The 144,179-nt window shown below is 43.8% G+C and overlaps 1 protein-coding gene across 2 annotated transcripts; it reads right to left on the bottom strand.

Annotated features, from left to right (window-relative positions):
• Positions 1–10,003: 10,003 nt before the first annotated feature.
• Positions 10,004–93,009, bottom strand: LIMA1 (LIM domain and actin binding 1). Of its 2 annotated transcripts, XM_082246523.1 has the most exons (11): positions 92,902–93,009; positions 80,333–80,455; positions 66,387–66,432; positions 57,706–58,113; positions 41,168–41,261; positions 37,488–37,633; positions 30,290–30,397; positions 30,116–30,173; positions 28,694–28,797; positions 26,578–26,711; positions 10,004–11,052 (listed from the first exon to the last, which is right to left on the bottom strand). In XM_082246523.1, the coding sequence occupies exons 2-11, from the start codon at positions 80,443–80,445 to the stop codon at positions 10,095–10,097; spliced, it is 2,169 nt and encodes a 722-aa protein (XP_082102649.1). In that variant the 5' UTR covers positions 80,446–80,455; positions 92,902–93,009; the 3' UTR covers positions 10,004–10,094. The 2 variants fall into 2 exon arrangements, with proteins under 2 accessions (XP_082102649.1, XP_082102650.1); XM_082246524.1 differs by lacking the exon at positions 57,706–58,113.
• Between the last annotated feature and the right edge of the window lie 51,170 nt (positions 93,010–144,179).

The following is a 144,179-nucleotide window of genomic DNA, read 5'->3' on the forward strand; positions in this document are numbered from 1 at the left end:
CGACTTAGAAAAAGGGTCCTGTACTACTCCGGGGCAACCTGGAGCGACTTGCATAGACATTCATTTTATGAAGTCCGTGCAAGTCGCGCCGAAATCACGGAGCACGCGACTTCACAGGTCACCCCCGAAATCATGCCACTGCAGTGTGAACCGGCACTTAGGATTTTTTTTCTAAATAGCCAAAAAATAGAAAATATATATTTTTTTGGTTTACATCACAACAAAAAAAACAAACAAACCCAGTGGTTATCAAATACCACCAACAGAAAGTCCTATTCATGTACAAATAGAAATTTGATTTTTGTACAGCATGGCACGACAATGTGAAATCGCCAGTAGTAGGGCAGTGCCAAACTGCAAAAAATAGCCTGGTCAATAAGGGGTAAAATCTTCCATCAACTGGTTAATGTAAATGTGCACACATATTGTTTTTTACGTTTTCCTAATAAAAAGGTACAGCATGATCTCTGTTTTTTCTGTTTGTTTATTTCCTGACTGGTGGAGCTGGAGAAGGATACCAGACAGGAATACGTAGAAGTACTTCTATAGATATGAAGCGAAAAGGAAAGGCACAGCAGTGTTAAAGTAGTACAACAAAATACTCTTTAAAAAGGGGTTGTAAACCTCTAACTTGAACCTATAGGTGCTGTAAATATCTCCTAAACTTGCACCGTTTAGGAGATATTTGCTTTGCATGCTGCCAGTATCACTGGGGCATGCGCTCTGAAGGCACAGCCGTCCGTGCCATTCCTTCAGAGACCTGTGCCGTGAATTGGCAGCTCCCACGCGCATGCTTGGGAATGACGTAATCGCAGCTCTGGCCAATCGGATGGCCAGAGAATGCAAACCAGGAAGTAGGACAGCTGAACATGTTGGCCATGTCATCAGCGAGCAGGCAGCACTGCGGGGGGGGGCTTAGTTCTAAGGCAAGTATTTCATAATCTTCTAGTATGCAATCCATACTTGCTCATTATGCCTTTTTTCCTTTTTCTGAGGTTTACAACCTCTAACTTAAGGCATGGGTGCTCAACCTGTGGCCCTCCAGCTTCTGCATAACTACAAGTCCCATCAGGCCTCAGCCTTTGGGAGCCATGCTTGTAACTAAGAGCCTTGCAATGCATCATGGTACTTGCAGTTCTGCCACATCTGGTAAGTGCATTACTTAGTGGGTGACAGTCTGGGAGCATTAGTAGTGGAATCAATCAAAAACAGTACATATCTACAGCGCATGCGTATTAAAATGTAACCCTGGATTGTGTAATCAACAAAAAAAATCTACCGTTTAGGTTATCAATTGATATGTTGATAATTAGGCAACATCTATTGATACTAGGATTGCATTATCACATGCATGTTCAGTTATATTTTATTCCGACCATTGTCAAACAATTTTCAGACAGTGTATGGCCAGCACTAGGACCTAACAGCACAGGTGTTTGATTAACTTTTCACTTGTTTGTGACCACTTGCTATTGAGTTGAGATTCTGCTTTGCACTGAATTCTTCCCCCCCCCCCCCCAAGTGTTTTAGGTTTTACATATGCAGGTTTGGCCTCCTGCTTAAGCATTGTTCCAATTCCCATAATTTGAGTCATTTTTACTTTTGACTTCCTGTGGACAACAAAGTAGGGGCTCCGGCAGGCAGATTTAATCACACAGCTTTTCCAACCTGATCAGGTCTGGTTGACTGTTCTGACCAAAAGTACTGTCCGCAGGGTGCTAGTTAGATATGCAGTCCTAGGCACTTGTAAAATTACATCCTTTTGTCTAAGATCCATCCCACGTAACTATTCTAGTTTAGATTAATGCTGGAATCCACTGTAGGAGGCAGCATGAGGTCTGTACAATATGCAGAGCTTCTTATGAACGATACAGGCACCGGACACCATCAATAGAATTAATTTGTTAGTACATATTCCAATCAGAAGGCAACACAATCTATTGTCAAAGGGTTAAGCCTAGTACATGGGCCAAATGCCAAGCGACATCAGCTGTTGCAATACAAACCAGCCAACATTTGACCTGTGTGTAATAGAAGCCAGGCTGGAAAACCAGCAGCTGACTGGCTCTCAATCAACGCTCTTAACCATTGGGCGCGAATACTGATCAGAGTGTGCTGGCAGGGGATCCCCCCCAATGTCAGATCAGAGCTGTGTTTCATTCAACCCGCCAGGCTGATTTTGGGGGCGGGGGGGGGGGGGGACAACGACTCAGTGTGGACCAGGCTTAAAGAATATTAAGCTAAATGACTGAAATTACAAACCATGCAAACCAGAATGGTGTGCACCAGTAAACCAGTGTAATGTTTTCTTGGGATTACTTGTGGAAAGAGGCACCAACTGCAATTTCTTTCAAGAACTCTCACTTCCATTTTTTTTTTTATGTTTTGTTCATCAGGGAACAAAGTACATAAAAAGTAATCTATCCCAACTCCCTATGAACTGTCTAAAGTTGCCCATAGAGGAGAATTTAGTCCTGCAACCAGGGGGTGGGTAGCATAGCAAACTGTCCTGGCTAGAACACAGCAATATTTTGCATCGTAAAAAAAAAAACAGACCTAAGTTAATTTGATGGATCAAATTGGGTACAATCCGCTTTTCCATGCATGGTTAAACTGGGTACAATTTACTTGTCCATGCATGGTTAAACCTCAGCCTGTCCCATGCTGAACTTGCTGAGATTTAAACCATCTATGGCACAAAGCTCAGAGTGAAGTTAGATAGGGCACCCCTCAACAATCCAACACCACAGCAAGCAAGGCGATGGCAACTTGTTTGGTACCCTGATATGTGCCTGCTGTACCATGTACAAAAAAGTATCCTGTTCCGTGTTTGAAATTCCTGGTGTTCCTGACAGTCCTCCTGCTTACCCATTAAAAACTGACCACACCAAGCAGAGCACACTTTTCAGATCTATAGCTATAGTGAAAGTTAGGAACTCCAGGTGCTTCACTCCAATGACCACACATGTCCTGACATGCTGCCACATGCCAATGTTTACCCCTTTCTTCCCGTTTTAAACTGAATGGGTTGTTTTACAAAGTGATAGTTTACTATAACTTTAAAAATGGTGCCATTCTTCATCTACAAGCACTTACCAAAAGCAAGTGTCTCACAAGGAATGTTTGGGGGGGTAGGGACTTGCTTCAGCAAACGCTTGAGTGGGAGAAAGTGATATGCCCTCTTTTCCAGGACTTGTTTTAAGCATGCACTTGAACATCTGCATGCAAAGCCCTAAACCGTGTACAGATATACCTGGAGTATTGAGGTTTAAAAAAAGGAAAGGTTGGACACACCAAATATTGATTTAAGTTTATAGTTTATGCACCTTGTCAAATAAAAGAATGCTTTAAGATGGGAATGTTTTCTTTTGCCCAAGTTCCAAAGACTTGACAGTACTGTATTGTGTTGAGGGATGTTAAAAAATAAACCCACGCATGTCCAGTTGGGCTTACAGCTAAATGGTTTTAGAATTTATGGAAATATAGTGCAGCTAGTCTGCAATGAAATGCAACACCTTCTGGCAGCCAGATTTGAATAATGTGCACATGTATTGGAAAGTAGCAGATCGTTAACCTTACATGAGATAAAGACTTCACACTGAATAAAAAATCTCTTTATTTCAGATTGGTTGGGAAGCAAATATATTACAACTTTATAAAATACAGTACCAACTTCACATCTCTCATACAGCAAGAAAACACTGCACCTTGTATAAAAACCTCTCAATCAACATGGAAAACAGACAAATAAAGAAACCCTCAAATGTACTGTAGCCCATCATAGTTTAGTGTTTATGAATATGACCATAAGCAATTGTCATACTTTGCATGGATACATACTTTGCTGTGATAGGTACTACATAAAACAAAAAAAAAAAAAATCACGAGAACAGCAGGGGAGGTCAAAGGCGGAAAACAGAACAAGATTGGTGTTTGGTGAATCCTATGGCAAGTTCCACTTAAAAGTCCGAGATAGGCAGCCCCAATATCAACGGATCTTAATAGCCAGAATTGGAAAGACAAGAAATGGGACCAGCTATTAGTGCATTAGCTGTGGAACAGTGGAGAAAAAGGGAAATAAAAAAAAATATGAGCTCACAAGGATACCAGAATTAAATGTGTTAATCACAATCTGGACAATGAACAGTGGTCAGGAACACAAAGCCAAAACAAGGCAGTCCTATCAGGGGAGGCCACAGAGCCATGGATGGAAGCAAAGATGGCCAGAGGAAAGGCATGGAGGACACAGCAGCTCAAGTCAAGCCGTTAAAGCCTGTTTGGTCCTGTGTTCCTGACCGCTATTCATTCACATACTTTAGTCTAAAATTGCATAGCTTTTATATTTGCATCTATCATGCTATTATGCTATTACACAAGTGCCAGTTTAGTCTGGCTTAAATAGCATTGCAATGCAAGTTATATAAAAATATTACTTGCCAAGAAAATATATTGTCAGAGGCACTAATTCATTAATGGGAATGTAGTAGACAACCTAAAAATGTACACTGTAGAGCTGCTTGTAACAAAAGTAGCTGAAAATAGCCACTAAATTTAAAAACTTTTCAAAAGCAACCATTCCATATTAAAAATGTACTTGCTGCACAAAAAACAACCGAGGTATCAGTTTTGTGATCTGAACCAACATTATGCAGCCAAAGAATACACTAGCGACTACAATCACAAATCTAGACATTCACCCAAATTATTATTTTTTTTTTTTATTTCCAGTGGAGCGCATTATGCACAGCTCTCTACCCTGCAATTGCCTGTCATGAAAAAACAGTTGGCTACGCCGACTTCAGTGTGGATACATCTTACACCCAAATTGGGGAGCAGTTGATGAGATCACCAGGGAACTCTGTTGCCATGAACCTTAAAATCACTTTGCAAAAAAAAAAGGTTTACTGCCTCAACACCAATCCTAATCGGACGTATGCCTGTTTTAGGAGCACATGATCAGAATACTAGCTATTTCATCCCAACCACCTGGCTGCTATGCTGACCCCACTGTCTTCAGTACTTTCCCTGATATTCATGCGTATTCTGGGTCAGAGTGTGAAACTAGTAAATCTGTTTTTCACTGTATATTTGCTTTGGGTTAGTGACCAGCCCCATCAAAACAAGAGTTCAACTTCGAGGCATGAAAAAGTGTTGAGCTTCAGTTCTCAAAAATGATTACATCAGCCGTTAGTGGGCTACCAGCACACTTTAAAAACAACTCAAACAGCTCTTAGTAATGGGGTACAGGAAAGCACATTGCACTTTTTGACCCAATGGAGGGCTGAAGGATGGAATTTCCAAACTAGCGCAAAAGGCTCCAAAATGAGCGGGGTATTGGTCAGTTCAATTTCTAAACAATTTGCAGTTTTCCAGAAGCCCAATATATAAAATGCCAAGTGTAAAGAAAGCTTGGAGGGGGGGGGGGCATACAAGGGGGCTGGGTCATGCACCATCTAGTATTTACAGCTTCCAGTTCAAATATTACATGATGCTGCAAAAAAATTAGTCAAACCGCCTAAAAAAAAAAAAAAAAAAAAAATTGTGCAAAATCAATGGTCCTTATTCAGCATACACCCAACCTTCAGATTATATATGGAATTCTAAACATTTCTGAGGTTCCATTTTCTAATACATAACCTGGATTTCCATTATTACCTTAATGTGCAAATCAATGGCTAACTGCTGCACATTTCACAGACTTAAAATGTGCCAGGGTACAGAAATAAAATGAATATCAGCAGAGACACCTCCAGTGCACATTATTCCAAGGGAACATCTCACAGACTAGTGAAGCAAGGACAAGGATTTAAATGTTTGTTCACTAGTGGATGTTAAAGTGTAAATACAGCAAACGGCATTGCAAATCGCATGTCTGTACCATTAGTTCACCTATTGTGCTTTGCAATATATGCAACTGTAGCTCCTGCCCAAAATAATCAGGCTACAGAATGCCTAGCTATCCACACCCAGCTGATACAACACAATTGTGAAAGTGAAGACTCCTCCGTGTGAAGTCACTATTCTGCAAACTGGGATCTTACAACTACAGAAGTCACCAACTCTAGGCCCTTGTGGAAAGAATATGGGAAGCATAGGTTATTTCAATTGATGAATCCACTAACACCAGTATTTAAAACTAAATGTTTAAAGGACTCATGCCACCTCTTGCTATTCCACCTAACCATACCTAGGACTCATGCCACCTCTTGCTATTCCACCTAACCATACCTAGGATTCATGCCACCTCTTTCTATTCCACCTAACCATACCTAGAACTCATGCCACCTCTTGCTATTCCACCTAACCATACCTAGTTCACATCTTCTACAGCAATGAACCATGTAGAAAACCCAACAAAAAATAGGTAAAAAAAGCCCTTAAAACCCTCAAATGTACTGTACCCCCTATGGTAATTTAGAGTTCTTGAACTTCAATTCATATTTTGCATGGGTACACATTGCTGCTGTATGTACCACAGTAAAAGGAGGAGAGCAGACGCACCAAGTCTATAAAGTGTACAAATGGTGGATGAAATAGAACAAATATGCACTCACAAGGATATCAGAATGAAATCACAATCTTCGGAACAGCATTAGGAACACAGGGCCAAACAAGGCAGCTGTGGGGAGCCCACTATGTACATCCTGTGATAAGATAACTTTAAGCAGCCACTGCTAACATACATTTGAAGGAAGCGTGGCAGAAGCAGAAAGCAGCCAAGGAAAGATGCAAAGATGACCAGAATAAAAGGCATGGAGTGTGAACACCCTAGAGCAGTGGGTCTCAACTCCTGTCCTCAGGATCCACTAACAGGCCAGGTTTTCAAGATAACTGAAATACATCACAGATTATATCATTTGTTGCTCAGTGATTGCAGTATTCTAGTCTGCATCTCCAAGGTAATACTTAAAATCCAGCCTGTTAGTGGGTCCTGAGGACCAGAGTGGAGAACCACTGCCCTAGAGTAAAGCTGTGAAACCTTGTCTAGTCCTCTGTTCCAGATAGCCATTGGGATTGAGAAAAAAAAAAAAAAAAAGATTCAATTCTGGTATCCTTGTTAAGTGCATAGCCATTCCGGTCTAAAATTACATAGCTTGAATGTTTGCATCTACTATGCTACTGCATGAGTAGTAATTTAGTTGTAAGAGGAACTTTGGCTTCCCAAATGTTATCCATCAATCAGTGCAAAGCAAGTTATGAAAAGGTCGATATCACTTTCCAAATGGCCATCGTTCGAGGTATGGTTTCTCATAAAAGGTATGTAGTGGGCATAGCCTAAAATTTACACTGTAGGCATGACTTACAAACCAACAGTTTCTAGTATTTAACGGAACAAATATATTACCAACATAACTTTTCAAAGGAACAGTTCAGTTTTAAAATTATGCTGCATATAAGCATAGCAGATGGAAGAATTTTGTTGCCAGGACCGGTATGCATCCAATGACCAGACTAGCAACTACAGTCGAAGACCGTCACACAATGTATCCAATGGACAGCAATATGCACAGCTGCCTCCATTGCCTAGTGTGAATAGGTGTTTGCTATGCTGTCTTCAGTGTGGCAACTTGCACTGAAATAAGCAACATCACTGAAGGAACTTCAAGGCCCTGAATCTTACACAAAGCACTTTGTCAGCTGTCCCATCACCTTCAATTCTCATTTGAAATGGGTCCGATTTGAGAAAAATACATGGGATGAAGTGGCTGAAAATGTCAGTTGGATGGCTGCACTGCTGACCTCACTGGCAACAGTGCTTTGAGTCTGAAGATCAGAAAAAGAAAAGAAAGCCATTAGTATCCAAAGCAAGACAGTTAACATGACAGCTCAAGCAAAGATCTTAGGAGTGCTCTGCAATGGTAGCTTCCATATTTGGTTTTCATGCCATTACTCCAAGTCATAAGAAGTTTTTTCTCTTGCACCATAATGTTGCTAGGTCATTTAGGCTGAGAGGTAGCACTGTCCACATTGCTCAAGTCTCAAAATGTATTGCCTCGACTGATTAAAATCAATTCCCGGGAAAAGTAAAAGCACATTGCACTTTATGACCTCATGGAGGGTTGAAAGCTGTAATTCCACAACTAAAGCCAAAGGCCCCAAAAAGGACCAGCCATTTGGTTATACTTTGTTTCTAAACAATGTATAAACTACAATGCCCCTGCAAACACTAGTGTATTCAGAGCTTGGGGAGGGGGGGGGGGTAATTAGAACAGTCTGCTTCCATGTAAAAAACACAAATTGCATGATGCTGCAAAAAAAAAAAAAAAAAAAATAGAATTCCCTTAGTCAAAAAGAAAATTTATACTAAAGAAATTTGTACGAAAATCATACAATAGAAAAGATGAGTGAATGCACTCAACTTTCTAATCATACATGGATACAGGATTCTAAAATTTTCTGATTTTCTAATACTCATGACTTAACCTGGATTTACATCATCACCTTAACGTGCAAAGCAAAGACTTGAAATATATTTAACTGCTGCACATTTCAATGATACAAAACTGCCGACTTGAAGAAACGTCAGGATACAGAAATGTATCTGCATCAGCACAGGGACACCTGATACGCACATTTTTTCCAGATGAGCTTCTCATAAAATAGTGAAGGATGATGCAAATATCCACTAACAAGCATTGCAGTAGCCATGATCTCGCCTGCTGTGCTTTGCAGTGTAGGCAACTGGAGCACCCTGCACCAAAAGCATCAAGCTACAGAAGGCTTACAATTGTGTGTGATCCAGAGATCTCAACTAGGGAATTCAACTCCAGCCCCAGGTGGGACTACAAAGCATTTTTTTTTAAATTTCAAAACAGATGTATGATGGCAAATTAAAAACGTGGCCAACTGTTAAAAAGGGACTTGTGCCACACACCTCTTGCTATTCCACATCTCCTATACAGCAAGAGATAAACTGAAAACTATCAACATGCAAAATAAATAAATAAAAATCAGCCCTTAAAATCCCAAAAATTCTGTATACCCTATGGTAATTGAGAGTTTATAAATATGAAAAAAAAAAATTAAATTCATATTTTGCATGAGTTCATACTTCTGCTAAGGTACCAATAAAAAAAAGGACATCAGGATGGAAAGATGGCCTAGAATGAAGGTAGAAAGGGTACAGCCACCCGAGTCAAGCCGTGAAAAACCTTTTTGGGTCATGTGTTTGACTGCTGTTCTCTGGAGATTGTAAAAGCATTTCATCCTTGGGAGTGCAATTTCTAAGTATGAAAATTTCATATCTTGTATATTTGCATCTACTAAATCTAAGGGTCAGCTTTGTCCAACTTAAAAAGGGGCCTTTGCCTTCTGAAATGTTAATCAGTGTGATGGAGTTTATGGAAGTTATAAATATGTTCTAAAAGATAGTCAGATACCAAATATCATGTAGGTAAAATTAGCTATTCCTCAGGGGAGTTACTAATTAACTTTACCCATTTTCACCTCCTTCATCCCATTTTTCTCCCAATGGCTGGGTCACGCAATAGAAAAATAAATCGTTACCAACAACTGGATGAAGGGATGATGTAAATGTAGTCACACACGTCTGATTTCAAGCTTGCGTTTACAAAGTTGCAATTAGGGTGTGTTGGTGAGTTGCAACATGAGAGCAGTTAGGAGCTTACAGTCTCTGAACAGATACTAGATGGAATAGCATTAGAGCATGGTTTAACTCATTTGACAGTGTATGCATAAATGGCAGCAGGTAAATATCCATCACGAAGGCAGGATTCCCAGAAAGTGATACATCAATAGTTGTTAGAAAGTGCTACATGATCCCATGGCCCACAACTTGTACAGCAAGCACCCAACAAGACCTAGCTTTTTTTGGTCTACGACACACTTGGAAGTTCAATAGTATAAACTTGTGTTAAAGTTCTTTTATGGTGCACCGCTATAACGCAAGGTATTTTTCCTGCCAAAAGTTGCATTTTTAACATTCATATTATATACAGTGGACATCAAGAGGGTTTAAAAAAAAAAAAAAAAAAAAAAAAAGGAGCAACTTTACACTACATACAAAGGGTCACTTTTAACTGGGGTAGCAAACAATTTAAGGCTGCATACAGCACTGAAACCTTATGAAAGTATTAATCATCATCTTCCTCATCATAGTAACGATTTCTCTTGATCTGTTCTTCAACACTTAGTTCTTCCACATCTTCTCCCTCCCAATAGCCAATGTCTTGAGACTTTCGGATGTGTGTTGGAGATATATCCTTGGTCATTACCAGATCCTCTGTGCTTGAATGTTTAGAATGGGTGGATTCCTCAGGGGAGAGTTTCTGTTCGAAAACCTCTGCCTCAGAAATGTCCCCATTTTCTAAGAAGCTCTGCTCATTTGATCTGGCAAGAGATTCTGCCTTTACTTCAGTTTCATTTGACGACTTGTCTTCATTGGTCTCAAGCTTGTCTTGTGGGGGCTTAGATATAACTGTAGGTTTCCTGTCTTCAGTCTCATCTTCAAAATCGTCCCTTAAATTTAAGGAGTTACGCTTTTTCAGTACAGGAGATTGAGGCCGATTCGTGACCACTGGCTTTGCCACACTTAATGTGAATGGACGGCTTCGTTCTTTCAGAGAAGAACTTCTTCTTAATTTCTTCAAATCTGAGTCTTCCTCACTTTCAGATTTCAGTATTTCCCCACCTGGAGGCCATTTAGGTTTGAACACTTTAAGGTTCTCCTCCAGAGCAGTTGCTGAAGTAGTAGATTCAGGAGGAGGTGGCCAAGCAATTTTCAGCTTCTTGGTCTCTACCAGTTTTTCCCGTTCGAATGAAGCATTAGTGGTTTTGGCTTCCATGGATGCTGCCAGAATGCCAACTTTTGCAATAGGAGCATCTTCAACAACAGGACTACTGGGTTCTTCATTGGCACCTGCAGCTTGGATTAGGTTTTCTTGGTTTTCTGTGGCCTCTTTCTTTCCCTCCCATAGCTCTTTATGGGGTTTGTGCCCAAAACCTTCATCATAGTTTCCCTTAGCTTTGAACAGTTGGTTGAAGTGGGGCTTGCAATAAGCATTTCCATGTAAAGAGGCGTAATTACCAAGACTGTTTAGGGAAAAAGAACAAAAAACAAACTCAGTGGTTTATTAGCCAAACAATGCAGTATTCAGCAATAAAATCAAACCAAAGCATGCAAAAAACTAAAAATGGCAAAAAGCATGCTTGCAAAAAGTATTTTGTCTTTTCATAATGTTTCTCAGATGCTGTGAAGGCATAGCAGCAGAATCTAGGATTCTCCAAGACCTCTTAATCTTCCAAAATAAATTTTGCATTCCCTCACAAGGTGCCTTTAAACTTTATATCAATTTTACTAGGCAACTCTAGCAGAGGTCCCTCATTTTTGCTCATAGCCCTCATCTCTTCTGGAGTGTTTTATTACTCTGTGCTGGCCAAGGTCCTCCACCACTCATTTGGCCTCCCTACATTTTATTTCTCTACTCCTTCCTTGGCTTCTACAAAATACTAAGGCCTTAAAAAAATATACATACAGGCTTCACTGACATGGGCATTTTCTGCAGGGAACAGGTTCTTGCTGGAAACGTATGCTCCTAAAGTACTCGTGTTTACTAAACATGTAAAATTCACATGACTTCATGCATATTTTATGAATGTACATCCATTAAAATCTGCAGATATGTTTGGCTTGGATATGGGCTGTAAAACTGGTGAATTTTAGAACTACTTGAACTTGGTGCACGAGTCACTGTTAGAACCAAGTGTTGCAAATGCTGCATGAACTTGGCATCAATCCCTCTTGTTAATGTATTGTGCCAAGTGTCACCGCAGCTTTATTGAATCCCCTAAGCCCATCATAGAATATAAATAACTGTAGTAGAAAAGAAAAATGATATATGGAACAGTAAATCTGATGTGTGAAAAAGTACATATAAAAGCAACTATCAAATGCGAGTCGAGTTGCACCATAAACAAGATGAATATAATAAATGGTATCCCTTAAGTGACCAGTTCCACTAAAATCTGATGCATAAAATCATGTGTCCAGTGAAAACACGTATATACTAGGTTATGTATAAGTGGGGATAGTGAAAATTGAGTCCATAAAATGCATAAGCGTGAGACCAATAAAAACCACAATGATCCTCCAAATAGGATGCTAAAAAGTTCATACACATACATACTGATCAGTGAAAGTTCATTGACATTAACATGTGTCCAGTGAGAAAATGCCTCTTCCAAAGTGCAAAAAATTGTTTTTCATAAGTGCTTGTGCAGTGTCCAGTGATCTACTCCCTTAGGTGAAGCGCACTTACCAGATGCTGTGGACCCCTTAGCTGTATAGCATGTGGGTCTATCAAGCTGGGTTGGTAAGGGAGACGAGAAGTGTTTCGTTTGAGTGGTCACCATGGGCTGAGGCTCATAGAAGAAAAAAGGGTTCCAGGATAGTGTAATATGTATATTTTTGGATGTGAATAAAGGAACGTAACTTTCATATTTGTAGACCTCAATCTGCCTGACTGTTCAAGAAGGCTGGCATGTAGTGTGAGAAGGGAGCTGCCGGTATCGTGTTCCGAATTCCGGCGTGCATCCCACCCATGCTAACCACCGCTGCAAGAAGTGACGAGCTGAGAGACCGGATGCTACGTCTACGCATTTCGCCCCTCCCACAAAGCGTTATATTAGTAATGTAATGCCCTGTCGGAGGGGCAAAACGCGTCAATGTAGCATCTGGTCTCTCAGCAATCAGTATGTCACTTCCGGCAGCAGTGGTTAGCGTGGGTGGAATGCACACCAGAATTCGGACACAATACCGACAGCTCCCTTCTCACACGACACGCCAGTCGCCTTGAACAGTCAGGCAGATTGAAGTCTACCTGTATGAAATGCATGTATATTTTTGGATGTGAATAAAAAGGAACGCATTACACTATCCTGGATCCCTCTTCTATGAGCCTCAGTCCGTGGTGACGTCTCACTTACCAACCCAGCTTGATAGACCCACATGCTAAACAGCTAAGGGAGACGTCACCACTGAGGCTCATAGAAAAAGGGATCCAGGATAGTGAAATACGTTCCTTTATTCACATCCAAAAATATACATACATTTCATATCAGTAGACATGTGCCTACTGTTCAAGGTGGCTGGCGTGTCGTGTGAAAAAGGGAGCTGCCGGTATCGTGTCCGAATTCCGGGGTGCATTCCACCCATGCTAACCAACGCTGCCGGAAGGGACATACTGAGAGCTGAGAGACCGGATGCTACATCGACACGTTTCGCCCCTCCCACAGAGCGTTACAGAACTAATATAACGCTTTGTGGGTGAGGCAAAATGCATAGACGTAGCATCCGGTCTCTCAGCTCATCACTTCTGGCAGTGGTGGTTAGCATGGGTGGGACGCACGCCGGAATTCGGACACGATACCGGCAGCTCCCTTCTCACACGACATGCCAGCCTTCTTGAGCGGTCAGGCAGATTGAGGTCTACAGATATGAAAGTTATGTATATTTTTGGCTGTGAATAAAAAGGAACGTATTACACTATTCTGGATCCCTCTTTCTTCTATGAGCCTCAGCCCGTGGTGACCACTCACAGGAAACACTTCTTGGCTCACTTACCAACCCAGCTTGATAGACCCACATGTTATACAGCTAAGTGGTCCACAACATCTGGCAAGTGCTCTTCATCTAGGAGTGAATCTCTGGACACTTCCAAAGTGCAAAAAATTGTGAAGTGCTTGTGCAGAGGAATTTTCTCACTGGACACAGGTTTATGAACTTTCACTAATCAATATATGAACTTTTAGCATCCCATTTGTAGGATCATAGTGTTTTTTTTATTGGTATCACACTTATTTATGGACCCAATTTTCACTGGCTACAGGATTGTGGGTGAGTTTTTTTTCACTGAGCACATGGGTTATGCAATATGATAATTTTCACTGGCCACATGATTTATGAACTTTTATGCATCAGCTTTTAGTGGAGGTGGACTACTGGTCACTTAAGGGATGCCATTAATTATGGTCATCTTTATGGTGCAACTCTAGACTCCGTTTTGATAGTTGAATTTGCATTTATATGTACTTTCACACATCAGGTTTACTGTTCCATAAATTTTTCTCCACTACAGTTATTTATATTCTACGATGGGCTTGGGTAGTGCGCTGTAAAGGTTTACTAAAGCATTTTTCACAGTGTGGTGATCAGCAGCATTCCCATTGGTGGTGCCCATACTACATGTTATTTACCATTTATTGAATCCCCCCCAGAACTTCATATGTATCCAAACAGGGAGTTTTAAGCCAGCCATAAACTGTTCAAATCTTGGCCAGTTCAGCAAGGACTGGAGGAGGTTTGAACAATGTATGGGCAAGGCTGATTGTACCAAAGTTGATTGAGAGATCAACTTAGGTACAGCATGTTGGATTTTTCATGCGATTCCCAGCAGCTATAGCTACTAACGATTACTGTTCTCCTGGAAAGTACCGCTCCCTGCGTCTTCAGCCACCTCCTAGACTTTGAAGTGAAAACAATCATACTCCCCTCAGTGGATGCAGCTTTTGTCGACCTCCAAGATGAAGAGCTGAGTGACCAAAGTCCGCTGATCACTCTGTTCTCAGTCTTCAGAGCAGAGAGTCTAACAGTTGATCACAGCTCGGTTCTGTCCCTCCAGATATAACTGGCTGTACAGGGGCAGGCAGCTGGGTCAGGCACTCAGTGGTGCACTGGGTGGCTAAGCAAGCTGCCGGCCCATGCATCTGGGTGGATCCCGACACTAAAGTCGGGATCTCTCCAAAGTCTGGACCGGCTTAGTGACATCAGTAGTGACATCAGTTGACAGTGTACTTTAACCTGTCTGCTAACTACAGGTTACAAGGGTGCAGAACGAAGTGCACTCCTGTGATCCCCAAAGAAGTAGGGCCAAAAGCATTTACCACTTGCCATGTGGGGGACCCAATTGCAAGTTCTGTTGTGCCCAGAGTTGAGCTTTAATATGGCTAATAAATGCAAATGCAGGAGAGGGAATATTGGACAGGGATAGACTCAAAAATTAAAAAGTTTGTGCCAACAGAACTTCCTTCGAGACCGAGAGAAGATACTGTGATGCTTTAATGCAACATGCACTCCCAGAGCCAACTTAACAAGTAATCTATTGCACATAAGTTACCACCCAGTATGCTTTGCCCCTAGTCTTTAGATGGCTGCTCTCTTCAGAGCAACTGGGACGGTACAAGTTTGAGAGCAGGCGACACTGACTATTTTCTAATAAAAGCCCTGTACCTGCTGGTGAAGTGTAAAAATACAAACATTGCAAGTGACTATAGTGCAACTGCCAATAAAACACGCATGCTGTGCTTGTGGTTTAAGCGCTTGGTCTTTTACCAGCCTCCTCTGGCCACCATCTAATATGCAGGCTGTGCACCATCATTTGTGATGAAAAGGAAACTCCATCACACATTAAAAACAGCTGCAAAGGGAACAAATCTGAACAGTGCATTTTACAAACAATTTTATAGAAAAAAAAAAAAAAACACAATTCAACATGAAGTATTCTTTAGGCAGTCCTTACTAATGATCTACTAAGATTTTTTAACAAATACAATCCAATTGTTTTAGCTCAGTTCACAAGCTAAGTGATGGACTTCCCATCAAAGTGTACTGGGAGTTAAATGTTTTATGTAGGTCTTCAGAAATCTAGTTTGCAAAGATAAGAAAATTGTTCTTACAGTATCCAAGATTCCCCAGCACACCATGGATCTTGCACAGCAGTCCCAAGAAATGTTATTGCAAAGGGATCACATCAGGATAAGGGCAATGTTTTGGAATCACGCAGGAACTCTTCGTCAGGCATGTGATGGGGTCCTGCGAGAATCCAAAACGTTGCACTTATCCTGATGTGATCCCTTTGCAATAAAAAGTTTGACTGCTGTGCAAGATCCATGGTGTGCTGGCGATGTTTCTGATAGATCCAGTGTCCAGCTGATTGCTGCAGCACCCACAACAGCTTTGCCTATATCCAGGAAGGTGTGCGATGGGAATATGGACTAATTTTACTGTATCCAAGTCCATTGAGAGATCTAGGAATCAAGTAATTCATAGATGTATGGGTTATGCTGCTGCCTTCAGAAGATTACACTTGCAAGTGAAATACCATGAAGCCCTGACCTTAACCCTATCCCTAACAGTTGAGCCTCAGTTTTGTGAGCAAGCCAGGCCAAAACAAAGGGTTAGAAGCAATGAGTTTTAAAGTTGGGCACCCCCAGCTTCTTAAAACACCCAGTGAGAGGGGCAAAACGTGTCCAGTGACCATACTTCTGGCATTTGTAATGCACGCTGAAGCGTTGATCCAACCTAATCTATGCCCATTTCACATTTACACTTTGTAAGTGCATCTGCATTTAACGTTTTAAGTTCAAATAGATTTACGCTATGAGATCTCTTCCATTAACCTTTTTATAGTATGACTATATTCTAATGTACGACTATATTCTAGGGCTTTGTGTAGTCTACAGCAGCATCCAGACCTAGTGATCAAAGCCTCAGACAAAGGGGGGAATGTAGTCCTAATGACTAAGGCTAACTATGAACAAATGTGTCATGACATATTGAACAATACCTCTTGGTACAAGAGGATCAACTGTTCTACGACTGTTAGGTTTGGTGAGGATTACAAAACCCTTATAGGGGAGGCGTTCCAGACTGGTATCATTGACCAAGATACATATAACTATCTAAATGTGCGATTTCCTAGGGAGGCAACGTTTTACGCCCTCCCTAAGACGCACAAAAATCTACTTTGCCCTCCTGGACGCCCCATCGTTTCCGGCATAGGTAACCTCACCGAACATGCCAGTCGCTTTATCAATTTCTTCCTGCTCCCACATGTAGTGGTACTCCCTCTTATGTTAAGGATACTCTGGATCTGCTGAAGACTCTTGAGGGCATGGTCCTCCCTCCCGACGCCCTGCTCGTGACGCTTGATGTAGAGGCTTTATACTCGAGCATCCCTCACGAGCAGGGCGTCGGGATGGTTGGTACCTTCCTCTCTGAACAGGATCGTCACACCTGGCCCTTCAACCATTTCCTTCTTAAATTACTAACATTTGTTCTTACCCACAACTGGTTTTCCTTCAACGGTTCCCACTACCTCCAGGTGCAGGGGGTGGCAATGGACACGTGCTGCGCACCTGCCTACGCCAACCTGTACCTGGGGGGGTGGGAACGTTTTTATTTTTTCAGAGGAAACCTTTACCCAATATGTCTGCCACATACATCTGTGGCTTCGATATATTGATGACGTTTTTATTGTTTGGTCCGGCTCCTCGGACACTCTGACCGAGTTCATTGAACGCCTTAACGTCAACACGTTCAATTTGAAGTTTACCTTCTCTTATCATCTCAGAGAGGTCAACTTCTTGGATTTGACCATTATAAAGGACGTGAAGGGCCAGGTGACGACTAATCTGTTCCGCAAGCCTACCTCAGGTAACACTATCCTCCATGCTTCTAGTGCACACCCACCAGCGTTACTACGTAGCATCCCTTATGCTCAGTATATCAGACTGAGACGCAATTGCACGTCTAGTGCCGACTTTATCCACCAGGCCGGTCTCCTGCGTAGCCGTCTCCTCCAGAGAGGATACAGCAGGAGCACGCTACGGAAGGCCTATAACCATGCTCGCTTTAAAAATAGGGCTGAACTTCTTTACAAACCCAATGTGGTCCCATGCCAACCCACGGTCAGACTCATTACAGAGTTTTCCAGCCACCAGGGACTACTCAGGAATATCCTGAATAGACACTGGCACATGCTCAGTGAGGATCCTATTGTACGTAAACACATCAGTACTACCCCACAAGTGACTTTCAGACGCACGCGTTCTCTACGCGATCGTCTGACAAGTAGCTTTTACCAACCGTCTCGAGCTCCCCCCCCCAGGAGTAAAGGCACTTTTAGATGCCATCAGTGTACCTTCTGCCCTTGGGTGGCTGAGGGCACTAAGTTTCTCCTACCCAATGGTGAGACTCTATCCCCTACTTTGAGCTGACTGCAACACCCAAGGGGTCATATATTTAATGTACTGTGACTGGGGTTTTTTTATGTGGGGAAGACTGTACGTCAACTTAGACGTCGCATTAACGACCATGTTTATTACTCCTCAAAAGGGAAGATGCTTACCCCCGTCACTAGACATTTAGATCTCTACCATAGGTTCAACAATAGGTGTGCACACTTTTTTGTTCTGGAGGTTATTCCCCAAGACCCCCATGGGGGTGACTGGAACAGGCGTGTTCTACAGAGAGGCACTCTGGATTTTACGCCTCAATGCCACCAGTCGCCTAGGCTTGAACGAGGCACAGTCCTTTAAATCATTTCTGTAATGGCCTTCCCCCCCCCCCCCCCCGTTTCTTTTGGCCCTCCCTCCCCCCCCTTCTCTCCCTTCCTCCTTTTGGGTTTCCACATTACTAATTTCCCTTTCTTATTTGTGTCTGCTCTCACTCTCTCTGTGATTCATGCATGTTACCCTATACTAGGCGCTTAGTTCTTGCGCCATTACCATTGTTAAATATAAAAAAAAATTTTGTAATCATTATGTTTTGCTATTCATTATTGTACATGTTTTTTTACTATATTATTGTTTTTTGTTATTATTACGCTTCTGTCTTTTTATTATGTCATTTGTTGTTTTGCCTAGGTTCCAGTTTGCATTGAAGGGTGGAGTTCTGTCCTGGCCTCACTGGGTGGCGCTGTTCCACCACCGATTGCCACTTGAGCGCTATCGGGGTTTACTGTGCGGCCAGGGAGCCACACGTGGCGTCTTCATTTGATGACGTTGCATGTGGCAGGGTGAGCCCATTGGACCTCTGTGTCCTCCTTGGGCTCCTCCTCAACCGCGCTCTGCCAGTCCGGCGGATCCTGCCCCTTTGTACGCGGCGACCTGGCGCATGCGCGGGCTAGACGGCCGGGGTCGTAGTGACGTCACATCCGATGACTCACTGACCCGGGAACATTGGAGCTATAAAGGAGGCCGTCACCCAGCCTCCGGTATGGCGGTCATTCCCCATCCAGGGGTATCGGTCTGCGGTCCTATGAGGAGCATCAGGAGCACGTACTGCACGGTAATTCTGCTTTTTGGATCTATCTCTTTGATGATCTAGTCTATTACTCTTCCGCTAAACTATTCATTCATTGCCAGTTTCCTTCTACCGGAGGAAGTGCCTTTGACTAATCCCTATACCTTATGCTTGGCTATGTTACGGATTGGTGAGTATCCATTGCTTTTAACCCTTGATTGGCCTCTGCTCAGGGCTTCCTTCTACATATATCTGGCACCACCTGTTTCTCCAGCTTTCAGGTATCGGTCATGTATCCATTTTTCCATCTTCCACTCTCGGTATCTAGGGCACATTAACCCTCTGGGTGTTGGTTTCTGGTTTTGTCTCTATGCATGCCTTTTGTAGCTCTTTTGGATGGTTGTATCGCTACTTTGTTGCCTCACATATATGATCCTCCGGTGCTCTACTATCTCGGTGTGGCTGACTGTGTGGCACATTTCTCGGATGGTGATATCAACTATTCTAATAGGTTTCCCGGTATTTTATCCTCCACTACAGGTTTATATCTTATTTGTTCCTTTATTTTGAACAATTGATATTTTCACAATTGGCCACAGCAGCGCATGCTCCTTTGAGTTGCCTCAGCAGGTCGTCCCTCGTGATTACTTTACTGTTACTGAGTAGTTACCCTCCTGGTGCCATTCTGTTGGCTCCAGTGACACCTTTATACGGGTAGGTATCTTTACCTAATTGTCAAGTTGCTTTATATTTTTTCCCCCTCTTTTTTGGCTACTCTCTCCTCTGTTCCCCACAGTGACCTCTATGCTCTTGAGGCCCCCGGATGGGTGACTCTTGAGCCACCCCGTCTGGCCATGACAAGGTTGGAGGGTCCACCTCTCTGCTCCCCTTCTCTTTCCCTTCCTCTATGCAAGCTGGACCAGCATGAATATTTGTGAATACTCCAAAATTATTGTATGTACAACTGACTGCCAAACTGTGCGACTCGAATATATATATATATATATATATATATATATATATATATATATATATATATATATATATATATATATATATAATCATATAACATCTGGATGTACTCAATCTGTAGTGTGAATGTCACCTCTGATGCTAGGTTACTAATTTTGGCTTTATTTCACTATTCAGAATGTGTATCCTAAACAGCTCCGGAAGAAGCTTGAACATCAGGCGAAACATGTAGAGCAATTGGTTATACCAATCCGTTCCTTTGTGGAAGCTGTATCTGTACTGATGAGGACGCTCTGCGTTGCCAGCTCCATTGGGGGCTCTTGATTGCAGCGTATAGCACCCTCACTCATATCAGTTGTCACTACTTTGTAACTCTGTTTTCCTCTGTCGCATTGTATGTCCTAGTGGCGGAGTTATCTGTCACTGTGTTATTTGTACTTTTGATCAATTGTCTCCGCCCCTCTGGGGTCGGGTGACGTATTTTTCTCTGGTTTTATGCCTACCATTAATAAAGCTTTGTTTTTTATGTACGGTGCCTTGAAAGTCTATTATTCTATCTCCTTGTTCTCTCATCCCTATATTCTAATGGAACTGGTCATTACATTGGATGAGTGGAGGATAGAAGTAGAAAGGTCATACAGAACACATCAGGACGATAACATGCCATTGTGACTCAATGCAACAACCCTTGGCGAATGGGGAAACAGGAGGGGAGCACAGAATTGTGGATCCTGCACTAAGAAAGGAGTTCCCTGCACTATTGCACTTTGACAACTGCACATTATCACTTAAAATGTATGGATTATGTGGGATTTGTTTTTGCACCACTGCACTTTGTATATATGAATTTTTGTATATTTATTAACATGAGTGCAGGATATTTATGTCTAGATAAGGGAATTTAAGGAGCGGTACTGTTTTTTTTAAAGTTGATTTGCCAAGTCATGATACATACGTTTACATCACTGGGACGATTAGAAGAGTGGGAGCAATGCAAAAAAGCTCCTCATTCCCACATGGAGGAAGGACTGTATAGATATGTAGCATAATCTTGATATTGGCTAGTTTTACTACATGGTTTTTACTACATGGTGGTTTGGGGGGGGGGGGGGTTCCTGAAATGCCGTTATTAATTGGCCAATTAGGATTTTTAGAATGTCACTTTTATTAGTTAAACTCAAGCCAAAAAATATACCAACTTAAAAGGCTATTTTATATGGAAAATGAATGCCGAGTTGTCCCCTGTGGATTCTTGAGTGATCTCTTTCATGTACACCCCTGTAGTAGTAAAAAAAAAAAAAATTGGGCTAGCTTTCTATGGGATTTTTTTTGACATTTTATGAAAGTAGATTTGAAAAAAAAAAAAAAATGTGAAGACCGCTGCACAAATACAGTGCAAGAAAAATACTGCACTGATCAGTGCTTTATTCTCTAGGGTCTCTGCTAAAAAAATATATGCAATGTTTGGGGGTTCAAAGTAATTTTCTAGCAAAAAATACTAGCTTTAACTTAAGCAAGAAATGTCAGAGGCTTAGGCTCCAAGGGATTAATACCATCCAAGTTGTTGCATAAACATGAACATTGTCATTTCATGAGTTTTCATAATTTACGAGGGAGTGTTTAGGGGCAGAACTAGGGGCAGAGTAGGGGTTGGGTAAGGCAAGTGGGGGCGAGTAACTCTTTTAAGGCCTGTCTAGTAGTTCAGGAAATTTTGCACCCCGATTTATTGGACCATTTGCTGTAATTGTGGGGCACAATTCATATCAGCACTTTAGTATATTTTATAGGACAGTTTACTAATTGCTTTATAGGCCTACATGCAAGTTCTTTTTTTTTTAAATCAAGGATTGAGTTTGAGCATGGTTTATTATCACTTTGTATTGATGTGGGTCTAACAGATTGATTTGGACTACCACTGCCTTGACGGACGAGCGCTCTGTGGCCAAATTACTTTGTACACACAGGCCTAGAAGGCACCATATGCAGAGCTTTGTGCTCAAATATTTTATCTAATGTACATTTACACATGGTAGTAACCGGGACTAGGTTATACCACTACTCAAAAAAAAAAATTAAAAAAAAAAAAGAAGGGCAGAGTGCTTTAGAGCCAACAGACCTGGACAAAGTCCAGCATCACAAACAGAGCCCATGACCCAGAGGTCACATTCAAATATCTCTGGACCCCCATGGTCATTACTCCTAAATGGAGTCTTACTTGACTGGACACAGCATTGCCTGAACATACCAGATGCCAACAAGCCAGTACACTGGCAAGTCCCACAATCTAAATCCTAAGGGATCCAGGTGGAATGTTAATGAGAGCAAGCATGGCCAGGTAGCAGTTATGTGGAGGCCAACATGTTGCTTGAGTTGATTTGGAGCCACAAAATCCACAAAAGTGCAGAGAAAGGGTTCTCCCACCCCCTTGGACACTAGAAAAAAGACTAGACATGACATTGGTACAGGGTTATGGAGGGCAGGCCTTTTGTTTCACTGTCTAGTAAAAGTATAGACTAGTAGTTGTCAGGAGCCATAGTTGAGGCCCCTATACTTTGTACATTGACCTCAAATAGCTGCACATAAGGTTCAATATATATAACGATATACGGGACCGTCAGACTGCACAAATACTAGGAGAAAAAGATGGTCAGACTGGACGTGCTACAGGTTTGCTGATACTCCAAAGACTGCTGTGTGTCCAAGGGCACCTCTGACTAAACTATAGAAGAGCCAAGACGGAAGCAGATAAAGGAGTGTCCAGTCTGCTAATTTGGAACAATAAAGTTTGAAGGTGTTACAGACTGAGCAGTGTGCAGCCTTTTCCTGGAATTGTCTGCTACAGGTTTGGTTGGAGACTAAAAACATGCTGCAGAAGAGACTGGGAAAAGGTTACAGTGGGTGTGTAGAGATCACTGTCCAGACCCATTTACCAATTGCTGTTCCGACTCCAAATTTCATTTTACACATTGCACAATTTTCCTATATTCATTATGTATTTTCGTTTCCATATCTAGCGATGACAGGAAACATACTAATTTACATAATATAAATCTAAAAACAGAAAAAAGTTAGCACATCAATTCCTCATTAATATTGGACAAAAAAAAAAAACACACAACATACAAGGACACACCATGACCATAATAACCATGTAAAAGATGCACACCCTTTCCAAATATGAGCAATTAAATTAAATAATTCCTGCGCTTGATGAATTAGACTTGATTATTGTAGCAAATTACAAAAGTAAGCAACCTTACAACAAATGTGTCTGCGCCTGTTATATATACACTGCTTAAAAAAAAAAAAAAATTGAACACTTTAAGGCCCCGTTCACATAGGGGCGACGCTACCTCAGAGCAGCCACCACGGACTTCATAACATTGAAGTCTATGGCGGTCGCCTCCTGGTCGCCCCAAAGAAGCTCCGGACCCTTTTTCTAAGTCGGAGCGACTTGTGTCGCTCCTATTAGAACGGGTCCGCAGCTTCCCTACGGGAGGCGACCTACGGCGACCTGTGAGGCGACCAGGTCGCCTCACAGGTCGCCTTAGTGTGAACGGGGTGTAAATCAGAGTTTAGAATCACATCAAACTCCTGGTATATCAATTTTGTCAGTTAAGCAGCAGAGGGGGTTGTTAATCGGTTTAAGCTGCTTTGGTGTTAATCAAATTACCAGGTACATTAGATGGGCAACAATGAGACGAACTCCAAAACAGGAATGGTTTTACAGGTGGCCACTGACTTTCCCCTACTCATCTTTTAGGACTGTTTTTTCACCAGTTTTGCCTTTGACTAGGGTCAGTGTCACTACTGGTAGCATAAGGAGATACCTGGACCCTATAGGTTGGCAAGGCAGTCCAACTCCTCCAGGATGGCACATCAATACACGACTGTGCTGGGAGACACAGCAAACCTTCTGGCAATAGCATGGAGGAGATTCCAGGTGACAGCAGTTACTCTAGGAGAGCTGGACAGGACCGTAGAAGGTCCTTAACACAACAGCAGGAACAGTATTCTGTGCCTTTGTGCAAGGAGGAACAGGATGAGCACTGCCAGAGCCCTACAAAAGGACCACCAGCAGGCCACCAGTGTGAAAGAGTCTGACCAAACAATCAGAAACTGACTTATTGAGGGTGGCCTGAGGGTCTGACATCCTCTAGTGGGCCCCATGGAGCTTGACTGACATTTGCCATTGAACACCAGAATTGGTAGGTCTGCCACTGGCGCCCTGTGCTTTTCACAGATGAGAGCAGGTTCACCCTGACCACATGCGACAGCCATGAAAGGATCTGGAGAAGCTGTGGAGAATGTTATGCTGCCCATATTCAGCATGACTGGTTTGGTGGTGGGTCAGTGATTGTCTGGGGAGGCATATCCAAGGAGGGACGCAAAGCCCTCTACAGGCTAGACCAGGAATGGGCAAACTATGGCCCGGCGGACCTTTTAATCCGGCCCGGCCTCAGCAAAGGGTGGACCCGGGGCGCAGAGCAGTGCGCACCGAGCCCACCCATTGTGTGACAATAGCGAATGAAAATCGCTATCGTCACACGGATCCTCCTCCTGGCCAATCAGGAAGCTGGTCTAATACCCACTTCCTGATTGGCCGCAAGGCAAACCCCATGCCATTGGCCGAGGCGGCGGAAGGACTCGAGACGCCATGGGGCTGCAGGTAAGTGCACTGGTCTCGGGGGGGCCTCTGCATTGAAAGGTGGCGGGCACACTGGTCTCTCTGCATTGAAAGGGGGCACGCCGGAAGGGAGAACAACACTGTTCCCACTAAAATTGAAGGTACTATTTTATGAAAGAAATACATTGCATAAAAGTTTTGTAAAATAACTGCTTTTCTACCTTAAACCAATCTAATCTAAACATTTAATGTTACAAATTTAATTTATATTAATTCACACCATCCATCCACTCTTGGTCCAGCCCCCGGGTCCAATATATGAACCCATTGCGGCCCTCGAGTCAAAAAGTTTGCCCACCCCTGGGCTAGACAATGGCACCCTGACTACCACTGGGTATCGGGAGGAAATCCTGGGACGCCGTCAGACCCTAGGCTGGTGCAGTGGGTCCTGGGCTCCTCCTCAATAACCGGCCTCATGTGGTGAGCGTATGCAGCCAGTTCCTGGAGGATGAAAAAAATTGATACCATTGAGTGGCCCCACGCTCCCCTGATCTAAAGCCAATAGAACACCTCTCTGAGACATTATGTTTCAGTCCATCCGATGCTGCCAGATTGAACCAAGTCTGTTCGGAGCTGAGTGATGCCCTGGTCCAGATCTGGGAGGAAATACCCCAGAACACCATCTGTCTCATTAGGAGCATGCCCCGACATACATACAAGCATGTGGGGGCCATACAAACTACTGAGTACCATTTTGAGTTCCTGCAATGAAAATTTCAGCAAAATGGACTAGCCTGCTGCATCATTTTGTCACTTTATTTTCAGGCTGTCTTTGAATTTAGCCCTCTGTAGGTTGATCATTTTCATTAAATGATGTGACATCCTTTTGTTCCTAACACATTACCCAGTCCATATTAGTATAGATATCAAGCACAATATTTTTTCCCCATTGAGATCTGATGCGGTCAAGTGTTCCTTTACTTTTTTGAGCAGTGTATATGAATGAAGTCATCATATCCGTACTAGACTTTTGTATTGTAGACTATTATGCTGCAAATAAGTAATACACAGCCCCTGGTGCGATGAAGATATTCAGTTTAAACGTTCGCTTGGCTTGAATGATACTCCTAGCCTTGCAGCAAGTGAACGCATCATGCAGACATGTTTTGTCTTAATCCTAACATTACATCAGAACAGCAATAGCTAGCCAAAACAATCTAAATTCCAGATACATTTCTACAAAAATTAAGTCTAACCAATCCAGCATCACTGATGGGATGTTTAATTAAATCAAGACAAATTTGTCATTAAAAAACAAAGTGACTGTCACGAGAGAAGTATGAGGATTGTCATTGCAGGCCTCCCGATGCAAATGCTAGATGCTTGGCTTTCTGTGACTAAAATGGTCTTGGAAAAAGAATTCTGTAAAATGGTATCAGAATGGTTTTAAAATAATCGCTCTGCTTGTTTCAGGTCAGTGACTGACAGTGCCAAGTCATTAGAATGACATCCAGGGAACTAGCTTTTACAGAAGTCAATAATGGCAGCCAAAAATACTGAGACTCACTTTAATACATACATTTCTGCAAAAGGTGTATGCATTTCATAAACCGATTTGATGGTTATTGAGTGTCCTAAATTTATGTAATTCTTCTGTATGAAGTTTGCCTAGTGGGTGGCCCTGTCAGCGGCCCCTGGCCCAACATCCTTCAATTGATAATTCAAAGGAGCCAGGCAGAAAATTGTTGGCTGAAAAGTGGTTGGGGAATCAATTAGATGCAGCCACTGTACAGGCATTTTGTCAGCATGCAGGGCCAGCTGTCAAAATGCAATACCTGCCAACCAGACATCTGTCTATCCATCTGTGGATGATGGAATATGTTACTTTTATTAGTGTATGGCCAGCCTAACAAAAGTCAGTAGCAGTGACTGGTACCTGAGCTTGGTGGAACAGTGGTAACATCGAAAGCAGCCATTATGATACACTTGTTGGTTGGCAAAGAGCCGCTCCATGGGGTAAACCGTCTTCTGACACCCAAAACAGATCTCTCGTGCCGGCAACTGAAATTTCTGTTCGAGACAATGAAACATTTAGGACAAGTTTTTTATTCAGACGTGCAGCTTTATAAGCATGCAAAAATGTATACATAAAAAAAAAAATGGAGTAGGAAAGGCTACTAATTAAATTGTAAAGAAGAGGGATAGAGAAAAAAAAAAAAAAAAAAAAAGGACATAAGGCTTAAAAGAAAGGAATTGAATATGAATAGTTCAGCTGGCTTAGTGGACTTACAAGAAAAAAAAAATCCATTACAACACATACCTACTTGTGAAAGGAGCAAACAAAGCATAGTGTGGAGTTAATTTAATGCAGGTCTGTGTTGAATACTGAATGTGCGGCCTAAATAGGACATCTATTGTGGAGTATAATGCCAGACTATGGTGTTAATGAAAGCTATAATACCAGCTGTGGTAACCACATGCCACACCTCGTGGAAGTACCTTACCGTTACCCCCCTAATTACAAGATGTTCACATATCCCACGTCTGGCATTCATTGGCCCACTAATGTGGTCCCTACCATACATGCCAAAATCTTAATGTACCTCCCAGAAAAGCAGCATGCAGTGAACAAGGCATTCTCATGACATCTTAATTATAGACTAGACCTAATTGGATTGTACGGGTGATTGCAATAATGCCGCATGTAGCGTAGTCACGTACAGAGAGGGCTGTACAAGCTGCCTGAGCTGCAGGCTCAAGAGGTACAGATGTCCCGAGGGTGGAGGCAGCAGAGGTCAGACTACAAGGGGAGAGGAGGACAGGAGCGAATAGAAGGAATCAGAAGGCAGAAGCTGGAAGAGAAAGATAGCAGTCAAAAAGTATGTGATTTCATGAAACAAAAGTCATACTTGCACAATTGTCAGAATAAACCGATTCAGTTATTTTGAGTATATTTAGAGGAAGAGGGCAGAGGACAATCTGTTCTTTTACTGAAGGTCATACATACCCATAGAACTCAAAAACCAGCCATTAGCTACTTAGTCTGCTTAAAAGCTAAAATCCCAAACTTAATAAATGCTGTCTAAACTCAATAAGTATTAACTAGGCGTACATTTAAATATGTGCACCCTGTGTAGGTCTTCCAGATCTGCGCAGTAACCGGCATGAAGCTCCTGCACCAACTGGATATTTCTGCTCTCCTTGGGTAGGGTGACTGGTCTTGTGTCCCCCTGTCTTTCTGCTCTGCCCAGGCTGTGTACAGCCAAGTGAGGTCATCACTGCTTTTACAACGTAACATTGATATGAAAATTAATTGAACACGACAAATTTAAAATTATTTTTCTTTGGGGCAAATGAGGAATACATATTTGTGCCCAAAGTTCACCTTTATGCATTTAACAGTTCTAGACAAAGCAGCCAGTCAAGCTATTAAGCCAATTTTAAAAACAAAACTGCACCCCATTTACTTTGACACCCTTGAAAACCTTCATTCACCCATTCTATGCTGACCATCTCTAATATTAAGCAACACCTAGGAAATTTGGATAGCTTTGTACAGCTGAGGATTTTTTTTCCCCTGGTTCAGACCTGCTCAGCTACAGCATTATAAACAGGCTTGTGTTGACACCACTGTATGAAGTATATCTGCTGCACAGAAATGGCTGTAGTGGTTCTAAGTGAGCTACATTTTAGCCAGTCTATTCTTAAAGTGGGATTCCCGGCAAATTACTATGAAAAAAAAACCCAAAACACAGGTAAAATGTATCTAGGAATTTGTTTACTGTTGGACTGCCATACTGGCTGACACAGAAGTTTTCCAGATTCCTGGATCAGTTCCTCCCTAACTAGTTAAAATTGTTGAGGCCATTCATTGTATAGAGAACAAGCTCTATAGAGATCCAGGAAGCCAAACTGAAACAACTAATATGTTACTTTGGCTGTAGAGTGTTGGAGCACTATAAATCACAAGCCTAGCTGCTTTTAGCTTTGGAAAAAAGCTTTTGAACACCACAAAAATGAACAATTTTCAGCCATCCCATTCCTTTATTCACCTTTGTAGCTTTAGAAGGGGTGGACTCCAGCTGGTTTAATGCTCTTGTTTGGGGGCTATAACCAGGAGAGGTGCTGGGTCTCTGCAGGTCTTCTTCCAGTTTACCTATGTCATAGGAAAGATTTGTTAAAACCCAATTTGAGAAGAGTACAAAAGGAATGGGTTGTAACTAGGAACCTTGTAAGGGAAGGCCTGAACACAATATACTGAAAGTATCAGGATTTATCCTACTGCCTTTGTGGGCAAAAAACAAAAAAAACAATGTCTATGGAACGGCCTTAAAGTGAACTTTTCTGTTTGACCAACCTTCATAATTGCCTACGGTTTCTCCCAAACACCAAGCTAAGCCACAGTTAGATTGCTGGTTAATCCAAGCAAAAAGCACAGCAGTAGCAGCCTGCTTCATAGCTGGCTTTGATTCAGACTCATCCAAATAAGTGATAAGTCACAACCAAGCCACCCAGCTGCATTTAAGTTTAACAAGCTGCAAGAAAAGTGTGGAGGACGGAGCGCCACTTAAAGCTCAACTTCGGGATTAGAAACTAAAGCCTTCCCCCTTGCAAGGGTTACACGCTCTTACAGGGGGGTGCATTACCTAGCGTTTCCCTTGCTCCAGCACGATGCAGGACTACCAACCCTGCATTGAGTATGAGGTGATCATCCAAACTGGACCCAAAGAACCTTGAGGCAGCAGCACTAGACTGGTCACACATCTGGGGAGGGACACTGCTGGAGTGAGGAATAAAGTATTACTCCTCATTTAGGCCTCCCTACACTAAACATGCATGTAACCCTTGCAGTGCAAGGGGCTTACTGCAAGGATAGATTGATTAACTCCAGGACAGCTTTAAATCTACATTTACCCAAGAGAAAGTAGGATTTGGAAAAAATACTATTTGCAGATATTTATATATAAAATATATCTGTGCTTTAGGTCTACTCATTTTGTGTATTGCACGCTATTCAATGTACAACCTAATACAAGTAAACCAGGTACAAATACTGAAATTCTGCTGGTTCAGCAGGAACCGGACAAAATTTTCAGTCCCCGTTTTCCCCCCATGTTCAACAGAAAACAGTTGTTAGACCAGTTTCTGTAGAACAGTCCTTCAAGCAGCAAATGCAGCCAATTGAGTCCCTGCTGTTGGACTACAACAAGAGTTCCCTGCATCCTCTGTTTGTGTGAATGCAGGGATCGGAGTTTTTGTTACATTCAACCTGCTGGCGGAGGGGGGGGGGGGGGTGAGAATCCAACATGGACACCCAGCTTAAGGTGTGAAATGTAAAAACCTTGATCTACAAACACAACGGGATGCACAACCATGTCATGAAACCTACTAAAATACTTTTTTGTAAACAACTGTTATAGTGCCAAGTAGGGCAAAGTACATACGGGGAGGGGAAAAAAAAAAAAAAAAAGTACCGTTGCTCTCGGACACTCTCCTCGGAGGGGTAATAGGAGTGCTCTCAGTCGTAGATCTCTGTAAAGAGACAGTATGGTTAACAGTGCAAAAAACAAGCACAGAAAGAAAAAGCTATGGGGTTCACAGTGCATAAAACAAAGCAAAAAAAGCTGCCCTCCTTGGACTAGAAATACCTTTTCAGCATCAAGAGGTGCATTGGAGAGGACAGGACTAGGTGGGACATTCTCCTTCTGCTCAGACTTCTGGTTTACCATATCATTCCAAATTCCTTTCACATCATTCTGTAAAATAAAAAAAGGAGAAACCAATGCAGCATTTTTCCTCAATAAATTAACACTGATCACGGTCCATGGAAGTCTGCAATTCACAACTGTATCACTTCTGGGTGCCCAAGGGAGGGATGCATCTGCTTCAAACCACTTTTTGAAATACCAGCAAGTCCCCCCCTCCATACAGCTGTAAACAAGGTTACTGTTCCTTAGATTCTAGCTATTCTTCCTAAATACATTCGGAGAATCTATTGAAGGAGGGTGACAAACAGTGAATAGAGATGGAATAATTTAACGTTGTGTTTTGGAGGCACGTTACGGCTCAGATGGGATTCTGAGACCTCCTGGAAAACCGAAGTAGGCCACAGGGGAAAAGAGGACAAGTATGTCATGCTCCAATAATTCTTGGTGGCTCTGGGACTGGCAGTTTTCTGGTGTAAATTAATTGCAATAATGGTATTTGGGATCATCTGTCAGCATGGAGATATGCTGCAGGAAGCCCAAATTCATACCATTTGGCATTTTCATTGTATAGTGACACCAAGAGCGCTTTCTGAAGTAGGCAGATAGAAGGTATGTCACAGTCCCATTCCCATCTTTGGTCTCTGGTGCAAGAGAAATTCATGTGGGTAACCAACTTCATGCATGTTCATTGTGTTAGGCCTGTTTCAGAGTTTGGAATGCACACACTACTGTCTTTATACTGCAATCAATGCTCCTGCAAACCTTCAAATATCTGCTTCTCAGCCGTAGTTCCAAAATGCAGAGGAGAGAGAGTGATGAATTGGGCAGTTTGTTACTCAAATGCATGCCCGGCTGTAGAGCTGGGGTCCAATACTCTGTGCCAATGAAGATTTGGCCAACAGTCCATTGATATACAGTTTGGTAATGCTGCCTTATATTTGTCAGAGACAAGTCCCTTAAGATAAAGACCAAAAAGGTATTTGCTGTATAGTCACCTATGTCCATGTAAACATTACAGTGGCTTGCATGCTCTTCATTCCACAAGCATTGAAGCGTGCTCACTGGGTGAAACCCACAAGAAGCACTTCTATGTTTGCTTACTAACCAGCATAAGGTTTGTGAAGCCACCTAGAACCTTCACCAGCACTGTATATGCTGCTATGAGTCTGCCCAACTACAGAAGGAGACTGAGCTGGTATAAGTAGGAACACTTGTTTGTCTGCTTAAAGAATGGGACCAAAAGTAACTATGTATATGACATACTTTTCCAGGCAGCTACTTCAGTGATCCCCACTTGCTTCCAGGTTCTGTGCTGAGCACCTGGCCTGGATCATCGTAAACACATGAGGCTGACCACACAGCGCAGGTGCCATTCATAGAATGAAAGCAAAGCATTCTGATTGGAAGAGGTGGAGAGGCAGCTGCCTGTTGTAGGACCCAAAACAAGTGGAGATCACTGAAGTAGTGGTTGAGTCTACTTCAGGGATCCCCAGATTTCAGTTGCATTGGCCAGGTATGTCACATACATTAAATCAATAGGTCCAGACTGGAACAATGTAACATAAGCCTTGTACACATGAGAATGACAAAATACCATCATGAATCCTATTGAAAATGAAGGTTACTAAATTACAAAACTTCTTGTACAACAGACAACTCAGGAAGTCATGTAATTTTTTGTTTGAGCATGCATGGGCTTAGTCTTCCAGATATTTTGGAACAAATACTGTGCCGATTAAACAAAAATCAATTGTTCTGGTATCGTACGTGAAAAATTGTGTTTGCCCCTTCAGATAATGTCACTTGAACTGTCGTAAATGGTGTATTAACAACCAGATTATCGTACCGTCGATTTGAAATCGTTATTTTTCATCCTATTTTCTGATCAGGTGTATTAGGCATTAAGTAGAACATGTCAATAGCGAGAATTATTCTTTAATGGCTCATTGCTGAGGGACTTTATAAAACTGGAGACAGAAAACAGGAAGTCATTATAATCAACATCCCATCAAAGCACTAACTAGTGACTAGTTAATGTCTCAACACAATGCATCTTGGGAGTTTATCTGAAGGACAGTTTATATTACAAAAGCAAGGTCCAGTTTTTACTGCCACTATAGACTAATAGCCAAATAGAGCTTTTAAATCTGGTGTTAGTGGAAAGGGTTACTGCAAAATTAAATCAGAACAATTTAAAGAGTGCTTAAAGCTGATGACTACATCTTTCTGAAACTAAACAGATTTAGCAGAATAATTTCCTTTTCAGATTTCCTGAAATTAAACCAGAGAATAGCTGCAGACAGTGAGTCATCAATGAGTGTTCTCCGCTCGGCCGAGCACAAAAGAGGACACCACAATAACCTGATGACCTCTGAGGAATAACAGTTTGCTTTTCAAGTGATTGCCATTCACCAAATTTAAATATGATTAAACAGGATTCTGCATTAAAAAGTGTTAAATCACATGCCCAAAAGGAAGAGGAGTTTAGTTTTTGGATAGAATGGGGGGAAGGTAGGTACTTTCGGTTTTTAGCTGCTCTATCCAGGGCTTGGTTATTGGAGAATTACCCTTACATTTTTTCCTGGTGGCAGATTTACCAGACAGAAAATAAGGATAAAATCTCAACCAGAAATAAAGTGTTCAAGTATGGGAGGGATGAAAAACGCCATAATTTTTCTGTTTCGTGTCCATGTTTACACATTTTCCCTGTATGAATGGTAAATTACAGGACTAAAAAGTTGAGGGAAAAGCTCTAACGGAGCCATGAAGAGTAGTAAAAAATACAAAAGTTCGACCCCTTCCTTTTCGAAGGAGATAAACAACTTTAAAGTGTTAGTAAACCCCACAACAGTAAAATCAGACTGTATATGCACTAAAGCATGCTTGCTATACTCCGTGTGGAACCTAAGGGGTTAATCCTCTGCCTTGTGTAAAAAGGAAGTGGATTCGGTCTTCCGACCCTCTGACCCTCCCCTCCCTTCCACTGACCCCTGATCATTTCCTGATAGTCTATGGAGTCAGGCTGCACATGCTCAGTTTGATGGGTATTTCTAGAGGGTTTTTTCCCCTGGGAGGATGCATGTGATCAGCACAGAGCCAATTAACACTATCCAGACAGAGGTTAAGGGGTCTCGCAACCTCAGAACAGTCAGAAAATTCCTACAAGCTTTAACCAGTGCTTGGCTGGTCACCGAGTCACACGGCTGCTCTAACTTCTGATGAGAAACGTGATTTAGCAGTTTAGATTTACTAAAATTGCATTTCCCTGTTCTGTGTACTGTAAGAATAAAGTGAATGCAGAGTCCTGGCTTTAGTAACACTAAGTGTTGGATGTAGAAATTTTAGGAATGAATAGACTCCAATATAAATCCCTCGGCAGGCAAAAAAGCTCCCATATTACTTTGTATTGGTTGCCTGGAGTTCCGCTATGACCATTTGTAAATAAAATTCCCCAAAGCTCCAGGGGTTTCTGGCAATTGGATGGCAAGATCATATATAGCACCATTTGATTGTAAAATCAGGAAGCACTAAACAAGTTTAGTTTGGAAAAAAAAAGGGGGGGGGTGTCCATCTGTGACAAAAGAGCTCATTTAGACAAAGGATTTTGATTTTAACTCCAATCTCATTTAAAATTTTAAACAAACCTGCTGCTTGCATTGTGCTTGAGTCAGGCCAGCAACAGGTTAAGTTTGATACAATGCAAGGCTTTTTTTTTTGCACTGGTCCTGGAGGTACTGCAATACCAGGTCGATGCGTGGAGTGGACAGAGCAAGCTCTTCTTCCATCTCCCTGTTCTAAAAATCCATTTAATATATAGTCCCCAGATAGGGGACGTATCAGATATTAAACTGATAAGAACAGATACTACACTTGATCTTAGCCAAACTTTACTAAAGCCCATGGAGTCTTCTGTACAGCGTAATTCAGATAAAATAGTTTGCCTGATGTTCCCCTGGACAGCTCAGTCTGTAAAGTCAAGTCTAAACAAACAGGCAGCACATGGGGGAATAAATCCTGTTCTCATTCCACAAATACTTTCAGCCATTCCATCCTTTATCAGGTAGTGTCAGGTTTCTAGGTCTGAGGTTCTCACAGCAAAAGAATTTATACATAGCTGTGTATATCTGGGCGAGTGTCCCTGACTGGCACAATTTTCTAACAATCTTTGTAAAAAGATGAGTCAAGGGATTAGAAAATCCCACCCCACCTGACAATTCAAAGGAAACATACATCAGCTGACACTACTAATACCCTCCTGAAAAATCCAGAGACTAGCATCATCTAGATTGAACGGATCACTAGCCTGGAATACGCAGATCAGGAGTGAAGACCGCCGGCCGCATACTGGTCACAGGCCCATAAAGACAGCTGGCCGCACACTGGTCACAGGCCAATAAAGACCGCCGGCCGCATACTGGTCACAGGCCAATAAAGACCGCCGGCCAGCATTTTTAGAAATGAATGCATTCCCATGAAAAATAACCTCATTGTGTGTACCAGGCTTAACACTTCACTGTACGGAAGAGCCGTTTTGTCACTTTAAGACATGAAGCGTTCGAATTGGAACACTTTCACTATCCATTGAGGGCGTTTTGTAGTCAGGGCTGAAAAGGGTAGGGCTTATACTGGTTTTAAGATAACTGTATGAAGTACAAAATGAGTTACAACAGAGTGACCCTCGCTCATAATAAATGAAGACAGAAAAAAATGTCCATTAAGTACACTGTCAGCAAGGGAGGACCCAATACTTGATATAAGCATGCGCAGAACACTAAGATCTGTCAAGTTTCTCCCCTTGCAACCAGTTCAATTTTTTTTTTTTTTTTTTTTTTAAGGTCATATCCTTCCCTAGCAATGAGGTGGAGAAGTAGATTAATTGCTAGAATTTTAAAGAAAGTTCTGCTATACATTTCATACATAAGGCCCAAAATAAGCCAGTGAACATTCATTCTGTACACAAAGCTGCAGAGTAGCCAAATTTAAAATGGAAAGCCTCAATGTCCAATAGATCGCAGAAAGCACAGATTTACCAAAAAACCTGAAATATAGGACTGAGCCACCGGGTTGCCCTGGAAGTCACTTTTTTGGGAAAAGGCACAATTATGGGCCAAAACATTTTTTGCTGGGTATTGCAAGAGGCATATAGCTGCTACTACATAGTAGGGCTGCATTTACTTTCTAAAAGCAGCATTTCATCTGGAAGTATAAACCCAACGGTTATGCTTTCCAAATCACCTTGTTTTGCCTATTAAAAGAGGAAGTAAACCCTCCTGACACTTTTACCTATAGGTAAGCCTATATTAAGGCTTACCTATAGGTACTGTAAATATCTCTTAAACATGTACCGTTTAGGAGATATTTACCTTACATGCAGCCAGTGAGGTCAATGGCGCATGCGCTCTGAAGGAACGGCCGCTGGTGCCGTTTCTTCAGAGCCCCGTGCCGTGACCATCAGCTCCCGCGCGCAGGAGTGACGTCACCACGGCTCCGGCCAGTCAGATGGCCGGATGCCGCGATCCCGGAAGACGGGTGACTGGACATGTCGCCCGTCATACAGGTGAGTGGGCGATGCACACTAGCTCATTATGGGTTTCTCGCTCAGGTTACAGCAAAAAAAAAAAAAAGTTGAGGGTTTACAACCTCTTTAAGGAGTAAGGCGACTGGTCAAGGGGCAAATCACTGCTAAGTCAGATGTGGATCCAACAGGGGCTGCAAGCTGAACCTCCCCCAACTATTTATAGCTACAGATTCTCAAAGCTCATCAGTCAGACCACTCAGTCCATAACTCAGAACCAAAGCGTAACAAGGAAGTGACCATAGAATTGATCATTTCAAATTCTTACTATAATGTTACAGTACTAGCCTATATCAAACTGAACAGGTGAAGGTGCTTGTACCTTCCAACATTACAGTGCTGCCTGGTCCTCAGACTGTCAGGCCACCGATTCCTCTAAACAGATCACAGGAGAAATGGTTAGTACTCGGGACGGCATCAAACCTTTTCTGAAAAGCATGTACAATAGCTGTAAAACTGCCAATGCATTTCAGCTGTTAGGCCTTAGTCATGAGTAAGGCCCGACAACTGAAAGGTGTTGGCTATTTTACAGCCATCATACATGCTTTTGCAATAAAGAAAGACCGTTTGATGCCATCCCAAGTACCAACCATCTCTTCTGTGATCTAGATTAGTCTAAGGCCCCTTTCACATGACCGTTCCAATCAGATTGTCTATTCAACGCTATGGACCGGCAGATGTAGATGAACTTAGGTCTGTTTACAGCAGCCTACCTCCATTCTGCTCTGCTAAAAACAAAGGGGATGCTTGATCCTCTGTAGGTGGCAGTGGTGTATTTTGGCTTTGTGCTGCCCTAGGCAAGACTAAAATTGGGCGCCCCCTCCCCCTCTTACGTAAATTTGCCCCACTCCTTTTTTAACGGATGCGACTCCCTCCATAATTGAAGGACTGCAAGTCCCAGCATGAACCCTTGAGATCTCATGAGAGGCTGGTGAAAGAGAAAGCGGCTGGTGAAAGAGAAAGCGGCTGGTGAAAGAGAAAGCGGCTGGTGAAAGAGAAAGCGGCTGGTGAAAGAGAAAGCGGCTGGTGAAAGAGAAAGCGGCTGGTGAAAGAGAAAGCGGCTGGTGAAAGAGAAAGCGGCTGGTGAAAGAGAAAGCGGCTGGTGAAAGAGAAAGCGGCTGGTGAAAGAGAAAGCGGCTGGTGAAAGAGAAAGCGGCTGGTGAAAGAGAAAGCAAGAGAGAGACAGCTCTAGCAACCAGTAACCAATAGAGTCTCAGGTGGAGGGGAGGCAGCTTTTTTGCTGCCCCCTTGCAAAGTGCCGCCCTGGGCCTGGGCCAAAATACAGCACTGGTAGGTGGATTGGAAGAAGACTGTTTAAATTGACAGCGGAGTCAGTTTACAGCTGGCCACCCATAGAGCCGAGCAGGCTCTACCCGTGTCTGCTCTACAGAAACTGACCAGACAGACCTGTAACCCACCTGCCCTGCTTGGATCAGTGGACAGATCCCCTGCTGATCTACATAGTCTTCCCCGTATATAAAAAAGGAGTCCAATTTACACATTGCCCAACCACCTCTGTAATAGCACCTAGTTAGTTCTAATTTTCAAAAAGAAAAGACGTACCGTGGGTGAGACTGGCTTGGTCTGCTTGGTCAAAGCAGCTTGATACTTGGCCATCCTCTCTTTTAAAGAAGTGCTCTCCAGGACATGAGAAATTTCTAGGCTTTTCTGAGAGGTGAGTTTACTGGGGCTGCCATCAGGAGAACCACCTATAAAAGAAATAGAACCGATTACTGCTGGAAAAAAAGGAACAAATCAGCTGTACATCTACAAACTAGAGTATGCAATATGCTAAGAGTTAAACCAACAACTGAAACTAGTACCAATCTTTGACCAATTATGCCAAGAAAAGAGAAGGCAGATTTTATTTGAAAATGCAGTTTTGCCTAAGTGGTCACCTTGGGTCAACGCTACCTGTGTTAGTCAGCTCTCAGCTCAAAGTGGAACAGTAACTGATCACACAGCATGTGAAACATGCAGCCTTGGCGTCACTGACTACCTAACTTGTATGACAGCTAGGCAGGGAGCCTTACTGAAGACGACCTGAGTGTATGACCACCCGGGCATCAGCACCACCTCACTCGCCTCTTAAAAGTAATAACCCTATGCAAACAAAGCTATACAGGCTTTTTTTTTTTAATATAAAAAGGAAGAAGGTCTATTAAATGTGTTCTAATCCGACAACCATCAAGACTGGTACAAAACAAACATTCTGGCTTAATATTTACTCTGCAATTAAATGGAAACACCTAAAGCAAAGCACATTTTTTATTTTTTTTTAATCTGTGACCTTTAGGAGAAAAAGTCTAAGCACCCAAAACAAATTTGGATATTGTCTGGAAAGCATGATAACCAGCCCCTTACCGATTCCCATACTCCTCAATACATGCATGACACGTCAGCATCAAAAATATTCTAAATTGGGCATTTCTTGCCATGAACAAAACAAAAAAGCTCCCCCAGCTCCAGCAGCACAGATCAAATGGTCAGCACCTACCAATTTACAAGGCAGAATTGTATCAAAGGATCAAAGTAGTTGCCCCATGTACACAGAGGTTATTAACTATTAAAGTACTCTAAAAACACACCAAAATTAAATCCTCTATATATAAAAAAAAACACACACACCACTATAGAGCAGCCATTAAAGTATCTGCAGTAATCGGTTTTAAACCACCAGTTAACATTAAGGTAGGTTCAGGTGTTCAATCCAGTTTGCAAATCTGCAGGCTCCTATAGACTTAAAATACCACACAGTCTGGCAATTTAATACCTAGATAATACAAACTCACACAAGTGGACAAAAAGGGAAGCTTGGCAGGCACCCACAGATGTGGTGAAATAGATACTGGGCAGGAAAAACCACCCTTGCCGATTGTTTCCCCAAGAAGGCTTTGGCATTAGGGAAGGACTACAAACATATGCACAATCCCTGATGTTGCTATAAATGGAAATTTTTTTCCCCTTTTGTCTGTACTCCCTATAGCATGGGGTGCAAATGGCTGGAGGACTCAACCTGATTAGTAGTCCTACAAGTTAGATCTCATTTAAGAGCCTTGATTTGGTAATCTTGACATGCACTACTGATGTGTGAATTTTAAAGTAGTATTAAACCTAAAACAAAAAATGTAATATCCATAAGCAGAAAAAAGCAGCGTGCAAAGTTCCACTAGAGTCCATTCACACTAATCCAACTTGGACTGTGACTTGTCAGCCTGACAAGTCGCGGTCCCGTCACGCTCCCATTGCGCGGTACAGGAGCCGTTCTAATAGGAGTGACACAAGTCGCTCCGACTTAGAAAAAGGGTCCTGTACTACTTCGGGGCGACCTGGAGCGACTTGCATAGACATTTGTTTTATGAAGTCCTTGCAAGTCACGCTGCACGCGACATCACAGGTCGCCCCCTAAGTTGGAGCGACGTAGAGTGAACTGAGCCTAAGTTTCAACCCCCTAGGGTCGGCTTCCAAAGGGTCCATCCAGCATGACAATACCAGCTTTGAAAAACACAGTGAACACCACTTGTAGGACACCTGGTCAGATCAGCTTCAGCTCATTTAAGACCACTCCCCGCATACACATTTTACCTGCTTTCAGGCTTAACCAACTTTTTTGATTAAGCCAGGTGAAGTGCATTAAAAGGGCATGGTTTTTGGAAGATGGTGAGGTCCATCTGTCATAAACTGACTGGGTGCTATGCCGTTGTGCGCCTCCTTTGACAAAAATATATATTGCAGCAGCCACCACATCTAGTGATTAGCAAGCTGCATTTGTTTTTTCCAGACTTTTCTCTCCCCCCCCCCCCCTCTGCTTTCATCTGGTGATCCTGCCAGTGACACACCTGTGTTAGAGTACCTACACTCTGAATGAAGGTTCAACAGACACCAGCATTGTCAGTCGAGGGGAGTGTTCGGTTAGCAAACTTAACATGGGCCGAATGTCAGGCATTAACATTCAGCCCGTATGTACAACAGCCGTTCTGACAGAAGATGGCTGTTCAGCTGGCTTCTGTTGAAGGGGCATGAGCAAAAAAAACACGCAAGTAGTAAAAATCAGTATGACTTACAGCTGGAGAACAGTTCATGCTGAGGGTCAGATGGATTGACTGACTTGTAATGTACGCTGATAAGCCATAACTTTATGACCACCCACCTATTAAATAGGTCCCCTTTTGCCACCAAAACAGCCTTGACTAGTCAGAGACATGGACTCCACTAGACCTCTAAAAAGGTATGCTGTGGTATCTGGCACCAAGTCAACAGTAGCAGATCCTTTAAGTCCTGTAAGTTGCAAGGTGGGGCCTCCATGAACTAGACTTGTTTTTCCAACACCTACCACAGATGCTCAATTGGATAGAGTGGTAGATGTCAAGTAACATCCACATGAATGGCAGGGCCAAGGTTTCCCAGCAGAACATTACCCAAAGCATCACATGGCCTCTACCAGCGTGCCTTCTTGCAATACTGCATCCTGGTGCAGTTTCCTCTCAAGGTATGCAAGGCACACAAACTCAGCCATCCACATGATGTAAAAGAAAATGCGATTTACCAGACCAGGCCAGCTTCCACTGCTCCCTGGTCCAGTTCTAATGCTCACGTGCCCATTTTAGGTGCTTCTGACTGGACACGGGTCAGCATGGGCACCCTGACCAGTTGGAGGCTACACAGCCCCATACCCCAACTGTGATGATCATTTTTTCTGCTTTCAAACACATTAACTTCTGGAAGAAAGGTTACTTCCTGCCCAATATATTCCACTGATTTTCACATGCCATTGTAACAATGTTAATCCCTTTACCGGTTAGGCTCGGTTCACACTGGGGCGGCACGACTCTGTACTACTTCGGGGGCGACTTGTGCATTCCCATGCACCACAACTTCGGAGCGACTTGCATGGACTTCACATAATGGAAGTCTATGCAAGTCGCCCCGAAGTAGTACAGGACCCTTTTTCTAAGTCGGAGCGACTTGTGTCGCTCCTATTAGAACGGGTCCTGTAGCAGTCAATGGACCGCGAGGGAGCGCAAATCAAGTCTTAGTGGTCAAAGCTATGGCCGATCAGTGCATTTCTAGCAGCTTCACTTGTTTATTATACACACTACAAAGTGGCAGATGCTACAAGATGAAATCTGGAAGCCTCAACTAAAATTCAGGAGTACTAGGGGGGACGTTGGACATACCAGAGGCCTGCTTCAGAAATACCAAGCATTAAACATGCACACTAGTCATTTTACGGAAGCACTTACTCTCAGTAATGGAGTACTCCGAATCCTCAGCTGAAATGTAGTTTTCAGAACCAAGTTTTCCAACGTTTAGTTTCCCAGGTTCCCGCTGTGGATGCTTTGAAGAGGAAGGAAATATAAAATTAGATCAAATTATGATAAAACCCTCCATCATAGATAATCAAGCAAGGCTACCCACGCATAGACAATTTCCCATCCCAGCTAATTAAATTTAAAATCAGATTAGAAAACTACTATGTCTGGAACATAACACCACAATACATTAATAGGGGAGTGAAGGGAACTGCCAACATTTATCCTGACCCGAGATAATGCATGTTTAAAAACAAAAATTTGTTAAAAAAGGCATTTTAGTGGACAGATAGCCCAACTACCATCTCATGTCTAAAGCCTTGTTCACACAGTGTACACAACATTCAGCATTTTTGGCCATGCACCCGCACCACTGTCATATTAGAAGCAACAGCTGTGCCCGTGTAGCCCTGGGTCTTCCACATGAATGCAAGGAACACCTGTGCAGGTAAAACACAGCCAAATAGGAATAGAAAAACAGGTCTTCATTCACACAGTAATCAAAGATGATCATAAAGAAATACATAGTGGTAATGTATAACTTATCTAAATGGATCTTACCCCCAAAAAGGAAACCATGAAAAATATGCACACAAAATGGAAGTCTCCTCATATATCAAAAAGTGCCAAAAAAAAAAAAAAAAATGTATGAAACCCCCCCCCTGCCTTCAGCTTATTTTTACTTCACACAAAAAAAACTTGGAGTAAACCATGCAAGAATCCACTCAAAGGAAGAAGGGTGTTACTACCCAAAAAGTAGTGCAAAGGAAGAAGGGTATAACTACCCAAAAAGTAGTGCAAAGGAAGAAGGGTATAACTACCCAAAAAGTAGTGCAAAGGAAGAAGGGTATAACTACCCAAAAAGTAGTGCAAAGGAAGAAGGGTACAACTACCCAAAAAGTAGTGCAAGTTGCAGGTGTGACCAACCAGCGCAGTCTCCACAACCACATGCAGGCAAACCCGCTCAAATCACAGGCAGGTGGCTGCATGCATCCAGTTGGAGTTCTGATCTGTACATCAGTCCCACATGGGTGGTCAGGGATACACTTCAATATCTGTGTAACCACTCACCTGCCACTGATTTGAGCATGCTGCCTGCACACCTCTGCATCATGCACAAGTGTAGATGTCAATGCGCCCATGTGAATGAGGCCTTAACTGGATGTGACTCCCGGGGCCCAAGTTGGGTTCCTCGTATTCGGATTCAAGGTATCACACAGTGTATATAGCACTAATGTCTTAAATCTCTGGCACACCAGTCCACAGTAACACTGAAACTGTTCAAAGCATGTACAGTTTCCCAGGATTTCTAGTACATGTTATCAGAGGATAACTTGTTAGCAAGGGTAGTGTCCCAGCTCCTCATCGCTCACCAGAGTATGTATAATGAAAGCCTTCCTCAACCATGCCTCCTCGCCAGACCCAAGCACCTGACCCATTTATTGTCCCTCTCCCTATCGCTTACTGAGCAACAGCGTGCCAAAATGTGGGTACCCCCATTTAAAAATCAGTACTAAACCCTACAAACCTTTTCAGCCAAGGAAGCATCTTAAACTCTGTCTGATCTGTGACTGCCATGATGCTGCACATGATTATTTAGGACAGATTTTATCAAAAAGTTGCCTCACTCAAGATGGCCGCCAAAAGGTCACCAGTGGTTGCAGTATCCAGATAACTGCTCCCTCTGAAACAGAATCCATGAGGGGACAATTTCCCCTGACAAACTCTACTCTTCAGTATAATGGCACAGTTCCATCCACTGGATGGAGGAAAATCTGCATCTACCTACATTTTAGTAACGTTATCACTTCTGGACTGAAGGTGAGGTACCTCCCCACAGTTCCTATTTCCTTCAGTAAACATGAAGAGTTTCCACTTTTGCATTAAACTGGAAAAAAAACCCCACACATACCAACAGATCTGGGACACTATAAAAGTTGTCCCATGGCCATGGGGTGTGCAGACTGGGGAATTCAGAAGAAATTATGTAATTTAGCTTTCCATCTGGGCTAATTATCTGTTTTGAGTACATTAAACCTTTGGAAAATTTCCCTGCACAAATACACCGTATGACGTCATACGCTAGTACAGCAAATAGAGAAAAAAAAAAAAAAAAAAAAACTTTAGTGCAAAGAATTTACCTATGGCAGCCATAAGACAATGAATTGATCACAATCCACACAAATGTATACTATGAATGCAGCATTAAAAGAAAGCATTTCCATACGTGATTGTGTATTTCCATAACACGCCATTTACTGCCGCACAGATCTTTGCATGTAGCAGCATGTTATGGCTGGTCTCATGCACACATTCTCAGCTTGTACTTCCCTCAAGCATTTTCATTGAATTCGAACATGTCACTTGCTCTATAATGTACTGATGGGAATAGTGGAGGAGATTGCCAGAAAACATTGATTGTAACTTTACACACAGCTGCAGTATTAAGCCTCGTTCACATGGGATGCACATAACCATTCACCCATAGGGGGAAATGGTTACCTGCACAGGGGTTGCAAATAAAAACCCTACAGACACCTAGTGCATGAGGCTTACCTATAGGTAGTGTAAAGATCTCCTTATTATGCACCGTTTAGGAGATATTTACTTTGCATGCAGCCAGTGATGGATGCGCTCTGAAGGAACAGCAGCTCCTCTGCGCATGTACAGGAGTTACATAGCCGCGCCGGCCCAACAGATGGCCAGAGGACGGGAACCCAGAAAGAAGACAGGTAACATGTTGGCCATGTAAGTGTTGTCTGGGGGAGTTTTTAGTTTTTAAAAGTAAATAATGAGCTAGTATGCGATGCATACAAGCTCAATATGCCTTTGTCTTTCAGGTTATTTAATTTTTTTATTTTTTTTTGGGGGGGGGGGGGGGAGGTGTACAACCTTGAATGATCAATAAAAAATAAAAAGCCAAGCTTGCCGACAATGCCACAGTTGTCACTGGTTGACCAGTGGGTTTGTCATGCTCGTCACTGCTGTCCTTTGAGTATTTGGCTTTTTGGTTTCTTTGATCAATAAATCTCACATAATGCACTAGGTGTTTGCTGCCCAGTTTGTTTTTTGACATTTGATTTTCAGGGGGGCAGCATAACCGCATTTCACCAGAGGAATTATATATGACTCCATACAGCATCTTGGTCTGGCGACTCATTTTATGTGCTGTAGTAGTTTGTTCTACCTGCACAGGTGTTGCATAAAAGCAGTCCTATTAATGGCACTTGAGACAGCAGCTGCATGGACACAGGTGATGCTCCCAATCTGACAGCTGTACATGTGGTTTCAGGGCCATGCACCTTTATGGATGTCACATTGTGGAGTGGCGGCTGTGTCCATGCAGCTGCTGCCCCTATTGATAGCAATGGTACTGCCTGCACGGAATATCTGTGAACCCCTGTGCAAGGAAACCCTGCCCTCCATGAGCAGTACAGCCTTGTGCATGACGTCAGATGCAAGACCTCTCCTTACACTAAAAACCATCCTTCTGGTTTCAACTTCGTAAATTACACATATATTCCATTTTGTCCAATAATCAATCGAATGGTAACTAAACCTCAAACCAGCCTGGTCAGACTGTAGATAAATTTACCTCCCAACTATACGCATCTAGTCATGGTGTCACTGCCTTTCCTAGAGCGTCTTAGGACCAGATGGCAACAAGCTATTTAGGATCTTGACGACAACTGGGACTTTTCCTTTTGGTCCTTAGGTTTCTCTAAGGGATTGCCTAAATTCAGTTCAAACTGGTACACCGTGCATACTTTACAGCCTTACAGGTTGAACAAAATGAACCCCCCTTCTTTCCCCAGGTGCTGGCGATGGAGGGGCCCCTGGAGATTTTACTCTTTTGGACCTGCCCGGTCATTGTCAGGTTCTCGGAGGAAGTATTAGCCCTTATCCATCTGGTTAGCGCCATAACACTACAACCCACCAGGTCTATATGCATTCTAGGTCTGATTGAACATTTCATCCCCACTGTGGCGGAGCACACTCTAGTACAGTGATGGCGAACCTTGACACCCCAGATGTTTTGGAACTACATATCCCATGATGCTCATGCATGCTACAGTGTAGATAAGTATCATAGGAAATTTAGTTCCAAAACATCTGGGGTGCCAAGGTTCGCCATCACTAGTGGGTCTACTATTGTTTTATGCCAGAAAAGCCATTCCACTTAATTGGAAGACCCCCACCCCCCTTCCTGGAAACCGCTAGTTAACAGTTTGTCTCTCTGGGACACATGCCAACAGAGGCTGTCCCAAAAAGTATGACAAGATCTGGTCCAAATGGTTAGCTGAGCCCTCCATGGCCAATGATGTGCCCTCTACTTGAGGGGTCTATTCTTAATGCCATTGTTGGGGCAACAGTTGCTTTGCTGCCAAGTCATTTCAACTTTCACCATTTTGGTTATGTAGGTCAATGCTCATGTTGCCCATCGGCCTATGGAACCAGGCCTTTTTCTCAGTGAGAATCTCCTAATGTCTTGACAGCTACATTTATGATGCATATTGTATTACGCATCCCGTGAGGGTAACCCTGATACTTATGATTTATGTATGCATTACAGGTTTTGGACGATAAAACCAATAAAAAAAGAGCCAAGACCAGCCTGGACACCACTGGTTTTAAACCCAAAGCAAACCTATTGCAGCTTACTAATAATGCTGCATTGTAGGCTTTAATTTTCACCTAGGGATCCTGCCAGCAAGTCTATTTTCAGCAGAACAAGCAGTCCAACAGATGTAGCAGTTCACAAGGTTGGGACAAGCCAACCATTTACACTGGCAGGGGCACTTCCAATGGTCCACACGTATGTAAATCCTTTATCCCAAAAACAAACACTTGCTGTAATTGCATAAAAAAGTATTAGCTGGAGTTCAACTCCAAATTTGTTTGTGCATCCAAATCTGATTATACATCCAACTCTCCCCTCACCACAGAATGACAATGCAATGGAAAACTTGTGGCTTACAAAGCCCAAAACAAATATCATTTTATGTATGGGGCTTTGGTCCTCAAGCTAGGCCACTGAGAACAATCAAACATGACATTTTGGTCCCAACAGTGATCAATACATAGGATATTTAGGTTATTTAGGTTTATTAGGGCCGAAACTACTATCAATTATGAAAATAGTTGTCAACCATTTTCGTAATCTATTAGTTGGTCAGATGATTAGTTGACCTGCATACAGAATGCATTATCGGTTTACATATCAGGAAATACAGCGAAACATACAGTTCAGTATACTGTCCATACATGTCAGAAGACAGTACAACACACATACAGCTCAGTACACCATCCATACATGTCAGTAAGTACCTGAGAGATCATGTGAATATGTGAATATGTGAAGAGCAATTCATCATGGGACATGTAGTCCTGCACAGTATGTGAATGGTTCTAAAGGCAGAATTTTTTTTTTTTTTTACCTTGCTATAGGGGCACTCTGAAGGGAGGAGGAGCCAGAGGAGTCGGGGGGGGGGGGGGCTCAGAAAAAGAAATCAGGGCTGCTCTGTGCAAAACCATTACAGAGAGCAGGAAAGCATAAACAAAAAAATAAACATAAAAAGCAGCATTGGTTCACACCTATGCATTTTTGGTGTTTTGCAGAAACACACTTCAGTTCATTTAACATGGTTTCTTAAGCCTCGTACACACGCAACGATTGTTGGCCGTGAATTTTCGGCCAACGTCCGATCGGACGATTGTCGGCTTGTTAGTATGATGATTCCGACAACCGACTGCGACTTTTCGGCCGAACAAAATCTGGTGTGCATGCTATAAAATTTGTTGGCCATCACCACAACGGCCGATTTTTCGTCAGTCAGTACAGATGTCGGCAGACAAACATCAGATGAGCAAGACTGGGCATGCTCAGAGAAGAAAAAACACGGAAAGTAAACCAGCACATGACATCACTTCTGAAGTTGGTTGTCGTTGGCCGAGAAAATTTGTGTGCAGTCTAGAGCACATTTCAACCAACACAACAACACTGGACAAAAGACGGCCAATCGGTCGGCCAACAATCGTTGCGTGTGTACGAGGCTTTATGGGACGCGTTCACATCTAAGCTTTTTTTCAGCCGCTGTGTATTTGGAAAAAAGTCACTGACTTTTTCAAACACAAAACTGTTTTGCTTCAATAGACTTCAATGGAGAAGCTGCAGAAAAGCATGCAGAGTGGTTTTGCCACAATTTGCATTTTTCAATCTGCCCAAAAAAAAAAAAAATGCAAATCGCAGCAAATTCTCGTGTAAAAATGCAAAAACGCACAACAAAAAGTACTGGATAAATGGATCAGAAGCAAATTGCATTGGTGTGAACTGAGCCTTATTCTGGCAATATACATCTCGATTTAAGGACGAGAATAAACATTCAGTTTTAAAATGAATGTAATTTCTGAACGAAAACCACATACACGGTCTGAAAATTCCCTTGACCAAGACGTTTTCTATTCTGCTCCTTCGAATTTCCCTGTCACTGGTAGAAAACAGTGGATTTGACCCCACTATCAGAAAATTGAATAAAAGGTTCTTAAAAATAATTTTTTTTGAAGGAAGACATTGTTTTTGTATGGCCAGCATAAGTGACAGCAGGCGCAGGGAGCTTTTATCAAGCCACCTGCCTATGACAAAGGATCTGTCATACCTAATATTACAGTTCGGTCATATAGATAATGCAAGAACAACAATGGCCTTTTTTTAAACTTTACATATTCACTAAATTATACACCACTAAGATTATCCGATCAATCGAAACAATGGGCCAACTAATCGATGAAAATTAGTTGCAGCCCTAATGTTTATAGTGAAAATACGTTATAGCCATCATGACCCTGGTGCCAGACAGCAATCAACAGGAGTAAGGCTGGAGACTTCTGAACCTGTGTACATACTGCAGATACATGCCCAAAAAAAACCTAACTGAATTACATTGCCCTTCCCCACTGCCACCCAGCCCTTGCCGTGTCACACTGATGGACAGGCATTTCTGCAATTACATCAGCTATACAAACCATTATGAAATAAAAAAAAAAAAAAACACTTTTTCCCCAAACCCCAAATGCATAGCAGCCCACAGATGTTATTAGAGCCATTAAAAAGAATAGTAATCCTTTTGTCATGCATTCAGACAGGTGTAAACAGGACATTTATGCCCAAGATATGGGAGACCATTTACCTGCTTGAAGATTTAAATGCATCTGTCCACTTCTAGGATTTATACAACCCTGATACACAACCCTGTCTGGCAGGGCGGGAGACCTGTTGCTGTTCATGAAAGCTTACTGGTCTCCTACCCTGCCTGTGACTGGAGAAAAGAGAAGGTGGAAGGAGAAGCAGAACTATGTGCTCATGTCTGCTGCCCCCTATCTGCATGTTCTTTATTAGCACATGAGAACCACTACTGACTTGTGCTGCTTCTGTCTCCCATTCTAAGCTCTACCGTACAGGCTCTGCAAGAGGCTGATACCAGGTTAGATTTAGGCATGCCATATTGCAAATTTCTTTCCTGCAACCACAGGTTGCAGGAAAGAAATTTGCATGGTTGCCCCATTCCAGACAGTGCTAACAAGGAACTCCCTCCTGCCAAGCCATTGTCTGCTTTGGGGGGAGAAGGAGAAGGGGGAGAATGTGGGGGGGGGGGGGGGGGGAGGAAAGCTATCCCTGCCAGGTGAGGACAGCGATTATCGCTAGCAGCTATAGTCACAGCTTGCGATAATCACAAGGGAATCTGGCAGGCTGGTTGCACCCAGCTTGATCAATCCAACTGGGTACATTCAGCCTGCCCATTAAGGTTTTCTACTGTGTATGGCTGGCCTTTGGTACTTTCACACTTTTTAAAAACACACACACACACACACACACACACACACACACACACAATTAAAAGCTGCTGTATGACCGTATAAGCAAACCCACTGATGCACAAAAACAAGACTCTTTACTGTCTAAATTGGCCCTAGTATGTGCATGTATGAATGGGAGTTAGGGACCTTAGGTTGCAAGTTCCTAGAGGGCAGGGACCGATGTGAATGTACAATATGTAAAGCACTGCATAAAGTGACAGCGCTATACAAGTACCTGAAACAAACATGCGACTGAGCCAAATTCTCCTTCATTTGTGTGTCTCTCCGAGACACGGCAGCTCACAGGAGGGTTTCAGAAGCAGAGGCAATGGCATAGGTGTGCCAAGAGGCCGTTTGAACAGCTACAGGATTGCAAGTCAGCAGAATTAATGCCAATAACCACACCCTACAAATATATATTTCTCATCCAACTGTAATGCAAGCAGGCAAAGCCAACATGAACAGCAACTCCGCTGTGAACTTCGGAGCAGTGCAGCATTGTTGCCATATCACAGGAAGCTGCATTAGGTGGGCTTCACTGGCAGGATCAACAGGTATTTAAAGGACTTTGCAGATGGGGGGGGTCAAAACAGTGGCGGCCTGTCCATTATGGGTGTGGGGGCGCCACCCCCCCCTATCCATGCATCTGGCCCCCTAATCAACATGCAGGGTGCCGGTTTCATGGATTCCAATGGGGGGGGGGGGGGGGGGATTTTTTTTTTTTTTTGAAGCATGCGATTAGAGCCAGAGCCCACCCCCAGTTGTGTGACAATAGCGAATGAGTAGTCGCTATTGTCACACTGATTATCCTCCCGGCCAATCAGGAAGCGAGTCCTGAGACCCGTTTCCCCAATTGGCAGAAAGAAGGCATCCTCTTGGCTAAGGAGGGAGGAGATGACCGCCAAGAGGGAACATGGAGACTGAGGGGGGGGAAGCTGCCGCCACTGCCTGTCATTCACTCGGAGCAAGGTAGGTAAACTGGCACGGGGGAGATATGGTGGTGCGGGCTGGAGTAATTGGGGGGGGGGGTTCCATCTGACGCCCGCCACCCCGGTCAAGAAAATAAAAATGCTCAGTGTAGATGGGCTTTTAATGAAATGCTACAGCTCATGTTTTTAATGGGTGGGGGGTGTAGTATACAAATGTAATGTGGGATTCCTTTCAGGTACAATGACTTAAAATGTTAAAGTCATAACAAATAAACCTAAATATACACTACAAACAATAATGGGACATGTGTTTTACACATGAAAACCAAGTCTAGCCTAATTGAACATCCTCCATTCAAACATAGATGGCAACGTTTTTGTAAAGGCTGCAATTGTTCTCCCCAACCTTGAGTAGGAGTGACATACACAGGAAGTTTTACTTGTTACAAATTGGCAATTACAGGCCCATTCATATGCAATACACACAAACAGAAGAAGATTGTCATGCACAAAGCTGGGGGCCCTTCACTGGGTAATTTGTTGCATCATGAATAATTCTCCCCTCCCCATAGACCCTTCAAAAGCCTAGACTGGCAACAGAACATGAATTTTTAGGAAAAAAAAAAAATAGGCCATTAATCCACTGCTCTGGCTTTCCATAAGTAAAACTGAACTCTAGGCACAGCCATTCTGCTTAGGCACCTGTTGAGTACCTTCCTCCACAATCAAAGTTATAAAGACTATCCAATGACTACGGCGCTGTACAATCCTCCCTCCATGTTTAGATACTAGAGTAAAAAAAAAAAAAAAAAAAAAAAAAAAAAAAGAAGTTGTACACTTCAATTAAGTGACCAAAAAGCAAACCATCTGCAGCAGGAATGCTGGCAGACCCAGCGAGAGGTCACTTGGTAGCCGACTCAAATGCTGATAAAGCTCACTAAAGCCGGCCACAGAGGGATCTAATCTTAACTGGTTCAGCAGGGACTGAATGAGATTCCCTCCATATATGGGTGGTTGTACTGAAATTCGATCAATTGACTTCAGTACAACCAGCTTGTTTTTTGCATGCAGTAACTGCTGCCAGCTGTAGCCGCTAGTGATCATTGTGTGCCGCTGGTGCAGAGCTTTCCGTCACCAGAACACCATAGTACTGCAAGAGGGATTTCCCCCATCACAGACATCCTGGGCTTGCCTAAGGGATCAATTCCATTCCAACTAAGTCTCTTGGCAATCTTGCCACTGGTAATATTTGCAGGATCACTAGCAGTAAAGTTGCCCATCAGACCTCAGCTTTAAGTAGCCCATATGAGTTCCATGGGTGGAAGGAAAGAAGATCGCTTATTTCCCTCACTGACTGCTGCCTCCTGCAGGGTTTTTGTGTTCTGCTGGCGGGTAGCCTTCCTGGCCGGCAAAAGCGCAATTCAGCTATAGCCACCAGCAGCAAAAAAAAAAAAAAAAAAATCCGATAGGCTAGTTTTATCCAGGTCAATGGATTGACTTTGATACAAACCAGCCTGCCCATAGATAGATCGAAATCTCAGCCTGTCCATGCTGAACCGGCCAAGATTCGACCTATGGTCGGCTCCCTAGCTCCAAAAACATCCAGTGTCTGAGGCCCAAGTATATATAAAAAAAAAAAAAAAAGTAGCATCTGTACACGTTGCATTGAGATCTATACTAGAAAGCCCAATTCCAGAAGTTGGGAAGTCCTCCCTCGCTGCGGGATATGTTACCATGTGCTTTGGCAGGATACAGTAAAGGTGCATTGCCTTAGTGCATCAGGGTGCCATTTAAAATGAAACGCATCACAGGATACATGTTAAAACCCATGTGGAAGTGTAACGGCCCCAACGCTACAACCAGCACACTCCAACCAATATCCGTTTTCAGAATGCCCAGTCTGGAGCCAAGAGGTGTCTCAAGTTGCTTTACCCTTTTCAAGTGCTCTTAAGGGTGAGATTTAAAATCTAAAAAAGGCAAACCTATGCATTGCCCACTTAGGATAACATTTTAGCTTTTACCCCAACCTATCCCAAGTGTGTATACACACACACACAAAACACACACACACACACCAAATGCTACATTGCGGGAGCTGAAGGCAATGCCTTGTTCTTCAGGGAGTATGGAAGAGCAGGTGACACGGAGAGTCAATTGTCTTGTGTCGGCCATGACTCTGGGGACTCCTAACCAAAGGCTACTACACATGGGCTAAATGTCTGGTGGCGTTGGTTAGTTCAATAAAACCAGCAGACATTTAGCCCCTGTGTATAGCAGCCGGTCCGACAGAAGCCAGCCGTCCAGCCACCTTCTGTTCGATATGTGTTCTAGAAAACCAGCAGTCGACCAGCTCCCAATCAGTGCTTTTAGCCAATGGCTGACTAGAGTGTTCTGGCGCTCAATAGAACAGCGGCAGAGATTGATGTTCTAACGTCGGATTGTTCGAACAGCGGCTCTGACTGGAGTGGATTAAAAACTCAAGGCGTGTACTAGGCTTTACACCAGACTTTCCCGATGGTTGAGCAGAACTATGGAGGAGTGAAAAGGAAGGGAACTATGTTGCTGGGGACGGTGAAGGTAAAGTCAACCGGTAGCTTTGCCCAGCACTGGTAAGCACATCCCATGAGTGGTTAGCGCTGGGTTCTCACATCTCTGGTGTACTGGATTATATTACCATAACATTGAGTAACCCCCCCCCCCCGCCTCCTTTGCTTGCAATGTCATCCATTACAAAAACGACCTAAAGTTGAGTTATGCAGAAATTGGTCCCAAATGTGCATGAATATCTGTAGGCTGAGGTTGGCTGATATATAAATGGACGTTTTGACCAGAATACAGTGGCTATTGCTCCAGGCTTATTTAAACAGCTTAAAGCATAAACAAAGCTTTACATTTCTTTCCACCCAGCATGGCTGTGGATTGAGCGGTGGAGGAACAATGACCCAGTATCCCAGGTCACAATGTGTTAATCATCTCTAGCACTGCTCAGATGGCTGCCGTGAAATGCATGGGGAGGGGGCTGGGGAAGATTTACAGTCTATGACCTCATAGATATAGCTGCTCTAGGCCCTGAAAGCAGAGCTGGGATACAGAACAGCCATAGGAAGTCCTAAACCACAAGTAGCGAATAGTCGGGCCTTGGACAAAGGGCTGCGCACACAACAAGTCACTGTATTAGATTTCCTGTCAGGCGGAAGGCAGACACACCCAGACTCATTATCAGAAGGGGAAAAAAGCTGGCTTATCAGTAGACTGCATACTGGGAATGGGTTATGACCGCTTCACCTATAACCTTTTCACAGTTAAGAGACATGAATCCATCTACTTTGAAATTATATTCCAGAAAAAAGACAGAAGATGTCACCAATTCCTATAGAAGTCTTAGTACAAGGACAGTACTAATCGTGAGAAGAGACATTTACGGCTGCCAATGCCAACTGTAATGCTGATTCTTAGTATTCCGAGTCTGTAACCCAGAATACACAAATCAGGAAAGGCAAAAGTCAGAAGCCCTCATGTAGGTAGAGTACATAGGTCATTTTTGTACTTATTTGGATTTAGGTGCAGACATCTCTACCTTTATAACCAACACTTGCTGGACAGCTTGGCCTGTAATGCCCCATTCGCACGTTTGACTCCAAAGTTGCGCCAACTGTGGAGTGCAACTTGCACACAACTTTGGCGTTGACCAGTGATAACAGACAACTGCATTGTATAACATTCAGGTACGACCCATGTGGAATGAAGTCATGCAACTTTATTGTTCAAAGTTGCATGACAAGTCGCACAAGTGTGAATGGAGTCTAAGAGGGGTTGGGACAACCCATTTAAAGCATAACTAAAAGGGTGAATACTCCCTTGTGTGCCGCCGGCATCTTGTTCTGAGTGCCAGTCTCTAGGCCTCTTCATTGGCCAGCGGGAAATGGCATAACATCTGCCCAGGAGCTTGCCATCTCAGCACTCTATGCTGAGCTACGCATGCGCAGCTCAGTTTACAGCACCGGAAAAGACTGATGAGGCAGGTAGGGGCATTTTATTGCCAAAGAGTGCATGTTTCTTCTGCAATAAAGCCTGCCTGCTTCAGTTCCACTTTAACACCAGAGGTGCTTGCAAAGGTCATTATTAAATGGTTTAAACCTCCCCTTCCCACCCCAAAATAAAAAACCTGTTGCTGTGGCCGCTTAAGGGCTTGCATAAATTTGCCGTTAGGTTAAATATACAAGGTTGAGCTGAAGTTTGCCCAACCTCCAACTGCTCCTTCTCATGCTGCATAGGCAGACAGGGGCGTACATAATGCGGTGGCACTAGTCAATAAAACCCTATCCTGGCCTAATGAATGGAGTTGCACTGCAGCCACCCCATAGCCATGTGGAATACACGCAGTTGCGTTAGTAGCATTCCATTTACAGCATTAAAAGTAGCATGCCATTTACAGCATTAAAACAAGCAATGAGGAAGCAACACATCACCTCATCGCCTTTCAAATGCTTTCCAGAGGGACAGCCGTCCTTGCCGATTGCACTAGTTCTAAAAGTTTGTCATTCAACTTCCCACAAATTGTTCACATGGAAACAAGGCTGCTGCTGTGCAATTTTAATGCAGAACCAACCATGCCACCCTATTAAAAAGGAAGTGGATCTATTGGCAGGATCAAAACCAATAAGTGAAAGGGGACTCAAAAGTGGAATTAAAACATTGCAGTTCACCCATTTTTTTTTAGATTTGAAACCAATTTTCCCCTGGTGATCAAGCCAAGCTGGAGTTTGGCTTCAATTTCATTCCATCTATGGGCAGGTCAGTTGTATTGAAGTTGGTCTATCAAACTTCAGTAAAAGCAGCCCGTCAAGTTTTTTTTTTTCTGTATGATTACTTCTGATGGCTATAGCAGCAGTAATCCTATTCTAGTTGTGGGGAAGCCTCACGCTTTCAAAATACAATAGCACATTGGGAGGAATCCCACAATCAATGACTGATGGGGGAAAGCAAGCGATATTCTTTCCTTCAACCCACGATTGAGGGAAAGAAAATTGTATTATTTATGGTGAGTATTTAAATCTGCTACTTCAGTGGTCCTCAACTCCGGTCCTCAGGGCCCACTAACAGGCCAGATTTTAGTATTACCTTGGGGAGATGCAGACTAGAGTACTGCAATCACTGAGCAGCAAATGATATCACCTGGGATGTATTTCAGTTATCTTGCAAACCTGGCCTGTTAGTGGGCCCTGTAGGCCAGGGTTGAGGACCACTGTGCTAATTGATCCAACACCCCCCTCCCTCCAGACTGGCAATGCAGCTATCTAAAAAAGGTGTGTACTACAAAGGGGGGCACACTAATACAGGAAGAGGGAGAAAAGCCCTAAAGAAAAAATTAATACAACCACCACATCTGATTGACAAGCTGCAACATTGCGATTTCGGTTTCATTGCAGCTTTCATTTTTGCCCATAGTTCACTTGAAGGCACAAACATGCTTCAGCTCCAGAGACCGGGCTTCACTTCCCAGTTCTAGACTGCAGGCCCATGGAAAGGTGGCCAAACATTTCTACCCTGACTGTAGCAGTGTGTACACAATGGGGTTGATTTTCTAAAGCTGGAGTGTGCAAAATATGGTGCCGCCATACAGGGCAACCAGCTTCTAACTTCAGCTTGTTCAATTAAGCTTTGACAAAAAACCTAGAAGCCGATTGGTTCTTATACAGAACTGCACCAGATTTTGCATTCACCAGCTTTAGTAAAGCAAAGCCAAAGGTTACCAAGTTTGTGCTTGAAATTGAGGGAAGCAGAAGTGATTAGTGAACTGATAGCTGTCAGAAGACTTGTCCTGCCTTGAAAGCCAATGGAATCTGGGTAACATGTACTATTTTAGGTAATGCTGAGCACGGTTTGAAAGCCACGCATCCACAATAACCAAAGTCCAACTCAACCAGAATGAAATAAAGTCATCCAGTGTCAATGGACACCTTGTGTATTTTTTTTTTTTTATCTATATAAACGGCTCCCCACCTGCCTACAGACCAGTATTTTACGGTTTGAAATCTACCCAACTTTTGGGTACAATAAATGCAAAATTTACATTACACTCTTATAAAAAAGGTGGACTGTCCTCTCCAAGGGCTCATATACACTGCAACTTGTAAACGGCCGTTTAGGAGCAGTTGGGCGTATTTTTCAGAAGCCCCTGAACCCACCTCTGTTATCTTATCTGTCCATGTACAGAGGGTCGTTTACAGGAAGTTGAGTTCAGTGACGTTTTTTGGACAGCAATTATTCGAACACGTGTTTCCCGGAGTTTCAAAACGCAACCGAACGCTTTCACCCGCGTTCAGCGCTTGTGTTTTCAGGAGGCCTTTTCATACATACAGTCACCCTGGCATGGCAGAGTCGGGTCACCCTGGCATGGCAGAGTGGAATCATGCAGTTGCCATGCCAGGGTGGTCCCACTATGCAGATGTTGGGACATACATACACATTCATTCAAATAGCTGAAAAACATATTTCTGTTGCATTCTGGGTGTTTGGGAGGGTCTTCTGATGAGTTTTGCAAAAACGCCTCTGAGCGCAAACGCCGCTAAACGCGGCATGCAAACGCGACACAACGGGCGTTTTTAAACGTAGTTCTATAGCTGTCAAGTTCCAGCATTCAAAGGACTTTTTCAAATGTCCCATGTACATGTAGCCTAACTTTCTGCAAATATGGTCTGAGCATCCATATTCTCCCCCATTTACAGTTTCACCATTTACAGTTTCACCTGACCTTTTCCATCACAGAAGGTGCCAAATAGGAAGGGAAAGTGAGCTCAGAGACAGGCTGCTTCCTGCTCACAAGAGGCTCAGACGCATGTTGATTCATTCCCAAACTGCTGACACGTCTGTTTTCTAACCAGGTGGAAGCGAGATGTCACGAAGGTGGCGTAATCCTACTTGGCACAGTGACCACCAATGCACTAGGCAGGACAGCTGGCGCACAATCTTATGCTTTCACTCATTTTTAGCAACTTTTAGTTCACTGGCCAAATGTACATCTCAATTTTTAAGATGCATCAAGTATGAGAGGTTCAAGGAATAGTATGAAAGAATCCTACAAATGCTCCACCCCCCCCCCCCCACCCCCAGCTTCAGACACTTCTGCACACAGCTGTGTTAACTCATGATAGACTCCAGCAGTGTCTTTTACAACAACTGCTGAGTGATCATCTCGACAGTGCTTTGTCGCTGAACCTGACCCTGAACTGCCTGCTGCGCCAGACTGGCTGCTAACTAGCAAAAGAACAGGAGGGCGGAACAGAGCAAATGCCATTTAAGCTGCCTCCATACCTAACGATCAAATTGCATGCCAAACAAAAATGCTTTACAACAGCATTGTAGGAGGCAACTGTAAGAAATAAGAAAAATCACCACCCAGTACAACCTGCCTATACCAGCAGCCATGTAGTGCCAGGGCCTGTCTGGGTACAAATTAAAATGTATAGATTAGGCAGGTCCTCATTTTACAAAACATAGTCAACATGAATAGGGAGCTTAAGGCGCATGGTCAGCTTTACAATTTGCTCGAATTACAAGACATCCAGCTACTGTTCCCGAACCAACCATCTATGTATGACTACACGTTAAAATTCCGAACAGTTTTATCCAAAATAAATTAGTCAAAAAAAGGACTAACCTGTTGACCAACCTCAAATCTCTTACCTTATTATTAGCAGTTTCCCCTTTCTCAAACATCATCTTCAGACTGTTCAATGGAACATGGAACTTTTCAATCTTTGGAGAAGGCTCCGGGGTGTCCAGCTTGGCAGTCTCCAGGTCTCGCTCCATGCTTTCCACCCTGGTGGGCTGAGAATGGAGTTCTGTGGCACTGGGGTATTGGAAGCGACTTTGATCCTTCAGAGGCGAGCGGACCTTGGTGGGGCTGCCTTCAGGATGGCCAGCAGGGGCAGTTTCCGCCTTAAAACTGCTGACCCTTTGCCTCAGCACAAAACTGCCACTGCGCTTTACTTCTGTCTGAGCGGCAGGAACGGCAGGAACCGGAGTCTCCCACTTTTTCTTCAACACGCTCAGGGAGCCCCGGTTAAAGCTGGGAGGAAGTGCCTCTATGTTCTAAAAGGAATAGAAAATGAATGCATGTGAGTTAGGAAGTGCCTGTCTATGGGAAAGAAAAATAAACCTGCAGAACAGAAAAGGCAGATCCACATCCAGGCAGCTCCTAAGGAAATTATGGTCTTCGCCACATGTAAAAAGCATTTAGCCCAGAGGGGTTAAGAGGCGGAGGAAAGGCTGGGCAGGAAGTTTAAGGGAAAAAAAAAAAAGGAAAAGGAGGATATCCATATATGGGCAAACAGATGGGAAGAACAAGTAAAAATGATGAGAAAGTGACTCATTTAACTAGGAAGAAGCTAAGAGCACAAAGAAAAGTAATCTCTGGTTCATTCCTGCTGACACGTCTGGAACACGTCCCCACAATGAGCAAAAATCTTAAACATATTGTAAAAGCAAAATTCCCAACAGTCAGCACAAAAACCTAAATAGTATGGGAATGACTAAAGGAGAGGGAAAAAAAAAAAAAAAATTATATAAAATTAAAAAGACGAGGAAAATGAAAAATGGCTCCCAGATCAAGAAACCCAGATGCTTCCAATTACTATCATGCATATTACTATCATGCATATTAAAAACAGTAGACACTCCAAGAAATCGAACGTCCTTCAGGAAAAAAAGGCATTAAATTAGAATTATTATTGGATTTAAATTTTTTTTAAAAAATTAAATCATGTAGCCTATGATGCAAGGCGATAAAATGCAGATACTGAAGTTAAAGAATGTACAGAAGACAAGGAAAAAAAATTAAATCACTTCCAATTTACAAAAATATGCAAATGAAGCTAGAAATGATGTATCATTTATGGAATGGATGCAAGTGAAAGATGACGTGCAACATGAAAGATGAGAAGGAAATAAGATCAAAAATAACAAAAGCGCCATATTGTACCTGCCGTCTCTGCATTGCTGCGGTCCGTGCCTGGAAGAACCGTATGACTGCAGCTGCTGTGACAGGCTGCCAGGCTTTATAGAATTACAAGTGATTAGCAGCTATATTGGGATCCTAAGTCTCTCACCTCATCACATGCTGAAGAAAACTGCGCCATCTTTGTTAACCCACTGACAGATAACCACAAGAGATATCCAAGAGCTCAAAGAGGGACAGTTCAAGTAGCTACATACTGTGACATAGCCAAGGCCGATTCTGCAATGTAAGCGGTCTAAAGGCAGCTGTTGTAAGACCCAAAATCGCACCAAAATGACCACATTGGGAGACTGGTGTCCGCATACCCACAGGGCTGGCCAGTTCCTAGAATTACCCATTAATGGATGTGGATAAGCAGAGGTGGTGTTGCTGGGTTATGCAATGTAAGGTGCAAGTTAGAGGGAAGGTAGGCAACAATTTTAGTCAGGCACCTACCCAACAATTTTTCCTTCAGACATGACCACCCTAAAAACACCCAGAGATAAAATGGTCTCATTTTTATACCAACCTCATTTATAAACATTTCATTAATGGTAAAAAGGTAATGTGAGGAACAATGCTTGCCTAGGTTATCATTAGAGAGCCATGTGACCTACAGAAATCAATCCCTGCTAGTTGGAAGGCTACAAAAAAGTGGTCAGACCTTCATTTCTATAATTTAATGCCCACTACCCACGATCCGAAAATGTAGAAAAATTGCTAGGAACTCTCAATTATATTTGCAAATGGGAGAGGTTACTTACGATACGAATTTTTTTTGGACGATGATTCAAAAGCTTCCGGTACGCGTAACCACGCCGTAGCGTGTGAGGGGAAATGAGGTCTACTGCTCATGCGCTGTCTACTGCTAACCATTTTTTTCAGGCGAACAACATACTGATAATACGATTATCGTACGATGTGTTATAATACGATCAAAATTTTTATGCTTGCATGACCAGTTAATATCGAGCGAACTGTCGCGATCGCCTCTCGTAAGCTGTGTACTAACGATCAGATTATCGTCCGATCTTTTCACAAGCGTTATTTTTCGTCCGATTTCCGGATCGTATGTACGGGCCTTTAGTCAGCAACTCAAGACTGCATTGAAGCCAAAGAATAAACATGAAAGCCAGGTAATTAACACTCCCAAAAGTTAATCAATGCCTCCCTTCATTATCCTCTCAAGTGTGTTGGAAAAAAAAAAAAAAAAGCCATGTCAATGCATAGTGTCAGCAGCCACATGTCCGCTCCATAGGACAATGGGTGGCCCGTTCAGGTCCACCTGAAAGACAGACATGTGGACCTGATCTGCCCGCTGTTGTGAAAGGGCCTAAAAGTAGAACTATGGGAAAATTCTCTTCTTTTGATAGAGCAAGGGAGGGTTACAACCAGTAATTTGTCGTCACCATCTGCATGAACATGAATGTTTTCTCTTATACAAGCCTCTCAGATTAAGAGTTTGGAATGCATGTGCACATTTTGGATGATTACAGAATCTAGGGATCTGATGTCAAGCATAAAACTTATTTAAAGTGGAACTAATCCCATCAATTTAACAGTTCCCAACAAAAGGATAGCCTAAAACTCAAGTATTTGTAAACCCACTCGTTAGGCTAATGGGCCATACACACTAAGATTTTCTGAAGACTTTCCTTTAGACTTACCAAAACCATATAATATGAGGTCAAACCTAAACACTTTCAATTTGTATGCAATCTGGCAGGCCCTTGCACTACATAGAAAAGGTAAATCTGAAGGAAATCTAACCACAAAAGTTGGATAGTGTGTATCCAGTTTAAGAGGGTCAATGGATTCTGGTGAATGCACAGATTGAGTGTGTACACAAGAGAGCACAGGATTGTCCTAGGAGGTATTGAAATTCACGAAGCACTATTTGTTGGAGAATCGAACGTTGGATAGAAGCATGTGATTGGTCACAAAAAAATAAACATTTGAAAAAAAAAAAAAAAAAAAAAAAAAAAGGACATTTTTACTATGTTTGTTATGCTGAACGATAAATTTGTAATTCGTCGACTTTACATGCATTTCATTCCAGGGCACTTTAGTACTATGTTTTTATATGGAAAAAAATGTGTGGGGAGTGCAGCACTGTATTTCTCACTAATAACTTCACCTAATTAAGAGGGAATACAGTTTGTGGTGTAGGCAGCCTCCAAGGAGCAGTCATTACACCCGTGCTTTAAGGGCAGGATCGCCGTAATTCAACCTTTAAAAACTTTGAATGCTTACAGAATCTAGCAACCCGATGTTTTAAACTTAAAGGGGAACTGAACTTATTAATTTAATAGTTTCCCACAGTTACATTCAAGGCATGCTGTGAATGAGAACGATCATCAGCACCATGGCAAGTGTTGATCAAAAGAGGCAGCAAGATGGAAGCTTCCTTGGATGTAACGGATAGGAGGATTAGGTTTAGCTTTAAGCATGCAGTGGGCATTTTCTTTACTGTGCACCTACAATGAGGCAAGATCAAAGTTTGATACCACATTTCGCTGGGGGGGTTGGGTCTCGACATTCAAACCCAAACACGGAATTTGGATCATGCTGGTGAAATTGTATGGTAAACTCCTACACTGACCGCATCTTTTAGAAAACCCATATAAAAAATACTACAGCTGGCTTTTTTATTTTCCATGCACGAAGCAGTTACTGCCAAATCCCATCAAGCTTAGATTCACGCCATCAAATTTGTTTTTTGAGCACCCACTGGTGGGTAATTTATGGCACTTTTCCACTGCAAGTACCAGCTCGTACCGGCTCGGCTCTACTCGGCCCGGTTTGCTTTTCCACTGCTGGTACCACATGGTATAGTGTCGGAACGGTTCGGTATAGGTTTGCTTTTCCACTAAAGTAGTACTAAGTTAAGTGGGTGGGATAACGGGGTGGGTGGGATTCTCTGACCAATCAGTGGCTAGTAGTGACTGCATGCAAAGGATTGTGGGATATGGTACCTGTTGGAACCACAATTGAGTAGGTACTGTTTTTTCAGAGCCGTACCGTTCCATGCAGTGGAAAAGCAAACCTATACCGTACCGAACCGTTCCGACACTATACCATGCGGTACCAGCAGTGGAAAAGCACAAAAGCGTGCCGAAGCGTTACGGTTCCATGCAGTGGAAAAGCGCCAATACAAGCCTTGTGACTAGGGCAACATTGTGAGATATCAGGCGATGGGGACATTAACATGCTTGTGATAACCACCTATGAAATCAAGTGATCTCTACTACAAAAAGTATTGAAACTTGGTGCTAGTTTTTGCTATAGGGATATTGATTCCATGCACATTAAGACAAATTAGAGCCACTCCATTTTCATTATACAACATTAAAAGTGTTGGTTTTCAAATGCTAGCAACGCAAGTACCTGCCTCTGACCTCTAGAAAGGAAGCAGTACAATAAGCCAGTTATGTGTGCACCAACAAGAAGCACATTGATAGGATCAAAGAGCAGTGTGACAGATAAGCTCACCCCTGAACGGCTTCTCCTTTCACTGTCCACTCACAAGCTGGGCACTATTTAACCCACCAGAAGCCCTCGTTCACATCAAGGGTGGCTTTAAAAACGTGCAATTTCAAAGCCGCATCTTCGTGAAGACATCTGTGAGATTCATGCACAGATGTCCATTTAAGCTACACCCGAAAACCGGCAGTAGTGCATGTACTATTTTCAAAATTAGATGCGGCACTACAGAGTCACCGTTGCATCAATTTGAACACTGCCATTACTGGCAATAGGATGACAGGTCAACTGGCATGACAAATAGCTCTGATGGGAACAGGGGCTAAACAAAACACTGGAAATTGACCCTTTGGGTGGGTATACACATGTAGAATTTGGAATGAAATAATTCGTAACGTAAATATGAAAATGCTTAGTACATTTAAAAGTGGTTCCAAGATTTCAATTGCCTTTACCAATTGTTTTGAGATAAATGGACCAAAAAAAAAAAATTATCACACACTCGAAATGCAGACAGACAAGAAATTCCCATCCTGTTCCTTCAAATTTGACACCTCGAACATGGTTATTTTAACCCCACTTCTAATTATTTTTTTTTATATAGCGCTATCAATTTACGCAGCGCTTTACATATACATTGTACATTCACATCAGTCCCTGCCCTCAAGGAGCTTACAATCTAAGGTCCCCAACTCACATACATACACAGTAGGGCCAATTTTTTTTATACATGATCCAATTAACCTACCAGCATGTCTTTTGGAGTATGGAAGGAAAAGGAGTACCCGGAGGAAACCCATGGAGGCACAGGGAGAACATGCAAACTCCAGGCAGGTAGTGTCATGGTTGGGATTCGAACCAGCGACTCTTGCTGCTAGGTGAAAGTGCTAACCACTACACCACTGTGCCGCCCATTAATTAGAAAACAAACGAGCTTACATTTTTACAGCAAAAAAACGTGAGCAAAATTCTATTAGTGTATAACCAGCTTCAAAATGAATTTACAGTAACCACTTTTTTGCTTTTCATTTAATCCTAGATGGTTGGCATTCTTGCCTCAAGCAAATCTCGTTAGGTCTTCGAAGTCCTGTCTTATCAGATAAGAATCTCACTTTGAAGGCAATCAGTCTCTACAGGATTACAGATCACTGTCCTCTTACTCATACCCCCCACTGGCCATTCAGTAATGTATGTCCCTGCCCGGTCTGCATGAGTGCTAGACAGCCTGAGTGATCCTATCATCACTCACACAGCAGTCCTGATGAGCGAATACACAATAGCCTCCCCTCCAGCTTTCATTGCAAGTTTCGACTTGTCTCATTCCAACAGAAACCACCATATGTCTGTGGACATACACAATGGAAAGCCCCAACCTACAGGCTGGAAAATACCCAGGATTTGAAGTTCACACTTCTGTCTCTAATGATCTAATTATGCAGTGCTAAACTGAAGAAACAACATTTGAGTAATGTCTTCTAAAAAGACAACTATACACAAGTTCATAAAACCAGAAGATAATGTTGGATGGGGGAAAGCACAAAGAATTACACATAAGAACCTAGACGTCTAGCTTGTTTTATACAACAGTAATGGTTTGTAAATGAAAACAAAATTGCAACACACAAAGTTATAGCTGAACAGGACTAAAATTCATTAAAAAGGGATGGTACTGCCTTGCAGCACTGGGGTGCTTAGTATGAGCTTTAGGCTACGTTCACATCTTGGTGTTGCTATTTACAGGCGTTTTTTAGGTTGACTAGTAACCAATGGAAAAAAAATAAAACACCTGTAATCTGCCCAAAAAGAAGCTCATGTACTTTGAGCATTTTTGCTTAACCACTTAAGCCCCGGAAGATTTTACCCCCTTCCTGACCAGGGGGTAATTGCGATTCGGCACTGCGTGACTTTAACAGACAATTGCGCGGTCGTGCAACGCTGTACCTAAACAAATTTGACGTCCTTTTTTTCCCACAGAGCTTTCTTTTGGTGGTATTTGATCACGCGCTATAAACAAAAAAGCGTCAATTTTGCAAAAACAATATTTTTCACATTTTTTTATATGAAATTCCCAAAAAAAAAAAAAAAAGTAAAATAATTTTTAACATTTTCGGCCAATTTGTTTTATGCTATATGTTTGGTAAAAAAAAAAAAAAAAAAAAAAAAACACAATTTGCAAAAAGCGTATTTTGATTGGTTTGCGTAAAAGTTATCGCGTTTACCAAGAAAGGGAAAGATGTCATTTTTGTTGTTTTTTTATTTAACGCGTAATGGCGGCGATCTGCGATTTTTTTTGCGGGACTGCGACATTGGGGCGGACAGATCGGACCCTTGACTGACATTTGACACTTTTGGGGTTACCAGTGACATTACTACAGTAATCAATGCTATAAATATGCACTGTTACTGTAAAATTACACTGGTAGTGGAGGGATTAACTTTATTTGAGAGGGAGGGGCTGTGTGTGTCCCTAGGGGCGTGATTCTAACTGTGATTGGCTGTGGCTTGAGGTGTAGGAACAGTGATCGACTGTCCTACATAGAACTGTATAATCACTGTTCCTACACAGGGGAGAATGACAGGCGGCTTGTTTACATCAGCCGCCTGCCTTTCTCCCGCTGTCACGGGCGATCATGAGTGAGCGGCGGACATCGGGTCGCCGCGCGGGGGGGTCCGTGACCACGCGCCTCCGGCAGCGCTCGTTCCCCAGAGCCTCACAGGCTAGTGACGTACCGGTATGTGACTTTGCCTGTGAGGGGCTGACCGCCGCAGTATATGTACTTGCGGCGGTCGGCAAGTGGTTAAAACGTCAAAATGCTCAGATGTGAACAAAGAAGGCCATTGAAATGAATAGGATTTGTCTTGTTGGGCGTTTGAGCTGATCCTAGAGCAGAAAAAAGCCCCAAAACACCTACATGTGAACTTAGCCTTATCTCTGCATTGAGTTTGCATGTTCCCCACAGCACAGAAAGGTTCTCTCTTCCCACAATCCAAAGTCACGCTGGCTGGATAACTGGTTCCCATCTAAAATAGCCTGATTATGTGTACGTATGCTGGTGATCGGAAACCCTAGAAGTAGAATGCCAGCTAATGCCCAATTAAGTCATAAAATGCTCAGTCTAACACCTATACTAAGGCTGGCCATACATAGAAAATCAAATTTTCTGGGTTGTGATCCAATAGTACCACCATTAATTTCAGAATTCAACCAACCAAGCCTTCAATTTCACCTCATGTTGCTACAGAAAAGATTTTACGTAGCTGGGAATCTTCCTTACTTTCCAGTAATTTTATTTTCTTGCACTTTTTTAAATTAGATTTCTTGCACAATTCTCCCATCATTGGATTAGGAAATCTTTCCTTTTTCAAAAAAATTCCAAAATGCCCGATCACTCAAATTCGATGGCAGCACAAAAATTGGCTGTTATGCAGCCCACTAATGAGGTGAAACTCAAACGAAAATTCTTTAGATAAGATTTTTGAAAGAAAAATGCATTTTGAAATGCAACCCATGTATGGCCAGCCCAAGGGTGGTGGCCATACATAGATTGAAATTCAGCCCGTTTAGCAGGAACCAGCCAAATTTCGATCCATGTATGGGCAAGGCTGGTTGTAGTGAACTCCCATCGATGCACCCACTTGTGTACAACCAGCCTGTCCGGTTTTTCACACTCAGTGCCACCAGCTATAGCCGCAGCACTGATCATTGTATTCTGAAGGCAGGGAAGAACGGGTCAAGTCACTGGATGGTAGCTTTTATGGTATTATAAAAGTAATGGGAATACCATGTAGCCAAGTTAAAATACAAGACTGCTTTCTAAAAAGTCAATGCATTGGAGATGACATGAAATGGAAACCTATTTCTATAAGTGGAGAAATGACTACTTACATTTTTTTTCTTTTCTACACTGGATTCCTCTGCAGCTTTCTGATATCTAAAAGGAAGCAAAAATATCAAGTTTTAGCCTTTGGAGAGCAATGGCACAAGAAACATGAAGTATAGGAAGGACCACATTCGGATACAAGAAATCTTAACACATGCAGTATCTTCCCAGTTATTAAAATCTAGATCGACACTTTGTCCAACAGCGACTAGTCCCATTCACAGAAACATTTAAATTAAAAAAAAACTAATTGCAAACCAAAAACCCTCCAATTTAGTGTTAGCCACAGCCGATCAACTAGGCATTTGATTGGTCAAAGTTTTGTCAATTGACTGACCGATATTCCTTGAAATGGTCAAAATCTAGATTGATAATTTTTAAACTTTATTTTGAGCCGATTTCAAAATTTGGACCACCACGTGTTACATCATTCAATACTTTGGGTATGAGTAATCGCAAACAGGCGATTACAAAAATCGCTACCTGCATGTCCAAGAAAATAAAAAAGGCACCATTTCTGTACAATACGGAAATCTGTTTTTATTCCAGGTGCCATTTTCTAGTACTTGCTAGAAACTGAAAGGCAAAGTTTGGCACATTTATGTACAGTATCTCACAAAAGTGAGTACACCCCTCACATTTTTGTAAATATTTTATAATATCTTTTCATGTGACAACACTGAAGAAATGACACTTTTCTACAATGTAAAGTAGTGAGTGTACGGCTTGTATAAGGGCTCTTTCACACGGTCCGCTCCGTAGGCGGATCCGTGTTGCTCAGCGGGGATCGATCCGCGATCCCCGCTGAGCCGGGCGGATGACAGCTCCATCTCCGCTTGCAGTGCGGAGAGGGAGGTGTCTCAGCCCCGGCTGCCCTCTATGGGGGATTGGATGAGAGCGGACCGCTTGTCCGCTCTCATCAGATTACTGAACGGATGGAAAAATAGGGTTTCCATCCGTCCAGATTTCAAGCACAAGATCGGATGCGGATGGCAGCAGGTGTCAGCGGAGGCGTCTCCGCTGACACCCGCTGCCCCATAGAGCTGCATGAGAGCCGATCCGCCTAAAAAACTGACAGGCGGATCTGATCGGATCGCCCGTGTGAAAGAGCCCTAACAATGTAAATTTGCGGTCTCCTCAAAATAACTCAGCCAATATATAAACCGCTGGCAACAAAAGCGAGTACACCCCTAAGTGAAAATGTCCAAATTGGGCCCAATTAGCCATTTTCCCTTCCCAGCGTCATGCGACTCGTTAAGGTTACAAGGTCTCAGGTGTGAATGGGGAGCAGGTGTGTTAAATTTGGTGCCATCACTCTCATACTGGTCACTGGAAGTTCAACATGGCATCTCATGGCAAAGAACTCTGAGGATCTCAAAAAAAAAAAAAAAATTGTTGCTCTACATAAAGATGGTCTAGGCCGGTGATGGCAAAACGTTGGCACCCCAGATGTTTTGGAACTACATTTCCCATGATGCTCAACACTGCAGAGTATGCGCATCATGGGAAATGTAGTTCCAAAACATCTGGGGTGCCAAGATTCACCATCACTGACCTAGGCTATAAGAAGATTGCCAAGATCCTGAAACAGATACAGCACGGTGGCCAGGACCATACAGCGGTTTAACAGGATAGGTTCCACTCAAAACAGGCCTCACCATGGTCGACCAAAGAAGTGGAGTGCACATGCTCAGCATCATATCCAGAGGTTGTCTTTGGGAAAGAGACGTATGAGGGCTGCCAGCATTGCTGCAGAGGCTGAAGGGGTGGGGTGTCAGCTTTTGTGCTCAGACCATACGCTGCACACTGCATCAAATTGGTCTGCATGGCTGTCAACCCAGAAGGAAGCATCTTCTAAAGATTATGCACAAGAAAGCCTGCAAACTGTTTGCTGAAGGCAAGCAGACTAAAGACATGGATTACTGGAACCATGTCCTGTGGTCTGATGAGAGCAAAACAAAAAACTTTGTTTGTTTCAGATGTGTAAAGCATGTGTGGCGGCAACCAGGTGAGGAGTACAAAGACAAGTGTGTCTTGCCTACAGTCAAGCATGGTGGTGGGAGCGTCATGGTCTGGGGCTGCATAAATGCTGCCGGCACTGGGGAGTTACAGTTAATTGAGGGATCCATGAAAGCCAAAATGTACTGTGACATACTGAAGCAGAGCATGATCCCCTCCCTTTGGAGACTGAGCCGCAGGGCAGTATTACAACATAAGGACCCTAAACACCTCCAAAACGACAACTGCCTTGCTAAAGAAGCTGAGGGTAAAGGTAATGGATTGGCCAAGCATGTCTCCAGACCTAAACCATATTGAGCATCTGTGGGGCATCCTCAAAAGGAAGGTGGAGGAGCGCAAGGTCTACCAACATCCACCAGCCCTGTGATGTCACGGAGGAGTGGAAGAGGACTCCAGCGGCAACCTGTGAAGCTCTGGTGAACTCCATGCCCAAGAGGGTTAAGGCAGTGCTGGAAAATAATGGTGGCCACACAAAATGACACTTCGGGCTAGGGCTGCAACGATTAATTTGTCTGTCGACTAATCTATCGACTATTTTTACGATTAGTCGACTAATCGAACGATTGTTTTTAATTTTTTTTGCTTAATTTAGTTTTTTTAAATAGCTAATTAATCCTGTAATTAATACAGACCCCTCAGTAAGCCCCCTCCCAGTATAAACCCCACAGTAAGCCCTCCCACCTAGTACAGACCACTTAGTAAGCCCCCCCTCCCAGTGCAGACCCCTCAATAAGCCCTTCCACCTAGTACAGACCATTACAAGCCGCCACAGTACAGTACAAGCCAGTGTAGCGCCGCACATGTGACATCTCTAAGTACCTGGGTGATCGGGGAGGATGGCGAATGTGTCACGGCAGAAGCTGTGGCGGAGTACGGGGGTGCTGGAGACGGTCAGCGCTCACCTCTCGTCTCCGACATCGGTGTGGATGGGGCCCGGGGGGGGTTATTTCGCCCGGCCGGAAAGGCTTCAAACAGCGCTGCGGCCGGCCAGGGGGCGTGTGACGTCACGCATTGACGCCTTTCACGCACGTCGACGATTTTTTTAGTCTACGCGTCGTGGCAGCCCTACTTTGGGCCGAATTTGGACATTTTAAACTTGGGGGTGTACTCCCTTTTGTTGCCAGCGATTTAGACATTAATGGCTGTGTTGGGTTATTTTGAGGGGACAGCAAATTTACACTGTTATACAAACTGTACACTCACTTTACATTGTAGCAAGTGACATTTCTTCAGTGCCGTGACATGAAAAGATCAAATATTTACAAAATTTTGAGGGGCTTACTCACTTTTGAGAGATACTGTAGAAGATTTGATTCGAGTGGCTTTACAGCTGACTGCTCACTATGTAAGGTTCCCAATTGTGGGCCTATGTTGTCACCTTCTCACAAGGGCTGCCAATGGAGACTAGGGGCTGAAACAGCTGCTCCCGCCCCCTCCACCAAGCGCTCCAGACAGCCGCTGACTGTCACCACTCTGCTCAGAGCAGACCCAAGAACTGAGTGATTAGCAGTTGCATGATTCTCCATTCTACAACCAGCAGGGGAACAAAAGAAAGGGTGCACTGGCCTAGTGCATGCAGTACCCAACAGAAATTTTAAAAATAAAAAAAAGGTATTCTACTTACAAATGAATTTCAAGCATAGGCATGTAAAAAACGCAGATTAGACTACCTCCAGTTCCACAGTACTCAGTATGGGAAGCATTTGTAGCATCCAAGGGCTTACATGTGTTGAGGGGTTGATCCCTCTTTTAGAGCCAATGCAAGCATGAATGATTTCACACTGACCTATACACATCAATGGAGCCAATAGCCTAGGTGTACAGTGCCTAGTTGATGTTGGCATACCAGTCTGTCGTGTTCATTAGGTATTTATTTGCTCCCGTAAAATAATTTCACTTTTTTGACTCTGAAGAGGGCTTGACCCTCAAAACACACATGCCTTTGGATGCCACAACAGCTTCCCACACCACTGGCTGAGTACTGTGGACCAGGAAGTGGTCTCGTCTGCATTCTTTTACATGCCAATGCTTGGCAAGTGTTCGTAATTAGAATACCCTTTGTTTCAAAATAAATTAATGTTAATGCACCAAGTCGGTGCGCCCTTTGAGTTGTTTCTAGTGCTTGAAAAGGGCAAGCAAAAAAGCAGCAAAATGTCTTTAGCGCCACAACCAAGTGCAGGAGATTTTGCCGGCAGGAGACAGCTGCAGCATCAGATTGATGCTTGAGCCATATACTGCGAGTACAGAGGTTTGCTTATTTTTTTTTTATTCCTGCAATTAAGGTCTGATTCACACTGAGGCGGCTTCAAAGTCACCCAAATCTGAAGCCACCTCAAAAAGCACGATTTCGGTGTGGCCGGCAAACAACTTTAATACAGTCAATGCAAGCCGCTCAAATTCACCCCCAAGTAGTGCAGGAAGGAACCGTTTCCAAGTCAGAGCGACTTGAGTTGCTCCAATTAGGAAGTTTCATTGCACTGAAATGCCCCAGTGTGAACCGAGTTTTAAAAGTGAAGCCTGTCAGATAACTGCTTAGTTTCACCTCTCAGATATCATTTACACAAAAATACTCCATTAACAAGACTATTGGGAACAGTCAACAGTTTGTGGGCCTGCACTCAGAAGCCTACAAGGAGTGAACACTTGAAGACACCACTTTCTTTTTTTTACCAGAAACCAATCGGCAAGCTGGAGGAGAGGTAAAGGCAAATGTATTTTTACTGTACATAGTTAAACTGCAAGTCTTTGCTAAAAAAGGTACACCCCTTTACCAAATTTGAACCAAAAAAACAGAAGGTATCTGTTAGCTCATGCATGGTAAAGTGTTTTTCTTATCAGCTCATCAGTCAAGAGCCCACAAATGCCACCTATCCTTAGTTTTCCCTGCTCCATAGTAACCTGGTTGTGTTAAAAAAATTATATAATATTATATATATATATATAAAAAATTTTAAAATTAATATGATTCAATCTAGGGCAGAGGTCTCCAAGCTGCTCCCTGGGGGCCAGAAGATGCCCTTTGCTTGCCTTTTCTGGCCCTTTGGGCACCATGCTTGCCTTTTCTGGCCCTTTGGGCACCATTTCATCCTCGGATACAAACAATGGGGAATAATTCCCCCTCACTGGTTCCAGTGATGGGTGGCACAATTTCTCCCAATATGAGGCACAGTTTCTCTCAATGACAGCAGTGATGGTGCATTGTTTTATCAACCCCCCCCCCCCCCCCCAGCGACATCAGGATGTTTTCTACTGCCAATGGCCACAATCCAGCCCCTCCAAGTCTGAAGGACAGTAAACTGGCCCTTAGTTGAGAAAGTTTGGATACCCCTGCGCTGAAAGATTCAATCCTTGAAACAGCCGTTTCACTGAACATGTGGGTTGGTGTTCCACTGGCAAAGAATCCCATTACAATAGGAAGAATGCTCTCTCCAATCTTCTAGAATATGCCCTTACCACAATAATGCAATGGTGGTCTAAAGCTAGACCACTCCTGTGCCATCTACTGGTATACCACAGTTACTTTCCAATCGCACTTTAGAATTCATTGTTGCTAAAAAGGTTAACAAATGTGTTCTTTAGCAAGCATATAGGAGTTATTTCAGCATTTACCAATACAATTCTTCCAAAAAGCCCATCTGGACTTCATCATTACACAGGCTAATTAAAAGACCTTGGATCAGATATTTTATCCAGCAGTTGGCAGGCCTACAGCACTCAATATGGGTTACCCATCTTCCATGCCAGCTGGGCAATGTACAAGTCTGCAGCACAGACTCCAGCGGAGTTTGTCTGTCCACAAATGATGCGAGACTAGACCAAAAGCCTGTTTTCCCAATTTCCAAGTCTGAACTATCATTTCCCCCCTATATACACACACAAGTCAATGTGAGCATTAAAAAGGAGTTTCTCCCAGGAAGCTTGTTGTGTTCTGGCACCCATGTACACTGGCCTCAACTGCAATTTAGTCGGTCAACATTCAACTCTTGGGGCTTGTTAACAGCCATTTGCATTAAGCCGTGTTGATCTGCGTTAATTCGAGTCAAAGCAGGCTCAACACAAGGACAAAGCAATTACCACTGCAATCTATGTGGCCAGTTCACACCACAGCATTGCTTTTTGTTTTTCCCCACACAACCCTACACACTGTACAACATTGTGCCTAGGAGTGTCATTTTGTCCATACCCCAAGCTCATACTGCCAAGCTGAGCAGGGCTTTGTGTTTCATAGTGTGCTGGAAATGGCTGCCAATTGTTGTACACCATCATCTACTTTAGGGGGCTATACATAATTCTCTTTTGTTCAACCAGCAGATTCATTCTGATGGACAAGGATTGATTATGGACCAGATAAAAAGGCTCACAACAAACAAAGAGCTCCAATCTTGCAGTTAAGTTTGCATGGGGGTAGTCTAAATGGAGGGAGGTGGCCGGGCAACCATGTTTCAGGTTACACCCAAATATAGGCTAAATATGAAACCTGCTGCGAAAGTATGCTTTACACATCCAGAAAAAAAAAAAAAAAAAAAAAAAAGTTATGCTGTCCAAAAACACCACATTGAAATCAAACACTGCCACTTGGTGGCCATATGTGGTATTGCCATTTGTTTTTGAATTGGATGATTGGGGTAACCATACATGGCCAATCTGTGCAAATGCACCCAATTTTGAACACTGCTTGTCACTAAAGGGTGATAATCAGGCTGTTTAGGGCTTCCCTGTGTAACATTATTGAGCAATTTGCCAGATCTTGTGTATGCAGGGTCCTGGGGTTAGCAACCCTTAAAGCTACATGAACAGCTAAGCGTTTTGGTAAAGCACCCACAATCGCACTGTTCTTGCATGCATTCATTTCAATGGGCTGCCCTGCAGATGACAATGCGCCAAAGTAGCTCATGTAGCTTTGTGTTGAGTTTCAGTAAAAAAAACATCTGTTTGCCACAATTGGGGTGGGACCAACAATAAAAAGGCACTGCAAGATGCGTTTCACACATTTTTGTAAACGTATGCAAATATAGCAGAGTTTTGCATGCGTTTATGACATGCAGTCTAAAGTAACTCTGGTTAGTCTGTCCCTAGCATTCCCACTGCAATTTCTCCCCCATAACAAGCCATTGGAGGAGTTCTTATACTCTTAGCCAGCATGCTAACCCCATACATGCGCATACTGTAAACCTCTTATTTTGCAGAAAAAGCAGGATTGGTTTCCTGGTAGCAGGGATTATCCAGCACCCTGAACAGGTTATCAGTTACAGAATCATCTCCACTCTAGAGAACTTCCATCAGGTCCAGTATTGGGGTCAATCTGCATGATCAGATGGACGGTGTACGTGTTCCATCCGATTGTGCAGCTCAGTTACCTTGAAAATATTTACAAGGATAGCAACAGGTAAACTTTAACCTATACCAAGTAAAAAAGTAACTAAATAATTAACTGTAATGTGCTGAAGGAGCCAAAGTAAAGCAACATGTCATTTACGTCACTCAGTACTAGGGGGTAAAATAAATACGCTGGCTCTGAACATTGCATGGAATAAAAAAGGTTTAATATTGCTACATTAAATCACATAGCTGCAGGCAATTACAGCCGTGGCACCGCAGTGTGTATGATCTCATCTACTCTGGTTAGATGACTTCATAGTTGCCTTGTCATCTACAAAGAAACATTATTAAAGTGTACATTTTGGTTTAAACTTTTACACCAAAGAATAGCTCCACCGGCTGATCCTTAAAGTGTCACCAAGGCCCCCCTTTTACCGATGCGACTTGTTATGCAAATTGACAAGTCCAAATCGCAGGACAAGTTGCACCCTATTGTTGGCAACGAAATGGTTCAAAATCGGTGAGACGCTGACTTTGCAGTAACACAAATTTGAAAAGTTCCTGCACTATTTTTGATTTCAGGTGCGGCTTGCATAGACCCAAGATGCACAGACATGCAGCTTTAAAACTGCCATTTCAAGTGAGGCTGCACGATTTCAAAGTTGGATTCCATGTAAATGGGGCAAAATATCGAAATTCTCCAAAAATTATCTTTACACATCCACTACTTAAATGGCCCTCATTTTCCATTAGTTACCAGTTTCCTTGTCATTTCCTCCACAAGCCCCCCCAGCGACAGTTTTTTTTTGTAAATGAGACATTCAGGGTCTAATAGACCCTGCATGCCTCGCCTGTGCTCCACTGAACATGCTCCCCTGCTGTAGCAAATTGGATCGTGCTTTGCTGGGGTTAATTTTTGCCTTCCTCTGGATCAACAGCGGGTATAGGAATGTGTATATGGGATTGTATGGTTGGGTTTTCAATTTTTAATTTTTTTGGGTTGAACCGGATGGACTTGGGTCTTTTTCAACCTGACTATGTAATGCACATTGCACTGCATTATATTGATTCCCAGCCTTGACAGCCAGGGAAACCAGAAATTACATTACTTCCGGGTCAACAACTAGAAGGGGAGAAGATCAGATGTGCAGCACATGGGAGGCAGCCCAGGCGCATAGGGTTTGTCCAGCCCCAATTTAACCACACCCTTGCAAAGAGATGCCAAGGGCTGGGCAAGACTGAATTACTGATCAATTACTCAGCAAATATTCTTAGATGCAATATTTGGGGATCTGAAAAGGTGATTAACACACAAAGTTGGTGCAGAAATGATCTGTGTCCAGTGCTATTTAGGTTAAGATTGGGTTTCTCTTCTCTCAACGCAAGTCTAAGGGATACGAGTAAGCCAACCCATTAAAGCAAAATATCTATATACCAATGCAAATATCCTATATTAACCTGCTCTGTGCAATGATCTTCCAGAGTGGCCCCGAAACTTCTCTGGGGTCCCCTGCTGGTGATTTTTGCTCTGTGTCTACCACCATAGCAAACCACTTGCTATGGGGGGTAGAATGCGCAGGCTCGATCCAGAGCTGGGATGTGTGCGCATCTAGCAACACATACAGCATTACATGGCCCTGCCCCCAATATTTGATTGTCCGCAGCAGGAGCCAATGGCTCACGCTGCTCAGCCAAGCCAGAGCGTATTGAGAGGAGAGAAGAGCAGAGCACAGCTAGATCCCGAGCCAGCGTATGGGGCAACTCCTGCGGGCTTGATCCCAAGCCGGCGTATGGGGCAACTCCTGCGGGCTCGATCCCAAGCCCGCCTATGGGGCACATCTATAGATACAAAGTGCAGCTTGGCCCTGCCTCGTGCTTTCCCACTGGATTTGCCCAACAGCAGCAGGAGCCAATGGCTTAAGCTGCTCTCAATCAAGCCTGTAAATCCAGGGAGAGCACAGCGCTCAATTTAAAGTGGTAGTCGGTAAGTGCTCAGGAAGAGGGTGGCACAGGCCGTGGAAGGTTTACCTTAAGGCATAGAATGTACTCCACAGATGTACAGTTTGAGCAGCCAGGATCAGCCGCGGGAGGGGGGGCTTGCAGTGTTCAGGGCAGGACTCCGCTAGACTGGCAGTAAGGATGTAGTCACCCCTTCAAAATGTACCCGCACTCCCGTTTAGAATGCAACAACCCCAGCAGTAGACCGCTCCATTGAAAGCATTGAGAGGGTGCAGCCTCTCGCAGCTAATAGTGCCCACTTGCATGCAATCTCATGCAAATTATAGACCCTGGATAGATGCAGTCATAGCAGCACAAGTACCAGCCAGTGAGTCTGCAGGGTACATAGGGTGGAGATCATTGCTAAAAATGGCTTAACAGTCAAGTTTCTCCACCTATACACCTTACATGGGTGGACCTTTGGAAATAAGCCAACCGTTCAAAGAGCTCTTTACACACCAGGTGGAAAAGAACAGACTGTTCACGGGAGATTTTCCAGCACAACACATTATGATTTACAGAAACAAAGGAAGAGCAGTGGGCCGTAGCAAATATAATACCACTACTTATCTGGAAAGATCAAGCCTGATAGATGTCCATGGCAACCAATCTATATCAAATGCTTCCAGTTTTAAAAATATATACTTTCAAGTTTTTACATACAGTGGGACCAAACGTAGTCACCCTCCAACAGGAAGCCTGATCAGTCAGACTCTGGACACAAGAAGGTCAGACTGCAGACCTACTACAGGTATTAAGACTGGAAATCCACTGCAAGCAGCCATCAGACTGAGGAAAGGTTATTGAAGATCACCATCCATACATCTGGCCACTCTGTAAATCAATGCGTCCCCTCCCAGGAACCGCACAGGGCCACCAGTACCAAAAAAGGCACAAGAAGCACACAGGCCACAATTTGGACACCAGGGACCTAGTATGGTAAGGCATGTCCTGTGACGATTCAGGAATCTCAGCGATTCTGCCTGTGATCGGGAACGCCTAGGTGTGAATGGAGGACTTTAAAGGGAGGGGGCTGAAGAGTTGTAGGCAACCCTGAGCCTAAGGGTGTTTTCACACTTGGTGCGATTGCCTGGTCGACCCCAAGTTAGATTGCTCCCCCCGATGGACTGTGTTCACATTTGATTTTTGTATCCGAACCGCGATACACTTTTCAAGCTGCAGCCGGCGTGTACTCATGTTGCTTGGCAACCGCTGTAAACGAGAAGGTGCCAAAATGGATAGCATTGCTTGCTTTGGTACGATTGCATTCTCATCAGAAACAAACCGTACTGGAGTTCACATGAATTGTACCCCAGATCACCCTTTTTAAGTGAACTCTGGTACGGTTCGCACCCGAGTTCAAAGACCGTGTTCACATCAAAAACAACCGAATTCTGAGGTCAATCGAACTCGGGTGCGCACCAAAAGTGCTAGTGTGAAAACACCCTAAGGCTACCTTCACATCTTGGCGTTGCTATTTACAGGCGTTTTTTCAGTCGTTTTTACAGGCTTTAGGTTGACAAGTGACCAATGTAATCTGCCCAAAAAAAAGCTCATGTACTTTGGGCGTTTTGCTTAAAAAAAAAAAATCAAAACGCTCAGATGTGAACAGGGGCCATTGAAATTAATAGGATTGGTCTTGTTGGGCATTTTTTGAGCTGATCCTAGAGCAGAAAAACTCCCCAAAACGCCTACATGTGAACTTAGCCTAAAGGCTAGAAAAAAGTAAGCAGCACAGCAGCCACGTACTTAGCCCTTCTGCCTGGCAGCACTAGGGTTGTTAAAACCACACTCCCTTCATGGAGTTTGAATGTTCTGCCTATGTCTGTGTGGTTACCGTTAGTACAGAGTTATGGACCTTAGATTGTAAGATCCTTGAGGGCAGGGACTGATGTGTAAGCATTTATTTATTTATTTTTTTTTTTTTTAGGGCTCATTCACACAGGCACATACTTGTACAGCATGCAAATTCTGTTTTAGGCATCGGCTGTAGTGTGGGGCAGCCTATGTTAAGGCAATGAAGATGCAGAAGCTTTAGGGCTCTTTCGCACGGGCGTTCCGTATGTCCGTTTTTCATCCCATCCGTTTGCAGATGAAAAAACGGACATAATGTATCTCTATGTAAATACAGATGACCATCCGCTGACATCCGTTTTTCGTCCTTTCAGTTCAGTTTTTTGGAACGGAAGAGAAACCTATTTTTTCTTCCGTTCAAAAGACGGAACGGACGCAAAAATGGATGTCAGTGGTGTCATCCGCTGACATCCGTATTTACATAGAGATACATTATGTCTGTTTTTCATCCGCAAACGGATGGGATGAAAAACGGACAGACGGACCGGATGACACAAGTGTCATCCATGTCCGTTTCAAAAAAAAAAAAAAAGGACCTGATCGGGCAAAAATAACTGAACGCCCGTGTGAAAGAGCCCTTACCGACTCACATGTACATCTGAATTTGACAGGCATGTAGTGAAAGATGTGCGGCCCAAACGCATTGTCTGCATTCAGGGCAGGGCACCCGTCCCCGCATGTCTGTTAAAGTCAAGTGTGTGGTAAGTCTGTACAGCCAATATGTCTATTGACCAACATAGGCTGCCTGCACACCACTATAGACAGAAGTTTACACGCTGTACAGGCCTCTGCCTATGAATGAGCGCCAAGAAAAACCACCACATTATACATTCCTGCCCAAAACTACCAATCAGCCATGAAGGGAAAAAAAGGAGACTTTGCGCCTGCCAAATTGATTCCATTCACCATCCTAGAAGCCGATAACCCTGACACACTACAAACAGGTGTGTCTCCCTCAGTAAACAGAAAAGAGGGAACAGATTTCATAGTTGGATTCTGACTAATCATCCCAGGAGTGGTCAGGACAGGATTCTGCATGTCTCCCTGTACTGCAATAAGTAAACGCTGCTTATCGGCCAGGGAATCAAAACGCACTGAAGACACAAACATGACTAGAAAAACTGCACCTGAAGACCGATCTGTACACAAAGCTACATAAAAATTTTTCCATTTTTAGATCCAATAGGTACTATGCAGATCTGTACAGGCCGGTATTTATCATGTGTAGTAAAGCCGGCCATACTCAATTCATAATTCACTCTGTTCAGGAGAATTTCAATCAATGTGTGGCCATCCCCACTAAAAATCAGGAATGTTCAAATTTCTCGATCAGCAGCTGCCGATTGGGTTCTGACATTTACTGCTGACAGAACACACTAATGTCCTGGTGAGGGATTACTTATCAACCTTTATGTAGTGGAAGAATCGGTTATGTTTGTTCAGCTCGCTGACTTAAGGGCCATACACACTAAGATTTTCTGAAGACTTTCCTTCAGATTAACCTTTTCTATGTAGTGCAAGGGCCTGCCAGATTGCATACAAATTGAAAGTGTTTAGGTTTGACCTCATATTATATGGTTTTGGTAAATCTAAAGGAAAAAAAAAAAAGTCTTCAGAAAATCTTAGTGTATGGCCCATTAGAACCCTTTCACATTCGTGGGACTGCAAAGTCGCATGACAAGTTGTACCCCATGAGTACCGTTTATATCTGTGCCCCTTCAAAGTAGCACTACTTTGGGCTGACTTTGAAGCAACTTGAGGTTCATAGACTACACAGGCATTGCTTCAAGTCCAGGCAAAGTCATGTGACCTTAAGGTCGCACAAGTGTGAAAGGGGACCAAGGGGGAGTTTGGGGAAAATCCAGCGTTAGGCCCCATTTGCATCAATACAATTCATCCAGCACTTCTATGTGCGACAAGAAAAAGTCACATTCAGTATGGTGCACTCATTCACATCAATGAAACATGGTGCAGTGCAATTTCAGAAAAGTTGCAGAAGCTTTTGGTGCAGCATAGGGCTTTTTTAACACCGTGACTTCAATTAGAGCAAATGAAAAATGCAGAACAAGTGTACATGTATTTTTGGCAGGGTTTTCGGTTTATCAGTATCACAAAGAAAAACATAAAAATGCATAAGAAATGCACAATGATACTGCAGCTCTAGTGCAAGCTTTGGTTTATACACCATTTATATAATATTAATTCCAGGTAATTTTATAGCGCCAATAAAAAATACTGCAACACAACAGAAGACAATCCATGTAAAATAAAATAAATAAAAAAAAGTGCAGCGCTAATACATAAACCTAATGAGTAGTAGTTAATAAATTAAAAAATAGTCCAATTTTTATATGTGGATTTATTTTTTTATAAATCCAGTGTGCAATCAACACCACAGTCCAATGTACATGTAAAGAAATGAATCCACAAAATATATTTAACGTGAAAGAAAAACACCGTGCGTAGGGTAACCGCCATCGGCAACAGGGTGGTGGTTACCCTACACTGTGTTTTTTCATTCAAATATACATTGGACTTTAGGTTGAATGCACACGGGATAATTAATAAAAAAAAAAAAAAAAAAAAAAAAATCTATCTACTCATATTTTTTAATTTATTATCTACTCCTATTGTTTATGCATTAGCGCTGCACATTTTTTTTTTTATTGACTTGTATAGTGCCATCATTTTATGTAGCGCTTTACATAGATTATACATTGGCATCATTAAGCACCAGACATTCCATACAGCAGACCCTTACCTGGAAAAGCGTTCCATGATAGCAGAGTTCTTTGGCTTCACAAGGGAAAGCTCCTTCGCCGTCACTCTGAGAGACTGGGAGGCCCACTGGCCCCTTTTAAACCGTGAGTCCATCTTCTGCAACCTGCAAAGGAAAATGCTAAATATTAATCTCCGGCAGCACAAGCCAACGTGATACAAAAGGCAAAACCTTCTGCTGACTGCTGTTCCGGCAAGTTATTTGCAGAACGAAAAAAAAAAAACCCAGGCACAGCACAGTCTTGCATAATGCACTGCAAGTATAAGTAGGGTGAGGCCAACAATCACTTACTATTCCAATTCAGATTCCAATACGAGTCAGAGGTCTGCCCAGCACTGACATATCCTCACACCTGCAAGTCACGGCAGACTAAAAGCCAACAACAATGGTGGGGACTATTCATGAACCTCTAAAGAAAGGGGGAAGTGCAGCCAGGACAATACTCCTCCTGCTTTACAACCAGTTCTCTCCAGCTCTAAAAGTTTAGGGGTGACTTCACTTTTTTCAAGCCTGCCCCAAAAATCCACTAGAAGCCAACCACGTGTGCTCTTCTGCCTGCCACCTGGCCTACCTAAAACCGAATTCTAGGTATGGATTTAATACCAAATCAAAACTAGTCTAAAAATTTGACCAAAGTATGAATTCTCCATACCTGTGGGATGATTATACGGGTGGAAATGACTGTAGTAGACTGCTCGTACAATGACCACCATGTTTCAGGCCCCAAGAAGCCATTTACAGAACAGCTTGTATTTTTCTGACTAATGCAACATGTTTTTTGATTTGATTAAGTGGAGATACAATCAGAGAACATCGTGCATTCATTAGGAAAAAAAATGCAAGATATTCTGTGAATTGTGCCGTTACCGAGAAAGCAACCCCACATCGAAATTATGCTGCAAAGTAGTAAATCGCTCTGCCATGGGACCCAGAAGATAGTGGAGATTACCGTTGTAGTGGTGACTTTTCCCCAGTTCTGCAGGGATTGTATAGAATATGCATCCTTGCATTGGTCCAAGCTGGACCAATGTAACTGCAAAATACATACCTGGAATTAAGCTTTAAAAAAGGTTGTGTTTTTTGGCCATACTTTGGGGGTCAGAGTGCAGTTTGTTCTGCACTTCGTGACCAATTTTCAGCCAAAAGCAGGCCAATGTCACTCAGCCAGACCAGGCACAGGATCAATCCCAAACTTTAGGCCGGAATCCTCTCAAATGCCTGGACCGACAGCTGGCAGGGTAAGCAAGACACTCCAACCCCTTGCACAGCCTGGCGCGCCAGTGAGCGCAGGAGGGGCATAGTATAGAATCAGTGAGGGACAGTCACGGCTCTCCTCTCAGAGCACAGGGGAGAACTTAGTGATCAACAGTCTTTGATCGCTCGGTTCTCAGTGCAGAGGTGGCAGGGGACAGATTTAGTACTGCGTAGTGTTCTGCAGGGGAATCCGATCATGGGAGACCATTTTTACCTACAATATGATGGCCTTTACCATTTACATAACCATTTATATAAAGCTGGAATATTCCATCCATCATTTAGAGCCTTGACGTGGACTCTTGTAAACACACACACACACTTGAGGCACTGTGCCCTAATGAAGTGTAGTACTACTACTAGCACCCCCCCCCCCCCCAATTATTTAAATCTCTGCCCCATGTGTGTCCCACTTTAGATCATTGATGCTTTAGTCACCCTTGGGTGCATGGGCCTATCTCAGACCTGTCCACATCTTCCTTCTTCCTATGTCCACCCCCAAGACCAATATTTGCAGACGGTCCACGCTGTGACATTGTTCCATTGCATTTTCCTTGTCCTCAGGAAGGTGTATCCATAGCGAAACGCATTGACAACCTGGATCTGGAGCAACAATTGGACACCTATTTTCCAGTCATGTACTATGTATCACCAGTATTAACTTTTAGGTTTAGCCCCAATACACTCCAAAGTTGGGAATTACCCTATATATATATATATATATATATATATACTATTACTAATAAACTGACAGGTACCCAGCTCCCACCTTTGTTCGGAGTGTAGCAGCGCCTGAGCAGAAGTTCCCCTCCCATCAATCTTCTGGAACATGTCACAGGTCCCAGAAGTTTACCTGGCCATTAAGGAAACAAAGCCTGACTCACGCATGCGCACCTGGCTATGAAGCATGATACCAGGGAGAGAACCAAAGGTTTGGGTGGGCTCATCGCTGGATCGTGGGACAGGTGAGTGTTATTAGGTCAATAGCTACACTTTAGCTGCTGACTTAACACAAAAAAAATGACTGGAACACAGCTTTAAAAGTCCAACACCTTTAACATTTGGTTCTTGTTTTGAGTTTTGGATGTGGCATTTTGATGGACTTGGATTTTGATATTCTATTTTAGACCTCATGCACACTGGATGTTCTAAATACGCCAGTAGTGTTAGCTGTAGAATAAGTTTTGCAGTAGCTTAAGCAACAACTCCCAAAAAAGCGGCCAAAATGCTGAATAGCAGTTTTTTTTTACAGCTATAAAAACCCGATAACAGTGTATGCGTGCATGGACACAGGATAATCTGCGAGTTAACCTGATGCAGGGAGGAAAAAAAAAAAAAAAAAATCCGATTTCAATGTTTTAATGCGATTTCAGCTATACAAACTATATGGCCGAGTTCGCATTGCACAGACATCGCATGTGATCTGCACAGCAGTGCAAATCACATGCAATGTCTGATCACACCAGTGAGAACCCAGCCTGAGTTCTTGTATTTAGAGATCCGCCCAACACGGGTATGCAACTACACCTCTGAATAACCAATGCCCTGAAGGTGAAGGCAGACCATGGCCCAACAGCCTCATGATGCAGTTCTGACATTCTACATTCTGGTTAGTGGTGGCATTATTGTATATCATTGCACATTGTCACGCAAGTTGATTACTACAAGATATGAAGATTGCAGGACAAATATACAAAAGTGACTATACCATAGTAAGCTAGCCACACACTTCTAGATTAGCATGATTGGAGTATATCCAATGCTGACCATTGTATTAAAGAGGTTGTAAACCCATAGATTATTTTTTTTCCCGCAACCTGAAAGAGAAACACATAATGAGCTAGTATGCATACTAGCTCATTATGAAATACTTACCTTAGAACGAGCCCCCGCCGTGCCGCCCGCTTACCTGTATGACGGGCAACCGCTTACCTGTATGACGGGCAACCGCTTACCTGTATGACGGGAGACATGTCCAGTCGCCCATCTTTCCGGATTGCGGCATCCGGCCATCTGATTGGCTGGAGCCGCGGTGACGTCACTCCCGCACACGGGAGCCGACGGTCACGGCACGGGACTCTGAAGGAACGGCACCAGCGGCCGTTCTTTCAGAGCGCATGCGCCAGTGACGTCACTGGCTGCATGTAAGGTAAATGTCTCCTAAACGGTACATGTTTAGGAGATATTTACAGTACCTATAGGTAAGCCTTATCATAGGATCACCTATAGGTAAAAGTGTCAGAGGAGGGTTTACTTCCTCTTTAAAGCAGCCACAATACCCGTGTGCCTGACTATCCAAAGGGCAACTACAGAGCATCCTAAAAAGGTATTTACAGCGCTTCACTTTTTCCACATTTTGGTATGTTACAGCCTTATTCCAAAAATTTAATTAATTATTTTCCTCAAAATTCTACAAATACCCCATTATGACAACATGAATGAAGTTGGTTTGAAACCTTTTCAAATTTATTAAAAAAGACGAAAAAAAAACCACCATGTACACAAGTATTCACAGCCTTTTCTCAATACTTTGTTAAAACACCTTAGGCATCAATTACAGCCTCAATTTAGTATGATGCTACAAGATTAGCATTCCAATTTTTGGGCAGTTTCTCCCATTCTTTGCAGGACCTCTCAAACTCCATGATTGATGGGGAACGTCAGTGCACAGATATTTTCAGATCTCTCCAGAGATGTTCAAATCGGGTTCAAGTCAGGGCTCTGGCTGGGCCACTCAAGAGCATTTACAGAGTTGTCCTGTAGCTGTCCTTTGTTATCTAGGCTGTGTGCTTAGGGTCATTGTACTGTTGGAAAATGAAACTTTACCCAAGTCTGAAGTGCAAAGTAGGTTTTCATCACGGATGTCTGTACACTGCTGAATTCTTTCCCCTCCATCCTGACTAGTCTCCCAGTTCCCACTGAAAAATATCCCCACAGCATGATGCTGCCACCACCATGCTTCACTGTAGTATTGGCCAGGTGTGAGCGGTACATGGTTTCCTCCGGATATGACACTTGCCATTCAGTCCAAACTGTTCAATCTTTGTTTCATCAGACCAGAGGCTATTCGTTTTGGCAAACTCCAGGTGGGCTGTCATGTGCCTTCTGTCTGGCCACCATCATACAGGCCTGATTGGAGTGCTGCAGAGATTGTTGTTCTTCTAGAAGGTTCTCCTCTCTTCGCAGAGAAACACTGGAGCTCTGCCTGATTGACCCTTTCCTTTTTGGTCACCTCCCTGACTAAGGCCCTTCTCCCCCGATCACGCAGTTCGGGTGGGCTGCCCGCTCTAGGAAGAGTCCTGGTGGTTCCAAACTTCTTCCATTTAGGGATGATGGAGGCCACTGTGCTCACTGGGACCTTCAATGCTGCAGACATTTTTTCTGTACCCTTCCCCAAACCTGTGCCTCAATACAATCCTGTCTCAGAGGTCTACAGACATGTCCTTGTCCTTGATGGCTTGGTTTGTACTATGCCATGCATTGTTAACTTCTATAGACAGGTTTTGCACCTTTCCAAATCATGTCCAATTAACTGAATTTCCCACATGGACTCCAGTCAAGTTGTAGAAACCATCAAGGTTGATCAGTGGAAACAGGATGTACCTGAGCTTAATTTTGAGTGTCATGGCAAAGGCTGTGAATACTTAAATACGTGGAATTTTTCTTCATTTTTAATAAATCTGCAGAGATTTTAAACTTTTTTCACGTTGTTGTTATGGGTTTGTAGAATTTGGAAAAAAATGAATTTACTCCATTTTGGAATAGGGCTGTAACATACAAAAATGTGGAAAAAGTGAAGCGCTGTGAATACTTTCCGGATGCACTGTATATCTGATAGGATGCAGCAATTTTCCCACTTGGCTCCTTTATTTTTTTTAATGCCAAGTTTGCCAACAGGGCCACCCCACATCTCGAAGCCCAAGCCCCAATTCAAGCCATGAAGCAGCAACCTAAATATAATGACCTTTCGGCTCCATGCACACAGGGCGTCATAAACACGAGCTCCAAAGCTGTTTCTTGACGCCGGGAAAAAGCAGCTGTAAAAACGTGCTTTCAGTAGCTTTTTCCATTAGTGTTATTGCACATTTGGCCACATAGCTTTTAGCAGCGTTTTTTCTGCCTCCATTCAAAATCAATGGTTCCCTATGGGAGCCTATTGATTAGAATGGAAGTCGCACCGCAAGTCAGATCAGGATGATCCGACTTGCGCTGTGAGAATCTTGAGGGGGAACTCCAAGCCAAAAATGGGGAGAAAAAAACGGCGTGGTGTTCCCCCCCCAGGTTCCAAACCAGGCCCTCCGGGTCTGGTATGGAATTTGAGGGTAGCCCCACGCCGAAAAAACAGCGTGGCCCCCCCCCCCCCAAAATCCATACCAGACCCTTATCCGGGCATGCAGCCCGGCAGGCCAGGAAAGGGGAGGGGACGAGCGAGCGGCCCCACCCCCCCGGACCATACCAGGCCACACGCCCTCAACATGGGGGGGGGGGGTGTGGGTGCTTTGGGGCAGGGGGGCTCTGCACCCCCCACCTCAAAGCACCTTGCCCCCATGTTGATGAGGACAAGGGCCTCATCCCCACAACCCTGGCCGGTGGTTGTGGGGGTCTGCGGGCAGGGGGCTCATCGGAATCTGGAAGGCCTTTTTAACAAGGGTGGCCCCCCAGATCCCGGACCCCCTCCCTATGTGAATGGGTAGGGGTACACTGTACCCCTACCCATTCACCCCATAAAAGGCAGTGTGTGCAAATGACAGGAGACGTTTTGGAAAGTTTATTAAAAATCTTCATCAGGTCTTCTCTTTTGCTGTCAGCTCTTCTTGTCTTCTCCTCTCCGGTCTTCTGCTGTCGGCTCTTCTTCCTCCGGTCCTCCTCCGACGTCTCCGGTGATTATGCCGGTCTGTGCAGCTTATTATATAGCCATTAGGGGCGTGGCCGCCAGATGAAGTCATCGTGAGACCCCGCCCCCTTATGCCACAGGTGACATCATCTGTGACATAAGGGGGCGGGGTTTCCCAATGACGTCATCTGGCGGCCACGCCCCTAATGGCTATATAATAAGCTGCAGAGACCGGAGAGCGGCATAATCACCGGAGACGTCGGAGGAGGACCGGAGGAAGAAGAGCCGACAGCAAAAGAGCAGAAGACCCGACAGCAAAAGAGCAGAAGACCGGAGAGGGAGAAGACCTGATGAAGATTTTTAATAAACTTTCCAAAATGTCTCCTGTCATTTACACACACTGCCTTTTATGGGGTGAATGGGTAGGGGTACAGTGTACCCCATACCCCTTCACATAGGGAGGGGGTCCGGGGATCTGGGGGGCCACCCTTGTTAAAGGGGCTTCCAGATTCCGATGAGCCCCCTGCCCGCAGACCCCCACAACCACCGGCCAGGGTTGTGGGGATGAGGCCCTTGTCCTCATCAACATGGGGGCAAGGTGCTTTGAGGTGGGGGGTGCAGAGCCCCCACTGCCCCAAAACACCCACACCCCCCCATGTTGAGGGCGTGTGGCCTGGTATGGTCCGGGGGGTGGGGCTGCTCGCTCGTCCCCTCCCCTTTCCTGGCCTGCCAGGCTGCATGCTCGGATAAGGGTCTGGCCCATAGGGAACCATTGATTTTGGAAGAAAAATAAACGTATAACGGGGCTTAACGCACATTAAGCAACGTTATTCAGCCTTTAGCAGCGTCAGACGTTTTTACAGCTTGACGCTACAGCTCCAGAACGCACAGTTCCTGGGGTTTTTTTTGGAGCTGTAAAACGCCTATGCCACTTGGAGCTCCTAAAAGCTATATGTGTGCATGAGGCCATAGAATAACATGGATGGGCGTTCTGCAGCTGCAAAAAAAAACGTCTGACGCTGCTAACAGCAGCTCCAAAAACGTCCAGTGTGCATGAGGCCTTCCTATTCATTCTCCACAATACCAGTACACAGGAAAGCTCCAGACCTTGCAGCTTGTTTTTATCTCTGCAGTATCTCTCAAATATTGACAGAAACACCCTGCAAACTTGTATCACTTGTTGTCACACGTTGAGATTTGTCACAAATGGATTAATAAATCAATCAATGCCAAACCTAGGCGCACCCTCAGAAAACTCCCATAGAGCAAAGTGACATCCTCCGGCAATTACAAGAAATCAGGGCTGTAGAAGTAAAAGGGCTTTAACCACTTAGCACCGCACTATTGTCCAGAGGTCTGTGACATGACCGAAAATGGTTAAATACACTAATTGGGTAAAGGGTCCCGATCAATTAACAGGGAAACCTACATAGGGGCCAACTAGCAGAACAATGCAGAGGCACTGCAACCTGCAAGCCAGAGAAACCTGTCACACCCCAGTGACCACAAAATTCTCTTCTCATGATTGCTGCCCTCATTCCGACAGCATTTGTCATCTCTACAATGTACACATTAACTCTACGCTGTACTGCCGCAGGGGAGATCAGACACCACAAAGGGCCAAGAAGCTGCAAAAATAAAAAACTTGGGCGAATAATGCGGATATTTAAAAAGTAACATAATAAAATAGTAGCAAACCATCAAATGATGCAAGATTAAGTCTTCTAAACAAATAACCATTTGATGTGTTTATTCCTCCTTTTCAGGCCGGCTGTGAGAATGGAGAACCCGAGTGTAAAGGACGCATTACAAAGGCCGATTCAGCAGCCAGGAAGGCATGTTCAGCCAGAGAAAGGGCACTCTGTAGAGGGAATTAGAAAAAGGGAACAAAACCCAGCAGAATCTAAACAAATAAAGTAAGCAAGTATCAGCTTACCCAATGGATACGGATCAGAAAAAAAAAAAAAACCCCAAGCACTATAAAGTGATCACACACACACAACTACAAATATACAATGTAACATTTATATTTACAGAACATTCACATAACAAATTCAGCCAGCCACAGACATTAGTGATTGGAATATTTTTTTTGTATTTAAGAAAAGGTCTTGCAAAGAATTTTCTTTTTTTTGAAAAAAAAAAAAAAAAAGTAGTTCTGCACAGAGCGGTCACTCCTTTTCTGTAAGTAAAAAAAAAAAAAAAAAAAAAAAAAAGAAGAGGCGCCTCTAAGTGTAGACTTTAGTACATTTAAATCGACTAAAGTCTACACTTAAGAGGCGGCTATTCTCGCTTACTTCCAACTTTGTTGGAACCTTTGGCTTATTGGATCATTTGATGGCAGCCCTACATGTTGGACATTTTTATCACGCATAGACTATTATAAACTTTTTCTATATTGAGCAGCTGATGCGCCCAATTTGTGTTTTACACTCCTTTTCCGAGTCCCTAACTGGCACTATCTGCTCCTTAAAAGTTGTAAAGTCCCAAGGTTTTTCACCTAAATGCATTCTGGTGAAAAACCTTGGTTGCAGCTGCCCCCAGGAGCCGCTGGCTCCTGCCAATCAAAACCAGTGAAATGAGTGGGGGCGGGGCCAAGTCCTGCTGACCGTGTCAGTGACGCAGCAGCAGAACTTGGGAAGTGTGCCCGCCCGGGTGCCCCCATGGAAAGCAGCTCTTCGTAGGGGGCACCCAATGAAGAGGAGCCAAAAAGCGACATTGAGGTACCCCTGAAGAGGATCGGGGCTGCTCTGCACAAAACCCTTGCACAGAGCAGGCAAGTAGAAACCGTCTGTACCCTTGCACAGAGCAGGTAAGTAGAACACGTTTGTACCCTTGCACAGAGCAGGCAAGTAGAACACGTTTGTACCCTTGCACAGAGCAGGCAAGTAGAACCCGTCTGTACCCTTGCACAGAGCAGGCAAGTAGAACCCGTCTGTACCCTTGCACAGAGCAGGTAAGTAGAACCCGTCTGTACCCTTGCACAGAGCAGGCAAGTAGAACCCGTCTGTACCCTTGCACAGAGCAGGTCAGTATAACACGTTTGTACCCTTGCACAGAGCAGGTAAGTATAACACGTTTGTACCCTTGCACAGAGCAGGTCAGTATAACACGTTTGTACCCTTGCACAGAGCAGGTAAGTATAACACGTTTGTACCCTTGCACAGAGCAGGTAAGTAGAACACGTTTGTACCCTTGCACAGAGCAGGTAAGTAGAACACGTTTGTACCCTTGCACAGAGCAGGTAAGTAGAACACGTTTGTACCCTTGCACAGAGCAGGTAAGTAGAACCCGTCTGTACCCTTGCACAGAGCAGGTAAGTAGAACACGTTTGTACCCTTGCACAGAGCAGGTAAGTAGAACATGTAAAAAAAACCCGACCACACTATGTTCAGGAGAGGAGCATTTCAGCAGGAAAAAAAAAAAAAAAGGTAATAACCTGATGTGTCTAAATGCATGACAGATTATTTGTTCATGAATATGATATTTCACGTAATCTCATAAGATTACATGATGGAAACAGACAATCACATAGTAAGTGCGATTCTATCTTAACATTTGATTGAAATCCATTTCCCCATGTGTGGCATATTGATCAAATGGATTGTCTACTTCTCCAAGATAACTATTTAAGTGGGTGGCCACCATAACATAGGAGAGACCAGGCATATGGGGGCCATAGAACAGAGGGCGCCCAAGCCTAGTGCATTATCCAAGGGGTACTTTATTATATGAAGGTTAACACTCACAAACCTTGAAGGTACACATCCACCATCTCATACCACAGTGATTAGTGGGACCCAGATTGATCCCAACTCCAAGAAGATACCATCCGGGATCCAGAACAGACTAAGTGTTCCAAGGGTAAACCTTCATCAGAGCAGATGGTGTTGGTGGCTGATGGAGGGTTTACCCTTGGAACATGCAAGCTGGTTTGATGTTGGATAGATCCCACTATCCACTGTGGAACGAGACAGTGGCTTGGCATGCTGTGCACCTGCACTGTTTGGGAGTACGTTTTTAACCTTTGTATAATAAAGTACCCCCCGGGATAACGCACTTGGCTGCTGCGCCCTCTTTTCTTTTGCAGTTGTAAACCGGACTTTCTCCTATCCTTAGAGGGCATCAAGGCTTGGCTCACCCCCTGAGGTTTTTAAAGCAGTAGTGAAGTCCACTTTGTGATTTTTTACCCACAGGTAAGCCTATAATAAGGCTTACCTGTAGGTAAAAGAACATCTCCTAAACGGGTACTTCTTAGGAGATATTCACCCTGGATGCAGCTGGTGGCTTCTCTGACCCATGTGCTCTAAAGGTACTACATATAATGCCAGAGCCAAGGGCTCCCACGCACATGTGCAGGAGTGACATCACCACTCTGGCCAATCATACAGCTGGAGCAGGTGAACCCAGGAGGAAGACCGGGGGGGGGGGGGGAATAGAAGCCCTCAGCAGTGGCCGCACACCCCTGGAGGACTTCATTCTAAGCTAAGTATTTCATAAAGTGCTAGTATGCAGTCGCCTTACAGGTGGTTTTTTGTTTTTTTTTTTAAACTGCTGCGGCTTACAGCCGCTTTAAAATAGGGTATGTGCCAATTAACCGCAGTCTGCCACACTAGGGCCCCTTTCACACGGGCTTTCTTATCTGGTCCATCTGTCAGTTTTTCAGGTTGATTGGATGCTCCATGCAGCCCTATAGAGCAGTGAATGTCAGTGGCAACATCTCTGCTGACACCTATTGCGATCCGATCCTGTCCATGAAATCCAGATGGAAACCCTATTTTCCATCCGTCTGGAGAATCGGATGAAAGACAGGCGGTACGTTTTCAAAAGACCTCCCATAGAGGAGAGCGGGGATCTAACAGGTCCGTCTCTGCAAAGTAAGCGGAAACTGAGCTGTCATCCACCTGCTCAGCGGATCGATCCCCGCTGAGCAAAAACAGAGTCCGTGAAAGGAGCCTTATGCTCAAGAGATATAGTATTTCATATGCTGGTCATACACACTTAAAAACTGTATTATACAATCAACATGCGGTTTGATCAAGATGATCAAATCTGATACCCAATGCATGTCTCCACAACTTCCGCCGATCAATTTAGATTTTATTTAATTCAAACTGGATTAAGTGAGTCAATTAACCAGGGGGGGGGGGAATTTATCTTGAATATACAATATACAGCAATGAGATGATTCGGCCATACATTTGACTGCATTTTGATTGGATTATGAAATAGACAGAAAGTCTGTTTGTATCTTCCAATAGAAGTCGGCTTCCGCATGTGTCACATCGATAGATGGCATTATGGCCTACTAATCAACTATTCCTATCAGGAGAGAGAGACCGGAATAGAAAAACAGGTCACCAATGGAAGCAAACATAGCGAACCTACAGCGATAAAATTCCATCATCTTCCTGGTGGTGCAGACACCACCACACCTTATCCTGCAGAACAGACTGACAGATCCCCATTACACCGCAGATTATAGCGATAACAGGTGCATGATCAGGTTACCTGTCTAAGGAGAGACTGGGCTGGCTAGAACTGGATGGAGGAGGAGGGGATCTGCCACCGGCGCTCACCTATACACGGCCATGGAGGAAGACCGGATCATAAAATGGATTTATCTGGGTGTACTTTGACCCCCCAAGATACTTTGTTCCTGTATGAACACATAGGGGGGGGGGGGAGGGTTAGAGGACAATGACAATAGGGGGGGCGGCAAGGGACATTAGTAACCTGGAGGACCAAGATGGGGGAGGGGACACACCAGTCCCTTTTATTATTAGTCTATGAATTATAAGGGATTCCAGTACTACCGATAAGACTTTTATATAAAATTATATCAGCCCATCGAGCAATATAGTTTCAATAGGTAAAAAAAAAAAAAAAAAAAAAAAAAAAATATATATATATATATATATATATATATATATATATATATATATATATATATATATATATATATATATATATATATATATATATATATATAATAAAATATATTTTATATGATTTCCCCCCCCCCCCCCCCCTTTTTTTTTTTTTTTTTTTTTTTGTAAATATAGGAGGGAAAAAAAGTTCCCGAGTATGCCAAAGCATGGAGAACTGCAAGATTACTGATCAATACAAGAAGGTCAGAGGAGGGGGAGGGGGGAATCCTGTGATCCAGCCAGAAAGAGATCCCATGTAGAATTGGGGGGGGGTCACCCCCTTTAGGATACATTAGAAGTAATCTGGCGGTGTATGGACAGCTCTGCCGATCAGATGAGGTGTGCAGTGCCTCCTATACGGACAGATGGATGGGATCAGGGCAGGGCAGGTGCGGGGAGGAATTTGCTGTGAGCAGGATAATCACCATCTGCAATCTTCCATGCCCCATCTAATGTAATCCTAGTCTGTGGCACTGTGCAGAACTACAAGTCCCACCAACCCCCCCACCCCAGGCCGCGGTCCCCGCACTCACCGTAGTCTCACTCCTCCCGGTGGATTCCTCTCCGAGCTCTGATCTCTCCGCACCTGCACAGCCCCGCTTGATCAGCACCTGCACAGCCCCGCCCACACAGCACACGTCACCTGTCTCGGGGAGCGCCTTATATAAAAAGGGGGCGGAGGAGCGCCACCTGCAGGAGGAGAGTGTTAAAGGCGGAGACTCGTCATCACAGGGGGAGGGAGAGGAGACGTGTCCGGGGGTGGGGGGGGATTACTGACACACATACAGAGGTCAGCGCAAGAGCTGCTTCTATCAGCCTTATCTCAAATAGCAGCTGGTGTGCTGGGATGGCAGGGATGGATGGATGGGGGTAAGGGATATGTGTCATCCTTCTCCTTATGTCACTGACCTGGGACCAGAAGGAGAAGATCACACCCTGCAGGAGAGATCCGCAGCTCAGGAGGGGAAACTGCAGGGAAAGGGTGACAGGATCAGGGTGACAGGATCAGGGGGACAGGGACAGGGTGACAGCTACTGGATGGGGATGGCAAGCTCATTATAGGAATGTCAACTGCTGGATGTCAGCCCAAGGAGCAGGATGGCAGACAGGATCAGGATAGTAGCCCAAGGATCAGAATGACAGGATCAGGATGGCAGTAGGGATCAGGATGACAGATTCTAGACAGAAACCTCAGAATCAGGATGACAGCATATAGAAAAGGATGACAGGATCAGGATGACAGCATACACATCAGGATGACAGGATCAAGATGACAGATTCTAGATAGAAACCTCAGTATCAGGATGGCAGCCTAAGGATCAGGATGACAGCATATACATAAGGATGACAGGATCAGGAAGACAGCATACACATCAGGGGGACAGGATCAGGATGACAGCATACACATCAGGGTGACAGGATCAGGATGACAGCATACTCATCATGGTGACAGGATCAGGATGGCAGCTCAAGAATCAGAATGACAGGATCAGGATGAAAGCATACACATCAAGATGACAGGATCAGGATGACAGATCCTAGATAGAAACCTCCGGATCAGGATGGCAGCCTAAGGATCAGAATGACAGCATATACATAAGGATGACAGGATCAGGATGGCAGCCCAAGGATTAGGATGACAGATTCAGGATGGAAGGATCAGGGTGACAGCATAAACATCAGGATGACAGTCTAAGGATCTGGAATGACATATTCAGGATGGTAACCTAAGGATCAGAATGACAACGTACACAGGATGACAGATTCTAGATGGAAACCTCAGGATCAGGGTGGCAGCTTCACAATAAGAATGGCAATTGCGGGATAAAAATGTTAGTGTCAGGGTCAGGATGACAGCCTTGGTATAAGAATAGTAATTGCAGGATCTGCATGGCAGCCCCAGGGTCAGGATGACAGTGTGGGGATGAGAATGGCAGCAAATCCACTGCGGGTTCCCACATGGCATTCAAATCGCAGGCAGTTCACAATGCCATATGCGAATCGCTGGGGGTGTCAATACAAAGTTAACAACACCCCCAGATCAGTTCACACACCTATGCGATCCGATTCTGTTGCAGACCCCAAAAAAGGGTCCTGTGCGTGTTGTGTCCAAATCCGATGCGAATGCAGCCATACAATCTGTGTGGCTGAATTTGCATTGCACAGACATCGCATGTGATTTTCAGAGCAGAGCGGTGCGAATCACATGCGATGTCTGTCATCACTATAGTGTGAACCGGGACTAAATGAGAAAAATCTATAGACTGCTATTGGTGACCAGAAGAGTCATTGTGAGAGATATTTTGTATCCTCCATAGATCATCTATAATAAAGTATCACTCGTGTTATTGAATGATGGATACATGTGTTTGGTAACAAATATCCATCCTCTTCCCCCGGAATTGCACATTATATACAGGTGACCACACACAGGCAGACCTGTCACTGAGGATGATGGGCAGAGATATACACAATATGTCCATCCTCTATGGAAGAAGTGCACACAGGGGAGGGCTGGGTCAGGGGGCAGGGGGGCAATTGGCCCTGTGCCACTCTGATGCCCCATAAAAAGGCTGCACTGCTTCTGCCACAGACATGCCTAAAGGATTCCTGGTGGAGAGAAGTAAAAAGTCCCCACTGCTGACCTACTGAGTGCGGGATAAAGACAAGGACAGAGCACAGCCCCCCCCCATCATGGATGGTGTAAGCTGTGTCTGAGCAGAGGCCGGTTCAATGCCCCACTGGAGACTCTCCTCCTCCGGCCAGCCCTGACAGAGCTGTCCCAGCTCCCCCCAACCGCCCCCTGCTGGCCAGGTCAGGAAACCAGATTCGGCCGGTGATTAGATAGTACCTGGACCTGATCTTCAGCCTGGAGTGGGGGTCAGGAGGAGGCTGGAAAGAGAGGGGGAGGGGGCCGAGTCACTGCACCATGGGCCTATGGTTTGTACTTGCCCCCTGGGCTGAAAGTTGCCCGTCAGCCCCTGAGTGCACACACTATGCACTCAGATCCTTTATCAGCAGAAGGGATTGGATTTACAGGAAAATATTCCAACACTAATAAAGAACATATAGGGACAGATTTATAAGGAAGGGAATTTGACTTTCACCAAATATTCCCTGATGATGAATCCATCACTGTCATGTTGATTAAAGGGTTAGTTCACCTTTATTAGAAAACTGCCTATACTGTAGATCAGTCAAGCGGTTAATAACAAGCGGTTAATAAAGGACTTGCCAAAAACTATCTGTGTTTCTTACTTTTTGAAGCTTTTTTTGGTGAATGGGTAGGGTTACTATGTACCCGATACCCATTCACATAGGGGGGCCTGGGATCTGGGGGCCCCTTGTTAAAGGGGGCTTCCAGATTCCAATAAGCCCCCTGCCTGCAGAACCCGACAAACACAGTCCAGGTTTGTCGGGAAGAGGCCCTTGTCCCCATCAACATGTCCCCATATTGAGGGCATGTGGCCTGGTATGCTTTAGGAGAGGGGGGGCACTCGCTTGTCCCCCCCCTTTCCTGACCTGCCAGACTGCATGCTCGGATAAGGGTCTGGTATGGATAGTGGGGGGTACCCTACGCCGTTTTTAAAAAAATGTTGGTGTGGGGTTTCCCTTACAATCCATACCAGCCCCGAAGGGGAAGGGACCCTACCCTGTTTTTTAATTTTTTTTTTAATCTGCATTGCCGGGAGCAGGCAATACATTACAGCCGCGTAGAAGTTTTAATGTCATTTTTTTTTTTTTTTTAATGTCAGTATTGCTGCAGCAGGCTCTGTACATCGTACAGATGCACCACTTTACAGGCAGACTAAGGGGACCCCCCAGGCAAGATATTTAAAGTTTTTTTCATTTTTATTGTTTCGCTTTAAGCATCATTAAAATCAGTGCTCCTTTAACCACTTTACCACCGGAGGATTTTGCTGTCTTCCGTCCAGGCCACTTTTTGCGATTCGGCGCTGTGCGAATTTAACTGACAATTGCGCGGTCGTGCGACGCTGTACCCAAACGAAATTTACGTCCATTTTTTCCCACAAACAGAGCTTTCTTTTGGTGGTATTTGATCACCTGTGCGATTTTTACTTTTTGCGCTATAAACAAAAAAAGAGCGTTTATTTTGAAAAAATAACTATTTTTCACATTTTTTTTATATGAAATTCCCCCCAAAAAAATGTAAAAATCAAATTTTTTTTACATTTTTAGCCAATTTATTTTCTGCTACATATGTTTGGTAAAAAAAAAATCGCAATAAGCGTATTTTGATTGGTTTGCGCAAAAGTTATTGCGTTTACTAACTAAGGGAAAGATTTCTGTCATTTTTGGGTTTTTTTTTTTAACGCGTAATGGCGGCGATCTGTGATTTTTTTGCAGGACTGCGACATTGTGGCAGACAGATCGGACCCTTGACTGACATTTTTGACACTTTTGGGGGTACCAGTGACATTACTACAGTAATCAGTGCTATATATATGCACTGTTACTGTAAAAATGACACTGGCAGGGAAGGGGTTAATTTTATTGGAGAGGGAGGGGTTAATGTATGCCTGGTGCTTACTGACGTGTGGGGGGGGGAGGTGACTTTGTGAGACAGGGACAGATCGGATGTCCAGCTATGCTGAACAGTCCGATCTGTCACTCCCTGTCACTATGGAGATCCGCCCGCTCTGTTTATACAGGCGGGCGGATCTCCTCACTCGATTCCCCGACGATCGGGGCAGAGCAGCGGCGATCGCCGCTGCTCCTCCCCTGGCCCGACTCCCGCTGTGACTGAACACAGCGGGAGCGAGCCTCCGGCGGCGCGTGAGCGCCGCCCACAAGGGGCGGAGTCCAGCGACGTAGGTCTACGTCGCTGGACGGGATCGTGCCACATTGCCGCAGTAGCAGCAATGTGAGCAGGGCGGAAGTGGTTAAAAACAATTGTTTTAAAAAATACATTTTCCATTGATACATGTCCCCCGGGGCAGTACCCGGATCCCCATACACTATGCATGGCAATAACTTGCATATAAGGCTTTAAAATTAGGACTTTGATTTTTCATGTTTGTGTCCCATAGACTTTAATAGAGTTTGCATGTTCGCTATAAGTTTTTCCCTGTTCGAGAAGTTCTGGTGCGAACTGAACAGGGGGGTGTTCGGCCCATCACTATTCAGGAAGTTTGGGAGCCCCCTGCTCTGGAGGAACCCTAGTTGGGAATGGCTGGTCTAGACAGATTTTTTGTTGAAAATGTAATCTTTATTTGCATAAAAGATATACAAAAAACAATACTTTGTCGGGGTACATTCTCCCCTGTACTGCGACGCAGCGCATAAATACACTACATTACAATACATTTCCAGTCATACTAATAAATACATTCAATCAAATGCATTCAGTCTGCGGTATGATGCCTGATGTGTTGTGCGGAGTAAGGATACCCCGTGCCATCACATCATGCATGACGCCGCAATAGAAGAGGTACACTGAACACATCTAACACATTAAATTACACATGTTAACAAAGCCAGCCTTATAACTATCCAGCAGCAGTAAGACAAGGTTTTCCATTGCCTTTCATCTATTTGATTGCCTGAGATCTGGATCGAAGCTGTCTAATGCTGTCCATATATATGAGTGTTGCCAATTCAATTCACATGAAAATTGTTGCATGGGCTGGTTGTCTCCTCATGTCCATGTGTAGCCTATGTAAAAGGGGTTAAATGGGTCCAATCCCTAGACATTAATAATTCAACTAGCTTCATAACAATGTACACCTAAATAGGTTGCAGGGTTTGTTGAAAGTTTAATGAGCTCCACATTGTGTTGCTCGATTTTTCTCTGCCTGTGCCGGTTTTGATCAGCTGCTGAAACTATATTCGGCTCCGGTGTGAAGTGCCCATTATTACTATACACAATGGGCATGCTGGTAAGCTTAGCTTTCCCACAATACTGTGTCTAGTGCTCATTGTATACACTCAGGATATACCTACAGAAACAAAATGGTTATCTCACTTGAGTAAATGTCATCACTGAGCTTATTGTGTGCAATAGATACATGAGTTTGCCTATGGTAAGCATTGGCCATGTACAGGACTGTGACAGATTTGGAGAATTATGCATGCTTTACACATGCAGGTCATCTGTATGGATATATACTGATCAGCCATCACAATATGACCACTCACCATAACATTATGGCTGTCCAGTGTCCACCCAATTTTGAGTAGATTCCCCATTGGCCACCAAAACAGCCTTGACCCATTGAGGCATGGACTGCAAAGCAACATGCACATAAATAGCAAGATCCAAGGTCTCCCAACAGAACATTGCCCAAAGCATCACATGGCCTCCACCAGCTGACCTTCGTCCCATAGTGCATCCTGGTGCCATCTCTTCCCCGGGTAGGTGATGCACACACACATGGCCTTCCACATTATGTAAAAGAAAACGTGATTCATCAGACCAGGCCCCCTTCTTCTTCAATTGCTCGGCGGTCCATATCTGATGCTCACCTGCCCATTTTAGGTGCTTTTGGCTGTAGATGCAGGCCAACATGGGCACCCCGACCAGTCTGCAGCTACTCAGCCCCATACAAAACAGACTGTGATGCACTATATGTTCTGACACCTTTCTAACGGAACCAGGATGACCTTTTTCAGCAATGTGAGCTACAAAAGCTCTTCTTTTAGTTCATGCTACATGGGGCCAGCCTTCTCTCCCCACTTGCAACAATGAGCCTTGACCACCCATGTGAAAAAAAACAAAGATGACCAGCACTATGGAATATCTAAAAATTAGGAAATGGGTAAAAACAGGCGTAAGCGGCCACAAACTAACCTCTAGTATAAGCCAGGGGCACGATATATGTGAGAGAAAGGGAGTTTGTATATGGCGCTACCTGTTTGAGCAGTTTCTCTCAAAATAAGGGAATGATGACCTCCACGCAAAGGTATGTGCACTAAATCAATAACACAATGGTGGGCAAAAATATGTGCACTCCAACAAATGACACAGTGATAGGTGTTAGTGCAGGGGTGGGTTGGCATGTATCCCCTAGAAACAAAGTGCACAGTGCAATATAAATAAATAATATAAGTGACTGCTCATATAAATAAATAAAAGTGACTTCTTATATAGATAAATTCAATGAATAAAAAGGTGCATAAAATGAAGTAGTTATTTATTGCCTGTAATAGTGCCAGTGGAAAGCGTACAGACAATACAAATTATGGTGAGCCAACAGTGATTAAAATTCCCAATGACAATAGGTAAAATTTATAAAATATAAAAACACCTTCCAGAATGTGGAGAATAGTGGGATTGGTGATTAAAAAGAGAAGGTGTAGTAAGTGAGGTGCTTAAAGCGGAGTTCCGGGCACAAAAAAAGATTTTTTTTTTTGTGCCCCTCCGCTAGGTATGCCTCACCTGAAAAGGAATTGGATAGTTATTTTTTTTTTTTTGTTTACTCACCTTTTTATTGAAGATCGTAAATACTCACCTATGACAGCTTCCTCCTCCAGCACCGAGGCTCACCCCGTCACTTCCTGCCTCGCGATGATTCCTGGGAGCTAAACGTCATAGCTCCCAGGAATCAATGCGCCGCACCGGCCCCGCTCGTCATTTCCGGGCAACGCCGCATTCCCCTGCTAAACAGCTTCTGGGCATGCCCAGAAGCTGTTTAGGAATGCGGCGCCGCACCGGAAGTGACGAGAGGGGCCGGTGCAGTGCATTCTGGGACACGAAGACGCGGAAGAAGACAGAGAAGAGGACCGCGCCGGCTTCAGCTGCCCACAACCGAGATGGAAACGCTGTGGAAGAAAATTTCTAAGTAAGTATTTCTTCTAAAAGGTAAGTGCGAACCGGGACAGATCAGAGGCTAGCCATTGTGGAATGTGCTAGCCCTGACTGTCCCGGGGGTATGTTCAGAAAAAAATCGTTTCTCTGCCCGGAACTCCGCTTTAAAAGGTGAAACCAATAGGTAACACTCTTACCCAATTGTTTCCCTTCTGGGCCAGGGATGTATGGTAACTAGCCACAGAGAGAAAAGCGATTCAGTCTGGAGTTCCTTTGGTCACTGGGAGCTGCCTCCCTCGGATGTTCAAATCTGTGGTGCTCAAACAGAAAGAACAAGGAACCCCAATTGCGTAGTATGCAGTAGAAATTCAAAGGCAAGTGTAGATAACTTACTATTCGGACTGATCACATCAGCTGTCTAACGGACGCCGGGAGGCTACTTCTTCCGCGTTCCATGGCTCCAAACCACTCGGACCGGAAGTGACGTGTGGCGTACGTAGCTCCGCCCTACGCATTTCATCATCAGACGTCGACTGGAGCTAGGTCGACGTCTGATGACGAAACGCGTAGGGCGGAGCTACGTACGCCACACGTCACGTCCTACAAGCTTTACTAGGAACTGACAGAAGTCACAAGACTGCTATATACTGCTGATGAGAAAAGGTATTTAGCAGTTTATATTTACTAAAATTATTGCATTTCCATGTTCTGTGTACTGTGGGAGACCAGATATAGTGAATGTGAGTTTAGTAACAGTTTAAGATAATTCAGCAGATCCACTTTTCTATTTTATGCCTCGTACACACTATCAGTTTTTTTGGGTTGAATGAAAAAAAACTGCCAGCTCAGGTCGGAGCCGCTTTACTAACAATCTAACGTCAGTACAGTGATTGGCTGAGAGCGCTGATCGGGAGACGGTCCGCTAGTGGGTTTTCCAGCATGCTCATCCGACAGAAACCGGTTGGCTTTTGACGTACCGGCTGCCATACACATTGGTCCAATGTTGGCCGGTTTTTATTGAACCAGCTGTTGTCGCCCGGCATTCGCCCCGTGTGTACTAGGCTTTACTGACTTTGGTAAAGCTACCCATACATGATACAATCGGATGATAAAAATCTGCGTTAGCAACAATAATGCTGTATGAAGGCTTACCTAAAAAATACATTCAATCAAGTAGGCTTCTCACTCCACATAGTAGTTGGTGAATCTAAAGTAGATTGTAAAATCGGATTGGAATGTATGGCCAACTTTAGATTATTATTATACAGGATTTATATAGCGCCAACAGTTTGTGCAGCGCTTTACAATATAAAGGGAGACAGTACAGTTACAATACAATTAAATACAGGAGGGTTAGGAGGGCCCTGCTCACGAGAGCCTACAATATAACAGGAGGGGCAAGTGGTACAAAAGGGATGCGATGATAGAGAAAATTTTCAGGTGGAGGCAGGATAGGCTTTCCTGAATAGAAGAGTTGTCAGGGATTGCCTAAAGGGGACAGCATAGGACAGGGGTGTCATACTCAATTTCATTGCAGGCCGCATCAACACTATGGTTGCCCTCAAAGAGCCGGGTCTATCTGTAAGACTATATTAATTCATCCAGAATGCAGAGTTCAGGGATGCGCTATGTACATAGTGCAGAGTTCAGGGGTGTGCTACATACCGACTGCGGTACAGTAATGTGCTATGCACAGAGTTCAGCATTCAAGGGTGCACTATGTACAGAGTGCAGTGTTCAGATGTACATAGTGTACTGTACAGAATGCAGAGTTCAGGGGTGTGCTGTGTACCGTCTGCAAGGTACAAGAATGTGCTATGCACAGAGTGTGGCATTCAGGGGTGCACTACGTACAGAGTGCAGGGTTCAGGAGTACGTAGTGTACATAGTGCATAGTTTAGGGGTGTGCTATGTGCAGACTGTAGGGTACAGGGGTGTGCTATGCACAGAGTGCAGCGTTTAGGGTTGCACTACATACTGAGTTCAGAGTTCGAGAGTACGTGGGGTACAAAGTGTAGAGTTCAGGGGTGTGTTGTGTACCGTCTGCAAGGTACAAGAATGTGCTATGCACAGAGTGTGGCATTCAGGGGTGCACTATGTACAGAGTGCAGGGTTCAGGAGTACGTAGTGTACAGAGTGCATAGTTTAGGGGTGTGCTATGTGCAGACTGTAGGGTACAGGGGTGTGCTATGCACAGAGTGCAGCGTTTAGGGTTGCACTACATACCGAGTGCAGAGTTCGAGAGTATATGGGGTACAGAGTGCAGAGTTCAGGGGTGAGTTGTGTACTGAGTGCTGGGTTCAGGAGTGTGCTATGGAGGGTTCAGCTCTCTTTCACAGGCTGTCCACATCTCACCTTCACCCCTCCTTAGCTCTGACCTCTGCACCACTCTCCCCCATCCCTACCTCTGCACACATCTCCATCCACTTTCCTAATCTCCCCCCAAAAGCTTTTTTGCATCTCCTACTCAGCCCGGCTCTAGTACCCACAGCAGCGTGGCGGCTCTGTCTCTCTGTCTCACTTGCAAGGAGATCATTGGTTAGCATCTGGGGGATGGGGATCACAGTGCAGCTTACAGCATGATGCCCCATCCCACAGTGAACCTGCATCAGCATCTCCCTTGTCCCTGCCATGAGTGCAGAGCAAGCAGGGATCTGTGAGAGCCACTAAGAGGAAAGCTATCCTTGTAAATACAGAAGGCTTCTGTGTTTACAAGTGACAGTGGTAAGCGAGGACAAGGAGTGTAGAGCTGGAGCCGGAGGTGGCAGAATAGAGTTCTGCCATGTTTCGGCTGAAAAAAAAGCCCTGGGTGCGAGGGCCACATGAAATTACTTGGCGGGCCAGATTGGGTATGTGGGCCTTGTGTTTGGCACATGTGGCATAGGAGATAACTGGACTAATTGGGGTAGGAAGCTTCGAGAGGATGGGATAGCCTCTGGAGAAGTCCTGGATACAAGCATGGGAGGAGAAGACAAGGAGCTAGAGAGAAGGTAGTTTTGGGAGGAGCAGAGAGAAGAGTTTTGGTGATATTTCTAAACAAACTTGCAGATGTAGCTTGGAGCAGAATTGTGAATGGTTTGGATATTGTTGTTGTGGTAATTTTATTTGCTGGGTAATCTGTAGTGAGTGGAGCTATTGGCAGAGTGGGGTGGAAGACACTGAGCAATTGGTAAGTAGAGATGGGCTCGGGCATGTTCGGGATCCTAATCCACCTGCCCAATCCTGTCAGAAAGCCGACGCTGCCCACCGCTAATCACAGGCATTGAGACATTTCCTAGCCCCGCAGCTGTACAGCCCGGGAAATGTCTCAATGCCTGTGATTGGCAGGGTGCAGTGTGTCAGCTTCCACGCGGGACTAGGCAGATGGGTTTGGACTAGGATCCCGAACACGCCTGAGCTCATCTCTATTGGTAAGGTAGATGAGTTTGACAGCAGCATTCATGATAGGATGATGTGGGATAGCCTGTGAGGTAGGCCAATGAAGTGGGATTTACGATAGTCAATGCAAGAGATACCAAGGGAGGGCAAGCTGACATAGTTCTCACCTAGGTGAGAATTGTGGGAGTGGGTACCTGTCGCAAAAACATACCCGTTTCCAGGAAAAATAAAAAAACACATCAAATTTATTAAAAAAGGGGGAGGAGGAGGTTGAGAGGTACTTTTAAGTGAAGGCCCGCTTTAATCCAATGATACCACCTACAACATGTTGGTGGTTCCTGGTGAACTGGACAAATTTTTATCACTGTATGGCCAGCATAAAGAAAGTAGATTTTGCCTAGTGATAGACCAATCAGCAGAGAACAATCTAGAACCTTCCAAGTCTTTTCTCTCTACCAGATCAGGGTTTTAACTGTTGGCATTCATGTGATTATTTCAAATCTGTGCACAATGAAATGATGCAATAGGTTAAGGAGAGTTTGATTATGAAAAAACTGTCTGGGCACGGGTACTTGAGCAACTATAATTTTTCGTTCGTGAACTTTAGACCAAAAGAGTGCTATATAATTGACAGTGCAGAACAGGTTACAAAAGTTTCAACCCGACTTGTCCCTTTCATTTATACAATGTACAGTAGCTGTCTCAAGTTTATCTGCTGTACCCTACCCAGTTGTCATTGGAGCTTATAAAAGGATATATCAAAGGACAGGCATTTTGGTGCATTTACTGTGTATACTGAGGCCCCTTTCACACTGGTACGCTTCAAAACTGCCAGTAAAATGCTGTGCACCTTTGCAGTGCTTTTGCAAAGCTTTGGAGCCATTTTCAGGGGGGGGGTTAAAGGACACGTGACTCAAAAACTGCACCAAAAAACGCTGGGTGACGTTTTTGGGGCAATGTTGAGGCATTTTCGAGTCACTTTCCATTAATTTCAATGGGAAGGAGCATTTTTGGTGTGTTTTTTTGTTTTTCTTTTAAGGAGTGGGAAAAGGGGTAGGTGGCGTTGCCAAGAGGCAAGTAGGTTGTAAACCTAGCAAAACTAGGGTTGGATATGATATGGCGTGGTGGGAGAGTGATGTAAACAGTGCAAAACAATTAGTTATTAAAAATTAACATATATATGTGTAAATATACACTACTAATGACTCCAAAGATAAAAAAATATATATATATATATATATATATATATATAAACAGGATAAAAAAGCTATAGCTAAAACTAGTCAAAAAGAGTGACAAGTGGCAGAGGCGTAACTAGAACCTTCAGGGCCCTGATGCAAGAAACCATGAAGGGCCCCCCAGACCCCTGGCCGGGGCCCTTACCTTCAAGCCCAGGGCTCTTCCCACTAATCCTGGGGCTCTTTACACTTGTTGCATGGCCTTTTATTACGATCCCGCAGCAGGATTCTTTCACAAGTTCTGCAGTGGGCCCCCTTCCTGCAATCTTGTGGGCCCCCTTCCTGCAATCTTGGGGCCTCCCCACAGTGGTGCAATGCCAGGGTCCGGTCGCAAGTGTGAACTTTGCGATCCTGGAAGTTCACCCACTGGTTTGCTACCGGGCCCCCTGGAGCATGGGGCCCGGTAGCGATTGCAACCCCTGCAACCCCTGTAGTTACGCCCCTGACAAGTGGCATCTAATAAGTGCTATGGTTTAAATAAACAACTAAAATATATGCTATCGAATTATCAAAGGGCTGAAGTGCAAAGTGAATCAATATATAATCAATACATTTAAAAAAAAAGTCCACAATAGGAGTAACAAAAGTCCATAGAAATAATAAATATCAGTATAAAGGCAATCTTGAAAGTAAGTGGTGTGAACTCGTGCTCCCCTCTCTCCCAGGACCGCACTCACCAATAGGAGGAACCCCTACAGGGGTATCGAGCGTCAGTCACTGAACAGGATCTTGCTGATATAGATACATCCGATAATGGTAACCATTGCCGGGTGCCGGTTCATTTAGAAGTCCACATGTGTATAAAGATGAGAGAGTCTCATAGTGTGAATCCCTAGTTAGTTTATTAAAAGACTAAAAAATACTCACAAATAGACAGTAAATTCAGGCAGAAACCAGAATGGTGTATCTGGAAAGCATGCACATTCCACAGACCGGAAGTATATAGCGGAAGTGACGTAATAACGCTCTACGCGTTTCGTCGATATGACGTCATCATTTTTTTTTAACTCCCCAAACATGCTCAAATGATGCTGCAAGCAGGATTTTTTTTCACAGTGCCACAAGCATACCGCCCCAGTCTGAAAGCATTTACTGATTTTAAAGGGAAGCATTTTTCTTGAGCTTTTCTAGCACTTTTTTTTTTTATAGCAAAAGCGCTTGAAGAACTCAATATGAAAGCGGCCTTAGGTTGTCAGCTACAATCATAAATCAACTATGTGCATGTACTATGAATGTATATTGAATAGTGTTATTAAAATTATATAAACCCAAAAATAAAAAATTACCAGATTGCAGCTTCCCAATTCTTTTATGTAGTAGCTGCATTTCTTTTCCAGTTTTAGGCCTTTGTCCCTTTATTTTCATCTGGTGTTCTTGCCAGTAAGTTTTTTTTTATTCAGCTTCCTTTAACCACTTAAGCCCCAGCCCTATTTCGGACATTTTTTGTTTACAAGTTAAAATCAGTATTTTTTCCTAGAAAACTACTTAGAACCCCCAAACATTATATATATATATATTTTTTAGCAAAGACTCCGGCAGAATAAAATGTCGGTCATTGCAATATTTTTTGTCACACGGTATTTGCGCAGCGGTCTTTAAAACGCCATTTTTTTGAAAAAATTAGGAAAAATCACATTTCACTGCATTTAAAAAATACTAAACAATAAAGTTAGCCCATTTTTTTTGTATATTGTGAAAGATGATGTCACGCAGAGTAAATAGATACCCAATATGTTACGGTTTAAAATTGCGCACACCCGTGGAATAGCGACAAACTACGGTCAATAGAAATCTCAATAGGCGACGCTTTAAATTTTTTTAATGGTTACCAGTTTAGAGTTAGAGTGTAGCTCTTTTTTTAAATTATTGCTCACGCTCTGGCGATTGCGGCGATACCTCACATGTGTGGTTTGAACAGTGATTTTATTCGCGGCTCGACCTGCAAAGTCTGCCGACGTAGGTCTACGTCACTTTGCGGTAAGTGGTTAACACCAAAGCTGCCCAGCAACAGTGGCAATTAGAGGGTTGAAACAAACTATTTACCACTGGCAGGGGTGCTTAAAATGGTCAGCTTTTATTCATTTTTATAAAACCTTTATCCTGAAAGGGAAAAAAATGTGTTGCTGTAATGTCTTAAAAAGCCATAGTTCAAAATGAATTTGTTAATTAAGTTCTTCTAAATCTGCTGGTACATCTAACATTACCCTGATGACGTTGGCTGCATGCTGACGAAACACGTGTTGGGACGTGCAATCGTGACATGATTTCCGGTCTCCGTGGAACGCAGGTGGAACGCGGAAGCGGTGTCCCCTGCTGGAACCGTTTTGTCTGATACTAATTGTAGTAAGTGCAACCTTTATCGTCTAATAAATTTGCTGCCCAAAATACTACACCATGAGAGGCTCCTTTTGTCATTTCTCCCCTATGAAATATGCCTAATCTGAGTGTGGTCCTGGGTTGATTATACCTCATCACCAAGGAACTGGATCTCAGAGTGATATATCCATCCTGGAACATATAGTGGTTTGCTGAGCTCTGGAAGTGGCCTAATACATGGCTGGGAATTATCACCTGGTCTGACCCCCTGTAATTATGGGGTCTGACCCATCTGGTAAGCACATCTGGTGTACACTTGGTGGAAGTCCCAGGTGGAGGTGCACCTACCTGCATGTACAGCAAATGCTCCATATACAAGAACCTATCCTTTATACTGAGATTGTGTTATCCTCAGTGACATCTATCACATTAAAGACTCACATTTTTATCTTTATTTATAATTTTTCACATTATATATGGCACTATTGTGTTTTCCTAATCTGTGTGTTATTTAAAAAAAAATAAAAAATTTAAGCGCGGTATATTTCATTTATATAATCCATTGCATCTAAGACTCACATCTATCACTATTTATATTCACATACGATTTATGGTCACTATTGTGTTTTTCCAAAACGTGTGTGCTATTTGTTTGAGCGCAGTATACATTATTTAACCACTTTACCACTAGAGGATTTTGCTGTCTTACGTCCAGGCCACTTTTTGCAATTCGGCACTGTGCGACTTTAACTGACAATTGCGCGGTCGTGCGACGCCATACCCAAACTAAATTTACGTCCTTTTTTCCCACAAACAGAGCTTTCTTTTGGTGGTATTTGATCACCTGTGCGATTTTTTGATCATGCGCTATAAACAAAAAAAGAGCGTAAATTTTGAAAAAATAACAATATTTTTCACATTTTTTTATATGAAATTCCCCCCCAAAAAAATTTAAAAATCAAAATTTTTTTACATTTTTGGCCAATTTGTTCTCTGCTACCTATGTTTGGTAAAAAAAAATCACAATAAGCGTATTTTGATTGGTTTGCGCAAAAGTTATTGCGTTTACTAACTAAGGAAAAGATTTCTGTCATTTTTGGTGTTTTTTTTTTTTAACGAGTAATGGCGGCGATCTGCGATTTTTTTTTGCGGGACTGCGACATTGCGGCGGACAGATCGGACCCTTGACTGACAATTTTGACACTTTTGGGGGTACCAGTGACATTACTGCAGTAATCAGTGCTATATATATGCACTGTTACTGTAAAAATGACACCTGCAGGGAAGGGGTTAATTTTATTGGAGAGGGAGGGGTTAATGTATGCCTGGTGCTTACTGACATGTGTGGGGGGAGGTGACTGAGTGACACAAGGACAGATCCAGGGTTCAGCTATGATCGCCGCTGCTCCTCCCCTGGCCCGACTCCCGCTGTGACTGAACACAGCGGGAGCGAGCCTCCGGCGGCGCGCGCGCGCCGCCAAGAGAGGGGAGTGTCTGGCGACGTAGGTCTACGTCGCCAGACGATAACCAACCACTTTGCCGCAGTAGTGCTCGAGTGAGCAGACGGCAAGTGGTTAAATTACTTAACATTACCCTATGCCCAGACTGACAGTGTTGCTGACCAAGAATTTCTTCTCCATCCAGAGTGGAGACACACTAAGGCCCCTTTAACCTGGGCGCCTCCTCCTGACGGGCTCCGCTTGCTTAGCGGGGGGATTGCTCCGCTGATCCCCGCTGAGCAGGCGGATGACAGGCCTGTGTTCGCTCACTGTGCAGAGTGGAGACAGACACAGTCCCGCTCTCCTCTATGGAGAGATCCGGTGAAAATTAACTGCCTGTCCTGTTTAATCCGATCATATCTGATCCGATCCGCCAGATAGATGGAAAATAGGACCACCATCCATCTGGATTTTGTGGACAGGATCGGAACGAATAGCTGTGTATGTCAGCGGACCTGTCACCTCTGAAATCTGACACTTCATAGGGTAGACTGGAGGGTCTGATCAGGCCTGCCTGAAAAACTTAACAGGTGGACCTGGTCGGACAGCCCATGTGAAAGGGGCCTAAGACAGAAAGTGTTACAGACTGTATTACCAGGTGAAAATAAAGGAAAATAAAGGAAAAGGAAAAGCCACCTCATTTAACCACTTGCCCACGGTAAAACCGAAAGGCTGATACAGTGCGAGCCTAAAATGCCAGAAGGACGTACCTGGACGTCCTGCCATTCTCGCGCTTCCCGCATGCACCCTGAGGGGGTGGCAAGCTCTGTGATCACCGAGTCCCAGCCCTTTACCCTGTGACAATGACAGCTGATCACATGATGTACACAGAAGACAGTCATAGGCTTTTTTTCCCCTCACACTGACAGCATGAGGAGTAAAGAAAAAAAAAATAAAGCTGATCACCGGCTTCTGTAAGAGGGACATTGGTCCAACGCTGTCCCCACCAGTGCTGCTAACCAGTGCCACCTACCAGTGCCCATCAGTACTGCTAGTCGGTGCCCACCAGTGCCACCTATCAGTGCCCATCAGAGCTGCCAATCAGTGCCTCATCAATGCCACCTATCAGTGCCACCTATTAGTGCCTATCAGTGCCACCTCTCAGTGCCCTTCAGTACCGCCTATTAGTGCCCATCAGTGCCACCTGTAAGTGCAGACTCATCAATGGCGCCTCATCAGTGCCACCTATCACTGCCCATCAGTGCTGCCTTATCAGTGCCCATCAATGTTTCATAGTTAGTCAGGTTGAAAAAAGAGACAAGTCCATCTGGTTCTACCAAAAAAAAACAAAACAGTTTTGAAAACCCAACCATACAATCCCATACACACAATCCTATACCCGCAGTTGATCCAGAGGAAGGCGAAAAAAATCAGTATCAGTGCTCATCAGTGTAGCCTATTAGTGCCCATCAGTGCAGCCTCATCAGCGCACATCAATGAAAGAGAAAAATCACCCGTTTGGAAAATTTTATAACAAATTATGAAAACAGTTTTTTCCCCCAAATTTTCTGTCTTTTTTTGCTTTTAGCAAAAAAAAAAAAAAAACTCAGTGATAATTAAATACCACCAAAAGAGAGCTCTATTTGTGTGAAAAAAAATAATAAAAAATTCATATGGGTAGAGTCTAGCATGACTGAAAGCTGAAAATTGGCCCGGGCAGGAAGGGGGTATATGCGCCCAGTAAGCAAGTGGTTAAGGATCGGTAAGCTGCAATATATTACATTTTTGTCTTTTGGTTTAATGTCACTTCAATATGTTTTTATGTAGACCGTGAGAACATGATTTCTAAGAAATATAATGCAGTGATAAAAAAAAATCATATATTGTCCTCCCATGTCCTCAAACCATGTAAGTGATACATCTATAGTTCTCTCAGCAGACTGAGCTGTGGATACACGATTTTTAGTAGTCACAATCTATTACATCAAATAAGGAAATACCAGCAAGTTATGTGCTCACACATTTCTGGGAATGTTTAGATGATCCATTGGACTGCGCAATCAGGTTGCTTCACCTGCATTCCCTGGAGGATAATTACATCATGTGAACAGGTTTCTACATTGCTGGAGCATTCTTCTCCAGCCGACTACAAGAAGAACCAATACAAGTTAACCCTAGATGACAAATCGGGGCTAAGTGCTGACACTCAATGAATCTTTCAATTCTGTATGACATTACTACTTGACAGAGCTGTAATAATTAACCACTTCAGCTCCAGAAGATTGTACCCCCCTTCATGAACAGGCCATTTTTTGCAATTCAGCACTGCACTATTTTAACTGGCAAATGCATAATTAATGCAAAACTGTACCCAAAATAAATTTATGTCATTGTTTTCACACAGACCTTTTTTTGGTGGTATTTGATCACCATTGGTATTTTATTTTTTTTTTTTTTTGCGCTATAAACAAACAAAGATTGAAAATTTTGAAAAACAAATACTATTTTTATACTTTCAGCTTTAACCAGTTTTACTGCAGCAGGCTGGCTCTCCTACATGAACTGACGTAGCTCTACGTCGGTCGCACGTGTGGTGCTGGGGGCGAGCGTGCGCCGGTGGGGGCGAGCGTGCGCCAGTGGCGGCGCGCTACCGCCCCCACTAGGCAGCGGGGATGCCGATCCACAGGGCCGGCGGCTGCAATTGCAACGGGGCACCCACGATTGCTCCCCGCTGAGAGAGAAGGACGGTCAGCTATTGTAAACACAGCTGACCGTTCTTCTCTCTGGAATGATCACAGAGCGCCTGTGATCCTTCTACATAGGATCACAGGTCTCTTTGGTCATTTCACAAGTCCACCCCCCATACAGTTAGAAAACACTCCCCTAGGCTCACATTTAACCCTTTGATCACCACTGCGTTAACCCCTTCCCTGCCAGTGTCATTATTACAGTAACCGTGCATATTTTTAACACTAATTACTGTAGTATTATCACTGGTCCCCCCAAAAGTGTCAAAAATGTCAGTTAGGGGTCCGATCTGTCCGCCGCAATGTCGCAGTCCCGCTAAAAATCTCAGATCGCCGCAATTACTAGCAAAAAATTAATAAATAAAAATGACATAAATCTTTCCCCTAGTTTGTAGACGTGATAACTTAAATAAAAATCGCACAGGTGATCAAATACCACTGAAAGAAAGCTCTATTTGTGGGAAAAAAAGGAGATACATTTTTATTTTGGGTACAGCATCACACGATCGTGCAATTTTCCGTTAAAATAACGCAGTGCCAAATCGCAAAATAGGGCCTGGTCATTAAGGGGGAAAATCCTTCTGGTCCAGAACTAGTTAAAACATATCTACTAAAAGAAATTAGAAAAAACAAATTGATGTCATCATAAGGTATCTGCATACACAGATGACATACTTTTTTCACTTACCAATCCAGTTATATCTCTACCGAACCTTATAAGTGAATTAGACCAGTACGGTTCCCTCTCCAATTTTAAAATGATCCTGTCCAAATTAGAGGTGATGGGCATCTCCATGTCCACATCCCACATTGATGCCTTATAAGTTAATTTAAATTTAGTGGATCACTTCGGCCTTAAAATATCTGAGCACATATATTCCACTCAGACTGAACCAAGCCTATGCGCTGAACATTCCACGTTCGCTTAGTACAGTACCGACCTTGCTTTCCAAATAACATCAGGGCCTCTTTTCCTGGTTCAGTAGATGTAACATCATTAAAATGTCAATCTTTCCCAAATTTTTATATCTTTTTAAAGCATTGCCAATTCGTATACCCTCTGAGTTTTTTAAGCAAACTAATGCCCTGCTAGTCAATTTTATTTAGGCCCACAAAAGACTTAAGGCCCGTACACACGCGTCCAAAATTGGCAGGGAATTTTCGGCCAACGTCCGATCTGCCGATTTTCGGCTTGTTAGTATGATGCTTCCGACAACCGACTCCGACTTTTCGCCGAAAAAAATCTGGTGTGCAGACTATAACATTTTTGTTGGCCGTCAAAACACGGCCGATTTTCGTGCAGTCAGTACAGATTTCGACAGGGAAAAATCTTGTGAGCAAGTCTGGGCATACTCAGTGAAGAAAAAACACAAAGAAAGCAATCCAACACATGACATCACTTCTGAAGTAGATTTTTTGTTGGGTGAGAAAATTCGTGTGCAGTCTAGGCACATTCCAGCCAACAAAAAACCACTCACTTTTCTCCCGGGAAAGCAAGGGCGACAATTTTGTGCACTTCTAGACTCGCAATAATACCAAGCCTCGCATTTCCTGGGATCCACCCATTGGCCCTTGATATCAGCGTTGACTTCTCCGAGGGGTTGCTACCATTTTGACTTTTGGAGTGCCTTACAGCTCCTACACTTTTTGAACTCACTTCCTCCCCCGGAAAGTTTCCAATGACAGTCAACTCCCTTTGAACAACTTTGTGAGGGGATGGGTCCCCTTCCCTATCCCCTCTCGCACATGTATGCTCAGTTGATTGCTCCACCTGATGGCTATGCTCCCCCCTTCATACGGAACTGGGAACTGACAATAAATAGAACTTTTTCTCCGGCACAGCATAGGCTGATTATCGGTTTTGCTTTAAAATCATCTGTACACGTGCCCAAGAAACCAATTTTAAACTTCTTACAGGATGGTATGCCCTCAATACTTCATAAATACTCTCTCTCAACCCCTGACAGTTGCTGGAGATGTCAGGAAAAAAAGAAGACTTTACTACATGTTTTTTGCTCCTGTCCAAAGTTAGAATGCTTCTGGAAGATCGCATTTCTCAAAAATTCACGGATTACATCCTTGCAGAGGACCTGCTCTTTTTCTTCTGCATGTCTCAAATATTTCTGAGAAAAGGTACAACAAATCAGTTCTACGCCACCTCTTTATTGCTGCCAAATCATGCATCGCACTGCGTTGGAGAGACTTACGACCTCCCTTGGTCTCATTCTGGCTCTCGAATATTGGAGAGGTGAACAAGACGGAAAACCTGTTACTTTCTGCCCAAAACAGGCAAAAGGCTTACTCCAAAACCTGGGTCCATTGGAACATATTCACATTCTTGGAAGAAGGGAAGGCCCTCTTCTCATCCTGTGCATACTAAGACACTGTATACTAATGTCCCTCCTTCGGTGCCCTTCACCCCTCTGCCGGCAACTCCAACATTCTTACTCCCCCCCCCTTTATTTTGTTTTTCCCCCTCCCGCCAACTGTTCCTCTCTCATCCCTTCCTCTCACTAGTCCTTACCTTATCCTTGCACTTGATTTATTGTGAAAAATGCTTTATCCTGTGCATTCATGGGAGCAGCGACAACCTGATCTAGGAGAGACGACCCCTCATACTCCACTTTAAGCCCTGGTGATTTTGTTATTGCTGGGTGTTCCGGAAAGGAAGCCTCTGCACTTCATGGTACCTATAACTGATATTATATCTTCTGTTGTTCAGGACCTTTCTGGGGTGACTTCATGCTTGTATCCTTCTAGTGTGATTTATGCTAGGTGTATGCCAGGTACTTTAAATAAAGATTTTGAAAAAAAAAAAAAAAAAAAATCCAGATAAGTTTATATTGATTGGTTCGCGTGAAAGCGTCTACAAACTATTGTATATATACTGGAATTTTATTTTCCATACTACTAATGGAGGCAATCAACGACTTATAATGGGACTGAGATATTGCGGCGAACAATCTGACACTAACTGACACTGGGGGGAACTGACTAACTGCCACTGACATCACTGGTGCCATTGTTACAGTGATCAGTGATAAATTATACATTGCAACTGTACTAATGAAACTGGGTGGGAAGGGGTTAACATCTAGGGTGATCAAGAGGTTAAATATGTGCCTAACTATATGTAATGTGTGTACAGCGAGCTGCTTTTACTAATGATGTTTTAATTTCTCATCCCTGTGAATGTCCACAGCCGATCAACACATCCTGGCAGTGAATCATTGGCCAGGACTTGCTGACAGATGCACATTGGGGGGGGGGGGCACGCATGCAAGCCCCTAAACCAGGAAGCAGGCAGTGACATAATAGTAGGTTGCTTTGCCTACAGTGGCTTCCCGTCTGCAGTACATTGCGGGCAGGAGGTCAGCAAGTAGTTAAATGATAACAAAGGCAAAGCATGGTATTTTAGCTTTGGAGTGGAGAGAGGTTATAACCCCTGTCAGTTTTTGTTTTATTGCTGTCTGTGCAACCATTCTATAGATTCACCCTCTCTATTTATCTTTCATACAGCTATCAAAAAAAGTGAAACAAAAATCACACATTTTTGGTTGTCGTCCCAACAGGATTAGAGTAGAAATCATTCTGTGGAGACACTAGTTCTGGAGAACCTCATTTTGGAGGCATTTCCTTTCACTTCCTGTTCTGACTATGGAACAGGAAGTGGAGAGAAATCTTCCCAATGGGACATGGATAAAAAAAAAAAAAAGATGGGTATACCTTTCCCAAAATGAAAAAGTATTGCCTTTAGTTCTACTTTAAGCTTTTACTATGTTAGAATTAGATTGGCAGCACCAATTGGCAGGTAGGAAAATTGGTTTGATAGTTGCTAGAAAACCATAAGGAAATATGCTACACAAACGTTGTCGCTACAACCCAAGTCATCATATGTCCCATAAGCCTGTTATGCAAATGTGCATAAAAAGTACAGGCCATGTAATATTTTATACATAGTAAAAGGATTGTGACCCTGCAGCATCCACAGTGGCATGCCTCCATCCCTAATATGCATACAAACAAAACTAGAAAGGTTATGGGACTATAACCACTTGCCTACTGGCAAGCGGATGGCCCAAAATCGACGATGTCGATTTTGGGGCCGGAACTCCGCTTTAAAGTCCCATGACCATTCTAATTTTGTTTGCATTTAATATTTTAACCTTCTAGGCTTGTCATTGGCCAAAGGAAGCTTCTTTCCCATGCTTTCTTACAAGTGCCAAATATTTACTGACTGCCACTTTCATTTTTTTATTCATTTCTCTGCTCTTGTTCTCTGGGATTGGATATCTAGAAGCAGCTATTAAGTCTTTTTTTTATTCAAAGCTTCTAGCATTATATGATAAACATCAGTTATATTCATGAGCAGAGGTGGCCGGTCATATGCGGCCCCCCCCCCATCCATGTGTCCAGCCCCCTAATCTACATGCGGGGCACCGGACGCATGGAGTTCAATGGGGCTTTTTTTTTTTTAACCATGTGATTAGAGCCAGAGGCTCTCACAGGCTAAAAGAAAGGGTGGGCTCGGGGTGCAGAGCAGTCGCCCCAAGCCCACCCAGTTGTGTGACAATAGCGAATGAAAATTCGCTATTGTCACACGGATTCTCCTCCTGGCCAATCAGGAAGCAGGTTTTGAGACCTTTGGGCATGGAGGAGGAGGGAGGAGATGCAGAAGACAGAGGGAAGAAGCCAAAGCCGCCACCACCTGCTGCTGCATCCAGGCAGGGTGAGTGAGCAGGGGGGGGGGGGGTCCTGCCTGTCTGTCCTGTCTGGTTTGTCCTGTCCTCTCCTGTCCTGTCCTCTCCTGTCCTGTCCTCTCCTGTCTAGCTGTGGTCCGGGGGGAGGGATGGGTGTGCAGCCTGGTGTGGTCCGGGGGGGGTCTGCCGCCCTCCCCCCCCCCCGACCCAAGGAGCACCAGCCGCCACTGTTCATGAGAAGCCATTGAAAACTAGACGTAATTTTTGTGACAAAAATGTGTAGCTTCAGTACAGCTATGTCAGGTATGATAAAAATTTTCCTTTATTTAAATAAAAAACAATTGCCACCAGCCAATTTGTATAAATTGGTAAACAGATAAACAGCAACAGTTGCAGAAAAGATAAAGACAATGAGGTCTCTATATTTGTACAATAACCAAATTCTACTGTTCAGGGCACAGCCTGGAAGTTTGACTTGGGTTCAAATCCTTTGAGGACTGGACCATGTGGCATAATCATAATGTATATGAGCACACGTAAGCTGGCCATAGAAGAGTATATTTTTTTGTTCAACTAACGGGTTGAACAAAAAAATGGATGCAATTCGACCATACACACACTCGAGGTGGATGGGGAAATCCTTCTGCTGAGCTATTGAATTCTGGCAGTGTAGAGACAGCCCAACCATTAGAATACACTGAACAGCAATGCAGGCTATAGCCCGTAGCCAAAGGCGTGTGCAGGGGGTGCGTCAGATGTGGCTGGGCACACCCTTATCAATTTGTGCAGTGCAGATTTCCCCTACTGCCCAGGCTTTCCCCGTGTTGTGCCCCCTGAAGTGCTGCTGGCTTCTTTCCTCTCCTCTCTCCCTGTCTGCTGAGAACATGTTTCAGGATGGAGAGCAGAGGAAGGGGCTAGTCAATATGTCATTTAATGGCCACCTTCATTTTCTAAATGAACACAGGGAATAAACTTACTGACAAAGTTCATTCATAGCTGAGACATAGTAAAGTGTTTTACTTACTAAATAAGTAAGTGTTTACTATGCTTCAGTTTGTGATTGAACAGGAAATTGCTCAGCACAGAGCACTTCCCATTCATTCAATGTCCAGTGCAGCTGAGGCTGCAGAGAAAAGGATGTGTGTTTGAGCTTTCCGGTGCACACCCTAATACAATAGGCTGGGCACACCTATGCCTGTAGCACTGATTGAGCAGCTAAAATCCAGCAGGACGGTTGTACATAGGTCGATCGGTAGACTTTTATTCATGTATGGCCAGCTTTACTATGCCTTGAAATGCATGGGGTTGATTTAGTAAAGCCAAGCCTGAGGAATTTTTCTCATAGCTTAGTAAATGGGGTGAAGCTCTGATGACTTTCATTATCCAACCATGTGCAATCAAGGATACAGTTTTTTTAACTTGTCCTTGCATGTTATTACATATTCTTTGCAAAGTAAAATTTTACCACATTTATTAAGCCTTGGGGATATTTCCCTTTCAAAGTGCAATTACCCCTGCAAAGTAAACAGCCAAATGGCCTGTAGTAAATCAACCTGTGTCAAAACATTTTCTTGAACTGCATGACTATAGTTGTTGTTATTGGTATTGTGTTTTTTTTGGGTAAGAGAAATATGGATAAATACAATAAACCAATGACTAAAAACAGTAAATGATGCAATATAAAAATACACAGTAATAAATATTGATGAATAAATGAATAGAAATAAATGCACAATAATAAATATTAGTGAATAAGTGCAATAAGGTGACAGTGACCGTATAAGATATAAATATATATATATATATATACATATATATATATATATATATATATATATATATATATATATATATATATATATATATATATATATATATAATAAATATATAAAGAAAATGATATGACCATATGAATAAATAGGTGAGTTTTAGAAAAATCAAGTGATAAAGATATAGTAAAAAAAATAATATATTGTAATCAGAAATAAATGTGGACAAACTAGCCGATTTGCTAGGTGTAGCCGATTTGGTTGGCAGAGAAAATAAATATTATGAAGTGATCCGAGAGGGGAGAAAGATCTCAGATATACTAATTCAGTATAACAGGTGAATTAGTGAGAAAAGTGAACTAGAAATTATATATACACATATAATAATATGTATGAATTGGATTTGAATACTCCAGTAAAAAAAGTTCATATAAAATGGTAGGTGTAGGAACGAATCCTATTTTAAAAAGTGAGGAAACCAGTGCTCCCATCTCGATAACTCCCACACTCACCAGAGGGCGGCACCCCTACAGGGGTAACCAGGGTATTTAGGGTAGACCCCTCAGCCAGGAAGGTCCCGCACTCCACTGTCGTCAAGGGTTAATCACGATTACACTCTCCCATAGATATATACATATATTGTGAACGGTATCTGCTGGGATTTGATCCTGTGAGATGCAGCAAGCTGAACACTGATGGAGAATGATGGTCAGGTGATCTCTCCTGATTCCTGTATGTTTTCCCCACAATCAGGATGCAGCTGTGTGTAGGTGTGAAAGCTGGTCTGTTAGGCTCGGGTCACACTATTGCGATGCGGGAAGGCTGCGAATTCGCAGCCTGTTCCCGCATCGCACACGCACCCCCGGCAGTTCACACTGCCATATGCGATCCGCTGGGGGTATCAATGTAATCTTAACGACACCCCCAGTTTGATCGCATATCGCAGTGCGATCGTGCAGTTCGCACAGGATGGGATCGCACAAGTGTGAACCGCTGTGCGATCCGATCCTGATGCGGCTGCAAAAATGCCTCCTGTGCGTGTTTGCACCGGGTGCGATGCGAATTTAGCCATACAAACTGTATGGCTAAACTCGCACCGCACAGCTGATCGCATGTAATGTCGGAGCAGTGCGCTCCGACATTACATGCGAACCCGGCACTCGCATCAGTGTGAACCGGGTCTTAATTCCACGGGAGGGCAGCATAGTGATGTTCTGGGCATCCCATACCTTCCCATCCCTATCCAAGTTCATCCCCTAATAAACTAAAAACAGTGGCACCTTAAGAGCATTATAGGCCCCCGGGCAATGCAGTGCGCTGGGGCCCTGCCTACAGAATCACCCACGAGAATAAAAATGCAAATCATTGATAAGGCGATATTTATTGGTACAGCAGTGCCAGGCTAATGACAGCTTCCAAGTTGGGTCTGATGAACACACACACAGACGGGGGTCAGACTCGATTGTCCTGTGTGTGCCTGTTCCCATGGAGGCGGACAGGCATTCCTGCAGATATGGGCTCCCCCTCCACGGGCCAAGTGGCCTGGCAGCAGCGCAGGGCCGACAGGCGCTTGCCACCTGCTAAGTTTGGTGGCGGAATGCACACAGGAATCTGGAATAATGCTTGACTGGGGCTGGGCCCCCCGGGCAAGTGGGGCCCCCGGTCAACTGCCCAGCATGCCCATTCGGTAAGATGGCCCTGACCAAAAACAAAGCACACTAGACTGGTTTGTGCCTACTGAGTGAATGTCTGAAAATGCCTGTTGTCTGGCTGTGCATGTAAGGGGGGACCTAAAAATCCAGCAGCCACTAGGGTTAATTTACTAATGGCATATAGGCTGTTCACTTTGCAAGGGAACTAAGGCAGGCCATAGACGATTCGAATTTCGTTCGAAAATCGTAAATGGCAGTGTTATCGAACGATTTTCGTATCGTTAGTGTGGTATGTAAAACGTTCGATTTTCGTACGACAGCAAAAATTCACATATCCAACATGTTGGGTTTTTTTGCGAAAATCGGCCGAATTTCGTATCATTAGTGGGGGAGTTGTATGATTTCGCCTAACAAAACACAGAACAGTAGGGAGTGTGTCCGGTAGAGATGTGGTTAAAAGGCACAAAAAATAGTGTTTTGTCGTACGATTTTCGGCTCACATTGATGGTACACTCGATGATGTGCACGAGTTGCGCTTTCGTTTATCGAACGATAAATCGTACGTAATTCGAATCGTCTATGGCCTGCCTAACTGTCCCTTAGCTTAGTGAATGAGGTGAAGCTCTGCTGACGTCCATCACCCAATCATGTGCAAACAAAAATACTGATCAGGTATCGTTTGCAAAGTGAATTTTCACCACATTCACTAAGCTAAGTGAAAATTCCCATGCAAAGTAAACGGTCAATTTTCCTTTAATAAATCAACCCAATTGTGTTATCAGGAGTGACAGTCGGCTAAGGTTTCATTCACATTGGCAGCATTGCTTACTGCTTCCAAAAGGAAACCATGCTGGATCGCTTTCCAGAGGGTAGTATGGCACCAGTTGGCAGGCATTTTTTTTTTTCTGTCCCAAGGAGGATTTTGTAGTACCCGGTCACACTGCAAGTGCGAGCAGAGCAGCGGCTAGCGGTTGCAGTGGCTTCCCTCTTAACTCAAACAAACTAATTCCAAAAAGGTAGATAGAACAATAACTGACATTAGCAGCAATAAAAGGATGAGGATAAACACAAGCTAAGTACAAACACGGTCCAAGCAATATGCCTAAAGCCTAGTATACATGGACTAGCGTTGTCCCTGCCAGCAGCCCCACTCTCCCTCAATTCACAGACTACATTGAGAGCCTATGGCTCCCGCTGCTGTCAGTCAAATCCTGTGAGAGGGGATTGGGGGGGGGGACCCCTACTGTGTGTATCTATGGACACATACAGACCGGCTCAGGGGTGCACAGGTCCCCCCATAGCATAGATCTAGCTATGAGGGCACTCAGTTAAAGAAGCAGCAGACAGCGTCGGCGGGGGACCACCAAAAAAAAGGTGACAGACCGCTCTGCGGAATGTTATTGCGCACATCATTTTAGGATAACATCTTTTTACATTTTAATAAAAAATGTGACTTCAGTATTACTTTAATCAAAGCATCTGATGTCTAATAAGTGAAATAACCCTTCTGTACTGCAGATTTTTGTACAGCAGAAGTTCTGTCACAGCTTCCTCTTAACATTCTAAAATTAAAACCATTTCTGGGTCACACTGCAAATTACTGAGAATTCTAAGAAAAGCAAATCTTAAATTAAAAAAAAAGTACAAAACATTTTCTTTTATTATTAGATCGGCCAAAACAAATCTTTTGCTGTGCATTTATTTTTACTTATGTAGAGATCACCTCCAAAAGGGCCTACTGTATTGTCCCAGGTTCTTTTCCCGAGTAACAGCAGCCAGGCACACAACAACAGTCTCTTACTCTCTCTCTGGCTCAATGATCAGCTCTAGGGGTTGCTTTTCTTTTAAATTTATTGCTGAATAACTGGAATAGAGTGCAGGGAGCAGTGGGATACTCCAGAAACACTGAGCAAGAATAAGAGGACACTCTTCACTTTGTAGCTACTCTTTGGACCAGTCCTTTAACTACCTCAATACTGGGCACTTAAACCCCCTTCCTTCCCAGACCAATTTTCATCTTTTAGCGCTGTTGCATTTTGAATGACAATTGCGCGGTTATGCAACATTGTACCTAAACCAAATTTGTGTCATTTTTTCCCCACAAATAGAGCTTTCTTTTGGTGGTATTTGATCACTGCCAGGTTATTTCTTTTTTGGTGCACAAATAAAAAAAGACAGAAAAGTTTGAAAAAAAAAAAAACGTTTTTTTGTTTAGGTTATAAAATTTTGTGAATAGATACGTTTTTTCCTGCACTGATGAGCACTGATGACGCCGCACTGACAGGCACTGATGAGGAGACACTGATTGGGTGGCACTGACGGGGTGGCACTGATATGCAGCACTGATGGGCACTGATAGGTAGCACTGATATGCAGCACTGATGGGCACTGATATGTGGCACTGATAGATAGCACTGATATGTAGCATTGGTGGGCACTGATAGGCAGCGCTGATGGGCACTGATAGGCAGCACTGATGGGCACTGATCGGTGGCACTGATGGGCACTGATAGGTGGCACTGATCGGCACTGATGGGCGGCACTGATTGGCACTGATGGGGGGCACTGATGGGCACTGATAGGCAGCACTGGTGGGCAATAATGGGCACTGGTGGGCGGCACTGGTGGATGGCAATAACGGGCACTGGTGGGCAGCATTGATATATGGCATTGGTGGGCAGCACTGATAGGAGGGCACCACTGGCAGGCTGTTTGCCATCCCTGGTGGCCATGGTGGGCATTCCTGGTGGTCATGGGTGGGCATCCCTGGTGGCTCTAGTGGCACCCCACCCCCCCAGGGCTGCACTGGTAATCAATGTTCTGATTACCAGCACAGACCCCCCCTGTGATCAGTGAGTACTTAGAAATACTCACTGATCACCCCAGCTCCAGTATCGATCCTCTTCTTCTCCTCCCTGACAGGATCTGTCAGGGAGGAGAAGAGATCGAAGCCGTTACAACGGCTGTATTTACATTGCATGACGGCTGTGATTGGACACAGCCGTCATGTGATCAGGAGGGCCAATCACAGGGCCCTCCTGACGTATCTTGTTGCGCTGTGTCCGAGGGACACAGGCACATCGAGATCGCGCCGCTGCGCGTGCACGCGGCGGCGCGATCTCGCTCCTTCTGAAGGACGTTCCGGAACGTCCATTCAGAAGGACGAGACTCCCACCCGGCCGTATATGTACAATGGCCGGGTGGGAGGTGGTTAGTAATTGCCCAGGAGATGGACGGCACTGAGATACCATAGTGCACAAAGGGTAGTAACAGCAGCTGTCACCAGGATCCTGCATGGGGGTCTGTACTCACAGTGTCCTTGGATAATTGGATGCCACCAATATCCAACAGACTTTCCTTAGTGAACTCTCAGACTGGATCCTCAGGTAAATCTCTGGTATAGCTGCAACAATTCTCAGCAAACAGGCCCTCCATCTCAGCAGAAGTTGGGACCTTGATGAACGAAGAGTGGGATTTCAGCTGGGTTGCCTGGAAGGACAGCAGCCATTCAGGCTGGGAACTTCTCCTCCTGGACAAAAACCCCGCTGCCTCAGATTCCAGACTATTTATGCACTCCCAGCCACCTACTGGGCACCCCTACCCAGGAATTGGTTGAGACAACATAAATATTCAGGTTACTGATTTGCCTTTACAGCCCACTGAATTCTGAAATCTCCAGAATGCAGGGAGAAACAATCAAACCCACAACCAGTGGAATCCAGAACAGTCCAAAGCAATCAAAACGCTTCACTGATTACAGTGAAGTCAAAAATAACTAAATTGACCTAGAAACCTATCTTGGAGAGTGCTACACTTAAAGCTGAACTTCACCCAAAAGGGGAAGTTCCGCTTTAACTCCTCCTCCCCCTTTCCTCTCCCATATTTGGCATGCCAATTTTTTTAGGGGGTACCTAGTTTTGACAGGTACCCACGCCCACTTAGGTGGTCCGAGTGGAAGTTCTCCCCTCCCCGCAGTCTTCGAGGACACGTCACAGGTCCTATAAGACTGCAGGACCATTACAAAGCCAGCGGGGCTCAACCATGAGCAGTGAGCAGCCGTTTGTGAAGTCAAAAGCAGCATAGCTGGCTACCCACAGTTAGGATGCCGGTGCCTGGAACCCGAAGGCTTGAAAGAACCAGCCATGCTTGAAAGAACCAACAACGCTGGATCCCTGGACAGGTTAGTGTCCTTTTATTAAAAGTCAGCAGCTACAGTATTTTTTGCTGCTAACTTTTAATTTTTTTTTCCAGAGTGAACGAATGCTTTAAATTAGATGTGGTATGTCACTTTTATGAAATTTAACTTAAAGTGGTTTTAAGTCAACACAATAAAAACATCCCATCCCCTCTGTAACATAATGTTATGTGCCCCTGTGTCTGTGTTATATAAAAAATATACAGATCTATTCCTATATCAGAGCATCTCCTGGCGCTCACGTGACTCCTCGGCTCTCTCCTCTGCCCGACTGACAACTATATCAGGCAGGGCCGAGCCCTGCCACTGATGTCAGCTGGGGAGGAGAGAGCCGAGGAGTCACGTGAGCGCCAGGAGACGCTCTGATATAGATACAGATTGCCATATTTTTTTATATTATACAGACACAGGGGCACATGATGTTATGTTACAGAAGGAATGGGAGGTTTTTATTGTAGTTATAGTAGTAGCAGGAGGGGAAGGGGCAGGCATTGACACAGAGCAGACAGGCAGGGAAGAGGGTGGGGGGGGGGCAAAGAAGGACAGAGCAGGACTGTGGATGATGGAGGCACGTAAACTGACCACGGTGTCAGGGCTCAGCAGCCATAATATACCGTGATCAGTTTACAGGGGGGAGTATATAGCCAGCCAGGATCAGCCAGGTATTTTAGGTGATAAAAGGGGCCAAACTACACAGCACTGTGCTGTTATTTATGCTTTAAGGGAATGGGATCTGTTTTTGTTTTAGGATAACAAACATTTTAGGCAGATGTATCTTAAAGCTGAACACTGGGAATGCAACAATATCTACCCTTGCAGTGGGCTCTTTCCTCCCCATCCCCCAGATTAAATTCTCATATAGTCTAGGGGTGTAGGCATAAGGTGTAATACTTACCTTATTCCTGGCTTTGGCAAGCTTCCTCAACCCGTGAGAACAGTCCCCCACATTGTCTTCTCTAAGCAGCTTCAGCCAGCGGTTGCATGGTCACCTCCTCATGTACAATGTAGGGTTAATAGCCCTGCACTGCAAGTGACAATGTCAACGGAGCACACATACCCAGAGAAAACAGCGCTGGAGGTAAGTAATACACCTTATGCATATACCCCTGGACTAAACAAGCCTTTAACCCTTGCAGTGCGGGAGCCCTACTGCGAAGGCAGAGAGTGTCTCATTCCCGGAGTATAGCTATATTTCATTTATCTCTGTACAATACATACCAATCTCTTTTCTTGTTATTCAAAAAACTGTAATGATTGTAACTCATGAAAATGTATTTTGTATATACTGAGGTGTTTTAACTACTTACCGTACCAACCACCCACCGCAGATATACTGCGGCAGGCTGGCTCGGGTGCATGAACCGCCGGGCACCCATAATCGCTTCCTGTGGAGAGAGAACAGTGGTCAGCTGAAGACCGTTGTTCTCTCTGGAATGATCCTATTTAGGATCACAGGTCTCTGTGTTGATTCCACAAATCCCTCCTCCATACAGTTAGAAAACACCCCCTAGGCTCACAATTAACCCTTTGATCGCCCCTGGGTTAACCCCTTCCCTGCCAGTGTCATTATTATAGTAACAGTGCATATTTTTAGCACTGATTACTCAGTAATGTCAATGGTCCCCCCAAAAGTGTCAAAAATGTCAGTTGGGGTCCGATCTGTCCGCCGCAATGTCGCCGTCCCTCTAAAATTTGCAGATCACCGGCATTACTAGTAAAAATGAATAAATAAAAGTGACATAAATCCGTCCCCTAGTTTGTAGACGCGTTAGCTTTTGAGTAAACCAATCAAATTACCCCTATTGGGATTTTTTTTACCAAAAATACGTAGCAGAATACAAATTGGCCTAAAATGATGGGGCGCGGGGGGCGCGCGCAGAGTGGCGATCGATCGTGCGGTGTGTCACAGCTGGTCACATAGTAAATAGGAAGTACCATTGATCGGCTTTCCTCAGTTCGCGCCTGCCAGGCGATTGGCAGTACTCCTGACAGGGAGGGGGGCTGTGCTGGTAATCAGAGCATTGGTTACCAATGCAGACCCTTGGGGGATGCCACTAGAGCCATCAGGGATTGCCCACCCATGGCCACCAGGGATGCCCACCCATGCCACCGGGGTTGCCAATCAGTGCTCAGGGAGCCTGTCAGTGCCCTCCTCATCAGTGCTGCCCATCATTGCCATCTATCAGTGCCGCCCACCAGTGCCCATCATTGCAACCTATCAGTGCCCATCAGTGCCACCTATCAGTGTCCATCAGTTCCGCCTATTAGTGCCTATTAGTGCTGCCTATTAATGCCCATCAGTGCCGCCTATCAGTGCCACCTATCAGTGCCCATCAGTGCCACCTATGAGTGCCCATCAATGCTGCATATCAGTGTCGCCTATGAGTGCCCATCAGTGCTGCATATTAGTGCCTCATCATCAGTGCCACCCCATCAGTGCCTGTCAGTGCGGCCTCATCAGTGCAGGAAAAAACATTTATTTTCAAAATTTTATAACATAAACAAAAAAACTTTTTTTTCCCAGACTTTTCGGTCTTTTTTTTATTTGTTTAGCAAAAAAGAAAAAAACTTGCGGTGATCAAATACCACCAAAAACTCTATTTGTGGGGAAAAAAATGGTTTAGGTACAGTGTTGCATGACCATGATCGCGCAATTGTCATTTAAAATGCAACAGCGCTAAAAGCTGAAAATTGGCCTGGGCAGGAAGGGGGTGAAAGTGCCCTGTATTGAACTGGTTAAGGGGGCAAAACCTTCTGGGGCTGAAGTGGTTAAGCAGATCAGATTGCACTTGTACTTGGTTATACAGAGCAATTTTGCACAAGAATAAAATAAGAATGGAAGTGGTATATGGTATCACTGGACAGGATCTTCTCTCTTGTTATGTAGATATATTCCATTGTGATTTACCCAACCGAAATGAACTGAAGGCTATACAGTAAACCCCCCTCCATTGCGGGGGTTACATTCCGGATCCAGCCGCGAAAAGTGAAATTCCGCGAAATAGAAAAACCCTATTAAAATGCATTGTAGGCATGTTTTTTTTACTGTCACTGTACATGTAAAAGCATTTTAAGGTCTTTAAACACACTTTTAAAACAATAGAAACTCATTTAAACACATAAAAGATACTAAGAGACATAGCAAGAGCTATGGAAAACACAAAAATATTTCATTTTTAATGATTTATATAGTAAAATAACATTACAAAAAAAAACGTGAATTACCGGGACCGCAAAAACTGAACCGCGATGGAGCGGGGGATTACTGTACTACAAATACCACACTGAAAAGATCGTACTTTCACTTGCTATGTGGATCTGTACCCCCCTCCTCTTTTTCTTCTTTACGCATGTTCTTTGATTTTCCTTCAACAAGAATAAGTCTCCTAAAATCTGTATTTGTATTTCAACATTTCATATGTACTATTACCATGTGTTCTTGAAAAAGTTTGTATAATAATAGGTATAAAGAAAAAAGAAATAGATAAAAACGAAATAAAAAGCATACAATAAAAATGATCTGATGAATAAAAATGAAGCAAGACATTAGAACAATAGATGTTACCAGTAAACATTAATCCTGCTATGGTCACAGAAGCTGGATATGACTAAAGCTGGATATGACTCTAAAATGACAATAAAAAATGTTATTGTTCCTATGAATGATTTTTGTGAGTGTTGTTTGTGTATCAGGGCTATGAAGCCAGTGAAAAATCTGGGTATAAAGGTAATCTACGTAATATGTAGTACACTATAAAATCTAGAGATAACGTTTAAAGGGTGCGTTCACACTGCTGTGCGCCATGAGACACAGTGGTGATGTGACAGTCCTACTGTTTTTTTTATTTTATTTTACAGAACTTTATTGAAATGTCACGTGTAGCAATAGAGTTCTATTCACTGCAATGGCTTTGCGATGCCTTGGTTCACTACCAGCTGCACTGAAAAAATGTACTCTATGCATTCCTGTGCAGTGCTGTGGTGTGAACTGTCACTATAGGAAGCAAGACAGTTGGCCTTGTCTATGCATTGGGGCTGCACTGGAAATAGCTGCCAGCGCAGCCTCAATGCTGATAATTCACTAACAAATGGAGAGGGTTGAAAGAGTACATCTCTCAATTCCAAATTCACCAACATGTAAGAGCTGGCGATAATTAGAAGGCCAAATATTAAGCACCACCAAATCTCACTACAATGCAGAAAAAGACTTAAAGAAGTTGTAAACCTCAGACATGAAATATGAACAACATACATCCCTCTATACCAGGGGTGTCAAGCGCAATTTCATTGTGGGCCGCATCAGCATTAGGGTTGTCCTCAAGGGGCCGGTTGTGTCTGTAAGACTATGCATCTACTTAGATACTCAGGAGTATGTACAGTAGTGTACAGAGTGTAGAGTTCATGCATACGCAGGGTTGAGGAGTGTATGACATACAGTGTGCAGTGTTTAAGGGTGCGCTATGTACAGAGTGAAGAGATAAGAAGTATGCAGCGTGCAGAGTTCAGGAGTGCGTGAAGTACAAAGTGCCCACCCCCCAGAAAGCTTCCTCACATCTCATCTGCCTGGCTCTAGTGCTTCCTGGCAGTGTAGTTGGCTTCGCGTCTCTCACTTGCAGGGAGATCATTGGTCAGCACTGCTGTACCCTGCCGTGAGTCCATGCAGGGTAGGCAGGGATCCGCAAGAGCCAGAGGTGGTGGAACGGAGTTCCACCACTTTCCAGCTGGAAAAAAAGCCCTGGGTGCGAGGGCCACATGAAATGGCCTGGCGGGCTAGACTCGGCCCACGGGCCTTGTGTTTGACACCTGTGCTCTATACTGTTTACTTGTCTCAATTAAGTGCAGTGAGTGCCAGTTCACATTAGTGCGATGCGGGAACTCTGCAAATCCACTGCGGACCCGACTCGCAAGCAGTTCACACTGCCATATGCGAACTGATGGGAGTGTCAATACAAAATTAATGACACCCACAGATTAGTTCACATATGAACACCCAATGTGATTCAATTCTGGTGCGGGCCAAAAAAAGGGTCCTGTGTGACTTTGGTCTGAATGCGATGCAAATTCTGCCATGCAATCTGTATGGCTGAATTTCCATTGCACAGACATTGCATGTGATTTGCACGGCAGTCCAGTATGAATCGCATGCGATGTCTGACAACGCATATGTGTGAACCGGCACTAAGTGTAATTTCTATCTACTGCTTCATTCCTCTGCTATCAGCATGAATCACTTCTGACACGTTTTTATGACACCAAGAGAATGATGACAGGGGAGGGAGCTCCAGCTGATTGACAGCCTCAGCGCTGTTCCTGTGCGTTGTATGAAGAGGGATGTGACCCTTTCCCCCAATCAGCTCTCAGAGCTTTCCTTACTGAGCTCTATAGGCATGTGACTTCAGCTACCCACCCCTTTCTTTCTAACAGCTCAGACAAGCTTTATACATTCTGGACTTTGAATGGATGCAGAGAAGAGATTGCTGCAGATAAACAGGTACAACTTATGTAGGAGGAATCGTTTCATCTCTAAGTATCACTTGAGGCCAGTCACTTCACTGGGTATAAGTAAGGGTTTACAACCACTTTAATGAAGCCCAGTGGATATTGATGCACATATTTCAAGACCACATTAGCCCATGAGTACAATCAAAAATATGTAAGATTTGGATTGCCCCAAGTAGGATTGTTTGAGGATTTGGCTCAGAATTTTGGTGGGAGGTTTCTACATTTTTTAAAATGTAGCCATAATAATGGTGCCCTTAGAGCTACGGAGAGATTTCTGATGTATAAGCTTGGATAACCTTTTCTAACACACACAGTGAACTTTTTGGACGAATGATCGTCCTTTTTTTTTCCATGCTAGTCTCATATCGAAGATGAAGAGCTTACTAAAGTTAAGAAAATTCTTGTATGACAGATTACAGTTTCGGAAGTGATGTAATGTGTTGTAGTGTATTTGTATTATATTTTCGAACATCAACTGTATTGATTAAACGAAAATGGTACAATCTAGGATCGTACGAGAACATTTTATTTGCTTGTGCCATCAGATAATTTTGCATGAATTGACATGATTGGCTCTTGAAAGCTGTGTATTAACAATCAGATCATCATATACAATCGCTTTGAAAGTAATATTTTTTGTACAATTTTCTGGTCATGTGCACGGGCCATTAGCAGGAGACCACTGCTGCCTCTGTGGCCAGGGCAGCAATGTCTGACTGTGGAAAAAACCACCAATGTGCATATGCTAATTGTGAGGCATACAGTGCCTTGAAAAAGTATTCACACTCCTTGAAATGTTCCACATTTTGTCATGTTACAACCAAAGACATAAATGTATTGTAATTTGATTTTATGTGATAGACCAACACAAAGTGGCACATAAATGTTAAGTAGAAAAAAAAATGATAAATAGTTTTTAATTTAAAAAAAAATAAATATGTGAAAAATGTGGCGTGCATTTGTATTCAGCCCCTCTGAATCAATACTTTGTGGAACCACCTTTCACTGCAATTACAACTGCAAGTCTTTTTGGGAATGTCTCTACCAGCTTTGCACATCTAGAGAGAGTGACATTTTTGCCCATTCTTCTTTACAAAATAGCTCAATCTCTATCAGATTGGATGGAGAGTGTCTGTGAACAGCAATTTTCAAGTCTTGCCACAGATTCTCAATTGGATTTAGGTCTGGACTTTGACTGGGCCATTCTAACACTTGAATATGCTTTGATCTAAACAATTTCATTGTAGCTCTGGCTGTATGTTTAGGGTCGTTGTCCTGCTGGAAAGTGAACCTCTGCCCCAGTCTCAAGTCTTTCGCAGACTCTAACAGATTTTCTTTTAAGATTGCCCTGTATTTGACTCCATCCATCTTCCCATCAACGCTTCCCTGTCCCTGCTGAAGAAAAGCATCCCCACAAGATGATGCTGCCACCACCATATTTCACAGTGTGGATGGCGTGTTCAGGGCGATGTGCAGTGTTAGTTTTCCACCATACAAAGCATTTTGCTTTTAGGCTGAGAAGTTGAATTTTGATCTCATCTCACCAGAGCACCTTCTTCCGCATGTTTGCTGTGTCCCCACATGGCTTCTCGCAAACTGCAAATGGGACTTCTTATGGCTTTCTTTCAGCAATGGCTTTCTTCTTGCCACTCTTCCATAAAGGCCAGATTTGTGGCATGCACAACTTATAGTTGTCCTCTGGACAGATTCTTCCACCTAAGCTGTGAATCTCTGCATCTCCTCCAGAGTTAACTCTTGGCTGCTTCTCTGATTAATTCTCTCCTTCCCGGCCTGTCAGTTTAGGTGGGCGGCCATGTCTTGGTAGGTTTGCAGTTGTGCCATACTCTTTCCATTTTCAGATGATGGATTGAACAGTTCTCTGTGAGATGTTTAAAGCTTGGGATATTTTTTTATAACCTAACCCTGCTTTAAACTTCTCCACAACTTTATTCATGACCTGTCTGGTGTTTTCCTTGGCCTTCATGATGCTACTTGTTCACTAAGGTTCTCTAACAAACCTCTGAGTGCTTCACAGAACAGCTGTATTTATACTGAGATTAAATCAAATAGAGGTGGACTCTATTTACTATTTAGGTGACTTCTGAACGCAATTGGTTCCACTAGATTTTAGTTAGGGGTATCAGAGTAAAGCAGGCTGAATACAAATGCACCCCACACTTTTCAATTATTATTTGTAAAAAAAAAAACAATTAAAACAATTTATCATTTTATTTCCACTTCACAATTATGTGCCACTTTGTAATGATCTATCACATAAAAATCCAATAAAATACATTTACGTTTTTGGTTGTAACATGAAGAAACGTGCAAAAATTTCAAGGGATATGAATACTTTTTCAAGGTACTGTAGTAATATCTCTGCAGATCTGGAATGCCAGCCCATTCTGTGAAAGTGGGTGTTGCAGTAGATAGTAAAAACCTAGGTGGCTTGAGTGCCAGAACGTTGTTATCATTGGGATACAAAGAAACTCTTTTTCCAGTGTACCCTTTTGAACTTCTGCGATCAGTAGGGTTTGTCAAAATAAATTCTGCAAAAGACTCAATTGCCAAAGCAATAAATATTTGGGACAATGGACAGCGCTGTTTTGTGCCCCTCTGTATAGGAAAAGGCTTGAAAACAATATTTTTACCTCCAATCTGGGCAGTGGCTTGAGTGCATAAAATAGGTATCAAATAAAAGGAAAATTTGATTCAAACCAAATTTTTGTTGCACTGAGCCATATAGGGTCATTTAGATAAGTCCAAAGCTTTAATAGTGCCTAAAGCCAGCTTCTCTCCTGACATATTTCACACCCTACTGGGGCTTAATTGTAGAGCCATGACTAAGCCCCAGTAGAGGGTGAAACTTGTCAATGGAGGAGCTGGATGGAGTTTCCTCAACAGAGCTGGAATAATAAAGTTTTTCTGATGGAACAGCAGTGTACAGCATCCTGTGGACTGGTTGGAGAGGAGTTGATCCAGGAGGTGTGAACATTGCAGTGGTGTGCGCTTTCTATTATTCTTTATTGCTGAGCATTATTTGTGGTGCTCCAGGGAGGACTAAACTGTGCAAAGAGTAACTGTTGAGTGATAATGGGCATTGCTTTTGGTGCTTCAGAGAGGACTAGACTGTGCAAGGAGTTTGACAGGAGTCACTTTGGGTGGGGGGCTTGTGGAACCCAGATTACTTTAGAGAGGTCAGGAAACTCCTTGTCCAGCTTCCCCGGCCCCTCTTATGTGTAAGTCACCCTGTGTCTATTAGGGGCTCAGGGTGACCAAGAACCCTAGTCGGGTCTGCACTAATCAGACTTGCTGTACAACCACACCGCATTTCGTGTTACCCTGTATATCCTGGATTCTATATGTGTGGTTTGTGTTGAAAGAATGAAGGGCCTCTTTCACTTGGGACAATAATATTTCTGAACAATATCCCTCAAGAAATATATAAAGATAAACAATTTGACTTTTCAGATTGCTTTAATATTGTTGGAGTCTCTCATAGATCCTTGCTAGATAGTGAGGTGGGGTTTGTTATTGGTAAGTGCCTGTATCCCATTGTTCTATTGTTTCTGTCTGCCTTAAGATCAACCTCTTATGGGATGTATATGAGTATGTGGATTGGCTGCTAAGGGGGAGGGGGGTTGTCCCACAGTGTATATCTCTTTGTGCCTGTGTTTGAATAAACAGTTCTTATTCTGGAAGGTTCCAAAACTTATACAAGCTAAGTTGTCGGCTAGCTTTGTATGGGGGCGGCTGGGAAAATCTGATATCTATGTTCACGACTGGGAGGAAGCCGTATACTGACGGAAGTCCACAAGTACAGTGTGGGTCACGGTTCCGTTACAAAGAGTAACTACAGTATTTATTGATAATGAGAACTTTGGCCATTGAAAAACACATGGCATGCACAGATGTTCCACATCCTTACGCTGCTCTCATTTCTAAAGTCACAAAGAAAATAAAGCACATCATATACTGTATATATCACATATACTCATTGGCTCAACTGGAAAGAATATCCAGTAACGCAGGAAAGAACAAGCAGATCTTTCACCACCCGATTGCTCACAGTGAGACATATGCTCCTATGATCAACTTTACTGACTTAATTAGGTTTATGTGTGAGAGGACATAAAAAATGAATAAATATAATTAAATAAGACAGGATGATTAAAGGATTGGAACAAAACAAAAAAGACTTCGTAAACAAAAAGAAATGAAATAACATTTTGTTTATTACAAACTGTAATTTCCTAACCCAATCTTCCAGACAGGGAAAAAAATCAAAGAAAAGCTGTATCTGATTTGATCAGAGAGAGCTAATCTGAGATATTAATAGAAGCACTGTGTGTGTTCTACAACGTAGCCAGGCTATACAGTATAACAATATAAATGCAGCGCTAATAATGAAAGATGGAAATAAAGTCCACACTGTATGATCAGTCCATGTTGGTTAGCACCTTGGTGTACATAGATGGAAAACCATAGTGGGCAATCAAAGCAGCCTACACCTCCACCGCATGCAGTAATACGCCTCTTACCAGATCCAATTGATCACTGCTCTCACGGTGATCCAGATAGCCACAAAACTCCCAAGGGCAGATCCCACTGAAGGACAATTAGTAGATCTCGAAATCCTTCCCAAAAATAGTGGACACTAATCCCTGTGGGCTGAGAAATGGCCCTGATGGTGCAGCCTACTAGTCCCAGAGGAAATCAAATAGTATATCCTCTTTCATCACCTCTATGGCCTTGGAGGACTGGAACCATCGATGTTATGATGTCACTTCTAGTCCAAGCAAAGAACAGTTGCATATCTAATCAGTCTGTCACAGAAGGCTTCCAAACTTGGTGCAGGTAACTTGATCCAATGCAGCAGGCGAACAGGCTAGTCAATAGCCATGGTGGCGGTAAGTGAGAGCCCAAAAAAGCTACCTACTTGTCCACAGGAGGTTTAAAATCTTGCTAGTTTATTTGTATTTCGAAAGGATTTTCAGATTCCATCACTTCCTCAGCTTTCACTTTCTCTAGGCCATCTCTCAGAAGCCTTCACTTCATTGTTGCCTCACCGAAGAGGGCGTGATAGGATGTCATATACAGTATATTGTAGATTTCAAAATGTACAGGACTTTGATTTTCAAACTCTAACCACTCTAAATATAGATTTCCCATACTGACTTTGATTTTATACAATATGCATGGAATAAAAACCACTGGAAGAGATCAGCTCTGACGTATGACATGGGCCATTTTCTGCCAATGTTTTAGTGATGGGGTACAGAATAGCCTGCATCATGTTTTTTGTCATAAAACCAAAAGCGATTAAAATCAGCTATGAGTTTGTTTGTTTTTGGTATATAATGTTTTTTAGTATTTTTAACGCGATAGAAAAAAGAAAAAAAACAGGCCTATTAGCAACTTCAAAAATGTAAAGCAAAACTAAACTCTGCAAATACTTATCTCTGCTCCATGAATGCAACATCAGCAAGGTCCTCCACCAATGCTAATATCTTATCTTCTAGGTGCTGGCTCTTCGATTGCCTTGATAGACTGGCCAGGGAGTGACGCAGCTCCCACATATGTGAACACAGTAGCTTGATTATTCCGGTGCCAAGAATGTAAATCAAGTATCACTGTTCCTGACTGACATACTTTTTCCACATCAGTGATGCAAAAGGTATTGCAGAGCTCTACAGGTAGAGATGAGCTCGGGCGTCCTCCAAATTCATCTCTAACCGAACTCCCAACTTTTGCTCTTTTTAACTCCATTGAGCTGCGGGCTTGGTCATTCCCACCCCACAGCTCACATAAATAAAGAGGCTGGATAAGGGCCGGTGGCAAAATGCACCTTCACCTATGTAGACAAAAATTCTTGTACCGGCTTTGGGCTGAGTGCGAAATGGCAATTTGGCAATTGCAGTTCACTGAAGTAAAAAAGGGAGCAAGTTGAGAGTTCGGTTAGAAAGGAGATTGGAGGATGCCCAAGCTCATCTTTAACTACCAAGTTTAGATCTAGACAGACTCCATCAACTGAGCTCTGGCTTCAGGCTACAGCCACTTTGCGTTTAGGAGCTTTTTGGTGTTTTTTGCCAAAGCTCCTAAACTCAACTCCATAAAAGCCTACAATTCTTTCAATTTACGCATAGGCTTTTACAAGAGTTTAGGAGCTGCTGCGGTTAGGGGAGATTCAACCTCCCCCAACCTCCCTTTCCTGAACAGAAGAATTGCATTCAGGATAGGAACATTTTGACCACTGACAGCAAAATGCAGAAAAATTGCGGTAAAATCTCAGCGCGGTTTTGTCACCTTTTATGTTTTCCTGCGGCTGGCAGCCAAAGTAGGCTATGTGTACATGAAGCCATAGGTTTTTACCAATCTCATATATTTACATCAAGGTCATGACTGCACACTGTTAACCAAAAATAAATATGTAAATTTTGGCAAAATTTAGCATGCCTTTGCTTTGCACTGAGACATCAGGTTGTGTAGGAAATGTTTTGTCAAACCTTTCACACAAAGGAGGCAAAGCATGGGTATTTTGGCCTATGCTTTTTATACCCACTAACCAACCCCTATACAGATGCCTAAATACACAAGCAAAACAGGTGTGTGGTCAAAAAAACATCAACATAATATTCTTTGCAAACAATACACTTCTTAAGATTTAATAAGATGCATAAAACAATGCACAGGTGATAAATCATGTGGGCAATAATGCATTTATAATCTCTGAATTTGAATTTCTTATCAGGTCTGCACGCTTCTAAAGCAGCCCATAGATCAGGGGTCTCCAAACTGTGGCCCAAGGGCCAGATGCAGCCCTTTGTCAGCCTTTATCTGGCCCTTGGGGCACTATTCTTCCCAATGATATGAAGCACTATTCCTCCCACTGACACCAACAATGGGGCACTATTTATTCCACTAATACCAATGATGGGGGTACTATTCCTCCCACTGATACCAATAATGGGGCACTACTCTTCCTCCTACTGACCACCAACCCTGAGGCCATGTTTATTTTTAATGATGCTGGGACATATACTTCCCCCACTGGCCACAGTCCAGCCCCTAAAATCTCAAAGGACAGTAAACTGCCCCTTTGTCTGAAAAGTCTGGAGACCCCTGCCATAGATTATGAGGGGATTGATGGGGGGAATCCCTTCCATGGAGCTATTGTGGAGGCATATCTTCTTCCACAAGCTGAGGAATTTCAGGCAAAACTCCCAGTTTTGGCCACAAAGAAGGAAGTGATTGCTTTTTACCAAGGCGGAAACTCTTGTCACATATTCCCATCTTTCACATGCCTTCCATGAGTCTATTAACAGGTCTTCTTTGGAATGAAAGGCGTGTACAGTTAACATTTCTGGATAGGTGTGCCTGTATTTTGTACTTGTTTGAAGGAATCTGCATAGTCACACTCTAATACATTTACAAAGTATTTGTGGTAATGTCAGGTGGCAAAGCAGAAAAGTAGACAGCAGTTCAGGAAATGAGTATATTGTATCCAGTATGTAACAGCATGGGTTGTGTTGGGGTACCTATCTCTTTTTAACCACTTAAGCCCCGGAAGATTTTACCCCCTTCCTGACCAGGGCCTATTTTGTGATTCGGCACTGCGTTACTTTAACGGACACTTGCGCGGTCATGCAACGCTGTCAGGGCCGTCTTTAATTTTGATTAGACCCTGGGCAAACATTTTCTTGGGCTCTCTTGAACCCACTCACCAACTATTTGCAGGCAGTGTGGGCTCAGGGGGCAGCTGCTTTGGGCCCCACAACAATGACTGGACCCGGGGCAGCTGCCCCTTTTGTCCTGTGTTAAAGACAGCCCTGGACGCTGTACCTAAACGAATTTGACGTCCTTTTTTTCCCACAAACAGAACTTTCTTTGGTGGTATTTGATCACCTGTATGATTTTTTGATCATGCGCTATAAACAAAAAAAGAGCGTCAATTTTGCAAAAATAACAATATTTTTCACATTTTTTTATATGAAATCCCCCCCCCCAAAAAATGTAAAAATCAACATTTTTTAACATTTTAGGCCAATTTGTTTTATGCTACATATGTTTGGTAAAAAAAAAATCGCAAAAAGCGTATTTTGATTGGTTTGCGCAAAAGTTATTGCGTTTACTAACTAAGGGAAAGATTTTTGTCATTTTTGTTGTTTTTTTTTTAACGAGTAATGGCGGCGATCTGCAATTTTTTTTTGCGGGACTGCGACATTGCGGCGGACAGATCGGACCCTTGACTGACATGTTTGACACTTTTGGGAGTACCAGTGACATTACTACAGTAATCAGTGCTATACATATGCACTGTTACTGTAAAAATGACACTGTCAGTGAAGGGGTTAACTTTTTTGAGAGGGAGGGGTTAAGTGTGTCCCTAGGGGCGTGATTCTAACTGTGATTGGATGTGGCTACTGGTGTAAGAACAGTGATCAACGGTCCTACATAGCAGAACCGTATGATCTCCATTCTTACACAGGGGAGAATGACAGGTGGCTGTGTTTATATTAGGTAACAGCGGGTCCGCCGGGCACACGCGCGGGGGGGGGGGTCCGTGAGGGAGCAGGAGCGCGCCTCTGGCGGGGCACGCACTCGCTCCCTAGAGCCTCACAGGGGCTTTGCCTGTGAGGGGCTGACTGCTGACGTAAATCGGCGTTAGGCAGTCGCAAATGGTTAAAGAATGTATCTAAAGCAAATTTTTGGATACCATTTGTAAAGGTTAGAAGCCCTGTCAGGTCTTTATTGATGTCTGTATTTGGGAGATTAACTTTCTTTATTTGTCTTAGTGGCCATTGCAAATAGGACAGAAAGGAATAGGAAATCCAAAACTTTATGGGTGTCACTTGTGATGAGCTCAGGTTTATTCAGACTAGGATCCAAGCCCACCAGGAAGCTGTCATTTGTACTGGGCCAGTTATCTACAGCCAGCAATAACACACACAGTCAGGGTGCAATGCAAAGAACTTGTATTGAAATAGAGCAAAGACAATTCACAGCAAACCCAGTGGGAAGACAGCCCAACTGGGAACACTCACACATTCCAACAGTGTGTAGGGAAGCAGGTTCCAGCCAATCTGACAGCGCCTGTTAGGAGGGGCAGAATGCAGTCTGGCCGTCTCGTGTCCAAGTGGGAAGAAGCCCAAAGAAGTTGTGAACCCTACTCTTTTCCTCCTCAACTGGAACCTTCCCTGCCACTAGTACTTTCCCTGACAGATGGGGTACCTGTCCCTACACTACCCACTCATAATTACATGCCAAAACCTGGGGAGCAGGGACTTAAAAAGACTCTGCTGACATAAGATGGCCACCAAGGGTCATCTGGATGCAGTGGTGTTGCTACAGGGGGACCAGCCCGTGTGCTCCATGTGCCCCCCCCCACCAGGCCCACCAGTAGCCGGTAAGCTCTGGTCCTCCTGTAGGGGTCCCATGCACATGGGGGGCCCAAACAGCAGGGAAAACTAGTTGTGAACAAGACAGGGAGGGGGATCGGTACGGGGGGAGCAATCACAGCAATGATACTCTGCACCTGCCTCTCCCTCCAGTAGTTGAAAGCCGGTTTCTCACCCTCTCCCTCCTGCCGGCTTTCATCTGCCACAAGGAGAGACATAGACATGGAATTGTTGCTGTGATTGCTACCCCTACCGCACCAGAGTTATGAGGTTCTCTGTGATGGAGGCTCCCCAGGTGTCCCATTACCCTGCCAGTGACGTGCACTGTCCCTAGCCTCTTCCCAGGCAGCAGCTGGTTGGGAATACTGATGGCCGTGCCTTGTTCTATGGGACATATTTCTCCTCTGAACACGGACATCACTCTGATGTTCAGGGCCAGTGTGAAGGTATCCCTGCCAGAGACAGACATGCTGAGGAAGACCTGGTCCTGGGGACCTTCAGTACCAGAGCCCAGGATGTGGTGAGTAGAGGTTGCGGGCTCGCTATGAGTTTGAAGTGGACCTGTCACCTGCCAGCTATTGTGTAACCAGAACTCCCAGTGTGCCCTGACAGCTTCTGCTGGATTTCAGAGACTGCAGACAACGCACAAGGAATGATTACAGACTGCCTGTCCAAAATCTTTGACCATCTTTTGCGTCATGTCCACAGTCTCTTACCATCTTTTGTACCATGTCCGCAGTCTCTGACCGCCTCTTATGCCATATCCGCAGTCTCTGACCGTCTCTTGTGCCATGTCAACAGACTCTGACCGTCTCTTGTGCCATGTCAACAGACTCTGATCGGCTCTTGTGCCATGTCCGCTGTCTTTGACCATCCATTGTGCTGTGCCTGCAGGCTCAAACCATCCCTTGTGCCATGTCCGCAGTCTCTGACCGTCTCTTGTGCCTAATCCGCAGTTTCTGACTATCCCTTGTGGCATGTCCGCAGTCTAAAACCATCCCTTGTGCCATGTCCGCAGTCTCTGACCATCTTTTGTGTCATGTCCGCAGTCTCTGACCATCTTTTGTGTCATGTCCGCAGTCTCTGACTGTCTCTTGTGCGATGTCCGCAGTCTCTGACTGCCTCTTGTGCCATGTCCGCATCTCTGACTGCCTCTTGTGCCATGTCAACAGTCTCTGACCGTCTCTTGTGGCATGTCCGCTGTCTTTGACCGTCTCTTGTGGCAATTTCCGCAGTCTCTGACCATCCATTGTGCCATGTCCGCAGTCTCTGACTATTCCTTGTGCCATGTCCGCAGTCTCAAACCATCCCTTGTGCCATGTCCGCAGTCTCTGACCGTCTCTTGTGCCATGTCCGCAATCTCTGACCATCCCTTGTGCCATGTCCGCAGTCTCGGATCGTCTCTTGTGCAAAGTCTGCAGTCTCTAACCGTCACTTGTGCCATGTCCACAGTCTCTCATCCTCTCCTGTGCCATGTCCGCAGTCTCTGACCGTCTCCTGTGCCATGTCCGCAGTTTCTGACTGTCTCTTTGTCAGAGAAACCTTCAGCTGCAGACTGGCCGTCACATGACCCGCACCGCATGACTTCCTGGCTGCCTATAAAAGCTGAGCAAGTGCTCAGAGGAATTGCTGGTTTGTCTTTCAGCTTCCTTTACCTGAGTTCGTGTTTGATCATTTACCTGCTGTGACCCGGATTGACCCTGACCTACTCTGCTCTTCTCCTGGACTCGACCTTGGCTTGTTTTACGGACTTTGCTCTTGCCTCCTGTGTTTGACCCTCTGCCTGCGACCCGGATTCACCTTCAGTCTCCTGTGCCTTGACCTTCTGCTTGTGACCCAGTCTTGCCTCCTGTCTCCAGTGCCTTAACACTCAGTCTGTGACCTGGATTGTCTGCTTACCTGTGTTTAACCTTCAGCCTGCTCCGGACTTTCTCTGCTGGATCCTGATCAGTCTCTGCTCCAGTTCTACAGGACCTCCACGCAAGCTCTACCTGTCTGCTGGTAGCTTGTGCCTCTTTGTGCCATCCGCCCTCTGTATCACCTCCAGAGGGGCGGAGTGCGCTTAGTCGCAACAGCGAACCGCTCTCGGCCTCGGTGAGTACCTGTATTCTGATACTCTTGTGGCATGTCCACAGTCTCTGACAGTCTCTTGTGTGGAAAACTCTTGAAAGTTTGCCTTTAGTTTAGAACAGTAAAATGGTATCATTGCATTCCGCATTACTCTCGTATTTTGTAATCTTACTTAATTTTTTTCAGTGTATGATTTAGTGGTGACAATTATTAGTGCCCCCCAATTTTGACTGTGGTATCTTATGTGCCCACCCTATATATTGTTCCTAGAGTCACCACTGCCTGGATGCAGAGCAGCAAACTGGAACGCTGTCTTCAGGAACCAGGAAACCACAAAGTTTCCCCTGACTTCCTCTCCAGCCTGTCATGTCGTTACAGTCGGCCACCAGCTACAGTGGAAGAACTGCACCTGCCTACACAAGGCCATATGTATACGATGAGCCCAAGCTCATCACTGGTTGTCACTAGACAGGAAAAATTTCCAATGGAAACACCTGTTCCAGAAGCAACTATGAGTGAATTTAAGATGGAACTATATTCGTTGTATTTTGCCAATTTCCTTCCTCCTCTCCATTACACACTTGCTAAGAATTTCCATGTTTGTTTTTTACCTGTGAAAAGTTTAATTTTACTCCTCCACCTTCCTAATTCCTCATTCCACCTGGTGACGTGGTAACCTTTAGTCGCCCACGGCCTCCTGGGACATACACTTCCAGAAGCCTGCATGACTAAAATCTATGCAGGCATGAAATCTTGCAATGCTTTGGCAGGTACCACAGCCTGTGGGCTTCCTGGGATGTATGGAGTGAATATCCCAGGGGGCTGCGGACAGCTGAGGGTATGCCACTCTTGATCAGGTGAGGGGAGAGAAAGTGAAAGGGACAAAATATGAAAATTCTTAGAAATTGTGTAATAGAGAGGAGAGGGAGGGAGAGAATGGCCTACAATCCAATGAATGGTAAGAGGTCTGCTTAAAAAAGCACATTTCAGTGACTCTAAAAAGAAGTAGCTAGAATGGCTGTATACTATGGGTCACATCATTCATGCATTTAATGTTTTTAATGTGAACTGTTAGACACGACAATTTGGTTTGTTGCAGGTTGGTTGGTATGTGAGCTGGGAATTTTTATTTGCTGTTTTTTGACATGCGTCGCCAATTATAGGTTGGGGTGGTTGCCATTTGTTTGTACTGTTGATTAATTTGTAAGGGGTGCACTGGACACCTTTGCTGCCATTGTGCTATTGCTGGGTGACCAGTGCCATCTTATACCTTTAAGGAGGGGTGAGCTTCCTCCAGGCATACCTGCCCTCAATCTATCCATTATTATATATATGTGTGCTCCAAGATTGGAGACTCTCAAAATCTATAGAGTTAACACCTCACCTCACTGGAGTGTGGTGAAGTGGTCCTGCAGCTTACGCCTATATTTGCAAATGTGTGCAAATTAAAACCCTGGTTTTAACGTGAACTGTTAGACAGGACAATTCAGTTTGTTGCAAGCTGACTGGTAGATTTTTTTTGCTGTGTTTTAACATCACATCATTCATACCTTACAATTTTTAAATAGGTAATATCAGGTAATGTTATGCCCCAACTTGCATTCAACTGGAATCTTTTTTACAAGCCTGTAATGTTTTATATTGGGCAGACTAGATGGGCCAAATGGTTCTTATCTGCCGACACATTCTATGTTTCTATGTTTCTAATGTATTCTTCTGTCTAACTAGATCTAACAGGGCTGGTGCAAGGATTTTTTACAGCCAGTCAGCCAGTGAGGACAGCCAGTCAGCCGGTGAGGACAGCCAGTCAGTGAGCAATGTACAGTGAGGACAGCCAGTCAGTGAGCAGTGCATGGTGAGGAAAGTCAGTCAGTGAGCAGAGTGTGGTGAGGACAGTCAGTCAGTGAGCAGTGCATGGTGAGGAAAGTCAGTCAGTGAGCAGTGTGTGGTGAGGAAATTCAGTCAGTGAGCAGTGTGTGGTGAGGACATTCAGTCAGTGAGCAGAGTGTGGTGAGGACAGTCAGTCAGTGAGCAGTGCATGGTGAGGAAAGTCAGTCAGTGAGCAGTGCGTGGTGAGAAAAGTCAGTCAGTGAGCAGTGCATGGTGAGGAAAGTCAGTCAGTGAGCAGTGCGTGGTGAGGAAAGTCAGTCAGTGAGCAGTGTGTGGTGAGGACATTCAGTCAGTGAGCAGTGCATGGTGAGGAAAGTCAGTCAGTGAGCAGTGTGTGGTGAGGAAATTCAGTCAGTGAGCAGTGTGTGGTGAGGACATTCAGTCAGTGAGCAGAGTGTGGTGAGGACAGTCAGTCAGTGAGCAGTGCATGGTGAGGAAAGTCAGTCAGTGAGCAGTGCGTGGTGAGGAAAGTCAGTCAGTGAGCAGTGCATGGTGAGGACATTCAGTCAGTGAGCAGAGTGTGGTGAGGACAGTCAGTCAGTGAGCAGTGCATGGTGAGGAAAGTCAGTCAGTGAGCAGTGTGTGGTGAGGACATTCAGTCAGTGAGCAGAGTGTGGTGAGGACAGTCAGTCAGTGAGCAGTGCATGGTGAGGAAAGTCAGTCAGTGAGCAGTGCGTGGTGAGGAAAGTCAGTCAGTGAGCAGTGCATGGTGAGGAAAGTCAGTCAGTGAGCAGTGCGTGGTGAGGAAAGTCAGTCAGTGAGCAGTGTGTGGTGAGGACATTCAGTCAGTGAGCAGAGTGTGGTGAGGACAGTCAGTCAGTGAGCAGTGCATGGTGAGGAAAGTCAGTCAGTGAGCAGTGCGTGGTGAGGAAAGTCAGTCAGTGAGCAGTGTGTGGTGAGGAAAGTCAGTCAGTGAGCAGTGCGTGGTGAGGAAAGTCAGTCAGTGAGCAGTGCATGGTGAGGACATTCAGTCAGTGAGCAGAGTGTGGTGAGGACAGTCAGTCAGTGAGCAGTGCATGGTGAGGAAAGTCAGTCAGTGAGCAGTGCGTGGTGAGGAAAGTAAGTCAGTGAGCAGTGCATGGTGAGGAAAGTCAGTCAGTGAGCAGTGCGTGGTGAGGAAAGTCAGTCAGTGAGCAGTGCGTGGTGAGGAAAGTCAGTCAGTGAGCAGTGCGTGGTGAGGAAAGTCAGTCAGTGAGCAGTGTGTGGTGAGGAAAGTCAGTCAGTGAGCAGTGTGTGGTGAGGACAGTCAGTCAGTGAGCAGTGCATGGTGAGGAAAGTCAGTCAGTGAGCAGTGCATGGTGAGTCAGGCATGCGCAGGAGTGATGTCATTGATGCACAGCCAATCAGATGGCTGCAGCATGTGAACCTGGAAGGAAGACCGGGGGAAGAGCTTTGTTCTAAGGTAAGTATTTCATAATGTGCTAGTATGCAATGCATACTAGCACAATATTCATGGTCTTGCAGGGGATTAAAAAAAAAAAGTGTGGTTTACTACCGCTTTAAGACTTCAGAAAAGGTAATTACTAAAAAAAAAAACCATCATAACATGCATCAAGGGATTCCTGGGGGAATGGATCGGACCTCTACATTAAAGGGAAGCTCCAATCAAAAATAATGGGATTTTTTTCTTACCGTAAAACCCATTTCGCTGATGTTCATTGACGGACACAGCTCCTGATCTTCATAACCATTGGGTTATACTGCCTACAGGAGCAGGACACTAGGCAGAAAATAATTCTGGCTACACCC

This window comes from Pelophylax lessonae, assembly GCF_965119305.1.
Source record: "Pelophylax lessonae genome assembly, chromosome: 2".
Taxonomy (NCBI): Eukaryota; Metazoa; Chordata; class Amphibia; order Anura; family Ranidae; genus Pelophylax; species Pelophylax lessonae.

Bases quoted from the DNA above. Each gene is read 5' to 3' on its own strand.
- LIMA1 (XM_082246523.1), bottom strand. From the start codon at position 80,445: ATGGACTCACGGTTTAAAAGGGGCCAGTGGGCCTCCCAGTCTCTCAGA. The intron at 66,433-80,332 runs GTAAGGGTCTGC...GCTTCCTTTTAG, and splicing joins ATCATGGAACGCTTTTCCAG to ATATCAGAAAGCTGCAGAGG. The intron at 58,114-66,386 runs GTAAGTAGTCAT...TATTCCTTTTAG, and splicing joins GTGTAGAAAAGAAAAAAAAT to AACATAGAGGCACTTCCTCC.